The sequence below is a fragment of the Bos javanicus genome, chromosome 22 (genome assembly GCF_032452875.1).
Source record: "Bos javanicus breed banteng chromosome 22, ARS-OSU_banteng_1.0, whole genome shotgun sequence".
NCBI classification, from domain to species: domain Eukaryota; kingdom Metazoa; phylum Chordata; class Mammalia; order Artiodactyla; family Bovidae; genus Bos; species Bos javanicus.
In genome coordinates this window covers 12100893-12245071 of record NC_083889.1, presented here as the reverse complement: position 1 = coordinate 12245071, position 144179 = coordinate 12100893, and the positions used below count along the sequence as shown (strand labels likewise).

General features: G+C 45.1%; 1 protein-coding gene across 1 annotated transcript; it reads left to right on the top strand.

Moving 5' to 3' along the window:
- The first annotated feature begins 32580 nt into the window (after positions 1-32580).
- On the top strand, positions 32581-124844 carry SCN10A (sodium voltage-gated channel alpha subunit 10). Its single transcript, XM_061395969.1, has 26 exons — positions 32581-34161; positions 35818-35945; positions 40212-40292; positions 58566-58694; positions 60578-60669; positions 62873-63064; positions 63484-63550; positions 67578-68064; positions 68793-68963; positions 72789-73082; positions 75715-75823; positions 80937-81175; positions 84303-84476; positions 92995-93354; positions 95431-95877; positions 97180-97317; positions 98911-99034; positions 100016-100170; positions 103808-103981; positions 108092-108214; positions 109392-109676; positions 110405-110458; positions 111307-111444; positions 111699-111803; positions 116911-117181; positions 120407-124844. Exons 1-26 carry the CDS (start codon positions 33892-33894, stop codon positions 121663-121665), a joined length of 6066 nt encoding a protein of 2021 aa, XP_061251953.1. The 5' UTR covers positions 32581-33891; the 3' UTR covers positions 121666-124844.
- Positions 124845-144179: the final 19335 nt, after the last annotated feature.

Genomic DNA, 144179 nt, shown 5'->3' with positions numbered 1-144179 from the left:
AGGGGATTTTCCCAACCCAGGCACTGAATCTACATCTCTTATCTCCTGCATTGGTAGGTGGGTTCTTTACCACTAGCACCACCACTGGGGCTTCCCTGGTGGCTCAGGGTAAAGAATCCACCTGCAATCCAGGAGAGGCAGGTTTGATCCCTGGGTAGGGAAGATCCCCTGGAGAAGGAAATGTCAAGCCATTCCAATATTCTTGACTGGGAAATCCCATGGACAAAGGAGCCTGGAGGGCTATGTTCATGGGGTTGCAAACGAATCAGGCACGACTTAGTGACTAAACAACACCTCCTTCATTAGGGTAAAACATTTCAGGACATCATCCTTTCCAACTCTTCATTATACAGATGAGAAAACTGATGCCCAGAGGTTGGTCGTGATTTAAACCAGGTCCATCATGGGGCAGACTTAGGGACAAAAATGTGAGTGGACATGGTCAGGGGGCCATGTGAGAAGGGGGCGTTCCCTGTGAGAAGGGACTGTGTCCTCTGTCTCTTCTCCCCACCCCTACAGCAGACACATTGCACAGGAGGGCTACTGAGTGGGTGATCTTATCCCCAGCCCCCTACCCCTCAGATTTAGTTAGAACCCGTTGGCCACTGAACACTCAGTATACTGGCCTGCAGTCTCTTCAGAGGCTTCACCCTTCTTCTGTCTCCCAGGGGAGGGCTCCATCCTGCAGCCTGGAGGATAGGCTTTTCTGCACCCCAGACGCTGCCCCAAGAGGCAGGAAATGCCAGGCACTCTCCTTCTCCCTACAGACCTTGTGAGCTCATCCTGGTAAAAGTTTAATGCCTAAAAGTCAATTACACTTAAGAACGCTCTATGGAGCCCCACAACAGCCTTTGCTCAGAGCCTTTGGGGCCTGCAGCTGCCTTCCCGCTCCCTAGACGAAATGCTGAGAAAACTTCACTGCCCTTCCTCACAGTGCAGCCGGCGACTGAGCTGTGCTTTGCCACCAAATTGCTATGACCTTGAGCAACACCCATGCCCTCTGTGAGCCTAACTTTGATACTAACAGAAAGGAAGGGCTATCTTGGATGGTCTGAGGTGTATGCTCATTGTGTTTACCCTTGCAGCCCCTCATCTCTGGGTGAGCAGAGAAAGAATAGGGAGACACATTCAAGACTGGAGGTCTGTAGGTGGTCTGCAGGAGGTCTGCAAAATGCCCCAAATCCCCTGATTGGGCTCTGAAATGGGCTGCGCAGCCCTAGCCAAGTCTTGAGATGACTGTGGCCCCTATGAAAAGCTGGGTGGCAACCTCATCAGTCAGAATTAGTGAGACGCGCCCAGCTAAGGAGCTTACAGATTTTCATCCCTGAAAAACTACATGAAAACACAAATGTGTGTTGGTTTATGTAAAATGTTAAGGTAATTTTAGTGGTAAAGAATCTGCTTCCCAATGCAGGAGTTGTGGGTTCAGTCCCTGGGTTGGGAAGATCCCCTGGAGAAGGAAATGGCAATCCACTCCAGTATTCTTGCCTGGGAAATCCCATGGACAAGGAACCTGGCAGCTATAGTCCATGGGGGTCGAAAAGAGCCAGGTACGGCTCAGGGACTAAACAACAACAACAGTTTGTGACACAGCAGTAGGTAAGTGAAGCAATTGCATCCACACCTCTGCAGACAGTCCTTCATTCATGTTTCCTGAACCATCTGAGGCAGATTCTGCTTTCTGACTAGTACAGGGGCTCAAGGCAGCAGCCCCTCAACAACTGGCATAGAATATTCAAAACTGATGGCTTCTTTTTTTCAAGAATAACAACAAAAAAATAACACAGGCCTTCTATTTGCTCCAGGTCCCGGCTGCTGTGGCTGTACTGATGTGTTCCATCTGAATATCTTCTGATCTGTGCATCACCGGAAGATCTGGGCATCTGGAGCAGAGCTGCTGTCCTTAGTAAGGGCCTTGGACCAGGCAAGCCTGTGGATTGAGAAGGGAAAGGGCCTGGGGAACAGGGGAGAAGGGGAAGGAGGAGAAAGGAAGTGAAAAAGAAACAGATAGGGAGCTAGATGGCAGAACAGAAGATTAAGGCCTGAGTCAATCCACAAGGAACCAGGAAGACATCTTTTGGGTTTCCATCAGCTCATCAAATGAGATCAAGATGAGAGCCAGAGCAAGTCCACAAAGGTAAGAGCCCCTGGACTGGCAGTTTTGTGTGGTTAATTTAGCATTTTTTCTAGGTGAGTTTTCCTCAAGGTGCCAGATCTTGTAGAAGAACCTCAGCCTCACCACCAGCACTCCAGCATCCCTGGGCCCTTCAGAGAGCCCCAGCCTAAAGAAGACAGCAACCCCCCACCTCTTCCGTGGGCGGGGCACTCTCCTCCCGGCAGTCGGTTGGTCAGCAGCCTCGCATTACTGCGCAGGGGGCCCCTTTGTACAGCTGAGTGGCCTCGGGGCGCCCTCTGTGAGTCATTTCCTGTTATTCTCCTCGGAGAAGTCCTGCCATTCTTTAAAGCAAGATTTGACATTTTTACAGGACTAACTTCTGGGCCTTTTGGTCAAGAAAAAAAGCAGGGATCCTTTCTTTTATATTTACAAAGCCATTAATTGGTTTCTTTATAAAATTAGACTCCATTATAAGCTCAATCCGAGTGGGAGCACAGCTTTATTTAGTCCAAAACATCCAGCAGTTTTAAAGGATTCTTTTTAATAACGCAGCGCCCAGGGGCAAGAAGACTGGTGAGGTAGGGCCCTGCCTCCTCCTCTTGCTGAAAGCTGGCAGCATTGACTCATGGTACATTCTCTGCTCACCTGTGTACCTCAGGTGTGCCCACCTCTGCCCTGGAGAAGGGAGAAGGGGATGAAGGAGGTGTGGTCCAGAGCCATCCCCAGAGCACTCCCTGCAGCTGCATCTCTGGATCCAGGTACCCATCCGTCTCCAGAGGAGAAATCCCTGATGAGGAAGCCTCAGCCTGATCCCAGCTCTAGACCTAGCCCAGGTACCCTTAGTACCAGCCTCATGGCTTGCCACCCTGTGCTCTGCCAGCCACTGCACTTTCAAAGGGAATTTGTCTCCACTCAGCCCAACCCAAGAAGCTCCAGGAGTCAGTGGTCTCCCATCATTCACTGTATAGGCTGAGACCCTGGTACCAGTTGCCTAAAATGACTTTGGATCCTCATTTTAGAGCACAGAGGGCATCTAGGACAGGGTTTCTCCAACTGTAGTGTACAGGCGCCTCAGCTGGGGAGGCTGACAAAATGCAGACTCTTCTTTAGTCACTCTGCCTGGGCTGAATTTCTGCATGTCTACCAGGGCGATGCTGATGCAGTTGATCCAAGACCACACTTTGTGGAGCAAGGGTCCGGTGCAAACCCCTTCTCTAACAGGTGGGAAGACTGAGCTCAGAGAGGGAGAGTGACTTTCCCAAGACGCTTCATCATGCTGGAGGAAGTGTCTTAGGTGAGCTCACCTGTCTACTGGACTCCCTTATGATTCAGGCCTACTGCTTTAGAGCAGGGGTCCCCAGCCTCCAGGATCTATTGTCTGATGATCTGAGGTGGAGCTGATGTAATAAAAATAGAAATAAAATGTACAATAAGTGTAATATGCTTGAATCATCCTGAAACCATGGTAAAATTGTCTTCCACGAAACCGATCTGTGGTGCCCAAAAGGTTGGGGACAGCTGCTAGAGGGAAATGCTTCCGAAACGTTAATGTACCTGAATCACCTGCAGCCTGATGAAAATACAGATGCAGCAGGGCTGCGGGGCGGTGGGGGTGGGGCTGGACTGAGAATCTTCATTTCTATCAAGCTCTCAGATGAAGCCAGTGCTGCTGGTTTAGTGGTGAGATCTTGGCCATCATAATCTATGAGGCCATCATAATCATCGGCTCCCCTGAGCTCACAGCAGCCACAGGACATAGTCAAGCCACAGGTATTTATTCTCCCCCAACACAGGTGCTTTCCTAGCTGAGGCTAGTCCAGACAGGCTGTGCTACTGAGTCTGCTGCTGGGAAGAGTTTAGAGCAGGGCCAGGCTCACCTCGGGTTTCTCATGGTCAAGTCACTTACAGCTTAGTCGCTATGAAGGTGTGCCCCAGGGCTGTCCTTAGCTACTGAGACCAAAGTAATTAAGGCAAAGCTGTAGCAGAATTGGTGAGGGGCTCACCCAAAATCCATTCTCCTCTTTTGTTAGTAAAAGAAATCTGATTATATTAGAGGTGTCAAAGTGCTCACCTTAAAAATACACAGCTTTATTTCTCCCTTGAAGCTAGGAATAGACTTGCTGTAAGTTCTGGCCAATAAGTTATGGTGGACATTGCTGAAAGAGGCTTCTAGACAAACTCCTTAAAAGAGGGGGCTAAATCAGTTGATATATGCCCTTTTTTTCCTTTACCACCTCCTCTTCCTTCCTGCCTGGAATACAGATGTGATAGTGGGGCTTTAATAGCCATAATGTGACCATGAGGCACACTAAAGATTAGCAGCTACATCCTCAGGATGGCAGAGGAGAAAGATGAGAGTGTGGGACCTGACAGGATCATGGCTGTGCTGCACTAGCTCTGAAGCACCCGCTGCTGTGTTTCCAACTACATTAGAGAAAGAGAGATGCAGATTCTTTAAGCCAATCTTTAAGCCTCTGTTTCAAGCAATTGTGGGGAATTTCTAACTGATGCAATGGTTCTGTCAACAACCTTGAAGGGTGACACAACATTTCCTATGTATTCCATTCCTAGAATGAAATAATGGAATTCAAATTGGATTTAAAATGACCAGAAATAGATAAATTTGAGCAGGGTGAGCCAGAGAGGGTGCCACTGGTTCTGTGATTACAATCTGCTCCCAACTCTGTACCATCCTCATTGCAAGGACTCTGTTGCTCTCTCTGGGCCTAAAACATGTCACACAATGGCAGCTGCATGGCTCTCACATCAGTAATGACCATGCCTATTTCATGAGGCAACTATGAAACTTAAGTGAGATACAGTTCAATTAGTATTGACATTGCTGTGTATTAAGTATTTAGTGAATGTGTATTGTTAGATTTTGAAGGGTCAGGATTGGGGTACAAAGATGATGAAAGAGTAGTCCTGTTCCCTCAAGGAACCCCAATCTCACTCCTTTACGCTTCATTCTTTGACTCTTGTTGCTTACCTTTCATTATTAGGAAATCATCTGGATGCTGCCAAAGAAACAACTCTGTGTGGGGGCCTGTATCCTGGGACCCAACCCCGAAAGCCTCTGGATGGACATCCTCCTGGGAGTCCCTTTCCCAGGGTCCCTGGGGACTCTCCAAGGTGAGTTCTGAATGGGTATCTCTAGTGTCCTGAATGATGCAGAGGTCTTTAAAGAACTGGTCGCCTCAGTGTTGCACCTGATCTTTCCATTTTGACTTAGAAAATTTTGCCCCTAAGTCAGTTTGCCTGGTGTTAGAGTGAGAAAGATAAAACCACTAGTGACTCGGGGCTGCTGCAACAGCCTCCGGAGCTTTGTAGGTGAGAGGCTGAGTGTGCTGCCCATCGTTCGGGGGCAGTCAGTGTAAGTTCTACTTTCGGTGAGTCTGCTTGTGGGTGAGGCTCCCACATGGCCCTTCTTCTCTGGCAGAGAGGCCACCTGCCTGGCCCCCTGCTGCTGCTCAGAAGGTCGGTCATGGAGAAATTCAGTACCCCCTTTGGTGCCGGGCCTAGAGGAACAGGAAGAAGGAGGGTCACATGAATACTTATGGCAAACTGACACCCGAGTAAATGAGTCACTCCCTGACAAGGCAGTGAAGGCAGCGCCTCGGCGCTTCTTCCCACAGAAATACCTGCGCAAGGGAAGCTTTGTTGTTGCTGTTCAGTCACTAAGTCATGTCCCACTCTTTGCAATCCCATGAACTGTAGCCCACCAGTCTCCTCTGTCCATGGGGTTTTCCAAACAAGAATACTGGAGTGGGTTGCCATTTCCTTCTCCAAGGCATCTTCCCGACCCAGGGATCAAACCTGGGTGTCCCACATCTCCTGCGTTAGCAGGCAGATTTCTTACCACTGCGCCACCTGGAAAGGCATAAAGGGAAGCCTTGTTGTGCCCCCGATGCCTGGTGGGACCTGTCCTGGCACCAGCCAGATCAGGAAGAGCCCCCAGGTATCGGAAGGAGAGGAGAGCATGATTTGGGGGCCAGAATCAACCTCCTTCCCTTGCTCTTTCCACCCTGGTTATAGAGCTGTGGCCAGAAGGACACATACACACACTTGCTTTCCCAACCAGTAGAGGCTCACAGCTGATGGCTGAAGGGTTTTGAGGGTGAGTTCAGCAGAAGACCCAGAACTTGCTTGGAACATTTCATCAGAGGAACGCGGGGGCCGCTCACGCTCCTCCTGGCCCTCCCAGCCCCACCCCACCCCCACGTCACTCGCAGCCCCCTTCTCCTTACCTGCAGCTCCACCACCTTTGTCCCCACTTCATTCTGGGAATTAAGTGAGGTAACCGTGTAAGGCTCTTGGCACATAATGAGCAGTGTTGGCTGGTGTCACTATTAATGCTGGTGCTGTTCTCTCTGTTCTCAGTGACCGTCGTGGCCTCAGCCTTCCTCGTTGGGTCTGAACAGCTCACTGCCGAGGTCAGTGCTGACTATATTCATGCCAAGGGCAGGATACATGGCTTTCCGGGTCTCAAAGAAATGCACAAATATGCTCCCCACTTTCCTAATGGCTCACAGATGAGGTCTCAGCTAAGCACTGTGGGTTTAACACTGCTAAGGGAGGGATCTATGGATCTTCTCCACTGCGTTCTGGTGGCCACCCATTCCCATTCTGAGCTTGATGGTGAGGGCTGGCTGCTGTGGTTCACACTTGTCGTTAGGGGAGAGGAAGTGCAACATTGCTCCCATGGGCTGGGCACCAGGCCTCTGAACTGGGGATTTTCCCCCTGTCCTGGGAGAACAGGTTTCCCAGTGCTGACAGGGGTTACCTTGGAGTCTGGAAGTGTGTGCACATGTGTGTGTGTATATGGATGTATATAGTTTCCCTAGGGCTTTAGGATCTACTGCACATTTTCTGATGAAGTACATAGTAATTGTATGGTTAGTAGAACCAGGTAAATAATAAGATACAGTTGGAGCAGAAGAACCAGGCCCACATCCATTGAGAATGAGAAAGGCAGAGCCAATGTGGGACTCATGGATCTGGGGGATCTGTTCCTGTCCTGGAACCAGCCTGCTGTGAGACCTTGGGCAAGTCCCTTCCCCTCTCTGGGCTCTGTTTCCTCATCTGTAAAAGAAGGAAACTGATTTGATGAGCTCTCAGTTTTTGGCATTGACATTCTAGAATCCTCTCATTCTGATGGACATGCTATCCATCTCTTTTGACCCCATTACTTTTCAGACAGGAAATATACCCTCTGGCCCTTTTCTGCTTTCCAGGGTTGGGCTGCTGTTGCAGTTGCTAAGTCGCTTCAGTCGTGTCCAACTCTGTGCAACCCCATAGACAGCAGCCCACCAGGCTCCCCTGTTCCTGGGATTCTCCAGGCAAGAACACTGGAATGCGTTGCCATTTCCTTCTCCAATGCATGAAAGTGAAAAGTGAAAGTGAAGTCGCTCAGTCCAGGGTTGGGAGAGCCTGCATATTATGCATTATGTTCTGGAGACCTGAATACTCCAAGGGAGCTGATTGGGATAGGCCATTAAACTCTGCAAGGCAAGCTCTCAGCTTCCACCAGATCACCAGCTTTCACCTGTTCCTCCCAAGCCCCAATCAAGAACGAGGGACAGCATTGTTCCGTCACAGACCTGCTGGGCACAGGTCATGGAAGTTCATGTGTCCCAGAGCGGAAGGCATGGAGTGGTGTAGGATCAATGACCTGGAACTGAGAATGAAGTGGACGTTCCCTGGAACCGGAAGGGGATTTTGAGCGTTAGAGACGTCGGTGCTTTGTGCAGTCTCTTCAGTTTGGCTGGGGAGAAATTTTGAGCCAGAGGAGTAATGAGGCTGTTCAGGGGTCAAGGCAGAACCAGAGGAAAATCACCTTGTCATGTTAAAGGGAAGTTGCATTCCAGGTCCTGGGTGTCCCAGCCCTGGCAAAAGATGTCTTACGAAGCAGGACACCAAGGAGTCACTTGTCACCTTCAAGAGACCATGCAGGTTTAAACAGCACAGCCATGGTGACTGGTGTGGTGCGAGACTAGGGCACCTTCTCCAGGTGCTCCAGACCTTGTAAGGAAGCCTAGAGAGATCACTCACCCCTGGGAGGAGGGAGAGAGAAGAATCACCCCAGGGATGACTGAAAGTTCTTACTCCTGGAGGGCTGGAGGCTCACAGACATATGTCATTTAATATTAGAAAAATAAAGTCATATATAACATTACTTGTGTCATAGTGTAGTAAAACCCCTGCTTGCCATGTGCTGATCATCAAATGGTCTGAAAAAGGAGACAAATCTGATATCAGTCACCTCCCTGCAAAGGATCCTTTGCCAGAATCTCGGCCCATCTCACTGAACATCTTCCACCATCATCAGCCAGGTAACCAGGCCCCAGTCCTCTTCCATAGGAGTAGGTACCCTCTATGGACTGGTTTGTGTCCCCTGAAATTCATAACTAGGGCTTCCCAGGTGGCTCAGTGGCAAAGAACCTGCCTGCCAGTGTAGGAGACGCAGGTTCAATCCCTGGGTCGGGAAGATCCCTAGGAGGAAGAAATGGCTAATCTACTTCAGTATTCTTGCCTGGAAAATCCCATTGGCAGAGGAGTCTGGTAGGCTGGCAGGGACTGCAAAGAGCCTGATATGACTTAGCTACTGAGCATGCTGCTGCTGCTGCTAAGTCGCTTCAGTGGTGTCCAACTCTGTGTGACCCCATAGACAGCAGCCCACCAGGCTGCCCCGTCCCTGGGATTCTCCAGGCAAGAACACTGGAGTGGGTTGCCATTTCCTTCTCCGATGCAGGAAAGTGAAAAGTGAAAGTGAAGTCACTCAGTCGTGTCTGACTCTAGCGACCCCATGGACTGCAGCCTACCAGGCTCCTCCGTCCATGGGATTTTCTAGGCAAAAGTACTGGAGTGGGGTGCCATTGCCTGCACCCACGCAAATTCATAGTTTGAAACTCTCAATGTGACTGTATTTGGAGATGGAAGATAATTAAGAAGATGACCAAAGTTACATGAGGCCACAGGATGAGGCCCTAACCAGATAAGATTGGGCTTCTTAGAAGAAGAGACCCCGGAGATCACAAGCTCGAAGAAGAAAGGCCGGGTGAGAACACTGCAGGAAGGTGGCCGTCGACAGCCAGGAGGAGAGCTCTCACCAGAAACTCAACACTGCCAGGTTCCTTCTGAAACTTCCCAGCCTTCAGAACTGTGAGGAAATAAGCTGCTGTTGTTTAAGCCACCCAGCTTGTGGTATTTTGTCATGACAGCCCACGCTAACATAGTAGCCAAAGTCTAATGTTTGACATGCTGCACTGGAGTCATCCAGGGTACTTGTGAAAAATGCAGATTCTTGGAATCAACTCCAAATCTACAAAAGGAGAAGAAATCTCTAGGAATAGGGCTCTGGACTATGCATTTTAGGATCACTCCGGGGCTGCTGGACAGGATACTCCTGCCAATGACATTTGGTGGCCACCTCGATGGTCCATTGCTGGGTCTCCATCCATCCCTGCTCTCCACCCTCCCCATCCAGAGGACCCTCAGATGTAGTCCTGCCCCTTCCAGGAAAGCTCCAGCCCTGCTGTGACCTCCACTCCAGTGAAGTCCATCGATGAATTTTCTGCTATGAGTTCCAGGAAGATCGGAGGGACTTACTCTAGGGAGATTTGAGCTGGTTTGTCACATTCCAGTCATTTCTAACCAGTGAGAGTAGTTGTGGGCCAGGACACACCCTTTTCCTTTGCACTAACAGCTGTCTCTCAACACAGTTCCCACCCATCTGCCAGCCATTCTTCTTTAGTTTAGCTGCAGCTCTGCTGTTTTTTTGGCCACAGATCCAGACAGATTGTTCTAGAATTACATGTAACAAGTGCATGAACCTTCACAGCCAAAACTGTGAGTGTGTTCAGGGAGAGGCCACCTGAGTGCCTCCCCTGGAACACCGGCTCCACGTACAACCCCTGACACAGAGAAACTCAGTCCCGGATGGTTCACCACTCCAGCCTTGCTGACCAGCGTCTGTCTTCATCTTTTCCCCGTAGTTGGGTCAAAGGTCAGAAGAGCACCATCTCTGGCCTGGGAGAGTGAGTATCTCACTGGCCCCTCAGGAAGTTTTCCCCCAAGAGGACAGATTCCTAACCAGTCCCCAAGTCAATTCTAATCTTATTCTATCAAAGTGAGTTCTTTTCACTGTAGAAAACCTGGAAAGCACAGGAAGTTAATTGCATTATTAAAAGTATAGTTTCAGAAACCTCTTCTGCCAATGCTTCCCTGGTGGCTCAGTCAGTAAAGAGTCTGCCTGCAATGCAAGAGAGCCAGGTTCAATCCCTGGGTCAGGAAGATCCCCTGGAGAAGGAAATGGCAACCCACTCCAGTATTCTTGCCTGGAGAATTCCATGGACAGATGAGCCTGGTGTGCTACAGTCCGTGGGGTAACAAACAGTCAGACATGACTGGGTGACTAACACTTCTGCCAATGCAACTTCATTCATTCACTCATTCATTCAGCAAATACTTGAGCCAGCAGTTCTCTCCCCAAATAAGCAATAAAGAGGGAGAAAATGAAGGTCACAGAGCAATTCTCATTCTGCATGGAATCACTAACATCATTTTTGATTTAAGATTTGTAGTTCATTTCAATTAAATATATATTATATTGAAATGCTCCTTGGAGTCATATTTCATCTTGGATTGAAATATCCATTAACATCCATTCTGTATTTCCTTTGTCCATTTAGATTAAGTCGTATTGCGAGCTCCCAATTCTCCGGGGCATGGCATAGCTCTTAGAGCACACCCTGCTTCTTCCAACCCAGCTCTCAGTCTTCCCTCCAGCCCGGGGCTAAGAGGTTCAAGATCCCAAATGTTTTCTCTTCTTATAAGAATTTCTCTGGCCAACTTCTGTTGAATCCACATCAGGTGATGCCTTTTCCTCTAAATAGTGTTTCGTGAAGTGTGTTTCTTCTGATTTCACTGCCCTCGCTGTTATAGGCATCTTTTCTTCCGCCTATTTTTTTTCTCTTACTTTAAAATTATGAAAGCAGGTATCAATTATGACTCTAAGACAATTGTCATTTTAATGAATGTGCCTCTATTTCAGAGATAATGTGAACAAGAGCATACCTCTCCTGCCAGCACCGCCCCCATCCAATCTTATTGTAGTGAGGAGCTTGGGTACAAAATAAAATCACACCTCCTTTAGGATTCAAATTCATATAACTCCAAGCTCTGTTCTGTTCTCGGGGAGGGTGTCTTTCTTCTCTAGTGCCACTGGCTCATGCAGAGTTCAAGAATCTCAGTGGTGTGTTCACTGTACTTAGTCCATCCAATCAACTTGGAACCCCAGGGGGAAAATCTTGGTATCAATCCATTTCTCCCCAGACAACTCCTAGACCCTAGGCAAAGTGTCCTTCTTTCATCCCATTGACCTTCCTGTCTGAGGAATTTGATTGGAAAGTGATTCAATGAATCTCAGGGCTGCAGAGCTCCAGACCTCCCAAACAAACATCCTGTTATACCTTCCCACAGAGCAGTGGGCATTCCAGGTCCTGAAGGGCCTCCTTAGTGCCTATGCCTTCTCCTCTTGGACCTCAGCTAAGCTCCAGTGTAAACTCTCAGACCACGTCTCTGATATCCAAGCTTATTCTCTATATTAAAGTTGGTGCAAAAAGCATATTGAAAATGGCAGCCACTCCCAGTCATGGCTCCTGGAGCAAGAGGGTCATTTCTCCCCTGCCTGAGTCAGCAGTGGCCAGCCTCAGGGAGGGGTCCCTGCTGGGGAAACCGATCTCGGAGTCTCAGAAAGGCAAACCAGTGCTCCTCATAGTAGGATTGGAATCTGCAGCATCAGCATCTCCTGCGATTATTAGAAATGGAGAATATGACCTGCCCCTGATCTCCCCTCCAGAGTCAGAACCTCTCGGGTGGAGCCCAGGAATCGAGTGAAACATGCTCTCCAGGTGATTCTAATGCACACTGAAGTTTGAGAACCATGTTCTAGACCATCTCATCTCATCTTTCCCCTACGACCACCTCCTTGGCCATTTTATACCAAAGAGACTCAGCCACAGGAGAACAGGTTCCCTGAGTCCCCAGTGGGGTGTCATTCAGCAGTGCGTTCTAAACCCGCTCTAAGACCCCCTGTATGGGTCACCAAGCCACTCATCTAGATGGCCCTTTGCCCACTCCTCCAAATCCCCTTCTCAAGATCCTGCTTCTGAAGCTCCCCTTTCTGTGGTTTCTGGAACAACCAGTCCCAACATTCCAGTGGCTCTGTGTGCCTTTCCTCTCCTTCCTGCTGTGGCCCACAAGACTACATCCTTCTCATTAGAGAAGTTCCCTTTATCTGAACCCAGTCTTGATCCCCTCAGCACCATGGGTGAGCAGACAGATTGGTTAGATTCAAGTCTTGTCTCACCATGGCTGTGTGACTCAGACGAGTGACTAAATGCATGTGGGGCTCGAGTCACCCGTCTGTGAAATGGGGAAGACAGCCTCCATCTCCCAAGGCTGTTGTGAAAGTGAGATGATGTCGGGGCATAAGCCTGGCCTGTCCTTGGCTGCTCAGTAAATGGGGCCATCTTGCTAAGGAATCAGCTGTCAGGAGGTGGAGAGGGAGGAACAGAGTCCGCCTCATGGACGGTGCTTACAAGGGGAGACAAAGGGAATGCAGGCACTGGAGGAAGACTACCAAGTGAATTACATCTCCGGTTCTTAGTACTTGGCTCCGGACTCCTCCCCAACTCTGACAGAATAGGTCTCTGCTCTAAACCCAACGAGTGCATTTCTCAACGAGAGCGGTGTCCTTTCTTTTATATGTCACTGTCCCAGGCCCTTGCCATGAAAGCTTGAGTTGGCAGCAGGCGGGCGAGAAAGCAGTGCTGTAAGCCTCACTCTGCTACCTAGGGCTCCCGGCAGAGAGCAACAGCTTGCCGACTGGTGTGCACTTGTATGATGGTCACATCATCATCCCCTAATCTTCGCATGCAGCTGTGGGATCTGCTATGAGGAAGGAGAGCATTCCTCCTGGAGGTGAGACATGGTGCACAAGGGCCAGACTCTGCCACTGAGGGGCTGGGGACCTGGTCAATTACCTCTCTGACCTCTGTAATCTCCTCTTCAGAGTGGGACAATAGGTTTGCCTGTCTCACAGGATGAAATGAGATGATGTAAGTAGAGTGTGAAGGCCTGGAGTCTGCACTAGTGCTATGGGCACTCAATAATGATGGTTATTTTTTACTGTTATTGACATCTCCCTGACTTGGGAGGTACCAAGAACAAGAGGACTTTCTAGACCTCCTAGTCCAGGCCTATCCATTTTCCAGCTGGGAGAGCTACCCAGGGAGAAGCCATGAATGTGGATGAGGTCTGAAGCAGCCACAAATCCCCTTCAGTGAGAACCCACCACCCAGCTCCAGCAGCCCTGGCGGTGGGTGCAGCTGTCAGCTCTTGGGACAGTCTTAGCAGCAGGCAGCTACTTCCATGTCCTGCGTTCTGAGGATGACCCACCTCCAGGAACCCACTGAGGTGGGGGTATAAAGGCCCAGCCATGTGCCCCACACAGGATGACTCCAAAGAGCATCTGAACTCCTGAGCTGCCCATGGGTCAGTCACAGCTGACCTCTCCTCCTGCCCACTCCTGCCACCACCCCTTCCCTCACAGGTGCTGACCCAGGTGCTCTCCTCTACAGGCTGACCTCCCTCTCTGAGTCTTCCTGACCTGTGGCAGGATGTGGGCAAGACATCTATCAGCTGACAGCCAGATCTCCAGGCTTCAGGTTCCCTCCATCTCCACATGAAGGTATAGAATCGATGCCCTTGAACACACCAGTGGGGCAGGAGGCCCCTGACACTAAGAGATTAGTCACCAGCCTCTGCCATCTCACCAGGATTTCTGCAGCCACCTCATTGTCTTCCCCACCGCTAATCTTCTCCTCCTTAAATCTGTCCTTTCATGGCATCCTTGGTGACCGTTAAATCCAGCCACCCTGCTTTCCTGTGTGAAATGACTCCTCTCTGTTGGACGGGGTTTCCCAGATGGCACAGTAGTAAAGAATCTACCTGCTAGTGCAGGAGACGCAAGAGACCTGAGTCAGGAAGATCCCCTGGAGGAGGAAATGGCAATCCACTCTAGTATTCTTGCCTGGAAAATCCCATGGACAGAGGAGCCTGGCAGGCTACCGTCCATGGGATTGCAAAGAGTCGGGCACAATGGAGCACACACACACCATCCCTGTAGGACAAAGCCAAGTCCCTCTTTTCCCAGCACCTGGAACTTTGGTATTTCACACAGCATATTCTTTCCTCTTACATTTTTGCAGGAGCTCCTGCCTGTGTTTGGAATAGCTCCCACTCCCCTTCTTAAATTTTCCACAGAGCTGAGCAATCCTTCTGGTTTCTTGTTCTTAGTCCCCCTTTGCTGGGCCTCACTGCCCTGTGAATACTAGCTTGATGGACTGTCTTCCTTGTTCCTCTTGAGGGTGGGGACAGTGCCTCAGTCATCTTGGTGTCCCCAGGCCCTGGCGCCGAGGGAATGCCCTGTACCTGGCACAGCCCCACAGTGCCAAGTTCTTAAATCTATCTTTGGATGAAGGGTGGGTTAAAGGACCAAGGCATTTGAAACTCATTCTTTCTTTCAAAGTCTCTGAGCCCGAAGAAGAGCTGCCTGAATTGCAGCGCAGTTCTGACCCGGTGATCTGACCGCAGGCAGCGTGTGCCCACAGCCGTCCCCATGGGAACCATGTCAGGCAAAACTCCAGCTCAGAATGAACAGCCTGCCTTGGGCCTGAACCCGGCGGGGGCCGACGTGGGCACAGGACTGGCTCAGGTCACCCGCAGCCCCGCCTCAGGGGGCCAGAGAGGGGCTGCAGCTGCAGGGACCGGGTGGGAGGTCACCATGGAAACCAAGCTGTTCTCCTTTCCCTGGTGCTTGGAGTTCTGACAGGGAGGCCAGACTCCACCGAGCGCCCTCGCCCCTGGGCTCCTCCTCGCCCTCTCAGCCTGTGTCCAGGGCACTTCACGGACACAGAGATGGATGGTGGGGACTTGGAGGAGAAGGAAGAGCAGATGAACCAAGAAACTAGCAGGGATTCTTCCACTGTGTCTCACTGCTCCCATGATTCCTGGGGATGGCTACTGCCCGGAAGGAGTTGGTTTGTCTGCACAGCAGTAATAGAAGGAAGCAAGAGTCACATCTGGAGAACTTGTGGTGTCAAGAGCTTTGGAGTGGGAGACCTTGTGCTCCCATCCTTGTCCTCAGACTGCAGAGCTGGGAGTCGAGCTCTCCACACCCAGCCTCCCTACATATAAACAAGGACCATTTGATCCACCAGTTATCTATCAAGTATCATTATACAAAGTAAAGGGCGAGTGACAAAGCCCTTGTATTATAAGGAATTGGTGCAATAGCGGGCTAAAAACATCATCTGTATTCAAAACAATTAGATAAATAAAAGCATGACAGCTCACTGATGGATTAAAAGGAGCAATTCCTTTATTCCTTCAGTTAGTCTGAGCTTAGTACCTCTCTATCCACTGGCAGGGTGCTGGAAGCGGGAGACCCGGCTGAAGTTCTTGGACCTTGCCCTGGAGGGACTCCCAGCCTCACAGAAAGGGTCTTTGTTGACCTACTTGTGTGGTTAGTGCTGTGAAGCATGCCAGAAGAGACGGTCCCACTTTTCTCAAGGAGCACAAATAAAACTTCTTAGGGAGATGAGCACAAGATATGTGAAACACAGAAGGAAGGTAGTATGGATTTGGGAAGAAGACCTTTGTAGGTGTCTACTCAGTATAGAAAGGTTCCTGAGATGAAGAGGAAATTGCCTTAGAGGGGGTGAAAATTCTCTGTTTGTCTAGAGCAAAAGAAATCTTTGCAAAATATGTTACTTTCCAGAAAATAATTCTTCTCCTTTGATATGCTAAAAGTGAGCACCCAGGTCCAATGTGTGTGTGGCAGGGGGAGGGGAAATTTTCCCTCAAATTCAACAAGCAAGTCTGTGTTTGACACCCAATAAACTGGGTGTCTCACAATTCAACTCAATTCTGACACCATTTACTCAGAGATAGCATCAGATTCTGCAAGCTAAGGGCTCAGAACTGCAACAGTGCCCTCTCCTTCAGAGGCCAATTGCAAGCCAGGTTGTCACTTGCCCTTCTGACCAACTGGCTATTGAGCAGAGGTTCCTACCACCCTCATCCTTGGGTTCAATTAATTTCCTAGAATGACTCACAGAACTTAGGGAACCCATTTGCTCACCAGATTGCCAGTTATTATGAAAGGATATAACTCAGGAACAGTCAGATGAAAGAGATACCCAGGGCAGGATATGAAGAAGGGGCACAGAGATTCCATGTCCTCTCCCAGCCCGACTCTTTTGAATCTCCATGTGTTCAACAGTAAAGAACCTCCCCAGTTCCCATCCTTTTGAGTTTATTTTTATTTTTATCGAGGCTTCATTACAGAGGCATGACTGATTAAATCGTTGGCCACTGGGGACTGATTCAACCTTTAGCCCTCTCTCCTCCCCAGAGGTTAGGAGTGAGACCAAAAGTTCCAATCCTCTAATCCATAGATGGTTCTCCCTGCAACCAGCCCCATCCCAAAAGTCACCTCATTAACATAACAGGAGACTCCTTTATGGCTCTCATCACTTAGGAAATGTCAAGGATTTTATGAGCTCTGTGCCAGAAACAGGGGGATGAAAATCAAATATATATTTTTATTATAAATCACTTGTTTACAAAGCAGAAACAGATTCACAGACATAGAAAACAAACTTATGGTTACCAAAGGGGAAAGGTATGAGGAGGGGATAAATTGGGAATTTGGGATTAACATATATACACTATTACATATACAACAGATAAACAAGGACCTACTGATTGTCACAGGGAACTATACTCAGGAACTCGAAATAACCTAAAATGGAAAAGAATCTGAAAAAGAATATATATTTATAACTGAATCACTTTGCTGTACACTTGAAACTAACACAACATTGTGAATTAGCTATTGCTATTTAGTCGCTAAATTGTGTCTGACTCGTTGCGACTCCATGGACTGTAGCCCACCAGGCTCCTCCGTCCATGGGATTTTCCATACTAGAATACTGGAGTAGGTTGCCATTTCCTTCTCAGGGGATCTTCTTGACCCAGGGTTCAAACCTGCGTCTTCTGCATTGCAGGTGGATTCTTTTGTGCTGAGTGACCAGGGAAGCCCGAATTAGCTATACTTCAATTTAAAGAATTTTTAAAAATCGCATCACATAATGCGTTCATTAATTTCTTAGTTTCTTATTTCCTGTGCTCCCCCCTTTTAGAATATAAGATCCATGAGAGCAGAAATTCATCTTTTTGTTTCTACCCAGCACTCAGCAAAGATGCATCGTAGGTTCCTTTGAAGAACTAAGTAACAGTGAGAGAAGAGAGATATTGAACAAATGACTTGAAATGTTTTATGTTCTCAATGATATAAATTGGTCGCATAGTAAAATCTTGACATCATAAGTGAGGCTCCAAAAGTTCAGTCATGTAGACCATGTGTTGCATTATCATGTCTCGCCAAGTGACCAGGGTGAGCCAGCCGCTGCCAAGGAGGAGAACCAATAGCTGATCGCTGTCTGTCTGAATCTGCATTATCACAGGATATGTCTCCACAAGGCATATTATCATAACCATTTTCAGAATTATTTATTCAATGTCTGTCTCCTGATTAGACTGTAGGTTCTTGGCACATAGGTACTCAATAAATATGTGTTGAGTAAATGAAAAAATTTGTATCAGGGTATAACATGAGTTTGGTTTGGAGAATTCAAGGAGTGTATTTTCTCAAGGAAGTAATATTCTGTCTGAGGAAGAAGGATCATTAGTAATGAGTAAGTGAAGGGAAGAGGAGGAAATACATGAGAAAACAAGGAAGAACAACATCTTCAGAGTCTCCAAGTTGAAAAGAGTGTGGTGTGTTGAAGCATTTGTAAGTGGTCCATTATCAGTGGGGTAAGGCAGGGAATTGTCAACCTGAGGCTAAGAGATCATGAGAGCTCATGAGCTGCTTCTAGGATCTGGGACTTCCTGGTACCAGTGACGGGCAGACATTAAGGGGTTTTCAGCAGAGGTGTCTTCTGATCAGATTCTGTTACAATGAACATCCCAGGTGCTGTGTGGAGAGTATGTTGGAGAGTGGTGAAGTGGCAGTGGGGAAAAGAGGTACAGAGAAATCAGGTGGCTGGTCCAAGGACACAAACATGCCAGCAGCAGAGCCCACCTTCCCTGATATCAGCCCAGAGCAGTTTCCTCAGATGGTGCCACTTTTGAGAACTCTGAAGCCTGGGCTCTCTGCTCGGAGGAGGAGAGACAGCAGGGAAAAGGGTGATTTCTAAAAGCAGAGAGCAGCCCTTTTCTCACTGTGCAGACTCTGTCACATACTGGTGATGGTCTTAACATACGCCTGAGGGGCACTCACGGAACACCACCTGAATGAAGGAACTCCCTTCTCCCACCAGAACTCTTACCCTCTTACTCACCAGACCGGGACTTGCAGAATAAAGATCCTGGGAGATGGAGCCCTAGCCATGGTCCTCAAATATTGTTTTAAAGTACTTTGTTTGTCCTAGAAAAAAATTGATATGAAGAGAGGTTTAAAAAATGAAAAAAGAAAATGTATATTTTCTACAATATACATACAAACACATAAACTTTTGGTGTCTTACCTCCCAGACAATATTCTCTGTAGTTAGCTAGAATAGTTTTTCGTAAAGCTAGATCAGTATCGTGTCATAATCCACAAAATATAACTACTGTTAATACCTTTGTATGAATATGTTTTAAAAACTCCTTTCCTGGTAGCTCAGCTGGTAAAGGATCTGCCTGCAATAAGAAGATCCAGTTCAATTCCTAGGTTGGGAAGATCTGCTGGAGAAGGGATAGGCTACCCACTCCACTATTCTTGGGCTTCCCTGGTGGCTCAGCTAGTAAAGAAACTGCCTGCAATGTGGGAGACCTGGCTTCAGTCCCTGAGTTGGGAAGATCCTCTGGAGAAGAAAAAAGCTACTCTCCATTATTCTGGCCTGGAGAATTCCATGGACTGTATAGCTGGAATCAAGATAGCCAGGAGAAATATCAATAACCTCAGATATGCAGATGACACCACCCTTATGGCAGAAAGTGAAGAGGAACTAAAAAGCCTCTTGATGAAAGTGAAAGAGGAGAGTGAAAAAGTTGGCTTAAAGCTCAACTTTCAGAAAACAAAGATCATGGCATCTTGTCCCATCACTTCATGGGAAATAGATGGGGAAACAGTGAAAACAATGTCAGACTTTATTCTTTTGGGCTCCAAAATCACTGCAGATGGTGATTGCAGCCATGAAATTAAAAGACGTTTACCATGGGGAGGGAGGAGGGAGGAGAGTTCAGGATAGGGAACACATGTATGCCTGTGGCGGATTCATTTCGATATATGGCAGAACCAATACAATATTGTAAAGTTTAAAAATAAAATAAAATTAAAACAAAACAAAAGATGTTTACTCCTTGGAAGGAAAGTTATGACCAACCTAGATAGCATATTCAAAAGCAGAGACATTACTTTGCCAACAAAGGTCTGTCTAGTCTTTGGACTGCAAGGAGATCCAACCAGTCCATTCTGAAGGAGATCAGTCCTGGGTGTTCTTTGGAAGGAATGATGCTGAAGCTGAAACTCCAGTACCTTGGCCACCTCATGGGAATAGTTGACTCATTGGAAAAGACTCTGATGCTGGGAGGGATTGGGGGCAGGAGGAGAAGGGGACGACAGAGGATGAGATGGCTGGATGGCATCACTGACTTGAGGGACGAGAGTCTGGGTGGACTCCAAGAGTTGGTGATGGACAGGGAGGCCTGGTGTGCTGTGATTCATGGGGTCGCAAAGAGTCGGACACGACTGAGCAACTGAACTGAACTGATAGTCCATGGGGTCACAGAGATGGACACGACTGAGCAACTCTCACTTAGATACCTTTATATGAATATGTTTTAAAAACTTAGATTTTTTTAATTGAAATATAGATGATTACAATATTATGTATTACAGGTGTATAATATAGTAATTCACAATTTTCAAAGGTTATACTCCATTTATAGTTATCATAAAATTTTTGGCTATGTTCCCTGTATCATACAATATATCGTATAATGTACAATGTAACTTATTTTCTATTAATAGTTTGTACCTTTTAACCCCTTATCCCTATATTGCCCCTTTCTCTTTCCCTCTTCCTTCTGGTAGATACCCGATATCTTAAAAAAAAATTTTTTTTTTAAATTTATTTATTTGGCTGTGCCAAGTCTTAGTTATGGACATAGGATCTTCCATCTTTGTTGTGGCATGCAGAATCTAGTTTCCTGACCAGAATCTAGTTTCCTGGGATTGAACCTGGGCCCTCTGCATTGGGATTGTGGAGTCTTAGCTACTGGACCACCAGGTAATTCCCTATCCTATATCTCTGAATCTTCTTCTTTAAAACATTTTGTCATAGACACTCAAGCATATGCCAAACTGGAGAGAATAGTGTAATAAATACTTACCTCAATTCCACCGTTTTCTATTCATGGTCAGTCTTGTTTCATCTTCACCCTCCTCCTGTTAGGTTATTTTGCAGCAAATCCCAGGCCTCATGTCATTCCACCCATAAATACTTTAGAAGCTTCATCTTTTTAGGCAGTCCAGATGCCACTGTCTGGATGGACCACAGGAGAAGCATCCTGAAGAGGTTGCCAAGGGCAAAGAAGCACCACTCTCCCTCCCTACACCCACAGAGCTGTTGTGATGCCCAAACCCACCAGCCTCCAATCTTTCTATGATGTATGCCTTAGAGCCAAGATGTTGGCCCTTCTTGGCCTGTTCCACTGAAAGTTTTGGTTCCTGCATGGGGAGACCAGCACTTCATCAGAACTGAATCCTGACCTGAAAAAGCCGCTTTTTGTTTGATTTGGGAAATTTTGCATAAATGAAGTTATAATGCAATACAACATCCAGCCAGTTTCCTGCAATATAAACTAGCCTTGAGGGATGACTCCCACCCCAGCAGCCCAGGGTGAACCAGGCAGCCTCAGAGCAGTCCGGAGAGGCTGGGACCCCTCAGCTTCCCTCTTGGTCCCATGGCCACGTGGACAGGTTATTTTCTCCTGCTCTTTTACAAAATCTGAGGTCTCAGACCTTTTTGGCAATTTCATTTCAAACTGTTCTTTCACAAGATCTGGCCTATTACTGAATATACTTGAAGAATAAGAAAACTACTTCAATACGCTTTTCAATTTAGTGTTTTCAAAGTATGAAAAATAAAATGTTAACGTTTTAGTGGGGAAGGGGCACAAAAACATTGAAATAAACGTGAGTGTTTGTCCTGGAAACAGAAGGTAAAGACCCCTGTGACTGGGTGCAGCCCTGCTCTTTGTGGTCAATGGTGGGGTGTTGCCTGTCTGACTACTCAAGGCAGCCTTGCTCCAGACTGGGCGTCTATGGTGGATGCCGGAGGCACTGCGATCTAAAGTGCAGCTTCTTGGCTTCCTCGGGTTTCAGCATTTCCCATGAGATCATTTAAAATCACATTTGTTACTTTACCATCTAATCACACATAAGCTTCCCCGCCCCCTCCCCACGCCCTGCTTCCATCCAAGGAGAGCACTTTCTGGAGCACCAGCAGCCAGGGTGGATCTTGTGATGGGAAATGGGAATGCCACCCAAGAAAGGAGGATTCCTTGCAGTTCCCGGTAAAGGACAGTGAGATTCCCAGCAGACGGACTGAACCACCTCCCTGAGGACATACAAGTGTAAGTCTTTGCAAAACTGGGGGTCCTGAACTTTTCTCCTTTCCCAGAGTTGCTTGTAGCCTCCCGGCAGAACAGACATCAGTCGGAGTGTCTTCTGGCCATGCTTGATGTTAAGCTGAGCGTAGGTTTCAGGAACTCATGGTTTCCAGTGGAGGCGATCTGGGATAGAAGAGGTGACCTCTCCACCTAGAAGACAAACAAGATTGAGCAGCAAAGGTTTGACTGTGGGACTCGGGGGCCTGTCTGTGGCTAATGGTGTAAAGATTTAGGTTTGGGGTGATTTGGAAGAATTACAGGTTTTGTCCATGATCCCAAAATAAAACATGTTTTATGGGCTGTTGAATACATGACTGTCCCCAAACACCCATAGTTCTTAGAAAATAGTTTTACAATTGATCTGTTTGTATAGAAGACTCTCCTGCTTCCCTTCCTCTGAAGGATTGGGGGAAAATATAGCCAAATCCCAAACTATCAATTCTATATGCCACATTAATGTTGAGTTTACACTCTTCAAAGAGTCACATTGATATAAAGATGTTTTATTAGCAAGCATAATTTCAGAAATTTTAGCAAAGCTGTGGTAACAGAGGCCAAATGTCCTAGTAGTGTTGATGAAAATTTAAATAAGAATGGACATAGAAAGCAGAGACTGCATGGTCTGTGGGTAGGAGGTGATACACTCCTTCAGAGATAAGTTTTGCCTCAAACTTAAGCAACATGTACTCCTGTTAGAGAAACACAAGTAAGGTTAAAAGTAGTGGGTTCCTCTCTTGATCACAAATTAGAATTATCTGGAGAGCTTTTTAGAAGCAGACTCCTGGGCCCCACTCGAGGCCTAGTTAATCTGGTGTAGGAGTGACTGCTAAGAATCTATATTTTTTTTCAGTGCTCTCGAGAATACTGTGATGGGCAACATGGTTGAGAAATTCTTGTGTTAGAATGGTGGTGAAAAAAGACAAACACAGATGATCAAGGGTGTTTTGCAAGCTTCTGGGGAGCATTTATACATGCTCAGAAAGCTGACAACAGGTCGAACCAAAGTTACCTCTGCTTTGTTTTTAGTCCCAAATCTGCAATCCACAAGAATGACTCATTCAGAAGTTTCTATGGTTCTGGCTCTGTTTGGCTTTTTCCCCCCTTCTTAGTTCAAGGGCACTTTGTGTACATTTGATTCTTGATCATGATTTGCTCCTTGAGAGTACCTGTTGGGTCAGTACCAGAAAAAGAAAACTCTTCTGTGATTTTAAAATGCAGTTTGAGTTGGCTTTCCTGGACTTGCAAAATGAAGCAGGTAGAAGCAACCCCACATATGTATTTTGAGTAACAGCAGCCTAAAGGTTGAGCTTTCCAGCTGCATGGTGTGGGAGGAAGGAGAAAATAACAGCGTGAAATGAACTGCTTTTAGTTTGATGGATGAATTTGTTTTGAAATGGCAGAAAGTTGGTTTCAAATGTTAGGAGGATTTTAGAATGGTCTTAAGAAATAATTTATGGGTTCCCTAGCCACTTACTTAGCAATCCAATCATGGTGATAAAAATAACAATAAGTAAGCATTTAATGTGAAACATCAGGATTTTTTTTTTTTTTTGCCCCAGATATAATAAGAGTGGGTATTTGCAAGGATAGTTTTAAGAAAAGTGTCATCAAAAGGAAATGGCAAAAGAGAACGGCCTGTAATGATACATGGTGGATAAAAGTCTTTCACAAATAAATATTGCCAAGGAAATGCTTTTCTAGGAGGAGAAAAAGCAGTGATCATTGATCTGGGTGTGCATTCCTTTGTGTCAGAACCCAATCACATCAAAAAGACTCCTGAGACCTCAGCTTTTTCATGAGCATCAGCCCATGGATTCCATTGGTCCCCTCTGTCTCAGAACAAACCCAGCCTGGGTCCCACATACAAACTAATATTGTGAGCTCAGAGTCCATGCCTCCTGAGCCCATGAAAGAAATGCTGTCCCTTCCCTCTCTGCAATTTCTATGCCATTTCTGATACATTCCTTATTTCTGGGCTCACCCTTTCTGCCTAATCACTTTCTGCCCAGATCTTACCTGCCCTTCCAAGTCTTGGATAGACCTCATTCTCCCACAAGGCATAATGCCCTCTCTTCCCTTCTCTGCTTCTGCCTCACCACTTCACTTAGTGTTTCTTTGTATGACACATGTCCCTTCTACAGATCCCACCAGAGTGTCGGTTTCTGAATGGCAGGATCTCAGCCTGCTTGATTTGCATTCCCCCGTCACAACTTCATACACACTGGCAGTTCAGCAAGTGCTTCCTGAGTTGAAAATCATGGCTTGGGGTTCTGGATCATATTGGGAAAAAGATTCAAACACAAAAGCATCCTCTCTCACACTCCCACTTCAACCAAATGTGTTGTCTCCCTTGCCTGCTGGCATCAGTTCTGGGAGCTTAGAACTGTTTGTCCTTGGGGAAGATGTCACTGTGGTCCATCTTGCTCATTAGACTCCCGTGGTCACTACTCTTTCCTTACTACTCATTGTCATGCTTTCCCCTGGGGCTCCAGAGAGGACAAGAGTCATGTTTCACAAACTGGATCAGAAGAGTGGGAAGAGGTCACAGTGACCACAGGTTGGTAGAGAGTACAGGGGCTAAGAGCACAGGCCTGCTGATGGAGCCAGACCTTGGGTAGTGTCCCAGCTTTATTTATTAGCACATCGGGCAAACTCTCCCTGTTTCCTTTTGTTTCCTCAACTATGAAATGGACATAATAGTACCTATTTCACAAGATGATGGTGAAATTTAAACAGCAGAATGTATAAAGGACTTAGCCTAGCCTATTAGCTACTATTCCTAGAATCATTTAGTCCAGCACCCTATTTTATAGATAAAATTCCAGGTCTCCAGTGGGACCTGGAATTTCAGTTTTAGTGACTTCTTCTGAAAGCCCACCCATTAGTCAAGTTTGCATAGCTGGTTACTGGCATGATGAGCAGGGACCCAGGTTCCCTGCCGTAGGTGAGGAATTCCCCCTGCCATGTGGCACTGATTACCTTTGAGATGCCAAGAAGGGAGCCCTCGTAGAGATACTTTGTTCATGTTCTATAGGGAGGGGCCAAGGCACTCGAAGCCCAGCATGCATGCATCAGCAGGTGTAAGTCTGACCTTGCATTAGACACAGAGTGAGTCATGGTGTTATTATTATTTGAAGGGCTCACAGAGCTGACAGGCAGGACAAGTTACGGATGCCACTTGAAGAGTGGGTGGGCTTTCGATAGATGGAGAAGGGGGCGGTTACTGAGCATGGGGGAAAGGGGGGAGCAGCAAAGACATAAGCAAAGAATCAGAGAAACCTGGAAAGTGCCGACACTGGCGACAGAAGTCAGAGTAGTGGTTACATGCGGAGTCTTCTGGGCTCCCAGAAGTGTTCTCCATATTGGTCTTGGTGCTAGTTACACAGGTGTTCACATATGTTAAAAGAAAAAAAGCATCAAACTGTAAAGTTAAGATCAGTGCCTCTTATTTCCTTTGTATGCTTGTTATCCCTCTATGTTAAAGAAATCAACAAAAATAATACCCCCCAAAAGAATCCATGTTGAGACTTCCCTGAAGGTCCAGTGGTTAAAACTCCATGCTTCTAATGCAGGGGTCATGGGTTTGATTTCCAATCAGGGAACTAAGATCCTACATGTCATGCAGTATGGACAAAAAAAGAAAACAGAAAGAAACAGTGTTAATACTTCTATTCTTCACCTTCTGGGCAGAACAGATAAGAATAATGACTTAGGTCTCCAATAAGCTCTGATCTTGGCTATGTCAGCCTCAAGGCTTTAGTGCCTTATCTATCGAAATGGGTTAATAATAGGGTCAGCTTGGAGTGTCCTGGTTGGCCTGCTAGTTCAGTGCTCGTCCAGACGCTGCACATCTCCTGTTCCATCTATTCCAATCCTAGCTCTGTTGAGCATCGGTATGAGGGCAGGAGAGAGTCTCCTGGGGAGACTGACAGCATGATTGGTGGATATCTGGGTTGTTGTCCCAACACTGCTTCTTTCTAGCTGGAGGACTTGGGCAAGATCTGTTATCCACCTGAAGTCTCAGAGTCTTCACTTGTCGACTAGAGATAGTTGTCCTTCAGGGAGATTGTACAGTTTGATATGAAATCAGACGGATTGGGTAGCACTTCTGGGTCAACTACTTAATAATTATGTTCCCTTAGGGAATATTGATATTAACAGCAAAATTAATATATGCCTCCTATGTTCTAGTCATTGCTCTAAGCACCTGTAGATAAGTATTGTTCTAAGCACATATTTAATTCTCATGATAACCTCATAGTGCTTTTATTAAGCTAGCTTTGTAGATGAGAAAACTGAAGACAGAGTAGTTGAGTAACTTTTCCAATGTCCCACAGCTAGTAATTTGTAGACTAGGGATTTAAACCTAGATAGTGTGGCTCCAGAATTTAAGAACTTAATCATTACACATTGCCTCTCTACGTATTGGTTTCTTAACCAATGGAAAATATTTCATTATATTGAAGGAGAAGTAAAAATATGTTAAAAATTTTAGAGAAATCAAGTATTCGATGAAGTAACATAGTGCATTTTGAAATATCTGAAATACTAAGCATGTGCGATATAGGTTTTAAAAGTGACAATTCACTGAGATCTCGTTTTTGTCCAGTGACAATACTTCATGCTGTATACTGTGCCAGGCACTGGGGGGCACAGAACCATGGATGGAATAAATTTGTGTCTGTCCTCACAGGAGTTACTTGTGTCTGTCCTCACAGGAGTTACAGTCGACTAGGGCAGACAGATATTAAACAAACACATTAATAAACATAATTATAAGCTATGATAAATGTCAGAAAAGAATAAGATTCTTTGAGAGATCACCTTGAAGGTATCTAATTTAGAAAGGCAACATCACAGAAGGCCCCCCCGAGGAAGTGACATTTAAGCAGTGGCCTAAAAGGAGACATGCCATTTATGTCAGAATTTGCCTTTTGAAAGCAGAATTTGAGGACCAAATCAGAATGTGATTTGTGGACAAAAGACGGATTCACTCAATGTCAAGAGCCATGCAGCAGCACCGGATTTTCTGAACACCTTTTGCTTCCCTGGAATAAACCAATGGGCTGCATTATATTGGTTGGCATTTACATAATATTCACAGTTCTCTTGCCTTAGAAACTTGTCCAAAATCCATTTCTACCTGTCAGCATTTGCATATATTTTCTTTAGAAACTCAGCAAAGAAAAAAGGGGATTATTGTTCATGAGAAACATATTTGACTCTAAAATAATTAATGTTTAAGAAGAAGATTAACAGCCGTAGAATTGCTTCATGGAAAGGGGCCTCATATAGGTGCCACTGTTTCTAGGAGGTGTTCAACCAAGGCCAGACAAAGGGAGAAGATACTCCAGTGGGGGCTGTTGGCTTGGGTGTGAATTTGCATATTCTTTAGGGTCCCTTAGCTCAGTGGGCACTTGTACCTCTCCCAGCTAGAATATGTGACATTCACATTATAATACAGTCATAAAATTTCTAAAAACAGTAAGCCTTCACCAACGTCTCTCATCTAGGTTTGTCCTGCTCTTTTTCAATACCTTCAGGCGCTTGTCTTTATGATTTAAAACTCCATGGCCAGAACCATATAATTTAGCACCCCGCCTTTTTTTTACAATCATCTCCTAATTGTTAGGATTCTTTTCTCCCTGAAAATACTCAAAGGCACCCAAAGCAAGAAACATGACTTTTTGTTAAATGGGAAGGTCTGAGTGTACACTTAGACCAATTACCTCATTGTACAGAGGAGAAAACTGAAATCCAGAGAGAGAAAATACCCCAAGAATGAACAAGGTTTATTATAGACCTGTGCCTGGGGCTCCAGTCTTCTAACTTCTGGCCCAGTGGTCTTTCCTCTGTACCACTGTATCATCCTTGACACCTTATAGGGCTAAATACACATTAAGCCTTAGCAGTTAGCAGGTACTGAGAAAGAAAGAATTTTTGAGTATTTGACAGAATGAGAAAGAGCAAAATCTTCCAGGCTCACCCTGAAACCAGCAGTTCAGTTGAGCACTTCCAGGCTATGGCAATTTCAAGAAAACCCTTGAACCTTAAAGGCACAGGGCCATGTTCATATTTGACTATAGCCAAGGGAACACAGATGTGTTGCTTCTCATTCCCTAGAGAGTCAAGAAGCAAAGTAAATATGAAGGACCATCATCTTATTCCTCAAACAGTTGCATCCAGAAGGCAACTAAACAGATCAGTCATGTCAGGGAGAAATACTTCTTCCAGGTGCTTGATCAAGCCAATTCCTGATGTTTTCTGCTGCAAAGTTAACCTGTCCTTAACTAGACAAAACCTTAGTTTCCTCACAAGATCACCCTCAGAATGAGTCAAAGCCATATTCCAGATTCATAAGACACCAGCACTCACAAAATCTCTAGCTTACTTAAATGTGCCTGGGCATGTTTTAAAAACCATAAGAACTCACAGTGCTTGCCAACCTCCCTCACCCAAGAATTCTGAAGGTCTGTTAATGATATACTCTGATAGGAACCTGTTGAATAGGATAGGAATTCTGTTGAGGAGAAAAATAGATCCTATATGTTTTTAATAAAAATTCTTATCCACAGCATGAATTCCCTTCAAATTCTTGACTATATATATATTATAGAGATAATATATATTATCTCAGTAAATAAACACTTTTATTTTGGGCAGCTGAACCGTATTCAAAAGTATCCATTCACTAAATGTGGCAGATGGAGAAATAAAGTGGAAACATTATGAGTTTTTAATACTGTGTTTAATTGTAAATGACCTCAAATGTTTATTTAAATTGTATGCAGAGAACTAGTGGTGCAGAATTGAAATAGACTAAGTGGCTATTGGCTATTAAACCACATGTGTAATGGGAAATATTAAAGTTACATTGTACATTTGCATAGCACTTAGCTTACAAAATGCTTTCACATATGTTATTCGATTCTCCAACAGTGGCATCAGATTAGCAGGGCAGATGTTAGCATCTCCAGTTCACAAATCATAGAAATGAGGGTAAGAACAATTCAAAAAAACCTAGTTAGTGTCAGAATTCAAACTTCCTTTCTCCAATTCCAGTGCTGTTTTAACAAAACCGCAATACTTATCTCTCTCTCTCTCCCTTTTTAGTAATTATAACTTGGAATCTCTAGAACTGACCAAATCTACCACCCTGAGTTTCTGGTTCCATAATACTCCAGATCATGTGATGAGGAACTTGATTTCTTCCTTACTGAAAAAAAGATTTCCCCCATCCTTATTTTATTTTCAATGGGTTCAGGTTGGAAAATGAAGACTCATAAGGAAAGAATATTTTCCTCCTCTTGACTTCATTTGGATTTCTGTTCTAGTGGGCAGAGATGTTTTGATTAAATGCTTATTAGGCACTTTCCCCAAAACTTTCAGATTTCTTTCTTCCTTGAATTACTCCTTTCTTCCACTTTATCTCCCACAGAAATTTGATTATTCTCAGCACTATAGCCGGACACACTCACACTGAGCACTATAAACAGGGCAGTTACTCACCAAGCCCCATAGAAAACCATTCTCACTCAGCTCTCACCCATCCCCACAGTTCTTTTTCAGCACCACGGACAGCTCAAGGACATACTAGGCATTACTTTGCTCTTTCAGCACCAAAGATGGTACACACCATTTTCTCCACACTGTAAATAGTTTTTGTTGTTCTCCATCCCTGGACAACAGGTCACCTAGCTATTATCTCTGAATCATTCAGAGGTAAATTATACTCAGCAAGAATTCCCATAGCCCTATTCCTTTAGCACCAGGAGCAACTTAGGACCATTCAAGTTCAAAGACAATTATGATATTTTTTCTGATGTCCCGGATATCTGAGGCTCAATCTCTGACTATTGAGCAAGAGCATTCATAATGTGGTCTCACTTTCATTACCACAAACAGCTTATTGCACTTTCCCAGTGACATCGCTACTTCGAATTCTGTCTCTTCTCTGGATACCTTACTGGCATGTCCTGTTTCCTTGTCACTCCAATCAGATGCCTAACAATTAAAATTTTCAGGTCAAAGGACATCTCAGATAGACACTTACCAGTATCACAACTATCTAAAATGCTGACACTTTAGAGACCACTTTAAATCTTGACTAGTCTGGCCACATCCCTTGAAACAGGAGACATTTAATTCCATGTTCCCATTAGTATGGAGACCCCAGCAATATCCGCAGTGCTAAAGTTAGCTAGGTTGCTCATGACACTAACAAAGAGCCCAAACACACTCTCAGCACCATGCACAATACAGTTTCACTCAGATGTGTCAATGGCTTAGTTACTACTTCTGAGCACCAGCTTAGTCACATTCACAATCTATCCATGAAATGTCCAACTATATTTTCTATTCTAGTGACATCCTGATAATATTCTTGTTGTTCTACCAAGCAGCCAAGTCATGGAAGCAGAACATGAAGCAGCTTATTATCATGGGCCTACTCTTTGGGTAACCTCATAGTTAGTTTAATCATGCTTGTAGTTACACCCATACCCAACTACTCTCAGCAAATCAAGCAATCTAGTCCCATCTTTTCTACTCCACTGTACTTACTCATGCTCCCCCCGAATCCCCATGACTAAAACCATGCCCATCCCTAAAATAAGGTTCAACAGTTCTTAAAACTTCTCTTCCTGCTTTTCTATGACACTGACAGATCCTTGTTCTTCTCCCTTTCTGGCTGTAGCATCTCTGTAATGTTCAACACCTCTTTGCCCTCACAACTCTCCAGTTTTCAGTCCTCACTGTTTTCCTTCCACCTTGGAGAACAAATTTAATCCAAATCAGGATGGACTTTGGGAATGTCTGCCTTAACTTGTTACTGAACAGAAAAACCCTCGCACCACCACCACCACCACCCCCCACCACCGCCACCAGTAACATGGGATATGGTAAAAGTCTACCCATCCTGGTCTTACTGTCCAAGTCCTGGTGCTTTCTCTTCCCTGTTTTCCTAAAACTCAAACCCACTATTAATTTAATAAATATCTACTGAGTGTTTACTAAATGCCAGACACTATGCTCCAGGCTGGAGAATCAATACTGAACAGGATAAATGTATTCCCTCACTGAGCTTACAATTTAGTGAGAGAAATAGAAAAGCAAATAGCAATTATGAATCAGAGGTTTATAGAGAAAATGCAGCAAGTTAGGTAGCATGAAATGGAAAAACTAACACAGATTTCATATAGGATCAGAAATAGAGGATTTATCCCAAGAGTCAAAGAAGGAGGGGCAATTAATCAGGCAAATCAAGGTGGAGGAGTGATTTTAGGCAAAAGGAATAGAACACGGAAAGGTCATAAAATGAAAAAGAATGTGTTAGATTTAAGGGGAAAATAATAAAAATGGTATGCCTGTCAACCACAGTGACGGAGAGGTAAATACACAGTGAGGGTTACCTTGAGTGTTGTAGAGAGCTTTAGAAGGAGTTTAAATAAAAATATAATAAAGCCAGATTTTCATTTTAGAAAGGTCATTTGGATACAGTTGGAAAATAGATAAAAAAGGACTAAAGGGGAAGAAAAAGGGATACATAGAAGGTCAGTAATTGGATGACAGTGATTTCACCACAGGTATGATGGAGAGGCTAAAGAGAATGGAGAGAAGATACTAGGCAGATGGAATTTATAGCACTGGATGTCTGATTGGATGTGGGAATGAAACAGAAAGGACATTATGATGATAGCTAAGTTGTGGACAGGCACTGCTGCCGCTGCTAAGTCACTTCAGTCGTGTCCGACTCTGTGCGACCCCATAGATGGCAGCCCACCAGGCTCCCCCGTCCCTGGGATTCTCCAGGCAAGAACACTGGAGTGGGTTGCCATTTCCTTCTCCAATGCATGAAAGTGAAAAGTGAAAGTGAAGTCGCTCAGTTGTGTCCGACTCTCAGTGACCCCATGGACTGCAGCCCACCAGGCTCCTCCGTCCATGGGATTTTCCAGGCAAGAGTACTGGAGTGGGATGCCATTGCCTTCTCCGTGGACAGGCACAGAAATAGGCTATTGGTACCATTCACAGAGGGAGAGAGCTTTGAGGAGAGGCAGATACTAGAAGGGGTGAAGAGATGATAATTTCAGTTTGGGTCATGTTGAGTTTGAGGTGCCCAGTATACATTCAGTTGGAGAAGGAAATGGCAACCCACTCCAGTATTCTTGCCTGGAGAATCCCAAGGACAGAGGAGCCTAGTGGGCTGCCGTCTATGGGGTCGCACAGAGTCAGACATAACTGAACCGACTTAGCAGCAGCAGCAGCAGCAGTATACATTCAAGTAGAAATACCAAATTAGAGTGATCCCCATGGACATAATAAGAGCTGGAGATAAAGACTCAGGAGTCATCTGCCTACAGATGAGAACTGAAGCCATAAGTATGGTTGAGACGCTCTCAGGAGGTGGTGTCAAACAGACCTGGGACTGAGTGCCTGTCCTGCCACTTATTAGAAATGTGGTCTTGGAAAAGTGAACTTTGCCACTCTGGTTTCTCATTTACATATTAGAGTTAATACCTCATAGGGTACAGTGATGGTTAATATGTTAATGCATGCAAATTTCTTAGTTTAGAATCTGAAATATAGTGAATCTCTGTAAATGCTATTCTCATTATTATTATCACTATGCAAAAATTTTAAAAGCATAACGTAGAGCCTCTAGAGTCACAGTCACATATGGAAGAAAGTGTGGAAAAGGAGACTGTGTCACAACAGCTGAGGAGAGACTGTGTTTCAAGAAGGAGGAAGTAGGCAAAATAGCCAATAACCTCATCAAGATAAGAACTGAGAAGTTCTCCCTGAATATAGCTATAAGAAGGTCTCTGCTGTCCTTACAAGGAGGCATTTTAGTGAGGTAGTGGACATACAGCTTCTAAAACTGAAGAATAACTGGAGATAGTGAGCAGAACTCAGCAGAGAATGGGAGGAGAGAAGAGGGAAGTACTGGATGGGCTCTGTACCAGGTAAAAAGTTTTAAAGTTGAAAGAGACTTGAGCATCTCCAAATGCTGATAGGAAGAAACCAGCCAACAAGTCAGGAGAGAGAAATGAGGTAGTAAGGGAATAAGGTCCAAAGTAGAAGGAAGACTGGTCTTAGCCAGAATGAGAGGTGATGTTCTCCTGATTGTGACAGGAGGGAAGATAGAAGGGTTCAGATGGTAGGTAAGTCAGAGGTTTGGGGGCATGAAGTTGAAGGAGTTCTGTGTTCTTAATGAGGGAGGGAATGTGGTTATTGTCTTACTGGAAGGGGAAGTAGGAGAAAGCAGTCAGGAAAGACAAACAGTATTTGAAATATCAGACTAGGAGAAACTGTTGCCTAGGGAAACCATATGATTCCTAAGTGACATTGCTGTTCCTCATCACTCCTCAACAGTCCTGATTCACGGAAACCTGAGTTAGAGTCATCTAAGTTGACCTAGGCTGGATATTTAGGATAGGGACAGGGGAGTGGTTGTTCATGGAATTCTTATCTGGGTATGGAGAGAACTGTTCAGTCATGGACAAATAGAGAAAGCAGTCTGGAGGTCCAAATGGAGTTCAGAGAAGGGGAGAAGCATCAAAATTGTCAGCAGATAAAAGGTGGTGATCAGAACGTAGGATAAGACTCAAGATAAAGTAGATCATAAACCAAAGTCTTTGATGAATGCAGCCAAGTGCCTGTACTCAATGGTCATAGAAATGGGGAGAGAGGGCAGTATGGCTGGATCTGGTGGTGGTGGGATACAAAAATTTTAAACGAACAGTGGCTAGAAGCTCATGGACAGCACAGAGACTACTCTGAGGTACTGGCTTAAAGTGGACTGAACACTGCTGGGCAGTGGAGTCCTAGGGGAGCTCAGTGTGAATTAAGGAAAGAACTAGAGAGGTGGGGGGAGGGTAGCTGTTCTAGCAAGCAGGGTTGGAGGGGTGACCTAATAAGCAGGCTGTTACCTCTCTGTGGTTGTGTTCACTCTCATAAGAATATTCTTCCTAAAGAAGAATGAGAAGATGGAATTCCCCTTTGGGTCCCTGGAAACTACCAACTTCCGTCGATTCACCCCGGAGTCCCTGCTGGAGATTGAAAAAAGAATTGCTGCTAAGCAAAAGACAAAGAAACCCAAAGAGAAGTTCAGGAAGCGGAAGGACCAGAAAGAGAAGTCTCGGCCCCAGCTAGACTTGAAAGCCTGCAACCAGTTGCCCAAGTTCTATGGTACGCTCCCGCCTAAGCTGATTGGGGAGCCGCTGGAGGATCTGGACCCCTTCTACAGCACACACCGGGTAAGGGCTACTGGCGGGAATGGCCATTCTCAGCTCTGGGAGAAGAGGCCTCTGTCCCACCCAGTCCAGGAGTCCTCCTGCACCCTGGGTGTTGTGATTGTCAGCTGGACTGTTAGTGAAAAATACCTCTAACTCACCTCCTCAATGCTTTCTTTGAATCTCTATGGTATTCATGGTGGAGGTTAATTAAATTCAGATCCTCTAAAGACAACTGTTGTGGAGTTTTCAGATAAAGTTGGCCGTTCCCTTGGTTGAGTTCTAGCCTCAGATCTCTAGAGGTGTTGGATCTCTATGTAAGTAGGGAGCAGAGATCATCAGGCTGGAGGTGGGGCAGTGGGTAGAATAAGGAAGGGGAACCAAAATCAGGATGATTTAAACCAGTGGTCCTCAAAGTAGGGTCTCAAAACCCCTGGGGTTCCTAAAACCCTTCTAATGGGTTTGGGAGTTCAGAACTTTGCCTTAAAGATCCTTAGATGTCATTTGTCTTTTCCACTCACATTCTCTTGTGAATATACAATAGTGAATGTAGAGGCTATTAATAGAGGATCACATCAGTCTAACAGCTACAGGAATGTATGTGTATATACTCTTGTGTTTTAAAAGGCCCTTTTTTATTTCTGATATTGTATATAAATATATATATACACTTATATGCATGCATATAAACAGACATATGCATGCTTGCTAAATCGCTTCAGTCATATCCAACTCTTTGTGATCCTATGGACCATAGCCTACCAGGCTCCTCTGTCCATGAGATTCTCCAGACAAGAATACTGGAGTGGATTGACATGCCCTCCTCCAGGGGATCTTCCCAACCCAGGGATCAAACGCATGTCTCTTACGTCTCCTGCATTGCCAGGCAGGTTCTTTACCACTCGTGCCACCTGGGCAGCCCATACCCCCCCCCCCCCCCACACACACATACATTCACACACGTGGTGTAAGAAAAAGGTATAAACATTAACAAAATATTTTTAAGGTTCTAAGTAATTTTTGAGAATATAAAAGGGGCCTAAAATTAAAGTTTGAGAACATCCAGTTTAAACTAGAACTATCTCGGACGTTCTACACAGCTGAAAAAGGGGAGTGTGTTTGGGAGCTGGGAAGGGCAGGAACCAGCCATCTTAAATATGGTTTGTAGAGAAAAATAAGAAGGCACTGGAATGCCTTTCTCTCTCCTCTCACTTGCCAAGAACCCACATCCTCCCTAGATGTTCAGAGGAGTGAACCAGTAGAAGGTTTGAAAGGGGAGACCTAGGAGGTAGAGAACAGAAGGACCATTCCAGGGATGTTCCACTAATCAGAAGAGGAAATAAATGCAACCAGAACTCCACCTCCCTGCTGCCAGAATCCTCCCCCTTGTATGATATATCTCACCAGCCCTGGGTCAGTTTCCTATTCACTGGGCAGCCTCGGGGGCCCATCTGGTGTACAGTCAGCCACGGGGGTCTGGGGTCTTTCTGGGAGTGAGGACATGGCTTTTAGTTCTTGATCTTCTCTGTCTGCCCCTCCATTTGCCTCTCATTGACTCATAGGTTTCAGAGCCCTTGTCACTCATGAGCCTGAGATGATCTCACTTATGTTCAAATCCATGGTTGGGTGAGGATGTGTGTGTCTCACTGGAGGTCCACTTTCTGTTGTGTTTTGTTTTAGACATTTATGGTGCTGAACAAAGGGAGGACCATTTCCCGGTTTAGCGCCACTCGGGCCCTGTGGTTATTCAGTCCTTTCAACCCGATCAGAAGAATAGCCATCAAAGTGTCCGTCCACTCATATCCTTTGCACGGTTGCTTCTTCCACATGTTAGAATCAGATGCTGCCAACTGTGTCCTGTACCTTCTTCAGGGGTTAACAACGGGGCCTTCCTTCAATTGAATCCTAAAACAATAGGATCATTAAATTGAAAACAATGTTTGTGGTTTTAATGTGTTCAACACCTGAAAGCCGTCCCAAGACAGAGGAGGTATTCATGTAACCCACAGGTGGGTTGGGGTGCATGTAGACCAGTCTGGGTCCACCTGTGGGCATACAACTTGTAAAGGGCACCCAGGCACATTCTCACCATATGTGGCCTGCTCTTCCACAACATAATAACCAGGAAGGCTTTATGGTTTGGGCAGATGAGAGGGGTAGGTTAGTTCTCTGTGGTCTAACCATGCTGGACAGTGACTGCTTATTTGTCAAAAAAGCAGCCCTTCCTAGTGGGTGAAGAGAACAGCCTGTAATGGGCAGAGTGAAGATTGTCTCACTGGGATCCCACTGGTCATGAGGCACTGTCTAGAGCATTAGTTACCGCCCAAACTACCAGCAGGTTAAAAATGTCAATAGTCTGAGGTTCATGCCATTGGGGAATGCAGTAGTGATTAGAAACACACTGCTCAAATGTCTGTAATATATTAATTGCTTTAGGTAGCTCCAGAACTGTCTCCAGCTTTTGTTTTCTTTTTTTTTTTCCCTCAAGGCAAGCCAAACTAGGACAAACAAGAGACTTTGGCTTGGTTTCTAAGGATCTTCCCTGGTGACTGTCCAAATTGGAAGTTCCTAATAAGGAATTCAGCTGTGGCTTCTAGGAGGTTGATTTGCAAGAACATCCTTGCCTTGACTGGCCTGGCAGATGGCAGCCAGCCTCCTCTGAGTTGAGGGAGGACAGTAAAAGAGCTCTCATCTCATACTCTGGGGCAGCTTGTTGGATTGCTGGGTGGCATTCAGTGAGCTGGTAGCTCACTACATTACATTTAGCCTTTACGTGTTTTGCCTTTATCGCCAACCTGTGGGAATGACTTTCTTAATTCAGTCTTGTTGTTGTTTAGTTGCTAAGTCATGTCCAACTCTTTGTGACCCCATGGACCGTAGCCCGCCAGGCTCCTCTGTCCATGGGATTTCCCAGGCAAGGATATTGTACTGGGTTGCCATGCCCTCCTCCAGGGGATCTTCCCAACCCGAGGACCGAACCTGCATCTCCTGCACTGGCAGGTGATTCTTTACTACTGAGCCACTAGGGAAACCCAATTCATTCTTAACTTTCCTAATACTACGGAAGGGCTTCCCAGGTGGTGCTAGTGGTAAAGAACCTGCCTGCCAATGCAGTAGACATAAGAGACACGGGTTCAATCTCTGGGTTGGGAAAATCCCCTCGAGGAGGGCACAGCAACCCATTCCAGTGTTCTTGCCTGGAGAATCCCATGAATAGAGGAGCCTGGCGGGCTACAGTCCATGGGGGTTGCAGAGTTGGACATGACTGAAGCAACTTAGCACAGCACAGCACACAATGCTATGAAAGAGTATTTACTGATAATAACAGCCTCCCACTGCTAAATGCTTGCTAAGCATGAACACTGTCATAGGTACAAGAACCCTTGAAGAAGGGATTAGCATCTCCGTCTTATATATGATGAAACTGATACTGGGGCGTTAAATTAATTGTGCAAGGCCATATAGCGAGTTAAAAAATCCGGACTACATCCTGCATAGAGTAGTGTCAGCAATAAGGAAGTAGGATGTTAATGGAAATGAATTACAGTAATTTTTTCTCTAAGCATGTCATCTCTATATAGGTGTTTTTAAAAATATAAATTACATAAAAATTACAAATAAAAACAGCAAATATGCAAACTCCTTTTCATCCATTCTGGTTGATTTACATCTATTTAAGTAGGCAATGGCACCCCACTCCAGTGCTCTTGCCTGGAGAATCCCATGGACGGAGGAGCCTGGTGGACTGCAGTCCATGGGGTCGCTAAGAGTCGGACACGACTGAGCGACTTCACTTTGACTTTTCACTTTCATGCATTGGAGAAGGAAATGGCAACCCACTGCAGTGTTCTTGCCTGGAGAATCCCAGGGACGGCGGAGCCTGATGGGCTGCCGTCTATGGGGTCGCACAGAGTCGGACACGACTGAAGTGACTTAGCAGCAGCAGCAGCAAGTAAGAAACAGCTATTTAGAAGTAAAATCCCATTAAGGAACCAAAGTGTACTAGTAAATATTCTTTTTATCTTGAGATTTGATGAATTGCTGGGTGGAGTCACAGCTGGACAGAAAAGCTGTTAAGGGTCTCTTTCTCACTAAAGACTGCATTGATATATTTAAATCTCATGAACTTGGTAGCTCCAGCCCCCAGAATATTCTCCCAGATATGGAATTCTCAATCTCCTATTATTAATATTTCACCAAAATTATAATTCTAATCAAATTTTCTGTGAACATTTTCACAAGTAATACTATCAGAATATATCATCATTCTTTTAAAGGTTTGTGGAGATATAATTTTAATTTAATCCTTGGGTTAACATTTTCCCCCCACATGAACACATTTCTTAATTCAATTGCAAGTAAACAGGAAAATGTTGTTTAATTAGTAGAATTTCCTTTTTCAAAATAGATGGGTTCCTAAGTAACTGTAAAACAGAGTACATTAAAGGCATCTACAGAAAACTAAAATAGTTATAGATATTTCTGCTCAAATTGAAATTATGGAAGAAAAGTGATTCTCTCGCTCTCTGTAGGTCAAGCTTCTCTTCAGGTGTTGTTTGTCTTTAGGAAGTAACTGTTAGGAACCCCGCTAGTCCCCAGAAAAACGTCCAATCGGAGATATTTATCTTTGGACTTTGCCACCAGTATTTCTGCCCCATCTATTTACCCTCGTCCACTCACCTTCCTATTCAGTATCTCTGTCCCCTTCTTGCAATTTATTTGCCCCTTTAATATTCTTTAAAGGGACAAAGATATTTTCTTTGCCTTTAATATTCTTCCCTCTTACTCACCAGAGTTCTCCTTGACAGCCTAATCCTGTTTGGAATCTTCTCCTTAAGCAAACATTTTACCCACCTGTGCCTGCCTCCACCATTCCTAACCAGATGTCCACTTCCTCAGTGTGACTGACCTCAGCTAAGTTAGAAACACAATCTGACTACCCTAATTCCCATGAAAGCATGTGGCCCTCCCCTTATCTCTAACTTCCTCGGAATACAGTTGTCTCCCCTGCCCCTGATCCATAGGACATACATTCCAAGACCTGCAGTGGGTGCCTGAAGCCACAGATAGTACTGAACCCTCTGTGTTTTTTCCTATACATTCCTACCTATGATAAAGTTTGATTTATAAATTAGGCACAGTAAGAGTAACGACAGTAATAAAGTAGGAAAATTATGACAAAGTACTGTAATAAAAGTTAGGTGAATGTGCTCTCTCTCTAAAAATGTCTTATTGTGCTGTACTCATCCTTCTTGTGATGGTGTGAGATTGAACACCTACAATGATGACATAAAGTGAGGCAAATGATGTAGCCCTTGGGACATAGCATTAGGCTACTATTGACTTCCTGATGATAAGTCAGAGGGAGGCACATCTGCTTTGGGTGACCCTGGATCATGGAGCCATAATGATGTCAATGGTTGGGTGTCAGAAGCAGACAATGTTGATGGTTGGGGATCCCTGGCAGGATGAAGTTAGAAGGCTGAGATGTCACCACACTAACTGAGAATGGTGGGTAATTTCACGCGTATTTTCAGACTGCCATTGACCACACGTAACTGAAACTGCAGAAAATGAAACCATGGTTAATGGAGGGTAGGGGTGGGGGCTACTGCATTCTCTTTGTCTTTTAGGGGAAACGAGACATTTGCAGGATGAAATTTCAAGCCATACTCTACAGTTAAATTCAAGTGTCAGGGAAGAAGGACATTTTGGAGAAGGGATTCTGTTTCATCTTGCTCAGTTCTGTTTTCAGACAATTTGAGGACACATCTCAGCACCATCACTGACTAACTGTATGACTTTGGAAAAATATTTAAGCTTTGTCAGCCCATTTTCTTAGCTCCAATGTATAGATAATAATATCCACCTATAGGTTAGTTGTATTAGAAATAATGTGGACGAAGTATTCAGCGAGAGTAGGCACTCAGTGTTAGCTGTTATTATGTGACAAGACCATAAAGTTGATCCTAGTGAAAGAGTTATTAATTTAATCAATTCAGTGTCAAGGTGATCAGCGGTGACCTCAGGAAGACATGGTGACTTTCAGCTTCTCCTTAACACGACCCTCTCAGGTGGTTCAGTTTATTTATAACCATCACTATTTTGGTCAATTGTGTGGGCATGACCCGAACAGAACTTCCGGAGAGAATGGAGTGAGTAGATTTGCTGTCATTCTTGTGCCTTTCCTTCCTGTCCTCTCTTTCTCTTCCTTCACTGGGTGGCTTCTCTTATTCATCCAGCTGGGTCTCATTTGGGTAATGTGGAATCCTATTGCCTATCTGACTTTGCCACGGATAAATATCTTCTTCTCTATGGACTCTGTTTCATAAACACACGTATGATTTTCAGCTTCAAAGAGCTATAGATGAGTGGTTCTCCCTGGGGAGATTTTAAAAATTCTAATGCCTGGGTCCAAGCCCCAGAGGGTCTGATTTCATTGGTCTGGGGTGGCCTGGGTATATGAGCTCCCCGCTTCCCCTGGCCACTGCCACACAGACACTTACCTGCTAGGTGTACATCTGAATGAAACTGAGGGACGTCCTACTTGGAGAGAGAGGATGGAGCATAGTGAGGCAGAGCTAAGAACAAATGGTCCTGCAACATATTCTAAAAATAACCCATGAATAAAACTGTTTAAGTTATCATGGGTCATATACCTCAAAGTGACTATAATATTCCTGAGATTATTCTATCTCCCTAGGTTAATGATGGAATCTGTAGCTTCAGATTTGGGGGCCTTTCTAAAAACATCCTGCACCAACATATCTAGGACAGTTGCCCCTCACCCAGTTCAAACATAACCAAAAAACATATTTTTGGTATAATAACAGGAGCTCTGTAGAGTGTTCTCTTTTTCCAACTTTTAGATTTTTGCCTTTTACTGAAATCATGCTACAGTTGGAAATAAATTCTATTTCTATTTATTAATTAAAAAGAAAAATCAAGTGGTCATCTTAATTGATGCTAAAAAGAATTTTATATAGTTTGACATCTGTTTATGATTAAAAACTCTTAGAAAAGTAGAAGTATAAGGGAATTGCTATACTCTGATAAAGGGAAACCACTTTAAAGAAAGAAGCAAACATTATACTTGATGTGAAACATGGCAAGCTTTCTCTTTATGATCAGAAAGGAAAAAAGCAAAGATGTCTTTTTTATCAGTTTTATTCAGCTTTGTAAAGGAGATCCTAATCAGTGTAGTAAAGCAAGAAAAAGAAATAAAACATATAAGAATAAGAAAAGAAGTATCAAAGATGTCATGATTTTTAGATAATATAATTATGAACATAAAATAGCCATTGTAATCTCAAATTCCAACCAAGACACTTTTGAGACAGAAAAATGAGGTGGGAGAAAATAACGGACTCTACTGGATATCAAGATTTGCTGTAAAGCTCCAATAATTGAAACACAGTGCCATTGGCATAAGATTAGTCAGAGCAGTGGAAGAGAATAGTTGGCCCGTAAACAAACAGTGCACATACAGACCTTGAATTGGTGACAAAAACGGCACTGCAGAACAGCAGGGAAAGGGCATCTGGTAAATGATGATGAAGAATTAGGAATCCCAACAGAATAATTATATTGAACATCCAACTTTACACCAAATACAAGAATCAATTCTAGGTGGATTAAGGTCTAAATTTCCTTGTGAAAGACAAAGACATCAAGCATTTAGAAGGTTGAGTAAACCCCCAAAGAAGCAAAAACAAACAAACCACAGAGAAGTCTTCATGGCTTCAGGTTAGGGAAAGATTTACTACATGTGATACAAGACGCACTAGCCACAGAGGAAAAAACAGATACATTTTAGGATGTTAAAGAATTTCTGTTCCTCAGAAGACAACTTTATGAAAGTGAAAACACAAGTCTAGTAAGTAGAACATGCAACACCTATGCCTCAAAAGTGTTTATATCCAGAATAATATGCCCTTACAAATCAATTAGAAATATGTCAGAGCAACCAATTGGAAAAATGAGAAGATAAAGTAGATATTTCATAAAAGTAGAAATCCAAAATGGTCAGGAAGCATATGAAAATATTCTTAACCTTTTTCTTAATCAAGGAGATGTGAATAAAATAAAAGCATACAGAGAGATTCTAAATTGTGACTATACCAAAAATTGAGAAAGATATGGAGCAGCAGAAACTCCTATCTTGCTGGTGGGAATGTAAATTTGTACAACCCCTTTGTATGGCAGTGAATATTAGCAAATAAAGGTGAAAACACACAAACACGGTGATCCTCTGAGTATACTCTTAGGCACATACACTTAACAGAAATTCGTACTTACGGACACCAGGATGCGGCTGCAAGAACATTCATGAACATTCCCCACAAAAGTCAAAAATTGGAAATGGCCAAAATGTCCATACATTTTTTTAATGTGGACCATTTTTTTAAAGTCTACTAAATTTGTAACAATATTGCTTCTGTTTTATGTTTTCATTTTTTGGCCACAAAAATTTTAGTTCCCTGATCAGGGATTGAACATTCACCCCTGACACTGGAAGGCAAAGTCTTAACCACTGGACTGTCAGGGAAGTGCCTTATATAATTTTTAATGTATTAATTATCTCCGTTGTTTTCTTAAAAGGGGATAATGTATAGCACTGAATATGAATAAATTATAATTCCATACAACAGTCTTAAGAACATCAGTCAATTCAGTTGTTCAGTCTTGTCTGACTCTGTGACCCCATGGACTACAGCCTGCCGGCTTCCTGGTCCATCACCAACTTCCGGAGCTTGCTCAGACTCGTGACCATTGAGTCGGTGATGCCATCCAACTATCTCATCCTCTGTCGTCCCCTTCTCCTCCTTTCTTAAATCTTTCCCAGAATCAGGGTCTTAAGAACATAATATTGAACAAAAAAAGCCAGACACAAAAGATTCAAAAATATGATTCCATTTATACAAAATTCAAAAACAAGCACAACTTAACTACTTTGGATGTGTACTCAGGAGATAAAAAAATAAACTAAAAACACAAGAACAAAGTACCAAAAGTTAGGGTAGTAGTAACCCCTAGGGCAGAAGAGGGAAGGAACTTGTGGGTGTTCAAAATGTTTTGTTTTGTGACATGAGTAGTTGTCATACAGCTGCTAAGGACTGAAGTGTCCGCCACCCGAATTCATATATTGAAGCCCTAATTGCCCCCACCATGTGACTGTTAAGGAGAAGGGGCCTTTAAGGAAGTGATAAAGGTTAAATGAGGTTATAACGGCAGAGCTTTGACCCTGGTACCTTTGTAAGACAGGAGTGGATACCACAGCCCTCTCTACCATGTGAAGACACAGTAAGAAGTTTCCATTAGCAAGTCAGGAGGAGGACTCTCACCTGACCACGCTGGCACCAGCCCCTTTAACTGTGAGAAAATAAGTATTTGTCGTTTAACCATTCAATCTATAGTATTTTCTTGTGGCAGCCTAAGCTGACAGATACACAAGCATTCATTTTACAGCTAATTTATATTTCATATGCGTTTTCATTCTGTATGTTACATATTGGGCTTCCCAGGGGCATAGTGGTAAAGAATTCACCTGTCAGTGCAGGAGACACAAGAGACTTGGGTTTGATCCCTTGGTCAGAAAGATGCCCTCAAGTAGGAAATGTCAACCCACACCAGTATTGGTGTCTGGGAAATCCCATGGACAAAGGAGCCTGGAGGGCGACAGAGCATGGGGTCGCAACGAGTCAGACACATATCATAATGAAAAGCTTTCAAACAAAATAAATTTAAAATAAATGACTGTTGCATTAAAGGCAGAATACTGAAAAATAGTCAGAAGATAGTAGCTTGGTAAATAAATTGCTGTTAGAATTTTAGTTTATTCTTTCTCTTTATATAAAGTATATATACATATATACAGAGATGACATCGCATTATAGCATGTAAAATTTCTATCCTTTTTAACTTTTAATGCAAAAGCATTTTCTATCAAAAGTAAGAGTTATTTGGGGATTCTGGTTAAATGTGGACGATAGCATGAATATGTTTTACCCCAGCCCCCTGAAAATGCCAATGGAATGACAGCATGGGAACAGTATAAATGTACAAGAACAAAAAGAAGTAGAAAAGAAAGCACAGAGGACAAAAGATGTCAAAACACTCTCAGGAAACCAAAAGTGGATGGAGGACGGTGAATGACTCAGCAGACCAAGGCTTGTTAAATGCCAATGCCTGCAGAGAAGGATAAAAATGAAGACCAAGGCATTTTACCCTCTAAAACGCCAGAGCCCTGAAAATGTTGATGTGGTACAGGTGGCAAAAACTGAGACTGGAATGAGGGAAGAACATGGGAGCAGAGAATGTTCACTTGCTTTTCTAACAGCAAGAAATTAAAGAACATTCTTTAAAGTTGATACACAGGAATGAAAAATAACTATATTAAACAGTGCAAAAGTAAGCAGGAAAAAATATTATTAAATACAGTCAGATGATGGATAAAACAGAAGGGAAAGAGAATTAATGAGACAACATAGTAAGGGCAATGTATTGTATAGCTTTATTATAATTATAAATGTATATTTTCAAGTAAGTACTAGAACTGAAATAAAAACTTCTAAATTCAGAATCATACAGAAAAATAAAGCAAATAAAACACATCAGACAATGAAATATTTTAAAAACTATTAAAAATGTAACAAAGTAATATAAATAAACTGAGATCAAATCTATCATGTCAAGAAATATAAATGTATTTGACTCATCTGTTTAAAAAAGTCATATTATATAACAAAGCAGTACTGAATTCTATGCTGACTAAAAATATACCACTCAAAGTGACACAGAAAGGTCAAAATTTAAAAATGGGCAAAGATATAGTGAAGGTAGGTAGAACAGGAAGCAAGATCTTAATATCAGAGAAGGTTTAATTTAGCCCCAAACTTAATAAACAGGATAAAAATGACACTGCTGCTGCTGCTGCTGCTGCTAAGTCACTTCAGTCGTGTCCGACTCTGCGACCCCATAGACGGAAGCCCACCAGGCTCCCCCATCCCTGGGATTCTCCAGGCAAGAACACTGGCGTGGGTTGCCATTTCCTTCTCCAATGCACGAAAGTGAAAAGTCAAAGTGAAGTCGCTCAGTTGTGTCCAACTCTAGCGACCCCATGGACTGCAGCCCACCAGGCTCCTCCATCCATGGGATTTTCTAGGCAAAGTACTGGAGTGGGGTGCCATTGCCTTCTCCAGCCCTTGCCTTCTACATAATGCTAAATAATCCATAAACAATAGTGTATATTTTTGCAACAAATAATGTGGCAACAATGTTCGTAAATCAAAAATTATAGGAGTATTAGGGTAAATAGACAAGAACATTGGAAGGGGCATTCCCTGGTGGTCCAGTGGTGAGGATTACATGCTTCCACTGCAGCGGGGTATGGGTTTGATCCCTGTTCAGGGAACTAAGATCACACATGCAGTGCAGAGCTGCCAAACAAACAAACACAAAATCCACATTGTAGGGGATTCCAGTTCCAGTGCAGTCGCTCGGTAATGTCCAACTCTTTGTGACCCCAGGGACTGCAGCACGCCAGGCCTCCCTGTCCATCACCAACTCCCAGAGTTTACTCAAACTCATGTCCATTGAGTCAGTGATGCCATCCAACCATCTCATCCTCTGTCATCCCCTTCTCCTCCTGCCTTCAATCTTTCCCAGAATCAGAGTCTTTTCAAATGAGTTACTTCTTCATATCAGGTGGCCAAAGTATTGGAGTTTCAGCTTCAGCATCAGTCCTCCCAATGAATATTCAGGACTGATTTCCTTTAGGATTGACTGGTTGGATCTCCTTGCAATTCAAGGGACTTTCAAGAGTCCTCTCAACACCACAGTTCAAAAGCATCAATTCTTCATCCCACAGCTTTCTTTATAGTCCAACACTTACCATCCATACATGACTACTGGAAAAACCATAGCTTTGACTAGACAGACCTTTGTCCACAGAGTAATGTCTCTGCTTTTAATATGCTTGGCTGCAGTCACCATCTGTAGTGATTTTGGAGCCCAAAAAAATAAAGTCTCTATTTCCATTATTTCCCCATGGAAACAATGAAGTTTGCCATGAAGTGGTGGGACCAGATGCCATGATCTTTCTGAATGTTGAGTTTTAAGCCAACTTTTTCACTCTCCTGTTTCACTTTCATCAAGAAGCTCTCTAGTTCTTCTTCACTTTCTGCCATAAGGGTGGTGTCATTTGCATATATGAGGTTATTGATATTTCTCCCGGCAATCTTGATTCCAGCTTGTGCTTCATCCAGTCCAGCATTTCTCCTGATGTACTCTGCATATAAGTTAAATAAGCAGGGTGACAATATACAGCCTTGATGTACTCCTTTACGAATTTGGAACCGGTCTCTTGTTCCACATACAGTTCTAACTGTTGCTTCTTGACCTGCATACAGATTTCTCAGGAGGCAGGTCAGGTGGTCTGGTATTCCCATCTCTTTCAGAATTGTCCACAGTTTATTGTGATCCACACAGTCAAAGGCTTTGGCATAGTCAATAAAGCAGAAACAGATGTTTTTCTGGAACTCTCTTGCTTTTTCCATGATCCAGCGGATGTTGGCAATTTGATCTCTGTTTCTTCTGCCTTTTCTAAATCCAACTTGAACATCTGGAAGTTCACGGTTCACATATTGCTGAAGCCTGGCTTGGAGAATTTTGAGCATTACTTTACTATCATGTGAGATGAGTGCAATTGTGTGGTAGTTTGAGCATTCTTTGGAATTGCCTTTCTTTGGGATTGGAATGAAAACTGACCTTTTCCAGTCCTGTGGCCACTGCTGAGTTTTCCAAATTTGCTGGCATATTGAGTGCAGCACTTTCACAGCATCATCTTTCAGGATTTTAAACAGCTCAACTGGAATTCCATCACATCCACTGCTTTGTTTGTAGTACTGTTTCTTAAGGCCCACTTGACTTCACATTCCAGGATGTCTGGCTCTAGGTGAGTGATCACACCATCGTGAGTATCTGGGTCGTGAAGATCTTTTTTGTATAGTTCTTCTGTGCTTTCTTGCCACCTCTTCTAAATATCTTCTGCTTCTGTTAGGTCCATACCATTTCTGTCCTTTATTGAGCCCATCTTTGCATGAAATGTTCCCTTGGTATCTCTAATTTTCTTGAAGAGATAGCTAGTCTTTCCCATTCTATTGCTTTCCTCTATTTCTTTGCACTTATCACTGAGGAAGGCTTTCTTATCTTTTCTTGCTATTCTTTGGAACTCTGCATTCAGATGGGCATATCATTTCTTTTCCCCTTTGCTTTTCGCTTCTCTTCTTTTCACAGCTATTTCTAAGGCCTCCTCAGACAACCATTTTGCCTTTTTGCATTTGTTTTTCTTGGGGATGGTCTTGATCACTGCCTCCTGTCCAAACCTCTGTCCATAGTTCTTCAGGTAATCTATCAGATCTAATCCCTTGAATCTATTTGTCACTTCCACTGTATAATCGTAAGGGATTTGATCAAGGTCATACCTGAATGGTCTAGTGGTTTTCCCTACTTTCTTCAAGTAGGGAAATTTAAGTCTGAATTTGGTAATAAGGAGTTCACGATCTGAGCCACAATCAGCTCCCACTCTTGTTTTTGCTGATGTAGAGAGCTTCTCCATCTTTGGCTGCAGAGAATATAATCAATCTGATTTCAGTATTGACCACTTGGTGATGTCCATGTGTAGAATCTTGTGTTTTTGGAAGAGGGTGTTTGCTATGACCAGTGCATTCTCTTGGTAAAACTCTATTAGCCTTTGCCCTGCTTCATTCTGTACTCCAAGGCCAAATTTGCCTGCTACTCCAGGTATTTCTTGACTTCCTACTTTTGCATTCCAGTCCCCAATAATGAAAAGGACATCTTTTTGGTATGTTAGTTCTAGAAGGTCTTGTAGGTCTTCATAGAACCGTTCAACTTCAGCTTCTTCAGCATTACTGGTTGGGGAATAGACTTGGATTACTGTGATATTGAATGGTTTGCCTTGGAAACAGAGATCATTCTGTTCTTTTTGAGACTGCATCCAAATACTGAATTTTGGACTCTCTTGTTAACTATGATGGCTACTCCATTTCTTCTAAGGGATTCTTGCCCACAGTAGCAGATATAATGGTCATCTGAGTTAAACTCACCCATTCCAGTCTATTTTAGTTTGCTGATTCCTAAAATGTCGATGTTCACTCTTGCCATCTCCTGTCTGACCACTTTCAATTTGCCTTGATTCATGGACCTGACATCCCAGGTTCCTATGCAATATTGCTCTTTACAGCATCGGGCTTTATTTCTATCACCAGTCACATCCACAACTGGGTGTTGTTTTTACTTTGGTTCCGTCTCTTCATTCTTTCTGTAGTTATTTCCCCACTGATCTTAGTAGCATATTGGGCACCTACCAACCTGGGGAGTTCATCTTTCAGTGTGCTATCTTTTTGCCTTTTCATACTGTTCATGGAGTTCTCAAGGCAAGAATACTGAAGTGATTTGCCATTCCCTTCTCCAGCAGACCATGTTTTTTCAGAACTCTCCACCACGACCCGTCCATCTTGGGTGGCCCTACACAGCCTCATAGTTTCATTGAGTTAGACAAGGCTGTTGTCCACGTGATCAGATTGGTTAGTTTTCTGTGATTGTGATTTTCAGTCTGTCTGCCCTCTGGTGGAGAAGGATAAGAGGCATATGGAAGCTTCCTGATGGGAGAGACTGACTTGAGGGGGAAACTGGGACTTTTTCTGATGGGCGGGGCCATGCTCAGTTCAGTTCAGTTCAGCTCAGTCACTCAGTCATGTCCGACTCTTTGCGACCCCATGAATCGCAGCACACCAGGCCTCCCTGTCCATCACCAACTCCCAGAGTTCACTCAGACGCACGTCCGTTGAGTCAGTTATGCCATCCAGCCATCTCATCCTCTGTCGTCCCCTTCTCCTCCTGCCCCCAATCCCTCCCAGCATCAGAGTCTTTTCCAGTGAGTCAACTCTTCGCATGAGGTGGCCCAAGTATTGGAGTTTCAGCTTTAGCATCAGTCCTTCCAAAGAACACCCAGGACTGATCTCCTTCAGAATGGACTGGTTGGATCTCCTCGCAGTCCAAGGGACTCTCAAGAGTCTTCTCCAACACCACAGTTCAAAAGCATCAATTCTTCGGCACTCAGCTTTCTTCACAGTCCAACTCTCACATCCATACATGACTACTGGAAAAACTATAGCGTTGACTAGACGGACCTTTGTTGGCAAAGTAATGTCTCTGTTTTTGAATATGCTATCTAGGTTGGTCATAACTTTCCTTCCAAGGAGTAAACATCTTTTAATTTCATGGTTGCAATCACCATCTGCAGTGATTTTGGAGCCCAAAAAATAAAGTCTGACACTGTTTCCATCTGTTTGCCATGAAGTGATGGGACCAGATGCCATGATCTTCGTTTTCTGAATGTTGAGCTTTAAGCCAACTTTTTCACTCTCCTCTTTTACTTTCATCAAGAGGCTTTTTAGTTCCTCTTCACTTTCTGCCTAAGGGAGGTGTCATCTGCATATCTGGGGTTATTGATATTTCTACCAGCAATCTTGATTCCAGCTTGTGCTTCTTCCAGCCCAGCGTTTCTCATGATGTACTCTGCATATAAGTTAAATAAGCAGGGTGACAATATACAGCCTTGATGTACTACTTTTCCTATTTGGAACCAATCTGTTGTTCCACGTTCAGTTCTAACTGTTGCTTCCTGACCAGCATATAGGTTTCTCAAGAGGTAGGTCAGGTGGTCTGGTATCCCCATCTCTTTCAGAATTTTCCACAGTTTATTGTGATCCACACAGTCAAAGGCTTTGGCATAGTCAATAAAGCAGAAATAGATGTTTTTCTGGAACTCTCTTGCTTTTTCCATGATCCAGCGGATGTTGGCAATTTGATCTCTGTTTCTTCTGCCTTTTCTAAATCCAACTTGAACATCTGGAAGTTCACGGTTCACATATTGCTGAAGCCTGGCTTGGAGAATTTTGAGCATTACTTTACTAGCGTGTGAGATGAGTGCAATTGTGTGGTAGTTTGAGCATTCTTTGGAATTGCCTTTCTTTGGGATTGGAATGAAAACTGACCTTTTCCAGTCCTGTGGCCACTGCTGAGTTTTCCAAATTTGCTGGCATATTGAGTGCAGCACTTTCACAGCATCATCTTTCAGGATTTGGAATAGCCCAACTGGAATTCCATCACCTCCACTAGCTTTGTTTGTAGTGATGCTTTCTAAGGCCCATGTGACTTCACATTCCAGGATGTCTGGCTCTAGGTGAGTGATCACACCATCGTGATTATCTTGATCATGAAGATCTTTTTTGTACAGTTGTTCTGTGTATTCTTGCCATCTCTTCTTTATATCTTCTGCTTCTATTAGGTCCATACCATTTCTGTCCTTTATCGAGCCCATCTTTGCATGAAATGTTCCCTTGGTATCTCTAATTTTGTTGAAGAGATCTCTAGTCTTTCCCATTCTGTTGTTTTCCTCTATTTCTTTGCATTGATTGCTGAGGAAGGCTTCTTATCTTTTCTTGCTATTCTTTGGAACTCTGCATTCAGATGCTTATATCTTTCCTTTTCTCCTTTGCTTTTTGCTTCTCTTCTTTTCACAGCTATTTGTAAGGTCTCCCCAGACAGCCATTTTGGTTTTTTGCATTTCTTTTCCATGGGAATGGTCTTGATCCCTGTCTCCTGTACAGTGCCACAAATGTCCATCCATAGTTCATCAGGCACTCTATCTATCAGATCTAGTCCCTTAAATCTAGGGAGGCCTAGTGGCTCAGAGGTTAAAGTGTCTGCCTGCAAGGCGGGAGACCCAGGTTCAGTTCCTGGGTTGGGAAGACCCCCTGGAGAAGGAAATGGCAACCCACTCCAGTACTCTTGCCTGGAAAATTCTATGGATGGAGGAGCCTGGTAGGCTACTGTCCATGGGGTCACAAAAAGTCAGACATGACTGAGTGACTTTACTCTACAGGAAAAATTGTCACTTTTATAACATATATAATTGTATCTCCCAATTTATATAAGCTTTCTTTTATATTCTTCCATAAGAGTTGACATCTTCTGTAAAGTTCTTACGTATCTTGTCTCTAGATACATTACCATTTTGTTACCCTTTTGAATATTTCTATTGCTAAAATAAATTGATGTTATTAAATTTATGTATATTGGTTTTGCATTCAGCAACCTTGCAGAACTCCTTAACAATTATTATTCAAACAGTTATATCATCTGCAAATAATGAGGAAATTGCTTCTTTCTTTATGATTCTTATACCACTTGTTTATTTTTCCTGTCTTATTAAACTGGCCAGGACTTTCAGGACAATGCTGAATTGATGCTATAATAGTGACCATATTTCTTTTGTTCTTGGTTCTAAAGAATATGCATCTAATATTTCACTATTATCATGATGACTATGGGATTCTTATAAGATACTTCCCTTATCAAGTTATGGAAATTCCTTTTCACTTCTGGTTTAAGAGTTTCATTTTGAATGAGTATTGGTTTTTATCAATATTTCTATTCTTATTATCACATAGTCTTTTATTTATTAATATAGTAGGTTACAATAATAAATTTGCTAATCTCTTTTAATGCTTCTAGCTTGATCAATGCTGGATTCAGTTTGCCAACATTTCATTTGATCTGTCTAGGTAAATGAGGCTGACTTATAATCCTCTCTCATGAGCCAACCCTTTGGGTTGCTTTTCCATCTCGGCTTCACTGTCTTCCTTCTATATTGGCCCTGAGAACTCCAAGTTCTCACTCTGCTCTGCAGAACAATTCAGCTCTCCATCCCCCCATGGCATTTCTCAATAAGTGATCAAAGAATTTTCACTAAAAATCTCTCAGTAGCTTCTAAAACATTTGACAGATTCAGAAGAAAAAGCAATGTAATCATTTTACGCACAGATCATTTAAAAATCTGAAATGTAAAATTAATTGTCATTTACATAGAATTTCTGACTTTTCATGTTTTTTAGAGCAGTGTATGAACTTCAAGGACTGCCTTAGTTCATACTGGTTAACATGGAGTTAGTTATGGAATTAATCCTCTATCTTAATTAATGTATTTTATTATCCTATTTCATTATGTTTACATTTGTCATTTACTTTTGTTAAACTTGCATTTTTCATCATTACCATTGCATAGTATCACAATTCAAAGAATGAACTATCATTGTAAAAGTGATTTGCAGAAATATAATAGTGATGAAAATAGAAAAATAAATCCTATAAGTAATAAATGGACTTCATCAAAGCAAAAAGCTTGACTCTGTATGTAATAAGTGGACAATCAATGTGGATAATCATACAAAAGCAGATAAAAATAAATAAGAAAACAGGGAGATGACAATGAATAATGATACATTTTATTGGATCAATGATCCTTTTGGTCAAGAGTGTGTGTATTAGTTGCTCAGTCATGTCTGACTCTTTGCGACCCCATGGACTGTAGCTCTCCAGACTCCTCTGTCCCTGGAATTCTCCAGGCAAGAATACTGGAGTGGGTCGCCATTTCCTTCTCCAGGGAATCTTCCCAACTCAGGGGTCAAACCTAGGTCTCCTACATTGCAGGCAGATTCTTTATTGTCTGAGCCACCAGGGAAGCCCCTTTGTTCTAATACCTAATTTATTATCCCTTAACATTTTATCAAATAATAATAGAAGACTTCCAAAAACTTCCATACTATATTCTAATTTATCAACCTCACTTTTAAACCAACTGACTGTCCCTAGTACAAACGCAAAAAAAAGGATTTCCAGTACAAAATTGTAAAAATTCCATGTTAAAGGTTGAAAGATATAAAAACTATAGAGTCATCATTTGCCTTCATAGCAAAAATAAGCACAATTATACCTTTGCTGATAAGATACAAAACTAGCTTCAAAAATAACAAATATTGTAGTTGGAAAGAAAGCAAGAAATAATCAGTACAATTCCTTTATCAGAGCTATTGGATTTCTTATAATGTGACTGGCATTTAAAAATCGATGACTGTTATGTATGTAAACAAGCAGACACTGTACTTCATAGTTGAGTAAAATGATTGAATAAATCAGTTGTCAGTATAGATTCACCATATATGTGAGAGAGAAGTATTCGATAGCTTTTTGACCTATTTTTCATGAAGCTGATTTTAAAAGAAGAGATTTCTGGTTTAATTAAACTTAGTTTGTCAATTATGAAATAGACTTTAAAAAGTACATTAACTCCTACACCAATGTTCATAGAGGCATTATTCACAATACTTGAAAAGTGGTTTCCAAATGTCCCATCAACAGATAAATGGACAAATGTCCAAGAAATAAATGGTAAACAAAATGTGGTATGTATATATGATGAAATATTGTTCAGCCTTAAAAATGAATGAGATTCTGATATTTGCCACAACATGGATGAAGCTTTAAAATACTATGCTAAATTGAATTTGCCAGATACGAAAAAGGACCAGTATTGTATTGATATGATTCCTCTTATACTAGGTACCTAGAATAGGCAAATTTATGGAGACGGGGAAGGTAGAATAGTGGTTGTCAGGGAACAGGGGAAGGAGAAATGGGGAGTTGCCTAATAAGTTTCTGTTTGAGATGATGAAAAAGTTTTAGAGATGGATATACTTTGGTGATGTTTGCACAATTTTATGAATGTATTTAATGCTGCTGAATTATATACTTAAAATGGTTATTTAAAGTAGTAAGTTTTTTATTATATGTATTTTACCACAATGGAAAGAAAAGATAGTTAAATTGATATTAAAGAAGCTCTAGCTACATGAGCAGCAAGGAAATGTATCTTCCACTATATCAATGGAAGATGTTGCTTCCAGATGCAGTATGGTGCTTATTGGTGAAAATAGTGGAGGTCTGTCTATAGCATGCCTCCAGACCCTGATTTGCTGTTGAGGGACATCATGGAAGTTGTGATTATAAACTGATTGTGGTCATTAGTATATGTCTCCTCAGCCAATAGGACTGAAACAAAAAGTGAGTACAGGATACTTTTGCACACTGAATTGCTCTGGCTGGCAAACAACAACAACAAAGAAAGGTTTTGCAGTGTTTTCTACTAAGAAATCAAATCTTTTAAAATGAGTATTTCTGTGGCTATGCATAGCATGTCTCAGTAATATATTTAGGATGTTGAATAGTCTGGATCTTTGACTTCAGGATCTAAATACCAGAGTTTTTAAACGATTAAATATCACAACTTCTTAAAACTGAACAGTGGTGCAAACAGCTCAGTGGCTGAGAGTTCGACATTTTCCCAGTACCAATGATTTTCTTCACTTATCAGGAAAAACACTTAAGGTATGTCTTTGCATATTAAAAATCACATCCAAATGCTGCATCTGAACATGCAAACATACCCTGTGAGGCTAATGTCACCAGAGAGAGGATGTAACTCCGTCAGCTGCTGTCTCCCCAGCTGAGACCTTTTACCTGGCTTGCAGTGGCACTAAGCCGGGCTCTTGTCCTCTGGTGAAACTCTGAAAATAGTCTTCAGAGAGAACTCTCTCCATAATTTCTAGATCTGAATTTGATGTGAAAGGCCAGAAATAATCTGTCAAAGCTTCCCAACAACCTATAATTCTGAGTTAAGATTTTCTAATTTAGAAAACATAAAGAGCGGGGGGAAACCCAACAAGCTATGGGAGCTGACAGCTCAAGCAGCTCCCCAGCCAGATATAGATTTCTTTGTGAATGATTTCAAACAGCATTTCTCCTCTCACAGATAGGAAAAAAACGTTACTGCTATTTGCTCTTTAATCTGATTTTTACTTTTAGTTAAGATACACAGATACAAGGTTTAAAAGGTCACACAGCTCCATAAAGATTCAAACAAAAACAGCAATTTCCTGTTTCTCATCTCCTCACACCTAATCTGTATTTTTAGAGGCAACCACTCTGGTTTTTTCTTTTTTTTTTTTTTTGCCTACTGCTTTCTTTGATACCTCTCGTTCTCTAATAATATACTCAGACTACTATTTTAAAAAAATTTTTCCACATTAGATATTATCTATTGGCTTTCTGTTATAGAAAAGAAAGGGATTAACTCCACATATAAACACTTATTTTCTCTTTCTGAAAAGAGAAAATATTTACACTTATTTTTTCTCTTTCAAAAATTATAGCTATAATTTTTGGTTAGAGAATCAGACAATATGGACACTGCCTGACTATATATACGATGATAGAATAGTATTGCTAAGCAAATACTACTCACAGCTGTATCATGCAGTATATTTTGCTTATATATATATATATATATATATATATATATACACACACACACACACATATATATTGCTTTCTCTGGAGTTAATAAGGACTTCATTTCTTCCTTTGCTCAGTTTTCTATGTATTTATCACTAATTTGTACCCAAAGTCTTCTCCAGAGGTTTAATTATTGCTTAAGTTTACTTGAATGTATCAGATTATCCATCGATTTCTATTTTTCTTGGGAAAATCCCTCTTAGTGTCCTTCAACTGCTGCTTCAGTTTGGTCTAGATGTTCCCTCAATGTGATGAACAGATCTTTTCCAGAGATTTTTCTTTCTCCATCCTCTTTTGGATCCCATTTGTCACTTCCCTGAATCCCATATCCTCCTCTTTATTGATTACTTCCTTGTTTTGGTGGGACATATCATCTAAGCAATGGCACCCCACTCCAGTACTCTTGCCTGAAAAATCCCATAGGCGGAGGAGCCTGGTAGGCTGCAGTCCATGGGGTCGCGAAGAGTCGGACACGACTGAGCGACTTCACTTTCACTTTTCACCTTCATGCATTGGAGAAGGAAATGGCAACCCACTCCAGTGTTCTTGCCTGGAGAATCCCAGGGACGGGGGAGCCTGGTGGGCTGCCGTCTATGGGGTCGCACAGAGTCGGACAGGACTGAGGCGACTTAGCAGCAGCAGCAGCAGCAGCATCTAGTAACTTTTTTAGATGGGTTGGTGGGAAATAAATTTTCTGAGACTTGGCATATCTTTATTCTACCCTCATCTAAACAGTTTAGCTGGAGAAGCAATTCTATATTAGAAATTATTTTCCTCAAAAATTTAAGGCATTGTTCTTTTGTCTTATAACCTCCAATTTTCGCTCTGAAGAAATCTGGTGCTATTTTGATTCTCAGTCCTTTGTATGTAACCTCTGATTTTCACTCCTTCAGAGAAAGTTAGGCTTTTTTGTTTGTGTAAAATGTTCTCAAATTTTGTGGTGTTGTGCCTTGCTATGAACATTTTTCGTTCATTTTCCTGAACACTCATGGATATTTTAACTGACTAGATCCTTCAGTTTAGGGAAATTTTCTTATACTATTTGTTTGATAATTTTTTCCTGTATATTTCCTTCTCTATTTCTTTTTGGATCTCCCTTTAATCAGACATTGTACCTATTGGTCTAATTCTCTAATTTTCATATTTTTAATCACCTCTTATTTATTTCTTTTTGTTCCACTTTCTGTGAGATTTCAACTGTGTTTCTAGCCCTTCTATTAATGTTTTAATTTTGCTATCATATTTTTGCTTTCAAAGTGTTCGCTTTTGTCCTTTGAATGTTCTAGTTTGTAGCCTTCTGTTTGTACCCACTGTCTTCTCATCTCTTAACTCTCTAAAAATATTAATGATCGGGATATTTCCTAAATCTACTTCTATCTGCATTCTCCCTTTTTCTTTTTCTTTCCTGTTTCGTTCCTTTAGTCTTTAGTGTTAGAAGTATCCTTCAGATTCCTGATGCTCAGTGGCTGCCTGAATATATTAAAAGGGCAGCATCTTCCTGAGCTGTTAACCTGACTGCCAAGCTTATAGGAACTTACCGAGGGGAAGAAGTGGGTGGGTGGCAGGGTTGCTGCCTTTTAGTACATATGTAAATTTTTCTTTCATACCCCTGTGTCAGGATGCAGCTCTCTCCCTCTTATTCAGTCAGTCTATTTCCAGATCAGAGGAGGCAGTTCCTCTCTGAATGGGTGGTGTGGGGTGGTATTTAGAAAGCCCAATTGCTTGTTAATAAAGACTTTCAAGCTCTCTTTACAGACCCACTTGCCCCTGTCTCCCTGGGCTCCACTTTCAGAGACATTTAACATCCCTAAGTCCTAAGCAGCTCTGCTATCTGGGTTGGCTTGCTTCTGGGAAGTCCCTGCTTCCAGCTTTCCAGGGTCTGCTCTGCCAGTTACCATTCATCCGTCTTAACTCTAATTTCCAAAATGCTGTTGTGTTCTCCATTACATTGCCCTAGTGAATATATACTTTTTTAAAAGTTCCTTTTACTACCATTTAAGAATTTCCAAAAGGTTGGAGGTAAATACATTTTCAATCTGCCATATTCAATCAAAAGTCTTTTCATTTTTCATACCAGTGTTTCTGTTGATGTATGGCAAAACCAATACAATATTGTAAAGTAATTAGCCTCCAATTAAAATAAATAAATATAAATTTAAAAAAAATTAAAAAAAAGAATCTTATAATTTAAAAAAATGTAGGGTATCTAAAATTAGGTGTGATTTATGCATGCATCTATGTCCCTTTGGGCAGTAGTTCTCAAAGGGTAGTTCCTCAGGCCAGCAGCATTAGGCTGAGCTGGGAACTTGTTAGAAATGCAAATTCTTGGGCTCTACCCCAGACTTACCGAATCAGAAACTCTGGGCTGACAACCTGGAAATCTGTGCTTGAACAAGCTTTCCATGGGGTCAGTCAGATCTGTGCTGGAGTCTGAGAACCACTGCTGTTGGTGAGTGAGGCATTCTGAACACTAGAGAAACACTCCCCTACTCTCAACCTCAGCTTCAGAGCCTTCTCCTCAAATCCAGACCCAAAATGTGTCCAACAGAATAAAAAGGCTCTTTTGAGATGACTTCCTCTAACAGGACCCATCCTCCTGAGAAAATGTGTATGAATTCAGATGCTTTTCTCTTCCATGACACCTAGTTATTTACTGCTTTAGATAGTAAACAGACCAGGATCCCTGAGGCCAGAAATGCCAGCAGGCCAAGCATGGCATGAGAAGAAAAGACTGGGAAGCAGAGAAGTCTGGAGAGAGGGGATGCAGTCAGATCTCCTCCCTCTTCCATATTTTCAGTCAAATTGAGGGAGGAACTGCCGGCTTCCTTCAGGGCAGGGAGCCTTGAGGAACCTCATGGAACAGGAAGAGCTTTGTTTGGAACCCTGCGGTGGTTGCATGCCCTCACCCTCTGCCCACCTTCAGAGCAGCCGAGGCTGCTAGTCATCCCAGCCACGTACGTCCCTCCCCACCCCAGCCATCTCTGCGACTCCGCTGAGTTCCTCCATCTGCGGCTCATCTCCCTAGCCTCCCCTCGTCTCCTTCCCTACCTTGGATGCTCTTTGCACATTCTCCTTTGGAACAATCACAACCACTCTCTCTCTGAGCTCTCTCCAAGATGCAGTTAACACTCCCTTTCCATCTTCCCTCCCAGATATGTCTTCACTGTCATCTATACCTTTGAAGCCTTGATAAAGATATTGGCAAGAGGATTTTGTCTAAATGAGTTCACTTACCTGAGAGATCCTTGGAACTGGCTGGATTTCAGTGTCATCACTCTGGCGTGAGTATTTCTCCACATTGATCTGGACACACATTATAGGTGTGTCCAGAAAAACATCTACTTCTGCTTTTTTGATTATGCCAAAGCCTTTGACTGTGTGGATCACAACAAACTGTGGAAAATTCTTTAAGAGATGAGAATATCAGACCACCTTACCTACCTCCTGAGAAACCTGTATGCAGGTCAAGAAGGAACAGTTAGAACCGGATATGGAACAACAGACTGGTTCCAAATTGGGAAAAAAAATACTCCAAGGCTGTATATTGTCATCCTGCTTATTTAACTTATTTGCAGAGTACATCGTGAAGTGCTGGGTTGGATGAAGCACAAGCTGGAATCAAGATTGCCAGGAGAAATATCAATAATCTCAGATACGCAGATGACACCACCCTTATGGCAGAAAGTGAAGAACTAAAGAGCCTCTTGACGAAAGTGAAAGAGGAGGATGAAAAAGCTGGCTTAAAGCTCAACATTCAGAAAACTAAGATCATGGCATCTGGTCCCATCACTTCATGGTAAATAGATGGGGAAACAATGGAAACAGTGACATACTTGTGTTTTGGGGGCTCCAAAATCACTGCAGACGGTGATTGGAGCCGTGAAATTAAAAGATGCTTTTAGTTTTTGCTCCTTGGAAGAAAAGCTATGACCAACCTAGACAGCATATTAAAAAGCAGAGACATGACTTTGCCAACAAAGGTCCATCTAGTCAAAGCTATGGCTTTTCCAGTAGTCATGTATGGATGTGAGAGTTGGACTATAAAGAAAGCTGAGAGATGAAGAATTGATGCTTTTGAACTGTGGTGTTGGAGAGGACTCTTGAGAGCCCCTTGAACTGCAAGGAGATCCAACTAGTCAATCCTAAAGAAAATCGGTCCTGAATATTCATTGGAAGGACTGATGCTGAAGCTGAAACTCCGATACTTTGGCCACCTGATGCGAAGAAGTGACTCATTTGAAAAGTGACTCATTTGCTGGGAAAGATTGAAGGCAGGAGGAGAAGCGGATGACAGAAGATGAGATGGTTGGATGGCATCACTGACTCAATGGACATGAGTTTGAGTAAACTCTGGGAGTTGGTGATGGACAGGGAGGCCTGGCGTGCCGCAGTCCATGAGGTCGCAAAGAGTTGGACATGATGACTGAGTGACTGAAGTGAAACAGGCTGCCATTCTGGGGGTGTTATCTTTATCTCTTTCCAGCTTCATCATTTGGGACTCTGTGGCCCAGGGTATCTTTGCCAAAGACTCTTGCTTTGGGAGTCATTTTCCAGAGTTAGTCCCATACCCTCAGGGAGAAGTTGGAGACCTTAAATCTGAGCTGATAATTGGCCTGTCAAAGTGGATCAGCTTTGTACCTCCTGAACATGAAGATCTTTCCCTGAGGAACCAGTGCCCAAGGAGATGGGTTGGCCACACACCATCTGCATGGTAGTACACAGAATCTTCTAGATCACAATGGTGTGGTGGTGGTTTAGCTGCTAAGTCATGTCCAACTCTTGTTATCCCATGGACTGTAGCCCACCAGGCTCCTCTGTCCATGGGATTTCCCAGATAAGAATATTGGAGTGGGTTGCCATTTCCTTCTCCAGGGAATCTTCCTGACCCAGGGATTGAAGCTAGGTGTCCTGCATTGCAGGCGGATTCTTTACCACTGAGCCACCAGGGAAGTTCTTGCATCTTCTCAAAGAGGCCACTCTGAAAAATATTGCCATAATTAAATCAGGGTTCATGTCAGTCCATGGATGCAAGTGCCAGTAGATTCTCAGAGTCTGTTCTGGGTACTTCCTAGGCTTGTGTTGCCCAAAATTGCCTGTGTTTATGCTGCATAAATTCCCAAGACCCTGTTCATGCAGAGATGCTGACTGATTTCTGGTCCTACAGCTACGCTGGTGAAGTGACAGATCTCCGAGGGATCTCAGGCCTGCGGACGTTCAGAGTCCTTAGAGCTTTAAAAACCGTGTCTGTGATCCCAGGTGAGTGGCTTTAACCAGCATATTTACTCATAGAGCTTATATTGGTTTCCACAGCCTAACATCCCACTTTGATTTTCATAAACAGCCTATAAATTGCCAGAATATGGACTATTGTCCTCATTTAAGAGAGAAACTGAGGCCCAGAGAGTAGAAAACACAATCCCAAATCCTCATCACTAGAGGCAGTTGTGACCTGGAAACCTCGTGTCCTGATTCTTAGCCAGCGCTCTATCCAGAGTAACTCATGCTGTCCATAACGGACAAAAAGATCAGGTCCTTGTTTTACATTCTCATTGTGGGATTCAGGCAAGCCTCCAGTCAGATTCTTTTATACTTGAAACCAAAATGTAAGCTTGAAAACAGAGAAGAAGGGAAAAGGCAGTCCTAGGCTCTGGTGGTTGTCTTTCCCATTTTCATGAATCTGAACATATAAGCCTCAGCCCTGCCTTCAGACCCACAGAAGAGAAAATAATTAGACAATTCTTGATTACAGACAATTCAGAAATGGAAATAGTCCCCCAGGGCTGATCTTATTGGGCCTCCAATATCTCTGTTGCCACATGATACTCCTCAACCCCCTCTGGGTTGATGGAGGGGATGGTGAGGCCTGAGACCAGGTAATGGCCTTGAGATGGGACTCAAGGCTTCCCCCTTGTGGCCTAATGGGTTGTCTCCCCTCCCTCACCCAAAAACCCCTGCCCTCACCTGGAAACAGAAATACATACGCTAGAGAAGTCCCTTTCCACAGTTCTGCATCTGGCTCTGCAGGAAATGACTGGAAAGTCTTTGCCAACTTCCACTGAACAAAGAAAATCATGAAGAATCATTTTCTTCATGAAGAGAATCACAGCAATAAGTAGTCAGTTCTTCCCCTTAGTATCTCTCTCACCTACTCAGCCAGGAAGACCCTGAATTTTGTGTACAACACCTGGCCTATGGAGACTCCCCTCCTGCCTCATCTCTCTCCTGTACCCACCTCCAGAAGCTTCCTGTGGTTCCACAGATACTCATAGCTTTTGCTCATCACGCAGCCCCAGGCCACACTGCTCCTCTGTTAGGAAAGTCCCTTCTCCTCTTCACTCAATTCATACGCATCCTCAGGGTTCTGCCATGCTCTGACTTCCTCAAAGAGGCTCCCTGGTCCTTCCCATCTTCCTCAACCCCCCACCCGACCCTACGCCCACCCCCAGGCTTCTGTGATGGACTGTTTCTCTATGTGCCCACCTACTCACTGATGCTATCGAGTTCTCCCTCACTCGTCAGACAGCCCCACAACAGACCAGTGCCTTAACCATTGCTTGGCTCCTGAGAGGGAACCAAGCAGGGCAGAGGGTGCTCGGTGGATTATTTGGCCAAAAAGACAAGGCAAGGCTAGATCGCAGCTTGCTTCTCTGCTTAGAGCTCTTTCTGTTACTTAGAAATCTGCTTTTCCAAAGAAGGTGATTTCCTTTGCCAGAGCAATAAATCATCCTTCCTTAAACAAGCAGGGGCCCCATCTGAGCAGCTCAGATTCTCTGTTTCTTCCTCAGTGGCTCTCAGTGGCTCTCATGGCCTCACTCTATTGCTGTGCTCATCCCTCTGTCTTTCTGTCCCTGTCTTGTTCTATCTCCCTGTATCTCTCCCTCCCTCTCTCCATTTCTTCCTTCTTCTTCCTTTTCTTCCACCTCCTCCTCTTTCTTTCCTTTTCCTCCTCTTCCTCTTTTCCTCCTTTCTTCTTTTCTTCTTCTCCTCCTTTCTCTTGCTCTCTCTCACACACCAATGTTCCTATGTCCCCAAGCCTCAAGCTGCCTCCCAGGACTGAGATAAGGACAGACAGACAGATACCAAATGACTGGAGTGAAATTGGCAGCCTCCTGCTAGGCCTAGTACCTGGAGCACAGCAGGCACTCAATAATTATTTTTTCATCAGATTGCTACTGTCTGGAATTTATTCACTTTAAGAAGATTTTAATAATGCATAGCCTGGGTCTCAGTTGCCTCATCTTTACAATTGGACAATATTCTCTTCCTATCTGCCTCTCAGGCTTATGGCAAGGTTCAGATGAGGGACTGGGCTTGAAACTGCCCTAGAGTTTGTAAAATATCTCACACCTGTGTGTAATGAAAGGGTAGGAAGGCTAAGATGCAAGCGTGCCAGGCACACGTGTGTGCTCTGTGTGTGCGACGTCATCCATGTAGAAGTACCACTGTCATCTTCCCACAGGGCTGAAGGTCATCGTGGGGGCCCTGATCCACTCGGTGAAGAAGCTGGCTGACGTGACCATTCTCACTGTCTTCTGCCTGAGTGTCTTTGCCCTGGTGGGCCTGCAGCTCTTCAAGGGCAACCTCAAGAACAAATGTGTCAAGAACTGCATGGTTGTCAATGAGACAGCCAATTACTCCTCTCACGAAAATCGGGAGTGGAATTACTGCCAAGGGGACCAAGGTCTGGTTGGTGGGGAGTGTGACGCCTCTTTATACCTGTGCAGACATATATTTTGATTGAAATTCTTCTCATGAGTTGTGTTTTACTTTGGGGACCCCCATTCTCGGTTGTCCAATGTCCCTTTCACAAGGAAATGAGTCCAGAGGCAAGTCATTCTGCCTCTGCTGGAGGATTCTGCCTCTGCACAAGGCTGAGGCCACAGCTCAGCTTCTCTCTTCCCAGATGAGACATTTCCCCTTCCCAGCTCCCAGCATACCCACGGAGGGCACGCAGTCAAGGATATCCTCCTTGCTCAGGCAGAAGTCTCAGCAGGTGTTGCTTTCACCACTCAAGGCTTGCGTTGAGGGTTGAGAACCATATGTGAGACTTCTGCTTCTTCCTTTATTTTGCAGATTACTATACCAACAAGGAAGGCACTTCTGACCCCTTACTCTGTGGCAATGGATCTGATGCAGGGTGAGTGTTCAAGCCATAACAAAACACCAGTGCCCAGCAGCCCTTCCTCCTTTTTGTCATCAGTTCTTTCTGGGTAAAGCCTAGGTTGAAAGTCCTGAGGAAAATGTGGAAATTAATAAGCCATGGCCTCTGCCATCCCAGGCTCATGGGAAGAGAGTGTATGAGTAAGCTCTTGTTATGAAACAAACATCCCCAAGATTTTTGTGACTTAAAACACCAGCCATTTATTTAGCTCAGTTCTGTACATCTGCACCTGAGATCAGCCTGGTGTTCCTCTGACATTGACTGGACTCATTCATGCATCTGCAGACAGTGGACAGATTAGCAGGGGTCCAGCTGATCCAGGATGGCCTCAGCTTGGGTGTCTTGTCTCTGTTCCGCATGGTTTCTCACCCCCCAGCAGACTAGCCCAGGCTTATTCTCCTATTGGAGGCAGGATTCCGAGAGAGAGAATGGAAATGTGCAAGGTCTCTGGAGGCCTAGGCTTACAACTGGCATAATGTCACTTCTACTGCATCCTGTTGACCCAAGTTACAGGGCACAAGTGAGTCCAGATCCAAGAAATGGAGGAACAGACTCACCTCTTGATGGGAAAACTTGCAACATCATATTGAAAGGGGTATGGAGACGGGAAAGGGAATAATTATGGTCATTTTTGCAAACAATCTGCCCAAGAAAGGAAGTAATATTTATTAAATATGTTTTGTGTCAAATGCTCTTCATTTAGTTGTCACAACTCCATCACATGGGTTTCATTATCCTCATATAATTGAGGAAGAGACACATGCCTCAGACTTTGCAATTTCAAATTCTTACAGAGGTCAGACACAAAACAACATGTGTCTAGAATGTGAGGAATGGGCTGGGTGGGTACCAAGACCATGAGAGTTAACGCACCAGCCAAAGTGGCAGCCACTTCCCAGTTCAGCTTTTGGTTATCATGTGGAAACATGGATCCACTGCTTCCAGATGATCCAGGTTTTTAAAAGAGAGACAGGAAATTTCGATTTTTATGTAAACTTTCTTAACTATAAACATTGACTACAAATTCCAAAAAATATCTACATATTGTGGGCCAAACACAATATTTTAGCAATGCAAATTCAGCCAGCAATCTGCCAGTTTGTGAGCTCTGATGCATTTACATAAAGATGCTGTGCTATGGAGAACCAGTGCTGTCCTAGAGGCTCCCTGGGCTGGGAAAACACAGCAAGGTGATGGTGTGAGGCAGGGAGGATGTCAAGGAAGGTTTCCCAGAGGTGGTGAGGTTGAAGGGCAAACAGGATGTCTCCAGGCTGGATGAACAAGAGATGGTTTGGATGGTACCATTCCAGGTAGCAGAATAGAATGTGAGACAAAGCAAAGGCACATGGGACTCCTCAGGTCTGCCTGCTGATTTTGCGGGAGCAGGTATGAGTAGAAAGAGATTAGGCAACAGATGAGAAAGGCTCATCCCTGCCCATCTCCATGGCAGGGGTGTCTGGAAGCCCGGGCCCACACAACCTACTCCCTGAATGACTAACAGTCCTATATTGCGTAAGTAGTACAGGGTGGGGCATGCTGGAGTTCAGCCTTCATCAGTTCCCTAAGAAAACAATCTCATCAAGAGCCGAGGGGTGGGACTAACAGAAGAATTTGAGTAACACAGGCCCCCTGGTCTCTTTCTTCATAAATGCACTTGGCATTTGGTTCTTGAGCTCAGGAAGAGGGTTGTTCTGATGTCAGTTTTCATTTGCCCTTGACTTAATTGAAACCAAGGATCTGTCAATGTCCTTTTCCCATCTGGATAATGACATTTCTCAGGAGCATGGTTCCATAGTAACCCATACACTGACTGCGGTAAAGCTGTGAGGTCCGCCCATGGGGCCCCCTTCTGACTCCGAGAGAGACCAACTATCCCGATGGGTAGGTCCTGGCCAGGCGGGAAGAAGTGGAAAGGGCTGGGAAAGGCCTGGGGTGTCAAGTAGAGGCCAGCTTAGGTGACGGGCAGAGAGAACCTTGGTGGGCATGCTGTGAACACCAAACCTGGGTTCTGTGCTGAGCCACAGAGAAGTCAGAGACCTAAGCAAAAGCCCATACTGACCAATGGCACTGCAGGGAGAAAGTCTGAGGTCTCAAGGTGGAGAACAAGTACCAAGAAATACTTGATGGTTTTCAGCATTCTTTCACATATATTATTCTAGTCCATGTTTTTGGTAGCTTCTGGTTAAAAACAGCAAGAATTTTAATTCTGCATTTTACATATAATATTTACTATGCTGAAGGCACCTTGCAAGAGCCTTTGCACCATGGTCTCATTTAATTCTCTTGAGCAGTTAGCTGTTGATGCATAGCAGCTATAGTGGGGTTCTACAGGAGGCAGAGATAGGCTGCCCTTAGCATTAACTAGCAAACCTACAGGTAATGGGTTAACTAGCTCCTTGGGAAAGTGAAACCAAGAGAGTGTCTTTATATGTGGGTCTACAGAGCCTGGGAACTTGCAAATCTCCAACCAAAGTTGGAGATAGATAGAATTGGGATTGGGTTACAATCAAGTTTTCAGGCCCTAATCAATTGTATGGGTTCCTGCCTGTGTGTCTGCATGAATGTCTGGAGTAAGAAGATCCCTCAGAGATTGGTGTTGGTGGAGGAATCCTAAAGTAGAATCCCTAACTAAGAAAAAAAGCATTACCTTCTCCTCAGCCAGGTCATCCCACACGGGTGGAAAGGATCTCTCACATGCCTTGAGCTTAGAGATGCTTCCCGACATCAGCTTAGCTGCTTATGATGAGAAAGAGGGACGTGGAGCCTTTCCCACCCCAGGACTCAGCAGGCAGTCATCTTCAGTTTGGCCTTTCTTCATAGGTCAGTCTTCATAAGCTACTCGACAATTTTATTTCTCCTTTGAAATAAATCCATTGGCATCTGTGTGGTTTTAGACTACTGACTTCTTCTCTCTGAACCCCAGCTTCTGCATCTGTTTTTTTTTTTTTTTAAAGGATTATTGAGATGATTAAATTATAGCATTTGTGAAACACTTAGGAGAGGGAGAGGCTCAGTTATTGGGAAGTGGTGTCTTTATTGTTATATCTAATTGGTCAGTGAACTTGGCTAATGTGTGTCCTCCTTTGAAAGACAACTCTGCAAGTGATGCCAACTGACTCAGGTTTTACTGACTGTCCCTCTTGCAGTGTGAATTTGCAAAAAGCTTATGAGGTCTTGTCTGGGCCAGCTAGTCTTCTCCAGGCCATTTCTCTCTGCATGAAACTCTGAACTGAAGGTATTATGTTACTGGGGCAAGGCCAGGCTGTGTGTGTGGGGGTGGGGGTGGGGGGGAGACGGGGGCAGAATCCCCTACTAGGCCCAGAAAAGTGGACTCTTGTCTAACACGCAGAAATAAATTTTCTGGGGAGATAAACACATACTGACAAAATGAAAGACTAAGTGCTTGAGCAGAGCATTTTTCTTTTTTGTAAACGGGTGTTCTTCCTATGGCTCCCAGTCTCAGGGTTTATGCAGGTGGTGCTGGTTTTCCGGGTTGCCTCTGGCCAATCATTTTGCTCATGCCCATATTTGATCTGCCTCAGGGCCCTTCCTGGTGGCGCACACATCTCTCAATCAAGACGGATTCCAGAGCAAGGGTTTCTGGGAGGTTTGCAGGATTATTAGGGGCTGGTGTCTGCTCCCTCCTTTTGGTCCCTCCTGAATTCTTCCAGTTGGTTTTGGTGGCAGTTTGTAGTTTCCTTAGTGGGAAACTACACTTGTAGTTTTTTTGCCGTAACTCATGTAACAAGTTATTTTTGTGTCTGGCCACAGTGGGCAGTTTTGATAAGTGGTTTCCTAACATTATTATCCCACTTAATGGGCAAAAGAAACTGAGGGCTAAAAAGGCTGAATGTCCAAGGTGACTCAGCTAATGAGAATAAGGCTAGGCCTTGAGCTCCAGTCTTTGACTTCAAACCCTCAGGCCTTCTGGCAGCCCTGGACTGTCTTGGCCCCAATAAACAGAAGTCTGTGTGATTGACAGCCTTATCTGTTCTTGCTGCAGCCACTGCCCTGAAGGTTATTTCTGCCTTAAGACATCTGACAACCCAGATTTTAACTACACCAGCTTTGATTCCTTCACTTGGGCTTTTCTCTCACTGTTTCGCCTCATGACACAGGATTCCTGGGAACGCCTCTACCAGCAGGTATTGATCTGCATGTCTCCATACACACTCGGTTGGCGTTTGGAGCATTTGTTGCATGGCTATGTTTTTTCCTGGAGGACTCTGACCACATCAGGGGGCCATGTTATCTGGGTACACATTTCTCTTTTTTTTCTCTTGAATCTGCAGACCCTGAGGGCTTCTGGGAAAATCTATATGGTTTTTTTCGTGCTTGTTATCTTCCTGGGGTCTTTCTACCTGGTCAATTTGATCTTGGCTGTGGTCACTATGGCATATGAGGAGCAGAACCAGGCAACCATTGATGAAATTGAAGCCAAGGAGAAGACGTTCCAGGAGGCCCTGAAGATGCTCCAGACAGAGCAGGAGGTCAGTGAGGGCTGGACCTTTGCGAAGTCTGTTGTAGGCCTTTCACAGTTGGGCAGATATCTGGACCAGTGTCTTACATTAAGGCTGTCATTTTAGGGAACCACGGCAAGATTCATCTCATCTCAGGGACTATCTTAGGTTAGATTTTCTCAAAAAAAGAACCCAAATGAAGAGCCTGCGCAAGTGATTCACTGAGGGGTGCTCTTAGGAGGGGATCAAAGTTAGCAGGATGGAACAAGGGAAGAATTAAATAAGGCAGTGGCCTCAGCTAGAGACTGCTTTGACCTGATCCCATGGGGAACTCCAGGGTATGACTTGTTCCACAGAGGTAGCCCTACCTGGAGGCAAAAGGACTGGCCCTTCATACCTCCATGCTCAAGCCAAATGTACAGTCAAAGGAAATTTTCTGCAGAATTCTGCAGCTGTAACCCATTTACTAATGGGTTACTAACATTAGTAATGTTTACTAACATTCAAGCAGCTGGAGATGAGGGTACTGACCCGGTAAGAGAAACCTGGGCAGGGCATCAACAGAGTTTACTACAAGGGCATGAATGAGGGAAGTGACCTAGAGGTGGCTCTTGCCCAATGTCCCAATCCAACAATCACTCTGGTCCTGAATCAGGCCTCCTCTGGTTGGGAAGCCCTCACCCACTGTCTGGGGGACACGCGTTTATGCTGAGCACATCCAGATACTGTCGGCTATAGCTGCTATTCTCTCCCCTCAGGTGCTGGCAGCGCTGGGGGTCGACACAGCCTCTCTCCAGTCTCACAATGGATCCCCCTTGGCCTCCAAAACTGCCAGTGAAGGAAAACACAGAATGAAGTCAAGGGTGTCAGAGGGCTCCACAGACGACAACAAGTCACTCCGGTCTGAGTCTTACAACCAGCACCGAACGGTAAGGCGCTCAGGCTTGTGCCTGAAAGATAATCCACTTTTGCAGCTTCCATGCACAATACGCTGAAGTGGAAAGAGGTTGGTAGCAGAGAGATAATTGGAGGCACAGAGCCTAGGAAGATGTTTTGATAATCCACCCCCTATGCCCCCACCACTACCAGTGGTGGCCTAAACTAGGGCAGGGACATTATGGATGGGGAAAAGTGTGGATTAGAAAGACTTTTATGGGAGCTCGAGGGAATCAACAAGACTAGGACTGTGGAATGTTGCAAAAGAAGGGAGAAGTCCAAAATGACTCTCAGGTTTCCAGGTTGGCCATTTAAGTAGGTGGTGATTCTAAGAGAGGCACACTGGAGGAAGAACTCTGGATTATAGATAGGGCAGGTGGTTTGAACATGCTGACCATGAGGTGTCTGTGAACCTGTTGGGCATCAAGGGTCAGCTTCCTTCTGACACTCTTATCTGCAGTTCTGGAGCAGAAGAGGGGTCCTTGTTCGTGGTGCTGAAATCATTTAAAAGCTTCTTTCTAACCTCATGCCTCAGCTCCTCCAGCTCAAGTTCTCACCTACTGTTGGCCCAGGAGATCCTGGCACCTGTCTCGTGGTAATAATCCAGCCTGGGAATACCTTCAGGACCTCCTTTCAGACCCAGTAGCAATTTTCCCTCTCGTCATCACCTACTACCTCCCACTCCAAGAGTCCCTGTACTCACTGGGTTTCCTCCCACCGGCTCCCTCTCCCTTGAAAGTCTTGTGTACCCCAGATGTACCCTTTCAACAGGCCTGAGAGATAACCCCTTTGTGGTAGAGCAGGTCCCACACTAGCAGTATGCGAAAGGGGCTTGACATGGTTATTTTTCAGAGCTGCTGGATCTCACTTCCCTCTTGATCTCTTTTCCCTGTGCTCCTCTGAAAGATGTGTCACTTTTTGGAATAGGATCTCGACAACCCCCAGACTTCTGTGTGCATGTCCACACACAGACACACTCCCACGCACTCTGGCCTCGGTGACACCCACACACCAGCATTTATGAGGGTCTGCTCTGCCTCTTTTGAGCAACACCTGGCATGAACAGGGCACAGTTCAGAAGCTGTTTCAAACTGGGGTTTGTCTGGAGCTCTGACAACCTCAGGGCAGGATGAATCCCAGCTTCTGTGGACATGTCAGTGACACTCTGAACTGGGCTTTAATTTCTGGCAGTCAACTTCACACAGATTAGCACTTGGATGTCCAATAATTGTCTGGTGTATGTGTGTGCTTGTCTCTCTAGCTAGATTTACCTTCAAAGGGCAAAAGGGGAAACATCCCTTTCTAATTCAATAACACTAGGTACTTGGTATAAAGAGTTGACTAAAACATGGCCCATTTTTCAAGAACTTCCATTTGGGTGGAGGAGGCAGATATAAAAACAGCTATGTGTTGAATACTATATTAGGGACAGATAGATGTTGTTTGGGGAATAGGAGCAGGAACATCTATTCTTATGAGGGTGAGAGTGTATCAGGAAAGGCTTCATGAAGTAGGGGATAATTGAAGTTCTTAGTAGTAGTGAGTAAGTCCTCCAGTAACTGAGGACTGGGAGGGTTTGAGAAAGAATGTTTTCCAGGCAGAAAGATCATGTTTGTTCTAAGGACAGGGAGATGTTGTTTGGGTACTTCCTTAGTACTAACTGGTTGGAGTTTCTGTTTGTTAAGGCATTCCCTTCCTTCTTTCCCAGGTGTGTTATTGTAGTAAATAGACCATAGGCAGTTTTAATAAAAAGCCATTTTCTGATCAGCAGTAATGAGAGGGAGATTGGGGGTAGCACTTAGCAGAGAGATGCAGCAGAGCTTTCAGAGAACACACAGGATACCAGTTGATCTGCTTGAATGATTTTAAGGCAAGTCCAGAATTTAGATTCAGAAGCCATTGTCCACCATTTGCCAAATAGGTTAATTCTGAAATATTAGGTTGTGGCCAAGGAGACATTGCTTGATAAATACAGGACCAAAATTTTCTTCTTAGTTTCTTGGTTTGCTTAGTTCCCAAGTGCATATGACTCAGTTGTCCCATCTTTCATAAGGACTTGCCAATTTTGCTCCTTTGCTTCAAAAGTAGGAAGGATACATAGATTTTATGAGTTCGCAGTCCTTGGACATATATTCTAGACAAAGAGTGCTATGTTTTTAATACTGAATTACAATGAAGATTGCTGTCAGGACGAGGCTCCAAATCATCCAGAAAGCAAACTTCAATTCTGAGGGAGATGGGGGCAGGTCAAGAGGGCTTTAAGTGTGTCCCAACATTAATAATTTAGTAAGTAAAAGAAATTAAGTAAGGGAGGGGAAATTCAGCAATATGATCTGAGTTTGATAGGAAGTCAACGTTTAGATTTTAGAAACACTTTCCATGAAGAGAAAAACAAATATTATATATTAATGCATATATGTGGAATCTAGAAAAATGTTATAGGTGATCTTATTTGCAAAGCAGAAATAGAGATACAGACGTAGAGAACAAACCAATTCAGAAGGGTGGTGGGAGGAACTGGGAGGTTGGGATTGACATATATACACTACTATGTATAAAATAGATAACTAATGAGAACCTACTATGTAACACAGGGAACTCTCCTCAAGGCTCTGTGGTGACCTAAATGGGACGGAAATCCAAGAAAGAGGAGATACATGTACATGTATAGTTAACCCTGGTGACTCAGACAGTAAAGAATCCGCCTGTGATGGAGGAGACCTAGGCTCAGTCTCTGGGTTGGGAAGATGCCCTGGAGAAGGGAATGGCAACCCACTCTAGTATTCTTGCCTGGAGAATCCCATGGACAGAGGAGTCTGGTGGGCTACAGTCCATGGAAAGAGTTGGATGCAACTGATAATTAACACTTTTTCTTTCACAGTTGATTCACTTTGCTGTATAGTAGAAAGGAACACAACATTGTAAAGCAACTATACTTCAATAGAAATTAGTTTAAAAAAAGAAAGAAGCACTTTCTATGAGCTGAGGACAGAACTGATAAGTTGTCTGGTCAGGTTCATGGTTGTGGGAACCAGCCAACCCAGCATACTAACCCTCCAGGGGCTGGAGGCCTATGAATTAGCTCCTTTCCTCTGGCAACTGTACACCACACGACTCCCTGGGAAGAAGATTTTGATGGGAAATGTTTATTGATTTGGAGGAATGGCACTATTCTTCCAGGAAATTAGACTGCAACTCTCCCTTCCATCTCCCCATTGTTGAGTGTTCAACGCTTGCCTCAAGGGATCCTGGAAGCTCATTTTATTACAAAGCTCTTGTCTCCTCCTTTGCAACACAAACTCTCACACCCTTATAGGCTGAATCTAATGAATTGTCAGACCTAATTTTCAGAAAATAAAGAGCGCTCGTTCATTCAACAACCATTTACCAAGCTTGTTTCTGTATTGGTGTACATAACTGTCTCCTGAGGTCACAACTTTGCACTCAAGCGGGGAACTTAAGATACCTTTGTCCAGCCCCATGGCCTAAGATTGGCAAACAACTGACCCACCTGGGTGACGTTTGTCCTCTGACATACCCTTGGCCATGATGGCCTATTTGCTGACCTTGAGCACCTTGCAGTCTCTTTTCGGTGTTGGCCTTTTCCCAGACTGAGTTAAGAATATTCTTTTCCTTCCTTCCTTCTCTGCGTACACCTAGAGCACTCCATAGATCTGTGTCTTTAATTTTGCACAGGAGGGTCGTAAGGCTGAAGGCAGGAAGTGGGAGTAGGTGGAGGGAAGTGTTGAGTTCCAGATTTGCCTGCAGGATGATCTTCCAGGCTACCTTCTTTCCTGCTTTTTTGGGGCAATGCCCAGTCTTTCCTAGGCCTCGCCACTGGGAGACGCCGGGCTAGCCATGGCAGTGTGTTCCATTTCCAGGCCCCTGGCCGAGACATCTCATTCCCTGATGGGGTCACAGATGATGGAGTCTTTCCTGGAGACCATGAAAGCCATCATGGCTCTCTGCTGATGCTTAGGCGTGCAAGCCAGCAAGGCCCCCTCCCTAGGAGTCCACTGCCTCAAACCCTCAACTGTGGCTCAGGGCGTGGAGAAGATGGAGCTCCCAAAATGACCACTGGAGAGCTTGCCCCTGGAGTCATCGAAGTCTCGGTGAGTTTGTGAATGCTCCAGGCTTTCTGGGGCTGCTCTGCAGCTAGAGGCCTCAGGCCAAAAAGCCTTGTGTGTTACCCATGGAAGGATCACTTAGATGTTGCTCTGCCCAACTCCTCCCAGCTACCCTCATTCTACAGGCAGGACAGGTGAGACCCAGACGGAGTGATTGAATTTACCTGAAATCAAACCTGTCTCCTCATTTACTCTGTAAAGAATCTGCCTGCAATGCAGGAGACCCAGGCTTGATCCCTGGGTTGGGAAGATTCCCCTGGAGAAGGAAATGGCAACCTACTCCAGTATTCTTGCCTGGGAAATGCCATGGATGAGGAGCCTGGTGGGCCACAGTCCATGGGGCTGCACAAGCGTCAGACATGACTTAGTGACTAAACAACAACAACAAGTGATACAGACTATTTTCCAGCTGCTCTGATCTCTTTCCCCTGGAGTTTCTCTGTCCCTCTTCCCTATCGCTGCTTTAGAGATAGGCCTATTTGCTCCCTGGATGAGTATGAAAAAAAAAAAAGAAATGTTCTTCTCTTCTTGCCTGTAACTCTGTGCAAACTATCCTGGGCTTGACAATTAAGACTCAGAGAAATCCTGGGAGGTGCCCTGGACAGATCTTAGCAGAAGCAGAGTATCCCTAACTTGACTTGGAGAAGAAAGAACTTGCCAAAATGCACAAATTAGGCAACAGTGACTAACTGGCCAACACTCTTAACAGCATAATCCCAGAATTTAATGGCAAATCAGAGACTCCTCATCTGATTGGAGCTGTGATTTAATTAAACTCTCCCTCCAGCTTCAAAACTTGCATCTCTGTTTTTCTTTTGCCCTCTGGCCAGTCCAGGACACAGGGTGGTTTGCACACAGACTGCTGAGCTGACCATTATATGGCTCTAGTGACTTGGCTAAGTCTCACAGAGTTACCTTAGCTCCATCCCTGACTGGATGTATGGGATTCAGAGTCCCAGCAAGAAACAGATGAGTCACTGCAGTGGGCAACTGGAGTTTATGGAAGTTTATTGAAGAGGTGTGCTCTGGACTCAAGAACAAAGAAGGGGCAGTGAAGCACTGAGAGACTAGCCACAGTGGGATGCTGTAACCCACCTAGGCTGCAGGAATGAGGGGAAGAACCAGAGCCCAGCAAGTGCTGCCACTTTATGTGGGAGGCGGCCTAACAAAAGGTGGCCCAGCAATAGCCCAGCAGAGAAGTAGCCAACGGACAGATAGTGACTCCTCCCTCCTCTCAGCCTCTGATCTCCTATCTGTGCCTCCCACTGGCCATACCTGACCAGAACCAGAGGGTGAGGATGATTCAGTTTGCCCAGGTCACCCTCCCCAAGTATGGAGCAGGGCAGAGATGGTGGAGGGTAGGTCCTCCGAGGATCAACCGAGAATCGCCAACCCAGAGCCCTCAGGTCAACACCAGGCTGCGGGAGGTACTTTAACACTCTGGAAAATGCCTCATTCAAAAAACCTTCTTGTTATTCTGTGGATTGCCACTTTCCTAGATATTCCAGGCTTGATTCATTTTAGTGAAATTATCAACTAGTGCGAGATGAACTCCTTAAGCCCTTCCACGTCACAGGGACCTGAACTTCATTCACAGTTGTGCCATTTACCAACTGAGTCACCATTAGCAAGTCCCTTAAATTCTTCAAGCCTCCATATTTCCTCTTGTAAAAACCTTATTAAAAGGTTTCTAAATGGCTAGAGGGTTAAGTGGAATCACAGAGCCCTTTCATTTATATATATATATGTCTGATCAATAATAGCAGTAGATGCTAGAACCTTCTGTTGAGTCCTCACGGTTGAGAACTTTCCAAACTTTTTTTGTATGTATGAAGTACTTACTATGAGCTTCACCTACAGCAGGTGCTCAGTAAACACTTGTTGAATTTGTATTCTGAATGGTTTGTGCAGTGCTGAGTCAGCATCTATGAACCTGGGACTCCCCACATCCAGGGTATGTGTGTGACTAGAGTTAGGGGCCTGGCACAGAACCCAGACAGAACTTCCAATAAAGGCCCAGAGATGGAAGAATCAAAAGGGTTGTGTCAGAAACGAAGAACTGGACAATCAAGACACATAAGCATTCCCTCAGAAAGAGATCATGTAGAATTGGAACCAGGTCATGTACTGGGGAGAGATACGGGCCTCTTAGGAGGGAGGTCAAGGAGCCCTATTGTGGTGTAGGAGTTCTGGGTGAATGTCACATGCGCATCCCAGCAGAAGTCCAATAATGACTGCCTGGCCCAATGCCTCTGCATTGCCCACCTCCCTTTGGTAAACATCTCAGAGACTCTTGAGGCAGCTCTATCTCTGCTCTGGTGCTCAGGTACCTATCCTAGAACAAGAGTCAGCAAAGCCTCAGGTGATCCCAGGTCATGTGTCAACTTGAACCCAGGCTCCAGTTGGATCCCAGCTTTGTGTCCTATTCTTCACACCTGAGCTCTTACCCCAAGTTCATGCAGCAGACCCTTTACTCCAAGCATGACTGCAGAGGATCATAGCTTCACTGGGCAGCTTGCAACCACCCAAGATAGGCCAATAGGAGGCTGAGTGATCAGTCTTTGCCACTGAAGACTTCTATTTGGAGAGTGTCCTGACTCTATTTCTGTCCCAGCAGGCATCTGATGCAGGACAGAAGACTTTCCTAACAGCAGACTACTTGAATGAACCTTTCCGAGTCCAAAGGGCAATGAGCGTTGTCAGTATCATGACCTCTGTCCTCGAGGGTAAGTACTGCTCATTGGAACTTCTTTTCAGTATGCCATGATAAGGCCCCTTATATGCAGAAGATGGGATGCCCCAAACTTGTGTCGAAGGGCACTCATCTCTGTGTCCTGGGATCATAACTATTACTCTTTTTATGCTCTCTTTCCATTACCCTTTATCAGTGTTTTTTTTTTTCAAATTTATTTTTAATTGGAGGATAATTGCTTTACAATGTTGTGTTGGGTTTCTGCCATACAGCAACATGAATCAGCCTATCAATGTGGTTTTTTAAATGTGGATAAATTTTCAAAAATAATAGAATCCTGTGAATGAAATCCTCTAGTTCCTTTCGTATTCAAATTAACATCTGCTTTATTTTGTTGTTGTTCAGTTCCTAAGTTGTGTTTGACTCTTCGCGACCCCATGGAATGCAAGATGCCAGGCTCCTCTGTCTTCCACTATTCCCTGGAGTTTGCTCAAATTCATGTCCATTGAGTTTGTGATGCTATCTAACCATCTCATCCTCTGACACCCCCTTCTCCTTCTGCCTTCAATATTTCCAAGCAACCGGGTCTTTTCCAATGAGTCAGCTGTTCACATCATGTGGCCAAAATATTGGAGCTTCAGCTTCAGCATCAGTTCTTCCAATGAATACTCAGGGTTGATTTCCTTTAGGATTGACTGGTTTGATCTTGCTGTCCAAGGGACTCTGAAGAGTCTTCTCCAGCACCACACTTCATAAGCATAAGCATCAATTCTTTGGTGCTCAGTCTTCTTTATAGTCCAACTCTCACATCCATACATGACTACTGGAAAAACCATAGCTTTGACTATATGGCCCTTTGTCGGCAAAGTGATGTCTCTGCTTTTTAATACGCTGTCTAGTTTTGTTATAGTTTCATGGATGCAGTCACCATCTGCAGTGATTTTGGAACCCAAGAAAATAAAGTCTGTCACTGTTTCCACTTTTTCCCCATCTATTTGCCCTGAAGTGAGGGGACTGGATGCCATGATTTTAGTTTTCTCAATGTTGAGTTTTAAGCCAGCTTTTTCACTCTCCTCTTTCACTTTCATCAAGAGGCTCTTTGGTTCCTCTTAACTTTCTGCCATTACAGTGGTATCATCTGCATATCTGAGGTTGTTGATATTTTTCCCAATAATCTTGATTCCAGTTTGTGATTCATCCAGCCCAGCATTTTGAATGATGTACTCTACATGTAAGTTAAATAAGCCTCGATGTACTCCTTTCCCAATTTGAAACCAGTCAGTTGCTCCATGCCCAGTTCTAGCTGTCACTTTTCTTGACCCACATACAGGTTTCCCAGGAGACAGGTAAGATGGTCTGGTATTCCATCTCTTTAAGAATTTTCTACAATTTGTTGTTATCCATACAGTCAAAGACTTTAGCATAGTCAACAAAGCAGAAGTACATGCTTTTCTGGAATTCTCCTACTTTCTTCATGATCCAGCGAATATTGACAATTTGATCTCTGCCTTTTCTAAACCCAGCTTGCACATCTGGAAGTTCTTGGTTCATGTACTGCTAAAGCCTAACTTGAAGGATTCTGAGCATAACCTTGCTAGCACTGAAGTGAGTGCAATTGCATGGTAGTTGGAACATTCTTTGGCATTGCCTTTCTTTGGGATTGGAATGAAAACTGACCTTTTCCCATCCTGGGGCCACTGTTGAGTTTTCCAAAGTTGCTGCCATATTGCAACACTTGAACAGCATCATCATTTAGAATTTTAAATAGCTCAACGGGAATTCCATCACCTCCACTAGCTTTGTTTGTAGTAACACTTCCTAAGGCCCACTTAACTTCACACTCCAGGATGAGCTCTAGGTGAGTGACCACACCATCATGGTTATCCAGGTCTTAAGACCTTTTTGGTATAGTTCTTCTGTGTATTCTGCCACCTCTTCTTAACCTCTTCTGCTTCTGTTATGTCCTTACCATTTCTGTCCTTTATCATGCCTCTTATTGCATGAAATGTTCCCTTGATATCTCCAGTTTTCTTGACAAGATCTCTAGTCTTTCCCATTCTGTTGTTTTCCTCTATTTCTTTGCATTGCTCATTTAAGAAGGCCTTCTTATCTCTCCTTGCTATTCTCTGGAACTCTGCATTCAACTGGGTATATCTTTGCATTTCTCCCTTGCCTTTCACTTCCCTTCTTCCCTCAACTATTTGTAAAGCCTCTTTAGACAACCACTTTGCCTTCTTGCCTTTCATTTTCTTTGGGATGGTTTTGGAGACTGCCTCTTGTACATTGTTACGAACCTCCATCCATAGTTATTCAGACACTCTGTCTACCAGATCTAATCCCTTGAATCTATTTGCCACCTTCACTGTATAATTATAAGGGACTTGATTTAGGTCATACCTGAGTGGCCTGGTGGTTTTCCATACTTTCTTCAACTTAAGCCTGAATTTTCAATAAGGAGCTCATGATTTGAGCTGCAGTCAGCTCCAGGTCTCATATAGAGCTTCTCCATCTTCAGCAGCAAAGAACGCAATCAATCTGACTTTGGTATTGACCATCTGGTGATGTCCATGTGTAGAGTCATTTCTTGGTTTGTTGGGACGGATGTTTGCTATGACTAGCGTGTTCCCTTGACAAAACTCTGTTAGCCTTTGCCCTGCTTCATTTTGTACTTCAAGGCCAAACTTTCCTGTTTTTCTGGGCATCTCTTGACTTCCTATTTTGCATTTTAATCCCCTATGTTGAAAAGGACATCTTTTTTTTTGGTGTTAGTTCTAGAAGGTGTTGTAGGTCTTCATAAAACTGGTCAACTTCAGCTTCTTTGGCATTAGTGTTTGGGGTATCAACTTGGATTTTTGTGATGTTGAGTGTTTGCCTTAGAAACAGAATAAGATCATTCTGTCTTTTTTGGGGTGACACCCAAGTACTGTGTTTTGGACTCTTTTGTTGACAATGAGGGCTGCTCCATTTCTTCTAAGGGATTCTTGCCCACAGTAGTAGATAGAATGGTCATCTGAATTAAATTCTCCCATTCCCATCCATTTTAGTTCACTGATTGCTAAGATGCTGATGTTCAATCTTGTCATCTATTTGACCACGTCCAATTTACCTTGATTTATGAATCTAACATTCCAGGTTCCTATGCAATATTGTTCTTTATCTGCTTCATATGTATTCACAAATTAGATTTTTAAAAGTGACGTAGAACTTCCCTGGTGGTCCAGTGGTTGAGACTCCACACTGCCACTGCATGGGAAGGAGGGGCATGGGTTCAATTTTTGGTTGGGGAATTTCCACATACCATGCAGTGTGGGGGGAAAAAGTGATCTAACATGCACTGGAGAATTTCAAGCTACCACTCAGGTTTGCAAGAAATTTAACAGTCTTGAGTTTTCAAACATGGAAAAATTGTTCCAGTATATTTCATGGCTGTAACTTTTACATCTTATAACTTAATTTCTGTCTCAGGCTCATGCTGAGTGTTAGAAGGCAATTTCAGTAAATTAATTGTTAAGTTTACTAAATCCTTATTAATTCAGGTTCCATCAATCAGATAGGAATCCACTCAGTCTCCCCAAGGATGGATCCAAGTTCTAATTGCTGACAGCAAACCAAGAGATGGAGGAAGAGAGTGGCCACCTGGCACTTGAGTTCCCAAAGAGCATGGCTGTATCTTTCTTACCCTGAGTATAAGACCTGTCTTCTTATCCAGCCTTTGTTTTGCCTCAGGGTGTGGAAAGCATGGCCTTAGTCACATCCAGTTATTTATCCCCTCTGGACAATTTTAAAATGTCCTATGCTGGAGGAGGGAGAAGGGAGCTTGGATGTTGGTGTGTCCCTGAGAAGGGGCCCTGGCTCTCCACCCAGTCCTGGGCTGAATTCTCACTGCAGGGGAGGACATGGTGGACAATAGACACCCAAAAAATAAAGAAAGAAAAAAATCTGAGGGCCTTGAAAACAGCCGATCAATGCCTTACTTTCTAGGTGAACCCAGAGGTACCAAGTCTTAGAGAGAGACTCGCATACCTGGCACAGCATAACTGTAGGGTAGAATGAGCCAATAACATATCTGCATAGAGAGGGCCTGAGGCAACCTCACGGGTTGCCCTGTGGCCCTGGCATTACAGGAGAGTATTTGGATGATCCCTTTGTTCCCACTTAAGACTACAGAAGGAGATGAATGAGAGTTAAACAGGGAATAGCCATTTCCTTGGCTCTCCCACCAGCTACCAGATGGGGACATTGATGACTCATGTGAAACACACTTGGCAATGACTAAGGACCAGCTCAACCCTCCACCAACCTTGAGATCCCCAGAACTCAGACACAACATTAGATAATGAGTAGTAACAGACTTTGAATTAACCAAAATTAAGTCCCCTAGTTGGGGACTTGATGCATAAATTGAATTTAGTTACAGGGGAAAAAAACCCTTAAGTCACATTTTTTGCATACCTGTGTTTGTGTTTTGAAAAATGTGTACCTATTCCAGTAACAACAATGTGTATGCACTCTCATGTTATCTTTCCTCATGGATAACTATTTAATAATTACTCATCAGCAGAGAGTGAGAATTAGAGAGGAGGAGGCAGAAGTTGGAGGAGAGGGGAGGTAGTGAGAAATGCAGGTTTGGAAGACTGAAGGACTGAAATGGAGAAACACAGCAGGATTCTGGGCGGTTACAAGCTGGGAGCAGTCAACATAGTTTTGTTATTTTTTTCTAACCCAGTTCAGTAGGTCGGGTGCAGGTACAGAATTGTCTGCATGTTGGGTTCGTTCAGAGTTGGGGTTTTGCCAGGAAAGTACAATGGAGGAGGAGCTGGCAAGGGAACTCAGGGTTGCAAGGGAGTATAAGGAGGGATAGACATGAAATCTTATCTGGGTAAGTTGAGAAGCAAAGACATGACCTCTATGAAGCAAAGCAGTTAAAAAGTGTACAGTCCATGGTTTGAAGGACCAAATGGGGACAGAGGTTGGGGTGCATTTGCTAGACTACAGGAAACGGCAATCAGAGCGAAAGAGGGTGAGCGCTGAAGTGGAGGTGGGAGGTGGTAGTTATTAGTAATTACAAGGTCTGGGGGCTGGCCATGGGGTGGGGTTCTGAGTCCACGCCTGGCTGATAGTTATCACTGACCACACCTGTGATGCAGAACTCGAGGAGTCTAAACAGAGGTGCCCACCCTGCTTGACCAGCTTGGCTCAGAAGTATCTTATCTGGGATTGCTGCCCCACATGGGTGAAGCTCAAGACGCTTCTCTTCGCAATTGTGATGGACCCCTTTGCAGAGCTCACCATCACCCTGTGCATCGTGGTGAACACCGTCTTCATGGCCATGGAGCACTATGGCATGAGCCCCGCCTTCGAAGCCATGCTCCAGATTGGCAACATTGTGAGTGAGTGCCCTGGCAGCCGCTGCCCGCGCTGTCAGGGCTGGGGCGGCTCTGGGTAGGGTCGTGGCATGCCCTCAGTCACTGGAGTGTTGATCTAGCTGGCTGAGAGCAAGGAAACAGTGTGGGAGATGCGTGGACACTGAGCACAGAAAGTCAAGTCTGGAGGACCAGGCTATGCTGGTGGGAATTGCTTTCAGATAAACAGTCCAGGGAGGTGGACTGCAAGAGCCCTGACCTAGGGGCAGCAGATCCCCCTCCCCCCTTTACAGAACTTAGGAAACCCCACCCCCACCCCACTGAATTCTTGGGATTGCAGCTGCCTCTACCTTGAAATGACGAGAAATGCCACTTTCCCATCTGGAGACAGCTTACGGACTTGCAAATTTCCTTCCAACTCTATGGCTTTTGTGACCACAAAACACAGTGGCTGCAGTTTTCCAGTTCTGTCCTCTAAGAGCCAAAAGGGGGCGGGAGGGAGGGAAAAATAAAGAGAGGGCGGGAGCCTGGGCCTGTGGTTGCTGTCATCTTGTAAGCATCAGGGAGTCCAAACTTTTTTTTTAATCGGGTTTAGACAGGACTCTCCTTTAAATTTTCCTCCGTAACTTTTTAGTATTATTTCCTTTTAACAAGATAAAATCTGTACCAGATTTCCCTACATGCTGAGTAAAGTATCAGACTCAAGTATCAGCCCGTGTCCCCACAGTAATAATAGCCAACTTTATTTGACCACCTACTTCAGACCCCACATAACCTCAGATGCTTCTCATGGGTTATCTCATTTTATTTTCACAAAAAAACCCTGATATAGTAGGTGCTATTATTATGCCCTTTCACAGATGGAAGAACCGAGGTGCGGGAGGTTAAATAATTTGCCCGAGGTCCTAGAGGTGAGCAAGTGGTAGCATCAAGATTGGAACCCAGGCCAACTGGCTCTGAAGCTCACACTTCTCAGCTCTTGAGTGTTAATCCCCTTTACAGGACTGCTTGTGTGTGTGTGTGTGTGAGGGAGCGATTGTGCATGTGAGTGTACGTGTGTGTATGTGAGTATATGAGAATTGCACCAGAGCAAAGGGCCACACACATGCACACAAGAAAAGCGGAAGCTGAGAGGTCAGGGTCCTGCCTCCATGTCCCCCCCACTGTCCACTCCACTGGGCGGCTTACTAGGTCCACCAGGACCATACAGCTCTTCTAGCTCCTTGCAGGCTGCAGACAGGTAGATAGAGGTGTCCCAGAGGAAATGTGACTTCTCTAGAAATCTCTCCTCTCCCCAGAATTCATGGATGTAAAAAGGAGGCCGGTCAGTTCTGGGACACTGTGGAGCCAGTGTGCCTTGCGTTTCAGCAGCAAGCAGGCTGCTGCACTGTGCTGCCCTGTGCTGTGCTAGGCTACGCTCAGTTGCTCCATCATGTCCGACTCTTTGCGGCCCCATGGACTGTAGCCCACCAGGCTAGAATACTGGAGTGAGTTACCATGCCCTCCCCCAGGGCATGTTCCCAACCCAGAAACAGAACTGGGGTCTCCTGTGTTGCAGGCAAATTCTCCAGCTGAACTTCCTGGGAAGCCCCAGCATGCAGGCTAAGAAGACATATTCTATTTAAAGTTGATCTGAAAAGGGGAAAGGGAAAGAGAAGGGAGAGCTTATTGCCAAGAGTCATCATAGACCCCAAGGGTCCTATGGAAGAGATCTCTGAGCCCACATTTGATTTTACAGTTGGAGAAGTTAAGGCAAGAAAGACCAAAGGCCTTTACTGCTGTGACAGAGTCCAGAGTCGTTTTTCAAAAAGAAAGGCAGGCACTGTGTGGTGTTTATTGTAAGTCAGGTGCTTTGTAAATATTATCTCAGCGTTGCAACAGGGCCATGAGGTTATCACCACCTCACAGCCCAAAAGAGAGCATTAAGACCCAGAGAGGTTAAGTATCTTGCCAAGGTAACACAGATGGTGAGAGTGGAGCCAGAGGTGACCAAGGTCTCTCTAGGGCACAGGACCTCACCCCCCAACACACCACACCACGCCACACTGACTCGCCTACCAAGGACACTCATGGATGCTCTTTGCATCTCACAGGTGTAGTCTTATGGCATCAGGAAAGTCCCTTAAACTCTCAGTCATTTCCTTCTCTGTAGAAGGGATGTAGCTGCCTCTGTTTGCCAGGCTGGCAAGAAGCTCTGATGAGAGCAAATGAAAGAAAACTCCTGGCCCTGGTCTCCGGTTTCTTCCTTACCTGTCTCCTCCTTTCCCTGCTGGTTGTTGCGTGACCTGAGCCTGGCCCTAACCTCTTTCAACATCACAATTCTGTCCTGCCTAAGACCATTAAAGATACTTAGAGCTGAAAGAATCTTAGAGACAATGTATCATTATTGTTTCTGCTAATAGCTATTATTGATTAATGACGAGCTGTCTGCTGGGACCTTTGCTAAGAACTGCATATGCATTATCTCACTTAAGCCCATCACAGTGTTGTTGCTCAGTCGCTCAGTCCTCTCTGACTCTTTGTGACCCCGTGGACTGTAGCCCGCCAGGCTCCTCTGTCCATGGGATTTCCCAGGCAAGAACACTGGAGTGGTTTGCCATTCCCTTCTCCAGGGGATCTTCCCAACCCAGGGATCGAACCCAGGTCTCCTGCATTGACAGGCGGATTCTTTACCAGTGAGCCACCAGGGAAGCCCAAAACCCATCATACAGATGAGGAAAATGAAGTATAGAGGATGCTTTCCTTGTCCAAGCTCATACAAGCTAGAAATGGCTGAGTTGGTGTTTTTATCTGGGCCTGTGTTGCTCCACAATCCCTGCTTTTAAACAACTGAACCAGATTGACTTCTTATTTACATAATTATATAATAATTATTGTCCTAATGATTATCCACTTACTCTGTGTCCAACACTGAAGCCTGGAAACCCTAATGCATATTACCTGAGCACTGGTCCACGGATTGCTCTATGCTGCCTCACTGAGTGTTCCCATCCCTCATCCTTTAGGAGTCTGCAGATGATACAGAAAGTGAATAAAAATGAAGTAAAAGGATTTGCCACTCTATAAACAAGACATTTCTCCCCTGCCCTGCTTGTCATTGGCCACAACCTCACAGACCCCGCTGAGATGAATCCCTGTTTCTGTCTGCAGGTATTTACCGTGTTTTTTACTGCTGAAATGGTCTTCAAAATCATAGCCTTGGACCCCTACTATTACTTCCAGAAGAAGTGGAACATATTTGACTGCATCATTGTCACCGTGAGCCTGATAGAGCTGGGCGCGGCCCGGAAGGGGAGCCTGACGGTGCTGCGGACCTTCCGCCTGGTAACGTGCTCTTTTGGCAATTTGGGGAACCCCCGCCCGGACATCCAGGCAGGCTCTCTGCTGGAAACAGACTCTGTCCTTTGGGGACCCCACCTGCCGGCTCCCTCTTCCTCTTCCGTCCCTGTGGGAGGATGTGGGGTGCGGCTCCTGGGAGACTTGGTGCTTTCCACTTCTCAGAGTGGGGGCGAGCCTTCCCTCTCCTGGGCCCCCTCATCTGCCCCAAGAGGGGAATGCTCAGCACCCCGTTGTTCTCTTGTCAAATACAGTAGATGATAATCACAGCAGCTACTGTTTCCTGAGACCTGGCAATACATGAAGCACAAAGCTAAAGCCTCAACATAACTCACCTCATTTTAGGCTTACATCACCTGGACAGAGTTGCTTTTACTACCCCCACAGAGATGAGGCAAACGGAGACAGACTGGTTAAGTGCTGACGCAGTCTCCCCGCTGCTGAGTGAGCCTCAGATGTGCATTTCGAAGCCAGGCTGCCTAACTCGAGTCCCCCCAACCCCATCTCAAAAAAAGGCTACCATGGCCCCTGTACTTCATACTCATTTTAGAATCAACTTGCCGAGTTACACACCCACACACACAAAATTGTTGTTGTTTTTTTCTGTTGGGATTGTAATAATACCTAGATCAGTTTGGGAAAAAAAAAAAACGTAACCTTTATGTTATGTAATCTTCTGATCCATGAAAATGGCACACAATCCATTTATTTTAGCCTTTCAATAGTTTTACAATTTCTCCATGAGGGACTTCCTGCATATTTTTTGTTAGATATATTCCTAGATATTCCCTACTTCATTATGCTATTTCAAGTGAAATCTCTTTTTAAATGTTCTTTTCCAGTTTTTTTTTTTTTTGCTAACATTTTGCTATTTAATATTTTGTATCAGATAGCTCTCTTATTAAGTCTCATGATTTATCTATGCAGTCTTTTAAATTTGTTAACACAATCATATCATATGCAAATGATGAGCTTTGTTTCTTTTCTAATCTTTATGCCATTTGGTTCTTTTTATTACATTACTGTGCTGGGTGGGACATCCAGTACACTATTGAAAAGAAGTGTTAACAGCAGACATTCTTGCTGTTTTCCTGATCTCAAAGAAAATGCTTTCAGTATTTCAGCATGTCTGATATTTGTGGCAGATTTTTTTTTATCAGTTTAGGAGGCTCTCTTTTGTTAAGAATATTAATCATGACTGGATGTTTAATTTTATCAGAGAGTTCTTCTGCATGATTAAGATAATCACATGATTTTCACTAATCTGTTAAAGTGGGGAATTATACTAATTGATTTTCTAATGTTAAATCAGCCTTGCATTCCTGGGACAAACCCAACTTGATCATGATATTTTTTTATATATACATTGGAAAATTCAGGTCACTAATAATTTTTTTTAATTTGCATCAATATTGATGAGTAATATTTGGCCTGTAATTTTCTTTACTTTCATTGTCCTTGCTAGATTTTAGTATCCAGGTTATCAAGGTCATCCTTGTTGTTCAGTCACTCAGTGTGTCCGACTCTGTGACCCCATGGACTGCAGCATGCCAGGCTTCTCTGTCCTTCACCATCTCCCGGAGCTTGCTCAAACTCATGTCCATTGAGTCGGTGATGCCATCCAACCATCTCATCCCCTTCTCCTGCTTTTAATCTTTCCCAGCATCAGGATATTTTCTAATGAGTTGGCTCTTCATATCATGTGGCCAAAGTACTGGAGCTTCAAGGTTATCCTAATCTCCATAAAAATAAAGATTAGGATATCAAGGTTATCCTGATCTCCATAAAAAGAGGTGAGGAATATTCCTCTCTTTCTACACCCAATCTTTGGGTAAGATTGGAATTATTTGCTTCTTATATGTATAGTAGAATTCAATAATGAAACCATCTGGAGGTCAAGATTTTCCATTACTGATTGAATTTTCTTAATGTCTGTGAAACTAGTCAGATTTTCTGTTTCTCCAATTGGTTTTGGTAACTTATGCTTTTTCTAAAAATTTCCCCTTCTTATCTGAATTTTCAAGTTTATTGGCATAAAGTTGTATATGCTATGCTGTTATCTTTTAATGTTCCATATCATGTGTATTTGCTGTCTTTTTCTTTTTTTAAAAATAGTGATTTGTGCTTTCTCTTATTTGCTTTGTCTTGCCAAAGATCATCAATTTTATTAGTCTTTTCAAAGAACCAACTTTCATCTTGTTGATCCTCTCTACTTCATTGATGTTTTCTATTTCAATTAATCCTGCATAATTGCATCCTCTGTTCTACATATTTTATTTTTTCTAACTTCTTAAGACAGAATTTTCAACCTTTTTTCTTTTCCAATCTATTCATTGAAGATTTCAATTTCCTTCTAAGAACTGCTTTAATAGGTAGAATTTTCCATATTTTTTATTTTAAATATTGCCTAATTTCAAATGTGATTTATTCTGTGATTCAAAGGTTAATTAGAAGCATGGTTCTTAATTCTGAATGTATGTGGTAATTCTTTATACCATGGAGTTCCAGCTTGATTGTATTGTGCTCAGAGAACATACACGGTATGATTTCAATGCTTTGAAATTTATTAATAATCTCCTTTTGGCTCAGTACAGTGAAAATATTCCTTATGTGCTTGAAAAAAGTATCTTCTGCAGTTGTAGGGTGCAATATTCTGCATATATATCCACTGAGTAGAGAAAGTTCATTATATGGTCCAGATATTCTATATCCTTGCTTATTTTTGTCTGCTTGTTGTAGCAATTACTGAGATGGTCATGTGTAAAAATATCTCCCACTGTGATTACAGCATGGTATGTTTCTCCTTATGATTCTGCCTTAAGGCTATGTTCTTAAATGCATACATATTTTAAGTTATTATATCTTCCCAGTAGAGTAAAATGTTTATCCAAGAGAATGGACCTTCTTTATCCCTAGAAATGCTTTCTGTTTGATATTAATTAAGCAACTGGCTCAGACAGTAAAGCGTCTGTCTGCAACGCAGGAGACCCAGGTTCGATCCCTGGGTTGGGAAGATCCCCTGGAGAAGGAAATGGCAGCCCACTCCAGTATTCTTGACTGGGAAATCCCATGAATCGTGGAGCCTGGTAGGCTACCGTCCATGGGGTCACAAAGAGTCAGACACGACTGAGCAACTTCACTTTCAGAAGCAACTCTGTTTTCTTCTAGTTTAGAATGTGCCTGATGTATCTTTATCCATCCTTTTACTTCCAGCCTTTGTGTATCTTTAAGGTTTTTATATGCCTGTTATAAATGGTAGACAGATTTTGATTCTTATTCAGTTCTGACAATCTACTTTTTGTCTTCTAACCAAAGCGTTTAGCCCGCTTATTTTATGGTGAATACTGATATATTTGGATATGTGTCTATCATTATATTCTGGGTTTTCTATTTGCTTCCTCTGTTCTAGCATTTTTGTTCTGTCTCTCTTCTTGATTTATTTTGAACTGTTTGTTTTGCCTTGTTCCATTTTTCTCTTTTATTGGTTTGGAAATACTCTGTTTCTATTCTTTGAGTGGTTACCTTAGAAATGAGAGCAGGTATTGTTAACTTAATCAAAATCAGAAGTTAGCTAAGATCTTTACTTTCCAGGACAACTTTTATTCCAGTTCCCCCTTCCCAGCTTCCTATTTTATTAAGTATTTTAATTTTATCTAGTTTTTTAAAAGCTGTATGACTTAATCAATTATAAATTATTCAAGACTTGTGCAAGCAATACCCAAAATTCAGTAGCTTAGCCCAATAAAAGTATATCCCTCACTCAAGTTGGAGTCTTACGCAATTCAGTCAGCTCCTTCTAGAAGGGACTGTGCCATGTATGAAGAAGGCCTGCACAACCTTCATAGCTTGCCCCTCCTTGTGGAAATACGACCAGCTTACACAGTCAAAGGCTTTATCAATCAGGGCTCATGATTTCTTTTGTAATACAATTTCTTCAAAACTTAGAGGAATTCAGACCTCTCTCTGTGTCATACACTCAGAGCGCTTTCTTCGGCAAAGTTCTCAGTTCTGCTCTGTTTCTCTGCTTTCTTGTCCCCACATCTCTCTGCCTCAAAGGGTGGCTACAGCATTAATATGATCTTTGCTAAGATGTGCTTCATTTCACTGAAACCTTTAACTGGTCTTGAGCACATAAAGACTTAATCTCATTGCTTACTCTTTGAGGTCTAAAACAGTGTACTTCCCTAAACCTTCAAGACTCTAAACTGCTGGGTTCTTTTTTTTTTCAATTGAAGTATAGTTGGTTGGCAATGTTATGTCACTTTCTTCCATACAGCAAAGTGATTCAGTTATACAACTTCTGGATTCTATTTCCTTTTATTTATTATCAATGAGCCAAATATTCCCAGAGCGCATTTATTTCTTATAAAGTCTTTTTAATTAATTAGTTAACTTAGTTATGGCATGCGGGATCTTCCCTGTGTCATGTGGAATCTTTTGTCGGCGCGCACAGACTTATACACAGACTCTCCAGCTGTGGCTCAGAGTGCACAGGCTTCAGTAGTTGTGGCCTGTGGGCTTGGTTGCTCCATAGCAGGTGGGACTTTTTAAAATTTTTATATTTAATTGGAAGATAATTGCTTTCCAATGTTGTGTTGATTTCTGACATACAACATGAATCAATCATAGGTGCATATATGTCCACTCCCTCTTGAACCTCCCTCCCCTCCCACCCCATACTAACCTTCTAGATTGTCATAGAGCTCTGGGTTGAGCTCCCTGCATCATACAGCGAATTTCCACTGGCTATCTATTTTACATATGGTAATGTGTATGTTTGGAGAAGGCAATGGCACCCCACTCCAGTACTCTTGCCTGGAAAATCCCATGGACGGAGGAGCCTGGTGGGCTGTAGTCCATGGGGTTGCTAAGAGTGGGACACGACTGAACAACTTCACTTTCACTTTTCACTTTCATGCACTGGAGAAGGAAATGGCAACCCACTCCAGTGTTCTTGCCTGGAGAATCTCAGGGATGGGGGAGCCTGGTGGGCTGCCGTCTATGGGGTCGCACAGAGTCAGACACAACTGTGTATGTTTCAATGCTACTCTCTCAATTTGTCCCACCCCCACCTTCGCCCACTGTGTCTACAAGTCTCTTCTCTATTTCTGGCATGTGGGATCTTAATTGCCCAACCAGGGATCAAACCTGTGTCCCCCACATTGCAAGGCAGATTCTTAACTACTGGACTACCAGGGAAGTCTGCCTTATAATATCTTAACAGTTGGTTACAAGCGAGTTGGTTAAAACGTAGCCAATTACAACTGATACTAAGTTTCTGTTCAACAGACCTATCCCCTAGGGCTTCTAGCTCATGATCCACCCCAAAATTATTACAGGCAATGATTTTGCCCATGCAACACAAATCAACACTTTGCAAGCCTTCTGTCAGTTTCCTTGCTATCCATCACGTGATCATTAAGCCCGTGCCACATATCTGATATTGTTGAAATGGTTCTCTTCAACATACAAATTTCTCCATTAATCAAGAGAAGTACAACTAGTTGGAGTGATAGTCTCTAAATCTGTGAGTTAGCATCAGATCAGATCAGATCAGATCAGTCGCTCAGTCGTGTCCGACTCTTTGTGACCCCATGAATCACAGCACGCCAGGCCTCCCTGTCCATCACCAACTCCCAGAGTTCACTCAGACTCACGTCCATTGAGTCAGTGATGCCATCCAGCCATCTCATCCTCTGTCGTCCCCTTCTCCTCTTGCCCCCAATCCCTGCCAGCATCAGAGTCTTTTCCAATGAGTCAACACTTCGCATGAGGTGGCCAAAGTACTGGAGTTTCAGCTTTAGCATCATTCCTTCCAAAGAAATCTCAGGGCTGATCTCCTTCAGAATGGACTGGTTGGATCTCCTTGCAGTCCAAGGGACTCTCAAGAGTCTGCTCCAACACCACAGTTCAAAAGCATCAATTCTTCGGCGCTCAGCCTTCTTCACAGTCCAACTCTCACATCCGTACATGACCACAGGAAAAACCATAGCCTTGACTAGACGAACCTTTGTTGGCAAAGTAATGTCTCTGCTTTTGAATATGCTATCTAGGTTGGTCATAACTTTCCTTAGAGGTTTATGTTTATAGTGTATTCCATGCTGATTGGGAAACTCTCCTTGTGTGTCTGCTCCAAGTAGTGACTCGAGGATCCAGGACAGTGTGTATCTCCCATCTTCAATGGGTGGCCTCCATGGGGGCGATGGGAAAGGAAGAGAAAGTGCATGGTGTTTTGTGGCTCTGCCTGAAAGTGGTGCATATTACTTCTGTCTCTATCTCCATTCCATCAGCCGGAACTCAATAATATGATCTCAACTATTTGCAAGTAAAGCTGGAAAACAGTATTCTTTTGTGGCTGAGAGGAGTAAAAGTGAATAATGCCATAGAGCCAGTCTCTGCCCTACCCCATGAGACTTTACTGTTGTGTCCATTCAGCGTTTAAGAGTCATTCTCATACTTAGCACTTCCTTGCTCTTTTTCCACTCTTGCGTATAATACGTTCCTTCTGGGATCACTTTCTGCCTGACGTACGTCATTTAGAATTTCTTTCAGAGAGTGCCTCTGGCAGTAACCTCTCTCAGTTTTATCTGAAATTTGCCATTCAATTTGCCATTCTCTTGAGAGATATTTATTATGGGACCTTTCCTTAATGATGGGAGAATTCCTGTTACACTGTCTACCTCAGGCAGCACTGGGATGTTTCCTGCTTGCTACACCTCATGAGACTATTAAAACTTATGCTCAGATTCACTCAGTTTTACAAATGCCTTTGAGTAAAATTGACTTCAGAAATCTAGTTATATCTCTGAATTCACAGAATTATTTAATTTTTGATCAAAGAATTACTTTATTGACAGATGATCAATGCATTTAAGATTTTATTATCTAGCATTTTTAGTAACTTTTTGATGGAGAAGGGAGCCCAAGGGGGACCCAATATAGTCTTCCATATTACTCTATTTTCTGATATTCTTCACAAGTTCAAGGCCATTTCCTCACCAAATGGTGACTTCTTTAGTAGAGGACAGATGTTAGACTTACTTTGCATTCTGTTCCAAAAGAAAAGCGTCTTCATTAATAGAAGTTGCAGATTAAATCTAAAGTGAAAGTGAAAATGAAAAAGTCTCTCAGTTGTGTCTGACTTTTTGCAACCCCATGGACTGGAGTGGGTAGCCTTTTCCTTCTGAAGGGGATCTTCCCAACCCAGGGATCGAACCCAGGTCTCCCACATCGCAGGCAGATTCTTTACCAGCTGAGCCACTGCTCTAAGGTAAACACAGACTGCCCACCCCCACATCACATAGAAAAATAGATATGGAACTCCCTGTATAAGGGGATTAAACCCACTCCCTCCGGGCTGATTGCTGTGTTGAGTGATCAAACTGCTGCTGCTCTGTCCAGCACAGCCTCCCAGCACCTTAACCAGAACCTGGCTCTTAGTATTGTATGTTAGTCACTCAGTCATGTCCGACTCTTTGCGACTCCATGGACTGTATCCCGCCAGGCTCCTCGGTCTGTGGAATTCTCCAGGAAAGAATACTGGAGTGGGTTGCCATTTCCTTCTCCAGGGGATCTTCCCGACCCAGGGATCGAACCCAGGTCTCCTGCATTGCAGGCAGAAGCTTTACCGTTTGAGCTACTAGGGAAGTTACTAGGCTCTTACTAAGTGCTCCTTAAATACCCCATGAAAGCTGAGCTCACATATTTCTTTCTAACAAATTAGAGAACCACACAAATATATTTTTTAAATGTTTAAACATCTTTATGCATGGCACTCTGCTCTTTTGTGGGACTTAGCACATTTGGGTTTACAGTGAAGACTTTCTGGGTCTTTGCCTTTATCTTTACAACTAATTCATTGTTCCCGTGAGGACAAGAGCCTGCATGCCACTCTCCATATACCTCACAGGCTAGTACAGTGCCTAGTGTGTGTGTGGCTGGTGTTCAGCAAAGTAGGTAGATTGGTTGGTCAAGTAAATAAACCTCTGAAATCACAGATATTTGCCATTTCAGAGCTGGTGGGGATTAAAGGTGTTGTTCACAGCCTCAGGACAAGAAATGCCCTAAGACAATGGTTAGCCAATACCTATCAAATGCAGTGGATCATGCCCTACCTGCAGGCGGCTAGCCTCTATTCAGGTCAAACGTGAGCTCTTCTCACTCATTTGTGAGCTCCATCATACCCCACTCCACCCCATAGAGTAGATCCACATTAGGAGGCTTGTGGCTACAGAGCAGAGTACCTGTCACAAGACCATGACCCCAGTTTGAGACCCCTGACTTGGCCACAATCAGTGGAGCACACTAGTACATCGAGGGTTGGTCATATTTTTGAGTAACAAGTAACATGGGGAGGAAGGTCTCTGAAAGCAGTTTCTGGGATCAACCCATGCTAATGGAGTGAGTTGCCATGTGCTTTTCCCAGATCTTTGGTTTCTGACCAGGTCTTGAGAGGAAAGGTGATGGTCAGCTTCCAGGACCTGACACGGTCTCTGTTTCTCTGCAGCTGCGGGTCTTCAAGCTGGCCAAGTCCTGGCCAACCTTAAACACACTCATCAAAATCATCGGCAACTCGGTCGGGGCTCTGGGGAACCTCACCATCATCCTGGCCATCATTGTCTTCATCTTTGCTCTGGTTGGCAAGCAGCTCCTGGGGGAAAACTACTGCCAAAAGCGGAAAAAAATTTCGGCGCCCAACGAAGATTGGCCACGCTGGCACATGTACGACTTCTTCCACTCCTTCCTCATCGTCTTCCGGATCCTCTGTGGAGAGTGGATTGAGAACATGTGGGCCTGCATGGAAGTTGGCCAGAAGTCTATCTGCCTCATCCTTTTCTTGACAGTGATGGTACTGGGCAACCTGGTGGTGAGTGCACGGGCAATGCAGGAGACTTCAGGGTTACCCTAGAAAGCTTTGATGTTGCACATGTGCTGCCACATTGCACCTCCCTGATGAAAAAGCCTTCAAACCTTTCAGAGAGGTGTGGGGTACATCATGAGAACTGTCCATTGGGAGGCAGCAGGAATAAGCTTATGTGACAGAGCAGGAAAGACCTGGTTTAGAAGCCCAGCTCCACCTCCAGTAAAGTTGGGTGATCCTGTGCAAGAGACAATCTCCTGAGTTTTAATTCCCTTAAAATAAAAAAATAGTGCTTACTCATGGGCTTACTGGGAGAATTAAATTATAGGAACAATATATGCAAATTGCCTAGTGTAGCATCTGAGCTATGGCAGAAAGTCAATAAATGTTAGCTGTTAGTTGTTGAAGGAAAATTTCCCTTCCCCACTGTAGGGGGTATCAGGAGATTTTTTTGGGGGGGGAGGGGGTAGGGAATAAGAACTGACTGATATCTCGGAGCTATATGGGTTCTAGCTAAGAGCATGAGGGCACGCACAATGGGACCAGAGGAAGGAGCTAGGTCATAGATAACATCCAACATCATGATGACAGTAACAAAATCCTCTCCCAGGCTTGGGGGAAGCCCCTCTGGAGGCCTTTATCCCAGTTGGCCCCACCACCCCTTCTCTGTCCCAGCCTGGCTCCTCCCCCTCAGCTTGTGTCCACTCTCTCAAGTTCCGGGTACCCTTGCTGTCAGCTCTGGCCTGGGTAGGGGGAAGGTGTGACTTCTAGGAACCATTCTCTCTCTCTCTCTTTTTTTTTTATTGATGTATAGTTCATTTACAACATTGTATTAGTTTTAGATGTATAGCTTAGCGATTTGGTTTTTTCCCATTATGAGTGGCTACAGGATATTGAGTGTGATTCCCTGTGCTATCCCTGTAAATTCTTACTGCTCATCTGTTTTGTGTATAGTCGTTTGTATCTGTTAATCCCTTACTCCTAATTTATCGCTCCTCCTCCCACCTTTCCCCTTTGGTAACCATAGTTTAGTTTCTGTCTGTGAGTATGTTTCTGTTCTGTATATTCATATTTATTGTTTTTTAGATTCCACATATAAGTGATATCATATAGTAAGTTTCTTTGTTTGACTTATTTCACTAAGCATTATATCCTTTAGGTCCATCCATGTTGCTAAAAATAGCAAAATATATTTTTTATGGCTGAGTAATATTCCATTGTATATATGTGTGTGTGTGTGTGTGTGTGTGTATGTGTGTGTGTGTTTATACACACCACATCTTCTTGAGCCAATCATCTGCTGATAGACATTTGGGTCACTTCCATGTCTTACAGGAGCCCCTTTCTTATTGCCCTGGAAGTCAACCAACCTGAATTCTTTTCCCATAAGATTTTTACAGATAAGGGAAAACTAAACCATAAGAGGGGATGACAAGACAAATCCAGGCTCTTCAAAGTCTTTCCCACCAGGGTTCCTGAGCCAGAGCAGCCTTCTACCTGCTCTCTGAGTAGGGGGCTGGACAGACTGCCTTTCCTCCCAGCTGAGCTCCCCATCCTTGCAGAGTCACAGGGGCCCCTGACCCTGAGGCAGGAACTTTGCCTCTCTGAGCATTTTTACATCCTCATGTCATTTCCTCTTCACAACCACTCTGAAAGGTAGGGGACCCCCACTCCCTGCTGATAGGGGAAGGACATGAAGTTGGAAGCAGAGAGGAGATGTACCCAGGATTCCAGAGTGAGCAGATGAACCAGAGTTTGGCTGATAAGGGTGGTCCTGGGGCATGCCCAGGCCTGCTCCTTTTGTTGTCCCTTAATGTCCCTTTGCTCAGCAGGAGTGACCCTCCTCTGTGGTGGAGAATGCTTCCAGGCCCTGTTCATGTGGCATGGGCATGGACATCTTAAGGGCATCCCTGAGGCTCCTCTCAGTTGCTGTCAGAATGTCCATTTCCCCACGAAGACAAGCATCTTGGGTGGGCAGAAGAGGCCCAGGTGTGGCTGTCCTGCCATCCAGCTGCCAACCTGGTGGGCTGTGGAAGGGCTCAGCTCATCGACATGATCTTCCCTGCTACACCTTCTCTCCAGGTGCTTAACCTGTTCATCGCCCTGCTGCTGAACTCCTTCAGTGCCGACAACCTCACACCACCTGAGGACGACGGTGAGGTGAACAATCTGCAGGTGGCCTTAGCCAGGATCCAGGTGTTCGGCCAGCGCACCAAGAGGGCTCTTTGCAGTTTCCTCAGTCGGCCCTGCTTGCTCCCCCGGTCCAAGGCAAAGCCCCAGTTGGTGGTGAAAATCCCACTTTCCACCTCCATAGCCAAGAACCACATTGCTGCTGAGGGAGCCCTGGGGAGCCCCGGACGGCTCCCAGCTTTCAGAAGCCCCAGGGACGACCCCGGTGACTTCATCACCGATCCTAATATATGGGTCTCTGTGCCCATTGCTGAGGGCGAATCCGACCTGGATGACTTGGAGGAGAATGGTGAGGAGGATGCTCAGAGCACCAGGCAGGAAATGATCCCCCAAAGGCAGGTGAGAGTTCTCCCATGGGATAACCACAAGAAGCAGGGAGGGGCCTCAGGGCTGGAGTGACCAGGGGCAGCAGGGAAATTTTAATAAGAGGTTTTCCAACCTCAGGGCTGGTGCAGCCTTGAAGAGCCCCAGGCAAGCCAGGTATAAGAGCCCTAGACATTAGGAAGCACAGGCCATGCCAAGTTCTCTGGAGAAGGTTGCATTTAAGCAGGGCAATCAGAGGGCAGGGGAAGTGTCTGATCCCCAGGCCACCTGGAGATGCTTGAAAGTGTCTTTCCTACAGCTGCCCCATTCATTCCACCCAACCGGGGCTCTGTGCAGGAGATGCGAATAAGATTCCTTTAAGAACAGGATGTTGTCCAAAAGCAAGGCTCCTCTCATCTTCACCAGCAGCCTAAATGATCACTATGTGACTCATTCATCCAACTTTTCCCGACAAGGGATGTCACAGGGAAATGACATTTGCTCCTTTGGCACCAAGGAATTTAAAGCACATTTTTGGGTAACATATATTTTTAAGTGCTTTGCACAGCTCCTTTCTACCTTAAGGTATAAATCAACCCTTGTTAACCTCTTCTCAACAACTGAGCACATGCGCCTCTCCACAACGTGGAAAGGCAGGGCTGCCTATGGGACCTGGGGACAGAGTGCTGCTGGCCAGGCCACTAAGTGGCCTCAGACAGCTGTGCTTTGAGTCTACAGCTCTCCCCTAGCCTCCTTCCCTTGCAGCTGTCACTGCTCTTGTGTTCCAGCAGCTGCTGTTATCAGCTGCCATATTTTACATGCCTTTGTCTGGGTGACAGCCGAAGGCAGGCCATCAACATCCCCCGAGTAAAGGACATGAACTCTGTCACAGCCGTCTCCACTCAGAGTCATTTTCAATTACTTTGGGGGTTCTTGGGGTCTCCAAAGGGCCAAGTTCATGACCACTCTGACCCCAGAACAAGTGACAATGGTCATGGCTAACATCTATGGAGCCAAGCACTACTTGCTAAGTGCTTTGCAAGTATGAACATATTTAGTCATCAAAATAACCAAATAAAGTAGATCTTGCCTTCTCAAGTTTGCAGATGGGAAAAATAGAAATAAGAGAGGTTAAATAACTTGCCTAATGTCACACAGCTTGTCAGTAATGATGCCAGGAGCACACAGAGATCCATCTGGCTATATGTATATACATTAATTGTATGTATCAAGTCCTTGGCTCTGGCAGACAATGCTGTGCAATATCTCTTCAGAGTTAGAAGTGATCAACTGAGGGGGAGCCCAGGTACCCAAGAGAGGACTTTCTCTCACTATCAGGAGCAGCTGCAGCAAGTTGGGAAGTATGAGGACCACCTGCCACCCAGGAGCCCAGGGTCTGGAATATCCTCTGAAGACCTGACTCCAGGCCTAGGTGAGAAGTGCAAAGGCGAGGCTCCTGCTCAGGGCCCTGCAGAGGTAGGTATGTGAGCTTCCTGGAGAGGTTGAAAGGCCTGCCGGACACTGACCAGGATGGTGGGGCCCAGAGGATGGGGCCGGGCATGAGGCGTTCCAGACCATGCTCAACCAAACCTCATGTCTCATCTTGGGAGTTTTTAAAGTCCTTCCTAATCTCTGGGCTAATCAGTATGATTTTATTGGGAAGAAAGAGGTTCCATAGACTAGGGGGCCAGGACCCATTCCTCAACCTCTCTGAGCCCCTGTGCCTCCATCTGGAAGCCAAGTGGTTATGGCTACTTGGTAGGACTTTTGAAGCTTCCATGAGATGCTGCTTGTCAAATGTTTAGCTCCTGCCAGAAATGGTATAAGTGCCCAGAAAATGACAGGCAAGAAAAAGGGAAACAAAAAGACAATGCACAGAGAAAGCTGAGTATCTTTCAGAGCCAGCAGATAAAAGTCAGAGTTGCTGTGGGTGAAGAAGTCTTCCCTGTGACCACCCCCACTTTCTTTTGTCCACACCATCGTCTCTGGTCAAAACCAGACTGGTGCTGGGGAGAGGCTGTCTGTACTGAATGGTGAACTGATGGTCTCACATAGGCCAAACAGGAAGAAGATCTTATAAGCGGTAAAAATAAACTTGGTGGTTTCATTACTAATCTTTAAAGAAAACAAGTTACATTGAAAGAGGTATCTCTAAAGATTTAGCATCTGTAATAGCTCCATATTACATTCAAGAATTTAATAAGAATTTAACTTGACACCTAACCACCGAGTTCCAATGGTGACAGGCACCGGGCAGGCAAAGATAAGGAAGACATAATTCATCCTGAAGCTATCAAGCCCATCAGCTTGAGGAGTGCCGGCCACTGGCTGTGTGCCTCTGGGCAAGGCTGGCCCAGAGGGGTGAGAGAAGAGGGTGGGCTGAGGTGGGATTTGAGGGCCCTGGATGAACACCGGCCTCTTGGTTCCAGCTGGGTGAGGGGTACTCTTCATGTGGACAGCATATTTCTGCTGAGCATTGTTAGGACTCCCCTGGCTAGTCTTCTCAGTGCATTCCTGCTGGGGATTGTTTTTGTTTTTGTTTTGTCCATGACCCCGGCCAGGCAGGGAGGGGCCTGACAATGACAGATGGGACCCACCCACCCCCATTTGGGTCCATTAGCCGGGCGATCAGGTTTACTAATATGAGAGCAGCTTCAGCTCCTAATTGAATTCATCTGGAGACATTACAGGGCTGAAGCTGCCAGGAGGGCAGCAGGGCCCCTGCAGCATTGCTCCATGATTAAATATTCAAGCCCAGTGAACGCTGAGAGTCTTGATGGGTGTAATTACGGTGTCTCGGGCCATCGCCAGCCCTCCATCAGGGGCCTGGAGGTTTAAAGTCTTGCACGGCTGAACCTCTGGGGCTCCGCAGAGAGCACCGCTGTTCTGGGGTTCAGCTGGCGAGGCACCAGAACAGAAGGGGCGCCATGGTGGGTCCAGCCCTGAGGGGCTCTCTCTGTATCTCAGGGCATCTTGGAACTCCAGGCCCGTTCGGCCGATGGTGACCGTGTGCAGATTCACGGGGCCCCACGGAGAGCTGGGTTCACTGCTGGGGCTTTTGCCCTGCAGGGAGCGGATGACACGAGCTCCTCGGAAGGCAGCACTGTGGACTTCCTGGACCCTGAGGAGATCCTGAGGAAGATCCCTGAGCTGGCAGACGACCTCGATGAGCCAGATGACTGCTTCACGGAAGGTAGAGTGGCAGCCACAGGCCTCCTCCCCTTGACATTCATTAGGGCCAGAATCCAGCTCATCTGGACACTTCTGTGTTCAGGGCTCTGGCCTGGGGTCCACGGGAGACAGACAAGCAGGATCTTTTGCTCCTTACTCTCAGGCTTGAGGGCCCGGCGTCAAACACGAATGCCAGACTCCCAGAAGTCGAGCGGTGGAATCTGTATCTCCCGCCACATTAGACACAGCAAACAGATGCTCTGCCTTACTCATCACCTTTGAAAACACCTCAATGAGTTATAAACCTGCCCTGTTGAGAGTGAAAGGGAAAGGTAGCCACTGCCATGAACTCTTGATTGGGGATGTAAAGGACCCAGAGGAGGGTAGGATCATCTGTGTCCCTCGATCCTTTGTGTAACTCTTACAGGCAGAACTTGCATCTTTTATCCTTCTTTTTCCTCAGTATTTAGAACAGCAAGGCCTGGCATGTCCTCAGTAGATATTTGTGTAATAAATGAATAAACGTATTTCATATGATGAAAGTAATTGTGGCCTAAATAAACAAATGAACCATTTAATTGAGTTTCTACTTTCACATGACCCTGGGCTGGGCTGCCCCCCGGCCCCATCCCAGCCGTAAGGACCTCCCAGTTCAGCACAGGTTCAGGCATGGCCCCTCAGACACCCCCAGGCCCAGGCCCCATGTCTTGTCCAGCCACCAGAGAGGGTGGGATAAGGACAGGGACCATGATATCACCTGTAGGGAGGAAGATGCCTTGGAGGAGGTGAGAGTGAGTGAGACCAGTGGTGGAGAGGAGGAAGGGCAGGATGGAAAGGCTGCCTGAAAAGGGACCCGGCTTCTCTCACTTCCCAGGAAAGAATTCTTTTCCAAAGGAGCAGCAAGTGGCTTTCCCAGCAGAGCGGTTTCCCTGCCAGGGCTGGAGCCAAATGCGCTTCCTTTACCAGTGGAACATCACTCACCCCCAGGCCCTTCTCCCCACAGGCTGTGTTCACCACTGTCCCTGTTGCAGAGTGAACAGCTCCAGGTTTCCCTGGGCCACAGGCTGGCAGGTACGCAAGGCCTGCTTTCGCATCGTGGAGCACAGCTGGTTTGAAAGTTTCATTGTCTTCATGATCCTGCTCAGCAGTGGAGCGCTGGTAAGGGGGTGTGGGGTCCCTGCCCCAGAGTCCTCCAGGTGTGTGATCTCCCACCATCCAGAGGCCCTGGGGCCACAATGCTGGGCTCCTTTGACTCCTGGGCTGGAAGTCCCCAACCTGTGACTGAAAGGTGATCTGCAGCCCAGCATGAGGGCTCCTCTTAGCAGGAGTGCATGATCTGTGCTTGAGGTGCCCAGGTCATGGCCTGCTACACCTGACTGTGTGGAATCAAGCCGTGAGTGTGGAGATCCCCTTTGTAGACAGGGAAACTGACGCTCAAAGGCTTTATGGGACTTGTACAAGGCTACCAGCTTTTCAGTCATAAAACCTAACTTTGCCCTCATTTGATCCAAAGTCCCTGATTTTTCACCTTCTGGCCTCCCAAGCACACCGCCCTTTTCTGAGGGCCCAGAACCAGGAGGACCACCCTTCCCTGCACTATCAGGTCACTTGCAAATAACTGCTGTCATTCATTCAAAGCTCACGGAAAATCATCACAACAGCACTTCTCAAAATTTAATCGCCCAGGGAGCTTCTTAAGATGCAGATTCTGATTCAGTAGATCTGGGGTGAGGCCTGAGAATTTGCATTTCCAACAAGCTCCCACATGGTGCTGATGCTGGTCCACAGGCCACAGTTTGAATAACGAGGCCTTACAGTCAGAGAGATTCTGAGTTGAGACACCTCCTAAACCGGTTCAGTGGTAAAGAATATGCCTGCCAATGCAGGAGATGCAGGTTCGATCCGTGGGTCAGGAAGATCCCCTGGAGGAGGAAATGGCACTCCAGTATTCTTGCCTGGAGAATTCCATGGACTGAGGAGCCTGGCAGGTTGCAAACAGTCCACAGACGTGCGAAGAGTTGAAAGCAACTGAACACACACTCATCCTAAGCCTCTTGCTGAATGCCCAGCTTTGTAGCACACGGAAGGATGTTTCCCTCTGCACCATGCCTTAGGCTCACCATGCAGTCTCAACTCATTTTCCCAGTGAACCAAGGTAGACATGGACACAGGAAGGGATTTGTCATCCTCAGGGGTCCACATTTATGGATGAGGACATCACAGCCCCGAAAGCCCCCAGCTCGTTAGTTAAAGGGAGTACTCACGCCCCAGCCTCCTGACTCATAGCCCCAGTGGTTCCACTTATCTTACTCCCCAGGTGTCACTTACTCCCTGAAAGCAATATGCTGACCATCTGGGCATGCACTCCAAAGCCACATTTCCCAGGAAGGGAGGCCAAACTGCTGAGGGTGTTGTCTCAGCATTCAGGAGGAGCCAAAGAAGGTGAGAGGGTCTGATGGGAGGAAAGCTAAGCCAGCAAGGGCCCAGAGCTGAGGGAGGAGAGTCTCGTGCAGCAGGCTGGCCTGCCATCTTGGCTGAGTGGAGAGGGGCTGGCAGCATCTGGTGGTGCCCACTGCCCCAGCACAGGGTGGTGAGGTCTCTCTCAAATAGCAGTCTCAGCCTAGTGCTAAGTGCAGAGGCCACGCTGCAGGGCAAGGGGAGGCTGGGCAGCGCGTTCACCACACATACCCTTCCCTCTATCCTGAAAAAGATAACCTCATTCATTTGATGTGACTGTAACCACATTTGCTAGGGACTAGGTGCTTTCTTCATCATCTCCTTCTCTTCTCTCTCTACTCCCCTTCTCCACACACCCGAGCTGCTCCCCCGCCCTCCCTCCAGGCAGGGAGCACACATCCCACACCAGCTGCTGAACCCGCCCCAGCTTTGCTCTCCCATCCCCCTCTCCTTCCCCAAGGGACTGAACTGGCTGGCACCAAATTTAGTCTTCCTTATGCTTTTACTTTGAGTACATTTAAAAAAAAAAATAGCATGAGTTTTTATCTGACAAAGTGCAAAAAAAAATGCTTGGAAATTATGGGAAAATGCAAAGAAAAAATAACACCCATTTTTCTATCACTCGGAGAGAATCTCACTTTGAAAACATTTTGGTGCACTTCCTTCCCATCTTTTTTATGGATGTAATACATAAGTATTACAAAATGGAAATCACACTTGTGCATTTCATAATTTCTCAGTAAATTTTCTTGGTAATTTGGTCTTCCTGTCTTATTGACTGGCTGCAGTAGCTAAGCCCCACACTCACTCCTGATAGAATTGAATCTGCCTACAATGCTGGAGACACAGGAGACCTGGATTCGACCCCTGGGTTGGGAAGATGCCCTGAAGGAGGGCATGGCAACCCACTCCAGTATTCTTGCCTGGAGAATCCCAAAGATAGAGAAGCCTGGTGGGCTACAGTCCATGGGGTCACAAAAGAGTCGAACATGACTGAGCAACTGAGAACACACACACATCCTTATGTACACTCCTTTGGAGGTGTCGGTTTTTTTCCTGTCTTAGATCCAGCCTTAGAAGCAGAACTGGAAGCAGGAATTCTTGTGCAATTTGTGGAGGGCACCCTCTGGGCTTCCCTGGTAGCTCAGTTGGTAAAGAATCCGCCTGCAGTGCAGGAGACCCCAGTTCAATTCCTGAATTGGGAAGATCCACTGGAGAAGCAATAGGCTACCCCCTCCAGTATTCTGGCCTGGAGAATTCCATGGACTGTATAGTCCCTGGGGTCACAGAGAGTCAGACACGACTGAGTGACTCACTTTCCTCTGGGCTGGAGCACGTGAAGGAAGTAGGACAGAACAGGGAAAGGGGCTGGGAAAAGATGTGGTTCCCATGAAGCCCAGCCTCACCCTGATCCCATGGGCGCTCTGAAGCATAAAGGCCATCGCAGGACTGTTCCACCTTGAAGCAAGGGGTCAGTCAGACACTGGCTGCAGCTGCCCCCAGAGGGGTGATACAGTCTCCTGAGGTGGAGTCCCTTCCCTTCAGCCCAGGGACGTGTTCTCAGGCAACAGGCATCACCAGCTGTTAGCAACCAACATTCACAGTAGCTGGAGATGGTCACACTGGTCCCTTCAACAGGATCTGAGTGGGAACCAACAATAGGTAGTGTCCTTAGGATACACTCTCGAAGGCAGAATTGCTGCATTTCTAAAACATTTGAGTCATATTCCCAAGTTAGGGGTCCAAAAAAACTCCACTAGTTTTTACTCCGCCCAGCTGTGTGTGAAAGGAGCTGGTTCCCCACAGCCAAACTGACTGGGGGTTCCCCTCACCCCATCCACCGCCCACCCCATGCCTCTTCCTCTTCATCAACCTGATGAAAGAGAAATGGCATCTTTTTCTTCATTTGGATTTCCTTGATTACTGGTGAAATGCAGCATTCTTTTCCAGAGTTCATTGGTGAACCTTACTTTCATTTTCATGAACATCCTTTGTTGCTTTTATTTTTAAACCAAGTCACTGTTAAAAAATCCCTTTGGTTCACTTCCAAAATCCAATTCAAGAAGGATTCCTTTCTCACTTGTGTTCGGCTTCCCTGCAAAGTATAAGCAGAACTGTGTGTCCCCGCTGGCTCCAGGGAAGTCCTGGTTTGCATCTCGCAGGGCCTCCTCCACTAGCTCACGCTACCTCCCCAGAGCAGAGAAAACAAAATGATGCAGGTGAGCTGGTTCCCAAAGCTCCCCAGGGGCTGTGGCCAGGGCTGGCTAGATCCTTTCCTCTCCTCGGGCCCCACTGCTGTGGGTCTCGGCCACCTGTCAACTTGCTTCCTTCTTTCCAGGTCTTTGAAGATGTTTACCTTGACCAAAAGCCCACGGTAAAGGCCTTGCTGGAGTACACCGACAGGGTGTTCACGTTCATCTTTGTGTTTGAGATGCTGCTCAAATGGGTGGCCTACGGCTTTAAGAGTTACTTCACCAATGCCTGGTGCTGGCTGGACTTCCTGATCGTGAACGTGAGTGAACAGTGGGCACTTGTGGAGCTGGGGGTCCTTTCCTCTGGCTGATGGCTGTAGCTAGTGCAAATAAAGTTTAGCAAGGGATCTGAGAATAGCCCTGCATCCCTGTGATCCAGGTAAGATCTAAACAGTACATGATTCCAACACAACAGTGACCTTCGAGTGAGTCTTTAGGTCCTTGGTCTCCATCCAGAAAGACCACTTTCTACTCTCTGTATTTTACATTCAAAGCAAGATAGACATGACCTTGAGTCCACTGGCAGGGCTTCCGAACCTCAGGATGCTAAAGACTGCCTGGCACAGAGAACCTGCCCTCCCTCTGACTCAGTGATCTCCAGCCCTTGCTGTGCTTTAGAATCACTTGGGGAGCTCGTAAGAATACAGTGAACAAACATTCCTCTTCCCAGAGATTCATATCTTACTGGCCCTAGATGGAGTCCAGGCATCAGTGTCCTGTAAAAGTTTCTGGGCATGTCCAATGTGCGGACAGGATAGAGAACCACCGAGCGTGCACCACTGGCATTTCCCCAGCGGCACTAAGAGTGAGAGAGGCCCCACTGGAGAGGTGATGCCTGGAGCTTGTGTGTTCAGATGGACTTGTGGCCACTGGCCCTGCCTTAGGGGATTTACCAAGGGCCTCCCACTCATTAAACTTGAGATTTCTCAAAGCTCTGGGGAGACCATACTCAATAAAGTCTCCTAATAGTCCTTTTAGCCCCCAGAGCCCAGAGAGAGTGCCTCCTCTTCTTGACCATACAGTCCTCCCTCTGTCCAGGCTCTTGCAGTCTTGGCTTTTCAGGATGGCTGCCTGGGCTGTTTGTTCACTGCTGCATGTCTGAGGGTCCCTGCAGGCAGGGGAGGCACGTGCTAAGTCTTTCTCTGCTTCCCGCACTCCCACAGCCATCGGTGCCAAGGTCTGCACATCAGAGGTGTTAGGAAATGTGTCTGTATTTGGTGCTTGCCTCCTGAAGCTGGATGGAGTCCAGTTCAGAACATTCTGTCCAGCCTCCTGTGTTGGCAGGTCCCCCACAGCAGGCCTGGGCACCCAATTCTCTTCTTTCCTGATACCAATGCACTAGCAGCATCAGGCCACTGTATCACAGGGATTAGCTGTGAGGCCTGAAATCTGAGTCACAGGTGATAATTTTGTAGGTTATCAAATAATTATTCATAGATGAAGGATAAATGTTTAATTCCAGCCACTTACCCTCGTGAGGGGCAGTCACTCCTAAGTAGGTCTCACTAATTTCAGTCCTAATCACCTGAAATGGTCACCCACTCATCCACCCATTTTCCTACTATTTCTCCTTCTGACAACCCATCCCTTCTTCCATCTATCCGACCGGTCACCCTTCCCTTCTTCCTTCCTTCCAAACATCCATTCATGTTTACATCTCCTATTTATCCTCTGTCAGTCCTCCCCCTCCCTCCATCCATCCTCATTCTTCTTCCTCTCGTCCCTTCTGTCCCTCTGTTCACCCTAACTTTCTATCCATCCATCAATTGATTCTTAACCCTTCTCTTTCTATCCTTTGATTTCTCTTTCTATCAAACTGTCCAGTCATCTAACTTTCTATTCATTCATTCAAGCATCTTCCATCCAAGTATCCTTCTACTCATTCATTTCTATCTTTCTATTCTTCCTTTAATCTTCCTCATCCACCTGTCCTTCCTTTCTTCCACCCATCTGTCCATTCATCCCCTTTTCTTTCACTCATCCATCCTGTCAACCTTCCATCCATCCTCTCTCCTCTTCCATTCCTCTCTCCATCTATCTTTTCATTCATCCATCAGTCATTTTATCCAGCCAGCCATCCTTCCCCAGTCCATCCACCCCATTTATCCACTATGTCAATTCTTCTTTGCCTTCTTTCTTCCATCCTCTCTTTCAATTCTATCATATCCCTCCTTGTATCATTTAATCCATTCTTCTATCCAATCACCCTTCAACTTTCTATCAATATATCTTCCTTCTTTCTTTCCTTTCTTCCATCCACTCATCCCAACATACTTCTGTCTTTCTTTCAATTTGTCAAAATGCTTATTTATAACTACACAATATAAGATTGTCTTATGAAGTGCTCTGGCAGAGATAGAAGCCGAGAAATAAAAATTCCCTATCTCCAGAAGTTTATACTTTAATCCTCCAGCAGATAGGACACACAGAGAGAAATAAACATATGATGATTGAGGATGCTGTGAGCACTGCTGGAAGCAATTAGTGTCTTAGGGACATAGAGACATAAACCTGCATCCACTCTGGGGGGGGGCGTAGCTGGGAAGGCTTCATATAGAAGTTGGCATTAGATACAGAACTTAAAATGAGTGGGAGCAACAAGGTACAAAAAGGGGTGGAGCGGCCAATTTAATTAAAAGGTGACCCTGGGCAGGGCAGAGGCACAGACACAGGTACATTTAGGGAATGATTTGATTTGGGTAGGGTATATGGATGAAATATGACTGGCAAAGCAGGCTGTGGCCATATAATATAGGCTAAGGAGTCTGGAGCTTGTCCTGAGATGATAAAGCATCAGGGGAGGTTGGGAGTAAGGGAGAAACATGACCATAATCAAATTTGCAGTGGAGAATGGATGGGATGGATGCAGCAATGGGGCCTAGAGATCAGTCGGGAGGCTTGTGGCCTGAGCTGTAGGAATGGAGTTGGACTTGAGCAGGAGGGCTTTGATGGAGAGGCCCCAGCTACTGATTGCCCCAACTGCAGATTTTGCAGCCCTTCTGGGGACTGAGCAAAAGACTGAACAGGGTCCAGGATGGAACTGGCCCCAGACCTCCTGCTGTCAGTCAGCCAGGCAGCTGGGTGCCACCTGGTGACGTCTGGAGAGTTGCCTGGATGAAGGAAGGGGGTCCTTCCCATTCCATTTTTTTGTCCTAGTGGAATAAGCTACAGTTCAGAGAACAGGCATTATTTGGGGCTCTAGCACCCAAGTGTAAACCCTTTCTTTTCTGACACACCCACCCAGCTATCAAGACAGACTGAGCCTGAATTCAGCCCACCAGTCATGGTGCCGTTGGGGTCTCCCAGGACTGGGTCACAGTCTCTGGCAAGCTCATGCCAAGGCATAAGGTATCTCTCTGGAACCTTCAAAGTTCCTGGGAAGCATGACCATTTTTCCATGTCAGTTTGTGTCACTTGCAGTCCTTGGTCCAACACTTCAAAAATGCAAAACCGACTGACCAGCAGGGACTCACAACTCAAGTCACCGTGCCTCAGCTGCCTGTCAAGGCTGAGTCTCCTGACCCCATGCTGGTCATCCTCCTGCAAAATTGCAGAGCTGTGAGGGCCTCAGAGTTCTCTTAGCCTGACTCCTCACTTTACAAAGGGTAACAACTTTTGTAAACCTGGACTAGCAAGACACTGACTGAAGGTTGCAAAAAAAATCAGTGTTGAAAGGGAACTAGACCCCACCCAGCTTCTCCAGTGGCTCAGTGGTGAAAAATCTGCCTGCCAATGCAGGAGACACAGGAAAATTCCCTAGGTCAGGAGGATCCCCTGGAGAAGGAAATGGCAACCCACTCCAGTATTCTTTCCTGGGAAATCCCATGGACAGAGGAGCTGTCAGGCTACAGTCCATGGGGTCAGACGCAACTGAGCGACTAAAAAACAGATCTCACCCAGCCCAGGACTCTTTCCTTCCCTCTTTTCTGAGCACATACAATTGAGAATCACTTTATATTCCTCAAGATGGACTTTCAGCGTCACCCCCATGAAGGGCCAGCATCTCTATCCAAGTCTCTGAAAGTCAATCAAATGTTAAAGGCTGTTGGGACCTGGCTAATGCCCCTAGAGGGGAAAGGGAAGGCTGATTTACTCCACCAGGGGCTTGACTACCTACAACCAGGGGGTGGCAATGTGAGAGACTGAGATTTTCTTTAACAGTAGTTCAGATTAATGTTGAATGAAAGCTTTAATGAAAGTGAAGAGATTGGACTCTTGCTTTACCTCTCATTAGAGTTCAGAATAAGGTGGAAGCCAGGATGATGGCTCCTACAGAGTAGGGAGTGGGAGGGATTTCCTGTCTTCTTCCACCAGGGCCAACTGAGGAAATTTAGGGTGATGCTTTTGCTCTCTGCCTGCTCTCTTGTCAGATCTCATTGACAAGCCTCATAGCGAAGATCCTGCAGTATTCTGATATGGCATCCATCAAAGCCCTTCGGACCCTCCGTGCCCTGCGGCCACTGCGGGCTCTGTCTCGATTTGAAGGCATGCGGGTAAGACTTACCTCCTAACTGCTCTGGTCTGCAGCATTTGGTTTCCACGCCACCTTCATGCTCTGTGTACCACTGACCCTGAGCGCTGGGCCCCGCCCCCAAAGAGCTCCACTTTCTGCTGTCACACTGGTGGTCCTGCAGTGTCCCAACTCTCCTGGTTCTCCTTCAAGTCCCTCTGTAAGCGCTCTTCGCTTCTCACATCCAACAGGACCCAGACCTCACTCTCTCTTGCTCTCAGTGAGGTGACCCTGCTTCACGCCTTTTGTCCTTATTGTAAAAATCTTCACAACATCCCAAGCTCTTCATCTTTCCATGACAAATGAGCCTTGCCTCTGACATTCCTTTTAAATGCAGTGACAGACAGCAGCTTGGCCACCACCCACCCGCAGGGATCGTTTCTCCAACCCAGCCCAATCATTTGTCCTCTGGATTCTCTCCTTTGATCCATCCCTCTCCTCATCCATGGCTTCAGCCTCCACCTTGCCCTCCCTGTCTTCCTCAGAAGGGAATGCTCACAAGCCTGGCTCTTGTCTCACAGGGGGACAAGGGACTGCAGATTTCCACCCCCCTTCCTCATAACCATGAAAGTCTCCTGGTACAGAAAGCAAGGTTTCTTTCTTCCTCCACCATTGCCTCAAAAAATACACAGTACTTTCAAAACAAGTGTGGGCTTTTAAAATTAACTTGTATCTTTTCAAACACTGGGAACTTATGATTGAAATATTTTGATATTTATCTTATCTCCAGGTTGCTGATTTACAAATCAGCAAGTTTGTGAATATGAATTTGGGTTCTCACTGATTATTGACCAAAGTACACTATATATTTTATAAAAATATACTTTTTAAAATAAAGTTCTGGAAGTCTGTGTGTGCAAGTACAAAACACACTTGCACCGCCAACTGAGCATGTATGCACTTATAAATGTGTTCTCAATTTTGAGGAGAGACAGTGGGCCCTGCTCTGAATGACCTTGAGAGAGAAGGTATAAACCCATCTTCAGCTGCCCAGTGCCTCTGTCTTCTGAGTCTGAATTTTGGCTCTGATTAACCCACTTCTCTTCCTTCCAAAGGCCACTGGCTTGTGACACAACCTGAATAAATGTAGAAAGAATTGGAATTTAGCAAGAAAAGTGGGACATTGGTGGGGCTGCAGGTCTTTTTGCCTTTCTCCCCAGGTGGTGGTAGATGCCCTGGTGGGTGCCATCCCATCCATCATGAATGTCCTACTCGTCTGCCTCATCTTCTGGCTCATCTTCAGCATCATGGGCGTGAACTTCTTCGCAGGAAAGTTTCAGAAATGCATCAACAAGACCAATGAAGGCTTTCTTCTTGTGCCGTGGTCTACTGTGAATAACATGTCTGACTGTGAACGTCAAAACCACACTGGAAGCTTATTTTGGGTCAATGTGAAGGTCAACTTTGATAATGTTGCAATGGGCTACCTCGCGCTTCTGCAGGTGGTGAGTCCTGAGATCAACCTTGTCTCTTCCTTTGGCTGCTCAATAATGTGGACAGTCTGGGGCCTCCCAGAAGATGCTATGTGGAGACTCTGCAAGGGATAGCACTCAATGTGACTGAGATTGTTCCCTATTCCTACAGAGGACACTGTGAGGCTAGAGGAGCTTATCAGTGAGTGCGACCTCGTAGTGGTGCAATTGGACCAATGTGGGCTAACAGAATAAAGGGATGGGCTTGCCATGGGACTGTATTGGGTGATAATTTAGAATTCACTACTTTCACAAAATAGACCTGATTTAGTCACATAGACTAAACAGTCTTCTACTGCAAATCATCTCCTAGAGGGTAACGAACTATGTTCCAGGTCTGTTGTAATGACAAGTAATGTTGGCTTGTGAATGTCATTAACATTCACACTTCCATTCATTCATTCATTCATCCCTTGCCTTCATCCACTTGTCATTCAGTGCTGCTGCGATTACTTAATGTTTGTCACGCAGTTACCCACAACTTTCTGCACGCCACCATTTGTTCACAGATTTGTTCCACAACTAGTCCCTAAGTAGCTATGGCATGCTAGGCTCTGAAATCAGAGACGTGTCAGAACTGGCTCCGGGGAGTGGCGGGCGGGGAATGCTCTATGAGAAAAACAGACAAATAAGTGAATCAAAATAGAGGCCGATGGAGATGACTGGGCGGACACTGAGTGGCCTCTGCTCCTTGTTTCCAGGCAACCTTTAAAGGCTGGATGGACATCATGTATGCGGCTGTCGATTCCCGGGATGTGAGTCTCAGCCTGCAGCCCCTCCTGCCTCTCCCTCTGTGCATCCCACCCACACTAGTCTATTTGAAATGGACTGAAAGCAGCCTTGGTGCTGAGAGAGGCGATCACCCAGCAGTCTGGCACCATCCCACAACCCGGAATAGCAGCCAGCAGGCCCTCTGTTGGATGTTTAAACCGACCTAGTCTTCTAGGCTTCTCAAGTTCTTCCTCTGTTCACCATTGAGGAAATTATCAGAGAACCTCTAAAAGACTGTGTGTGAGGGTACTCCCTGGGCAGAGGTGGGGCCAAGGGCAGTGTAGCTAGAACAATGGAATTTCAGACACCATCATGGCAGCTGATAGGCGGAGATGGGTGCTGTTGGGGAAAGACCCTTTCCTGCTGGGGCAAAAGACACTACTGACAGTCCGTCCCATGTCCCCTCGGCCCCCTCTGAGTTCGCCCTCATGCTCTGTTGCTGGTTTTATCTGAGATTTGATTTTCTTCAGTGCCTCAGAGTTTGCTCAGCAGCTCCTCCTGCAAGCGCAGAGGACCGCAAGTCCACAGGGGTGACCCTCACACGTCAGCTGTGGGAGTCTGTAGACACATGCCCTTGCCTCCTTGTCCCTTCGAAGCACGATTCTGAGCTGTGTTCTGCGGTCCTTAGAGGATGGCGCGCCACTTGCCTGTGATGATGGCGCGGCCTTTATCCTGTTGCTGCTTCCCCTCCCCGCCCTCACTTCTGCTTCCTGGGATCACCTCCCAATAAGCCCCCTGCACCCAGGTCCTTGTCTTGGGGCTCAGGGTTCTTTGGGGTTACCACAAGCTAAGACGCCCCCTTGTTCCCATGCCACCACTTGTCTGCTCACAGGTGAACCTGCAGCCCAAGTGGGAGGACAACGTGTACATGTACTTTTACTTTGTCATCTTCATCATTTTTGGCGGCTTCTTCACACTCAATCTCTTTGTTGGCGTCATCATTGACAACTTCAACCAACAGAAAAAAAAGATAAGTGGGGCTCGAATGTTTCTGCGGTAGTGGCACATCTTAGACTTCCCATCTGTCCCCTGGCCTCAGGACTGAGGCACCACTAGTCACAGCCCCCATGCCTGACCAGGAGCCCAGTCTTGGCCTTTAGCACCAACACTGCCCCTGGCCCACTGATGTCAGCCTTCATCCCTGTCTGGAGTCGGGCCCAGAAAGGGCTGAAGGCTGCCACTGGGGGCAATAACAGTGGTGTGTATTATCCTGTCTCTCTGCACTTAGGGGGCCAGGACATCTTCATGACAGAGGAGCAGAAGAAATACTACAACGCCATGAAGAAGCTGGGCTCCAAGAAGCCCCAGAAGCCCATCCCACGGCCCCTGGTGAGCCCCAAATCCCCCCACCCCCTCTAGCAGGGCATGTCACTCCAACCTGACAGCCCATGCCTGTGCTGGTAGGGGTCTGACCAGAATTCTCTGTGGAGGAGGACATCTAGTTGAGTTTGGGGATGAGCTAATGAGAGTTTCCAGGCCCCAGGAAAAAAGGTCTGCAAGAAGCAACTCTGGTCTTCTGGAGTGAACATACTCCTGTAGATGTTCCAAATAGACCCGTGTAGGGAAGTAGTGAATTGCCCAACAGGGTTAGGGTTCCAGCACCAGATCAGAAACAGATTAGGCTAAATGATATTAAGGATGGTTCGAGACCTGAGATTAAACATTTGTGATTATGAGTCATGATGTAGGTTGCAATGTATCTCCAGGCTCACCACCACATTCCACCCTATGCTTACAGGTAGACAGAGAGAAAATGGCCAAACCCAGCCCAGCTGGGATCCTGGGCCCAGTCATGGTCATGGTCAGGTGACACAATAGGAACCGAAAATTATCCCACTTTAGTGTTTAAAGACTGACCAAAGCTTAGCGCCATACCCCTCTTTGATTCTTTTGTTCACTAAAAGCCATGGCTCAAGCCCATTAGCCCTTCCTCACACAAGGGCAAAGCCTAAGGACCTTCAGCAAAGGTACAGGCCTTTTCCTAAATGAATCAGGGAAACAAACATTCTGTTAGTCAAGGGATTAGGATTTCTAAATCAAGGCATGGGGTTTGCATAAGTTACTAAAAACTTCATGAGCACAAAGTCTTAAAAACATTTACAGGAGGGAAAAATGCTGTGACCTGTCACACACTTTACTTGGAAACTGTGATCACAAATGTATCACTACTCTCAGTTCTGATAAGAGGTGTTACAGTGGGGAGTGAGAGGACGTTCAGATCTCTGTAGGGGCAGAGGTTTCCTTCCAAATCCAGTGTAAGATCAAGATAACTGGGGTTGAATTAGCCTGAAGTGAGTCCCTAAGGTTCAGTGAGTATCCCTCCAATGTCCAACGAACAAGTTCAAACTTAGAAGATGTAGATGAAAGGCTGAGCCCAGCCAATCATACTCAAGTAGGGGTTATGGGCGAAGGCTCCTAAGACCTACTGAGAAGCAAGCAGCTGAGTCTTTGCTAGTCTATACTGATGGCTGGACTGGTTTTGAATCCACATTTGAACAGACAGCAAGGTGTTCTCTGCTAGAGGCAACCCTTGGCAAAATCATGACTGCTTGGGGTACCTCTCCCTACATACTTGCTTCATCTCTCTATAACATCTCAGCTTCTCCCCTCTCATGAGTCAATCCCACATGCCAATCACAGCTTTCTCCTCTCAAGGAGGACAATTTCCTTGGGACAGAGTGGGTTCTATTTCCAAAAGGGACCATGGAGAGGGTGCTGTCTGAATACAAAGGTAGGACTCTAGTGTTGAAATTCCAGACAGTGCAATAGGGGTGGAAGTCAGTGGTTGAGTAGGAAGACCTACAACAAAACATCATGTTTCCTAACTGTGTGCACCATCCCCAAGGTCCTCCAAGGTGGGCGCTGGAGGAGGCCTTCCATGTGGGTGAGAAAAGTAAGGCCTCATAGCCCAGCTGAGTTCCTGGCATTAGCAATTCCTTTGGATGGGATGGGGGTGTATCATTAACTATCAGCACTAATAGCTCTAGTGGAGGAACGTGACTCTCTCCTTAATATTCTGGTCCAGGCATGGCCAACATTCTTTCCTTTGTTCCGTTCAGCATAGCTGAGGCAGGGTTGGAACATTTAAACAAGACTTTGAGGCTTAGGGATGCCAAAAGGGAAACTGGCAGAGCAGGACCCGAGCAGCAATTGCATCTGGCTGGTCTCCAGGACCCACAAGGCTTGGCCCATCCTAGCTCCTGGCTGGCATCCATATGGCAGGCGACATCTTGGCACCCACTATCCACTGGGACAAAGCTGATCATCTGCCCTCCACAATGTCCAGAGCCAAGAAAGAAGCCCAAGCCCAAAGAGAAATGCCTGCTCCCATCTAAGACTCACCTTCCCAGGTCTGGTCTCCTCCTCATCAGATTACTAGCACTGGAATGGCCACCTTCTTCCCGAAGGGGTCCCAACAGGTGGAGCTGGTCAAGTAAGGTGAGCATTGGTATAGGACTCTGCTCCACAGGTGCACGTGTGCCAGTTCATAGCAGGGCCAAGCTCGGATGACATACAGACCTCCAACACATGCATGTACGTAGTACTCCTTGCCTCAGGTGAAGCCCAAGTTCTAAATCTTTTGCTTCATTATAGCAAAGACAAAACCTTCCACAAAACTGGTAAATTTTATTCTGCAACATTCCCTACTATAGAAATCACTAAAAGTAGGTTTCATATACTCCACTTTATAAGAAAATAATAGGCTCCAGTATATCACATCATCAGTCACCCACTTCATCATCTCTGAGAGCACCGAGGGTTGCAAAGAGGTGATCTCTGCCCACAAGCTAAGCCAAGAGCAGCTAGAAAGCTGCATCATTCCCCAGCAGCTGAGTATCGAGGACAAACATGATGTCCAGACTTAGCAGTGTTGCCTGCTCTGTCTCATTAGAAGTCATGAATGGGCCTGTATTTTTTTCACCATTTTCAGTGATGAAATAAAAACTACCAGTGCTCAGCATCCCAGAAAAGACATGAGCCAGCAGCTATGCCTGGAGCCAGGCCCGCCTGGGTCTGATTCTTTGCTCAAACCCTGCAGGGTAGCATCCCATCCCCACTGTGAAGCAGAAAGCAGGAACCAGCCTCTATCACGGCCCTTCTCCCCTCTGCCTGCTTCGCAGCTCCTGGGAGCTCCCTAGCGAGACTCATAACAGGTTCCTTTCTCCCTCACAGCCACTCATGCAGAGCTCTGCACATACTATGCACTCAGGAAGTCCTTCTTGTACAGAAGTAAATGTAAGCAACCTAGTGGAGTGACTTTATAATTCTATTTGAAGTGTAATTCAGTTGTCCATTCATTCAGCTATCTATTGATCATCTAGTGCATGCTAGATACTATGCAGACACTGGGGATAGAGCAGTGAGATGTTCCTGCCCTCACAGAGATGGCAGTCCAGTGACGCAGGAAAACAATTAGCAAAATCACACACATATTAGTTCACAGGCTGGAGAAATTGCCAGGAAAGAAAGAATGGGGTGAAGAGCAAAGGGTACCTAAGACTGAGCCTGGAGGAACTCTAACATCTCAAGGTTGAGTAAAGAAGACTCAAAAAAGAGCAGCCAGAAAGGCAAGAAAAGAATCGGGGAAGTAAGGCCTGCTAGGAACCAAGTAAGGAGCATTTCAAGGTGGAGGATGTGCTAAATGATGTCAAACAAGTGTTTTGGGATTTTGCATCATGGAGGTTATGAGATCTTAACAAGAGACATTTTAGCGACAGGATGGGGACAAAAGCTATGTTGGAGGAGGCTGAGGAGTGCATGGGAAACAATGACTACACATAACTCTTTCAAGAAATTTAACTGTGAAAATGGGGAGAGAAGTAGTCTGGTAGCTGGAGAGAGACATGAGGTTTAAGATTTTTCTCTAAGGAAAAGCTAGATCATTAGAGATTTAGCTAAGGATCTGAGAGCAAATAGCCAAGAGTGGTCAAGTGTGGCCAAGAGTCTCACTCATCAGTAATAAAGCAGAGGGACCAGGATGTAGGTAAGTGGTAGCAAAGAAGAGGGGGTGAAGGTGGGCTAACTTGATGATGCAGGTGTCAGAGGAGGAGAGGTTTTATGAGACACAGGAGGAGCAAAGGTCTGGGAGTGACCGTGAGGAATTAGAGGGACTTCATCTCTGTCCCCAGCCCTGGTGTCTATGGAGTGGGGAGAATAAGCAGCTGGTGAGTAAGAGGAGAAGTTTGCCGATCAAGGCAGGTGAGTTCCAGAGAGCTCAGAAGTGTCAAAGACGAGGTGAGGGAGGAGAGTAAAGTTGGAATCAAGAACTCACAGAACAGTAAGATGTTAACAGCACAGGAAAGACTAGAGGGCCACACAAGGAAAAAAAATTTTTTAATGCCATAAAAACAGCCCCTATCCAAAATGATATCTTGGTTGTCCAGGCCACTCTGCCTTCCTCTAAGAAAGCAAATAACCAAGACCTGACTCCGTGCCCTGCTTAGACATCTATCCAGGAATAAAAATAGCATTTATAAGAATCAGTTGTACCACTGCACTTGACTTTATATGCGTGTGGACTACTCGACTTGACTCTCAAATAATTTTTCAAGAAGTTCTTGAACTCTTGCTCTGTGCAGGGCACTGCGGGAACACAAAATTAAATAAGACATGACCCATCCTCAAAGAGCTCATTTTCTAGTAGGAAAGAGAGGTGTACATGAAACACCAGAACTTGAACTGAGGCACTGAGTTAGAATCAACCACAAGTGAGATTTTGGAAGATCAAGACTTGGCTTCTGTCAGGATGTGGAGTGTGAGGGAGATTAAAGAGACAGACTTTATTTTTTTTTTTAATTTTATTTTATTTTTAAACTTTACATAATTGTATTAGTTTTGCCAAATATCAAAATGAATCCACCACAGGTATACATGTGTTTCCCATCCTGAACCCTCCTCCCTCTTCCCTCCCCATACCATCCCTCTGGGTCGTCCCAGTGCACTAGCCCCAAGCATCCAGTATCGTGCATCGAACCTGGATTGGCAACTCGTTTCTTACATGATATTATACATGTTTCAATGCCATTCTCCCAAATCTCCCCACCCTCTCCCTCTCCCACAGAGTCCATAAGACTGTTCTATACATCAGTGTCTCTTTTGCTGTCTTGTACACCGGGTTATTGTTACCATCTTTCTAAATTCCATATATATGCGTTAGTATACTGTATTGGTGTTTTTCCTTCTGGCTTACTTCACTCTGTATAATAGGCTCCAGTTTCATCCACCTCATTAGAACTGATTCAAATGTATTCTTTTTAATGGCTGAGTAATACTCCATTGTGTATATGTACCATAGCTTTCTTATCCATTCATCTGCTGATGGACATCTAGGTTTAAAGAGACAGACATTAAAAACCCTTCTGTAAAGAACACTGCCTCTCCAGGTGCCTGGTTTATGTTGCCCAAAGGCCTGATGTCCCATCTCTTGTTTTCTCAGAATAAGTACCAGGGTTTTGTCTTTGACATCGTGACCAGGCAGACTTTTGACATCGTTATCATGGTCCTCATCTGCCTCAACATGATCACCATGATGGTGGAGACTGATGAGCAGAGTGAAGAAAAGACAAAAGTCCTGAACAAAATCAACCAGTTCTTTGTGGCCATCTTCACGGGAGAGTGTGTCATGAAGATGTTTGCCTTGAGACATTACTACTTCACCAACGGCTGGAATGTGTTTGACTTTGTCGTCGTGGTCCTGTCCATTGGGAGTAAGTGGACATTGCATGTGGTTGGGTCACCCAGCCTCTGCTTGGGGTCGTTTTGACCGGTCTTTCAAAACCAAAGGGACAGCTAACAAACTTCTAAAAACCTATGTTGTATATTAGAGGAGTCCAGTATTTGCTGCTTTGCAAAAGCAGCGGATTTAAAATGCCCCTGCACCTCCCAATGAAAGGGAGAGGTTCCACTGGCTTTCTCCATGCTGCCATGAAGAGTATTCCAGCACGTGCTGTGTGCACCGCCATCGTCAGAACGTGGGGGGCAGGGGGCAGTAGGGAATCAGATGACAGAGTTTCCAGTGGGTCTTATCTTTATGGCCTTCAAAGCAGAGAGTGGGTGGTGTGGTGTGAGGTGAGTCATAAAATACTTTCTGGAAAAGGAGGTGGTTGCCAGAAGAGTGCAGAAAGACTAGAAGGAGATTGTTCAGAGGAGATTCTTAAGTCAAGGGTCTGGAATTAACTCTGTATAACTATCCACTCAGGGAATATGAGTGACAGAAAAGTCAGGGGACCAATGCCAAGAGGTCAGTGCTCTTATGACCTAGTCTGGGTGGTGTTAAATGACAGGCCCAGTATTTGGGGGTCGATGTTGTTCAGAGAAAATGAATGGACTCAGAGGCTCAAGTGGGTAATGCAGCCACCATATAATTGAGTGCTTGCTGAGTTCTGAGAACTGGGCTGGGATCCATGGCTCTCCATGGCAGCCCTGGGAAGGAGTTTCCTATAGTCATTTTATACATTTAATATGGAGCTTCAGAATTAAGGAAGTTATACAAGGTCATATAGTTTGTGAAAGGTGGAGCTGAATTTAGACCAGGGGCAATGGCACCCCACTCCAGTACTCTTGCCTGGAAAATCCCATGGACAGAGGAGCCTGGAAGGCTGCAGTCCATGGGGTCGCTGAGGGTCGGACACGACTGAGCGACTTCACTTTCACTTTTCACTTTCATGCATTTGAGAAGGAAATGGCAACCCACTCCAGTGTTCTTGCCTGGGGAATCCCAGGGATGGGGGAGCCTGGTGGGCTTCCGTCTATGGGGTCGCACAGAGTCAGACATGACTGGAGCCACTTAGCAGCAGCAGCAATGTTCTTTTTAACAAACTAACAGCCTCCTACCAACAACCAAGAGACTGTCCCTGGCCTTCACGTGATTTGCCAAAATTCGGCCCTATAAAGGCCAAATCCCAGCACAGCAGCTTTACTTTGCATTATAAATATATCCTGACCTGTTATATCATGACCTGCTTACTTTTCATGTCAAAGCATAGCTATAGATTTAATTTTCCATTGATTTACCATCAAGAGCTAATAGCCTCTAAATACAACCTGGCAGCACTTAATCAGTCTCTCTCTCCTGGTGCTGAAACACAGCCTTGGGTTGTGCTTGTTTGGGGAGTTGAAATTTATTTTTGTTTTTTGTTTTGTTTTCCTATTGCTGCTGGGTTTTCTGGGGGTGGAAGGGTTGCTTTGTTTGTTTTCCTTCCAAAGTGAGAGACTCTGAAAGCCATTTTTTATTTTATATTAGAGAAGGGAGCTTGCTTATGTGACTTCCCATATCAATACCATAGCAATAAAAGATACACAAAGCACTCCATTCTATCTTGGGGACACCTAAACCACTAGTTCCTTTGACCTACACAGCAACACCACCACTGGCAGAAAAGACAGCTTGAAAACAAGTGCAAGAACCCTTCAGCCATGCTTCTGTCTTCTCTGCCTTTCTTCCTTCCCACTGATAAGACATGTTTGGAGTATCTAATTGTTACAAGTATGAAGACTCATTCTCCCTTGTAGAGGTAGACTAGTTGGTTGGCAGAATCTTGCTGCTGCTGCTGCTGCTGCTAAGTGGCTTCAGTCGTGTCTGACTCTGTGTGACCCCATAGACGGCAGCCCACCAGGCTCCCTGGTCCCTGGGATTCTTCAGGCAAGAACACTGGAGTGGGTTGCCATTTCCTTCTCCAATGCATGAAAGTGAAAAGTGAAAGTGAAGTCGCTCAGTCGCGTCCGACTCTTCGCGACCCCATGGACTGCAGCCTACCAGGCTCCTCCGTCCATGGAAGTTTCCAGGCAAGGGTAATGGAGTGGGGTGCCATCGCCTTCTCCGAATCTTAGTAGATTATAAAAACACATAATGTACCTCACACTATGGGAAAATGCCCCAGTTAAACTGGACTTTAAGAGAGGGGCTTTCATAAAGATTTCATAGTACAAAATTATAATTATTTCCCAGTTCTCCTCCCATGTCCTTCTTCCTTCCAACATACTACCATGACTATCCATATTCATATGACAAAAGACAAGTAGGAGAATTGGATCAAGGGCACCCTGGCAAGGAGAGCGAGCGTCTACCATACCCCCTCACCATTTCTCCTGAGAGGTTTTGAATCCTGTGTGACCTAAAGGCCTTGCCTAAACTTTGGTGGTCTTTTAACTGGCCTCTTCAGGTCCTCAAGACAAATCTTTGAGTTGGATATCACACAAGGAGACATGCAAATTCCAGTTCATAGTTTGGACTGAGGCGCTGTAACTGACCCTAAACAAACTCATCTCTGGGCCCTAACACAGAGTTCAAACACAGCTGGAAACGAAAGAAACAAATAAAAGCCATTATGTAGACAGCTGGCCATTCAAAGCCATTCTGCTTTAGCTGTCAGCAAGTTGCCCAACTCCTCAGGCCCCTTATAATTTATTCCAGGCTCTGTACAATTATCCATAGGACCATGTGCCAGGAACTGAGTCAATCTTCGCAGTAGGAGATAAGGATATGAATCATAGAGGGTCCTGGCTCTCACAGAGCATGGGACCAGGGTGGAAGAACAGGCATGACCTGAGGGCTGAATGTTCAGGGGACAGCCAGGTCTGTGTCACAGACAAAGGACTGTCAGCATGTGGCACAGACGCAGTCACATCCAGCTGAAATGACAGCAGAACCATGGAGGTTGACTAGCAAGGTATCTGGATGTAGGGAAAGATAAGAACACGGTAGGAAGGGCGAGCCTGACTCAAAGGAGACAGATTTATGCAATGGACAGTTACTGAGCCCCTACTTTAGGCCAAGTACTTTAGTGCCAAGCTCAGAGGGCCCAGAGTGCTTGAATGGAGATGCTCGCATAAAAGTCCACACGGGGCAGAGATGAGGGGGTGTGATCACAGCCAACTTTGTCAGGGCTCATGGTTGGACGTACTAATCAGACCATCTTCCCTTGCTTTTAAAGGCCTGGTGTTCTCTGCAATTGTTTCATCACTTGGAAGTTTATTCTCCCCAACGCTCTTCCGTGTCATCCGCCTGGCCCGCATCGGCCGCATCCTCAGGCTGATCCGCGGGGCCAAGGGCATCCGCACGCTGCTCTTCGCCCTCATGATGTCCCTGCCCGCGCTCTTCAACATCGGGCTGCTGCTCTTCCTCGTCATGTTCATCTACTCCATCTTCGGCATGGCCAACTTCGCCTACGTCAAGTGGGAGGCTGGCATCGACGACATGTTCAACTTCCAGACCTTCGCCAACAGCATGCTGTGCCTCTTCCAGATCACCACGTCGGCGGGCTGGGATGGGCTCCTCAGCCCCATCCTCAACACGGGGCCCCCCTACTGCGACCCCAACTTGACCATCAACAACAGCACCAGAGGGGACTGCGGGAGCCCTGTCGTGGGCATCATCTTCTTCACCACCTACATCATCATCTCCTTCCTCATCGTGGTCAACATGTACATCGCAGTGATTCTGGAGAACTTCAATGCGGCCACGGAGGAGAGCACGGAGCCCCTGAGTGAGGACGACTTCGACATGTTCTATGAGACGTGGGAGAAGTTTGACCCGGAGGCCACCCAGTTCATCACCTTCTCTGCCCTCTCAGACTTTGCAGACGCCCTGTCTGGCCCCCTGAGAATCCCCAAACCCAATCGGAGTGTATTAATCCAGATGGACCTGCCCTTGGTCCCTGGAGATAAGATCCACTGTTTGGACATCCTGTTTGCCTTCACCAAGAAAGTCCTGGGAGAATCCGGGGAGTTGGATTCCCTGAAGGCAAATATGGAGGAGAAATTTATGGCAACTAATCTTTCAAAAGCATCCTATGAACCAATAGCAACCACCCTCCGATGGAAGCAAGAAGACATCTCGGCCACTGTCATCCAAAAGGCCTATCGGAGCTACATGCAGCACCGCTCCAGGATGGCCGCCAGCCCTGCGGGGGCGCCCAGGGCTGAGGAGGAGGCAGCACTCCCCGAGGAAGGCTTTGCTGCGCTCGTAGCAAATGAGAACTGTGCGCTCCCAGACAAATCTGAAACTGCTTCCACCACATCTTTCCCACCATCCTACGACAGTGTCACTAGAGGCCTTAGTGGTCAAGTCAACTTGAGCACGTCCAGCTCAATGCAAAATGAAGGGGAGGCTGTCAGTAGAGAAGCTGCTGGGCCCTCATGTGGACCCTCCAGCGTGGGCATGTCCAGTTCTGATGTGCCCGCTGCTCTGTGATACCTTACCACCACCGACTCACCAATGCATGCCACTAGTCACAGTGTCACAACTGGGCAGGGAATGCAGTTGGTACCCACCTTTGGAGAAACCCTCACACAGCAACAGGAGTCAGAAACCAAGGGCATCTCCACAGTGACTTCCTTTTTCAATTTCAGTATCAGATGGTGGGTTCCCTTACTTTCCAGAAAATGTCCCTGGTCCTTTTATTTTGATGGTGACTAGAGCTTGTCTTTACCAAGACAAACATCTCAGGACCAGAACTTTCAAAGATATATGGCAAGGATGTTGCTAAAGGGCCAAGGTTGTCCTCTGTAAAACAGCACATAGAGATTGGCAGTGTTATTTAAGATTTTGCATGACTGCATGTTGAGAGCTGCCAGACAACTACTCTGGCCTAAGATAATACCTGTGGTCTATGTCATGAAAGGCCTCTGAGCTATCCATTAAAATTAATATTTTTAAAAATATGTCAAAACCAATGTTATAACTCAAAGCATCATTTTAAAAAAATTATGTGACACTGATGTGCCATAAATCATGTCCCATTCACTTTCAAGTTTCCTGATATCTTGCAGTTTGCAGCTAAAGCTGGGCAGACAGGAAGGAGCACTGTTCTGGGAGCTTGTCCTCATCCTAGCCAATTCTTCCACTGCTCACCTGGCTGACCTGGGCCAAACTCTTTCACTTCTGAACCTCCTTCCCCATGGTGGCAGGAGGCAGAATGGATAGTCTCTGTAGCCCTTGCATTCCAAGTTGTAGAACTCAGTAATGCCCTGTCCCAATTGAGATGAAGAAAACACTCTCTTCTGAGGCAGCAACGGCCAAACCTTTCTGCTGTCTAGCCAAAAGGCCGCTTTTGAATATATTCCAGAGCCTATTTGACATCTCATAGACTTTAAGGAGGAAGGTTTTCACACTCCCCTCCGGCCAGAACTCCATAATTAGTGTAAGTGAAAGAAAAGAGACATTTTGAGAAAGATGATCTGGGAGATAAAAGGTAAGGCCAATGCTTTGTTTAATTCATCCTACAAATGATATTAAGTACCTATTATTTGACAGCCCCTGCTCTACGCACAAGGCATAATGGGAATTAATCCCCCAAAGATTCATTGGACTTATGCAGTGGAGGGAGTAAGGGTTGTCAGAGGATGACATTCAGGTCAAGGGCACATGGCATGCTTGAGATGAAAGAGAGTAAGAGGTTTGTGTGACAGCATAGGACATAAAGGCTCTGAATGACAACTGTGATCTTCTATTAACTCTTGGGACATTCTCTGCCATGATGAGACAAGGATCAGGTCAATTCATTGATATGTGCTTGATCATTTCATAAAATTTCCCATGTATTCAGTTACAAAACCTAAAGACTGGTCCAGCTTACATGCTTCACAGACCCAGATTTTCTTGGGCCTCACTTTCCCTATCACAGTTGACCCATCAGAGACCAAAGAGGCTTCCCAAATGCTTGTGGGGGTTTGCAAGCACCCACAGAAGCAGATTAGTAAGATGATTATTTATTAATAAAAGAACACACAACCTAATTAGTAATCAGGGAAATGCAAATTAAAACCATAGTGCTCTATCATTATGCATCTATCAAATCTGTAAAACTTATAGAATCTATAACAAAAATCAAGTGTCAGCTAAGATATAGAGCAACAGGAAGCTTAATGCACTGCTGGAGCATGCGAATTGGCATAAGCATTTTGGAAAACAGTTTAACTTTACTAAGAGTTTACTATGTACTTTACTAAAGTACATATACTCATCACATGGGTTTTCCACTGGTAGGTATGAAACCTCGAAAAATCCATGCACACAAGCTCTAGGAGACATGAACAAGATTCCTTATTATCATTGTTCATAACAGACCCAAATTAGACACAGCCTAATGTCCATCAGCAGTAGAATAAATTAATAAATTTTGGTGTATTCTTTAAATGTAATTTTATGCAGTAATGAGAATGAATGAGGTATAGCCCTGTGCATGTCTATAGATGAATCTTAAAGACATAATAGCCAGACACCAGACTATATATACTATATGATTTTATGAGGTTCAAATCAGGCAAAATTAAATATACTGTTTGGGGATGAATAAAGAAAAGCAGGAATTAGTTCATGAAAGTCGGGGTAGAGGTTACTGATGGGGGGAAGGAGGCATTTGTGACTAGGTCTTTGGCAGTGTTCTAATTTCCCACCTAGCTGGTTCTCTTTACAAGTATTGTCTTTATAACCATTGACACCATATGTGTCAAGTTAAACATATATATCTAATGCACTTTTCTGTGTGTATACAGCTCACAAGTTAAATTTTTTTAATATCTTGGGTTGGATTCTCCTCCCTTTTCCCAGAAGTATTTACTATCTGCTGCTTTGAATTGTGGTATTTCTATCTTGGACTTGGATTATCTGAGCTGATTTTTAAAAGGATTAGGAGTTCTATCTTAAGTAACAGAAAAGGAAATTCTAGAGAAAGGAAACTTTCAATTACCGACTTATTCAAGGAGCCATTCTCTCTCACAAGTATTATTTCAATAGCCTTCCAACTGGTCCCCCATTTCCACTCTTGTCCCCAGCAGTCTATTCTCAAACAGCCGCCGGAGCTCAAAATCCACCCGTGGCTTCTATGTTCTCCAAGTAAATGTTATTAGCATGTTTTACATAATCTGACCCTTATTCCTCTCTGACCTCATCTTCAGCCCAACTCTCAATGCTTCAGCCACACTTCCTTGCTTTTCCTTAAATACACTGGGCATAGTCTTGCCTCAGGACAAAACCCTTGCAACTTGCTTTTCCTTCAGCCATTGTATCCACATTGCGCACTCCCACACTTTCTTCCGTTCTTCCCTTGCCAACCCATCTAATTACCAGCCCAATCCAGCATTTACCACCCTCTGAGATGTTATATATGTACTTGCTCATTGCCTGTCTTCCCCACTAGGATGTAAGCCCTGTGAAGGCATGGACTCTACTTGCTCATGGATGTATCCCCAGCACTGAGAACAATGTCAAAGTAAATTAACACTATTAGTCTAACTTTGTTCTTCTTAAACAGTCCAAAGTTAGCTCCTTTTGGCCCAGTCTCCAAAGGCTAGCCATCACACAGACAAGGCGTGCTTGTTAAGTTGTTTCATTCGTGTCCAGCGTTTTGCCGCCCTATGGGCCATAGTGGAGAAGGCACTGGCAGCCCACTCCAGTGTTCTTGCCTGGAGAATCCCAGGGACGGGGGAGCCTGGTGGCTGCCATCTATGGGGTCGCACAGAGTCGGACATGACTGAAGTGACTTAGCAGCAGCAGCAGCAGCATGGACCATAGCCTACCAGGCTCCGCTGTCCATGGGATTCTCCAGGCAAGAATACTGGAGTGGGTTGCCATGCCCTCCTCCAGGGAATTTTCCCGACCCAGGGATCGAACCTGTGTCTCTTATGTCTCCTGCATTGGCAGGCAGCTTCTTTACCACTGGCACCACTTGGGAAGCCCTCACATAGACAACAGTATAGGATAAATATGTTAACTTCAATAACAATCTCTATTAAGAAGAAGAGAAACCAGATCCAGAAGTGCCAGCCCACAGTGTACCTGGAGCATGTACTGCTGGCCTTGACAGTGGAATGATTTCTTGGTCCTGCCTCTGGGAGCCTTCCTCATCCTCTCTCCTACTCCCTCGAGACAGGAGCACCGGGAAGCAATTTCTCCTAAGGAACGGACAGCATATTGTACTTTCTGTTGGTTATCAGTGAGCCCTGCATGCTGTCTTAAGGTTTGAGCAATCACGGGCCATTATTTCCCTGGACTGAAGTTTCTGCGGCAATACAACTCCCTCAAAGCACTAGTATGATTTCTATCTCTTGCATTTTGCCAACTCATTAGATCTTGTCGGGTTATGGTCTTTCAATCTAAAATTGGGACTGGACATTACTGCCTTTTAGCAATAGATGATTTGCCCTTCTTCATCCCTCAGCTGAATTGCGTGCATCCTGACTGCAGGCAGCCACCATACAGAGATATTGTTAACAAAAAAATTGGCTTGGGTGGAGAGGTACAGAGGAAGCTTACCTTCCCCTATCCCAATCTGTATTCCATTGGCAGCTCTTTAGATTGGAGTAATAATCTCCTTTGCCTGGTAAGAGTACAGGGACGGGATCCTTTGAAGGAGGTGGGAGGAGGGGAGAGTGTTAGGCTTCTCCCAGCTCCATTCTTACCTCTGTCTCTAATTTTCCAGTCATCAGTATGCTGGTAAATATTAAACAGTTAGATCTTCAGGAGTAAAAAGAAATCACTTATTTGTAGCATTTTCTGTTTTACCCGATGTAAACACTCCCACCGCGGCCCATGTCAAGCTACCGATGTGACATCCCTGAAGGCAGACTTGGGAAGCGATGTCGACTTGAGTCAGTATGAGCTGGCTCTAGCACACCACTGTTTCCAGTTCTCCCCGCCTATTCTCCACCAATATTAGCTGGGGACAGAAAGCTGGATTTTTTTCACTCTCCAAGGTATGATTATAAGATCTTGGGCTGCTGGCCAGTGTTAGAAAAGGCCTCCCTTTCTGTTTTCATATCAGCCAGTTGAGGCAAAGTTTGTTTTTTGTGTGTGTACCTTTACTAAACCTGCGAGAAGTAGCCCACACCTTTCCAAATTCTACAGATCTTTCTATCAAGGTCCTTCAACTCCTGCTGCATGAGGTAGGTGGTCTGAGTCTCCAGTGATAACAGGTTACAGCATGACAGAAATTTCTAGATTTAGACCAGGGGGATGGGAGATTCTCAGTGCTAGCCTAGCTCATCTTAACCAATGCCACACTTTAAGGTCTATTAATAATAACACCCATCTCCATGCATCAATTTCTATGTCGGTAGGAGTTATTTGGTTACAAGCAACAGAAACCCATCCCAGCATAAAATGTACTCAATGACTGCAGGAAAACTCAGAATGGAACTAAAAAGCTGAGCACAGCAAGGAAAGCAGCCAGGGCTAGGCAGGTTTCTGGGTATTAGGCACCAATAGACAATCGCTTCATGGAGTCAGGACCAATCAGTATCTACTTTTCTTTTTTTGGTTAGCGTCCAGTTAGGATTCAGATTTCAAGGAGAGAGCATCTGATTGGCCCACCTCCAGCAAGAAAAGGGAGGGGAATTTTGATTGACAGCTCCAGCATAGAAAAAGAAGGCTAGGCAGACAAAAATGCCCGGGGAATATTCAACCTAAGAGTTAAATTCATGCTTTCTAAAGATCTCTCTGGTAACAGTGACAGGTTACAGAAATTTTGAATTTGGGGGGAGAGATTAAGGATGGGGTTGTGCCAAATGGGGACCTGAAGTATGGATTTGCGAGTGTCTCATGTACATTGACCACTGGTCACCAAATCTACTCAAAAAGAATGCCCCCCCCCCGCCACCCGACCTTCTGCCCCCCCACACCATGGACAAGGGTGCCAGCTTCCATCTACATCTCTGGTGACAGTTCTCAGTCCTTTTCCTCCAGATAAATGCTCCCTAGGACCCAAATATCAGCAATGTTACTCTGTCTCTAGAAAATCACTCATATATTGCCTGAAGTCGGAGAAGGCAATGGCACCCCACCCCAGTACTCTTGCCTGGAAAATCCCATGGGCGGAGGAGCCTGGTGGGCTGCAGTCCATGGGGTCGAGAAGAGTCGGACACGACTCAGCGACTTCACTTTCACTTTTCACTTTCATGCTTTGGAGAAGGAAATGGCAACCCACTCCAGTGTTCTTGCCTGGAGAATCCCAGGGATGGGGGAGCCTGGTGGGCTGCCGTCTATGGGGTCGCACAGAGTCGGACACGACTGAAGCGACTTAGCAGCAGCAGCATTGCCTGAAGTGGAAATATGTTTCAAGCATCTTCCCCTGAGAAGCCCCAGATGACTTATTATCCAAGTGAGTTCAGGCAGAGAAAAGCTGGATTTGCCTGTGGGCATCGAATCTATACCAAGGAAAGTTCATGGCTCCTGTTGGCCCTTTAAAACACCAGTCGAACCAACAACCACAGCAAAGCTTGGTCAATATGATTCATTGTGCAAAGAACAAATTCTAAAGGGGTATGCATGAAGAAGACTCATTACTTTATTTTTCCCTGAGCAGAACTGAGTTAATTGATTATTAGAAATGCAGCTGCTCTTGCTTACAGACTTAATCACATTACAAAGTAACATAAAGGCATGTGTGTGTATATGCCTGTTGAATAATGATGCTTCTTGTAGTTAGAACAGGGAGCCCCAGCACCACTTGGAAGCTGAAGATGTCTGCAAATGATCCACACAGAAATACTCAACTCATCAGCTAAGTAATTTGGTGCTCCGGACCAAGTTCTGGATGAGGCCAGAGGTCCCACTTTGATTCCAGACCTTCTCTTGCTTACATATCATAACTTCTCTGAACAACCTTCTTTGTCTCTACAGCAGAAATAAAGATTCCTCACCAAGGAGGGTTAACAGAGATAAAAATGCCCTCTCTGCCCACTGAAAGAAGCAGAAAGAGAAAGGGGGAGAAAATGAGAGAACCCATTCTGCCGCTCTACATCCCAGGGTGTCCTCACATAGTACCACGCTGCACCCAACCCCCACCGAGTACGTGTTGGGTGGGAAGCACCGTGCTTCATGTGCAAAGGAACATCTCACCACACGTGGGGTCCTCTCTGGACACGACCAGCACTTTGAGGGTCAGAATAGAAGGCAGCTCCTCCAAAGTCCACTGTGGGAGGCCACACTTGGATCCTACCATTTTGACTCCACTGTGATTGTTGTCCAGTTGCTCAGTCGCATCAGACTCTGCGACTCCATGGACTGCAGCATGCCAGGCTTCCCTGTCCATCACCAACTCCTGGAGCTTACTCAAACGCATATCCATTGAGTCAGTGATGCCACCCAACCATCTCATCCTCTGTCATCCCCTTCTCCTCCTGCCCTCAATCTTTCCCAGTATCGGGGTCTTTTCCAATGAGTCAGTTCTTCGCATTAGGTGGCCAAAGTATTGGAGCTTCAGCTTCAGCATCAGTCCTACCAATGAATATTCAGGATTGATTTCCTTTAGGATGGACTGGTTGGATCTCCTTGCAGTCCAAGGGACTCTCAAGAGTCTCCTCCAACACCACAGTTCAAAAGCACCAGTTCTCTGGCACTCAGCCTTCTTTATGGTCCAGCTCTCACATCCATACATGACTACTGGAAAAACCATAACTTTGACTAGATGGACCTTTGTTGGCAAAGTAACATCTCTGATTTTTAATATGCTGTCTAGGTTTGTCATAGCTTTTCTTCCAAGGAGCAAGTATCTTTTATTTCATGGTAGCAGTCACCATCTGCAGTGATTTTGGAGCTCAGGAAAATAAAGTCTGTCACTGTTTCCATTGTTTCCCCATCTATTTGCCAGGAAGTGATAGGACTGGATGCTGGTCTTCTTTTTTTGAATGTTGAGTTTTAAGCCAGCTTTTTCACTCTCCTCTTTCACCTTCATCAAGAGGCTCTTTAGTTCCTCTTTGCTTTCTTCCATAAAGGTGGCGTCATCTGTATATCTGAGGTTATTGATATGTCTCCCAGCAGTCTTGATTCCAGCTTGTGCTTCATCCAGTCCAGCATTTCTCACTATGTATTCTGATGCTGCTGCTAAGTTGCTTCAGTCGTGTCCGACTCCTAGCGACCCCATGGACTGAAGCCTACCAGGCTCCTCCGTCCATGGGATTTGCCAGGCAAGGGTACTGGAGTGGGTTGCCATTGCCTTCTCCACTATGTACTGTGCATATAAGTTAAATAAGCAAGGTGACGATATGTAGCCTTGATGTACTCCTTTCCCAATTTGGAACTAGTTCATTGTTCCGTGTCTGGTTCTAACTGTTGCCTCTGTAGCAGGTCCTGTTTGTGCCCCACACCACATCCCTTGCCTCATCTGACTTTGAATAGAACTCTGCAGCTTTTGGTCTTCAGGGCCTTCTCCAAAGCCACTTTTCCCCACACAGACATTGCAGCCCAGAAGTGCAGAGGGAAGGGGAGATGTTGACAACCTCAAGGACAGTCCTCAACCAATGCAAGAATGCAGGATTTGGAAGATAAATTAATATCCTAACCTCCCAAGCTGTGGAGGAACAATTCTGAATCAAGTTTCTTGGAGAATCGATAGAAAGTCCGAGTCCTCATGTAGGGCCAGTCTTTTGCAATCCTGAAAATAAGGACCTCCTTACCTTTCTACTTAGGTGACTCACTGGTCTCACCCTGACCCTGCCCTGCCCAGTTGCCCACAGCCCTAACCAGCTTTGAGGGGAGTTTCTCCCTTCCTTAGCTACTTCTCTCTCTGCTTCTTTACTTTTGCCTCCTGGAATAACCTTGGAAATAAACCTGCCTCCTAAGCAACGCACTCCAGTATTCTTGACTAGAGAATCCCATGGAAGGAGGAGCATGGCGGGCTACAGTCCATGGAGTCGCAGAGTCAGACATGACTGAGTGACTAACACACACACCCAAATCCTTGTCTCAGCTCCTGATTTGGGGGAATACAAATTAAGACAAACTCCCAGATAGCCCCCTGCTCAGAGTTAGGAAGCTGTTTTCTCATGCTGTCCATACATCCATCATCCCATCTGCAGGCTTTTTATATATTGCTGCTGGACCAAGGTCTGCAGGAAAGGAATCACTTCCCCAAGGTTATATGAGGTGTGCCAAGGGTCCCACCCAGAAGTGAGATTGTCATCTCTTCTCGTAGCTCTCTACCCATCACCCAGCTGCTTCTGACTGATGAGATGGTTAAAACTCCTATCCCCTATTCAATAGTGCTCTCAAGCACTATTGAAGATTTGATTTTGGTGATAACTGTCCTAAAACCAAGTAGATCCTTGCCTCTGCTTCAAAATTGTTCTATAATGAATAAAAGTTTAATTACAAGCTTGAGTTTCAGTTTCCCAGCACATCTTATAAATGGACAAAGATTCTTGACACTCCACAACCTTTTATGGCCCCCTTTTCCATCAGTTTATTGTATTGGGCTACTTTGGCACTCCACTATTTGCAATAAGACTCTCCAAACTGGGACTTTACCCAGAAGTGTCATGGTGCCTTTTTCTGGCACACAGCATTATACTAAGTGACCGTCAGTTAACAAGGAACTCGGCTGGTGCCACTCAGAGCAGCAGAGGACTATGGGAGAAACTTCCTGGCTTCCCCCTTGTTGTCTGCCCCAGAAAGAAATCAATGAGCAGCCAAAGCTGTCTCCAGAACACTGACAAATAAGGGATCAAAGTGGCGGCTTCACTCCAGTGGCATCGTGTGTGTGGACTGTGGTGCTCACCTGAGTCACCCATTGTGCACTGTGGACGGGGTGACTTCTTTGGACTGAGCCTGCACCATGTTTTACCTTGGTCTGAATCTCTCAGGATAGAGATCTCTTCGAGGATAATAGTGAGCACTTCTAGATATGTTTATTCTGCCAGCTGCAACACTTCCTGCAGCCACTAGTTCTCAAAACCCCTCCCAGGATCTCTCCCAAAGAGAACTTAGAGACTAAGACAACAGGGTGTTCACCCACAACACCCTGCCGTGGTGTGGAAAGGATTACTATGCCCATTCTGATCCCCCAAGAGCTGATGTCCAGTCAGAACTAGATGCGCAAGGGATTTATCAGGAGCAACATTAATGATGAATAAAAGGGAAGGAGCAGGAGTCAGCAGAGAGAGCGTTAGGCTGTGATGCAGGTATCCCACTGTGGAAGGAGAGAGGGAAGGAAGGAAGATGAGACAGGAAGAACCTCAGACCATACTGCAGCTCTGAGAAAGTCACAGTCAAGTTGGAGGAGACTCCCAGGAAAAAGACTGCCCAGTGGAGGACTCTGTTGGGCAAGAATGACCCAGCTCTTGTTCCTGCCTCCCTATCTTTAGTCATGGATGGGAGCAGCACAGGAAGAGCATAGCTTCTGCATGAACATTGCCATAGATCATGAAGATGCTACAGTTGGAGGTCACTAGAGCACATGTTCTGAATATATTGTCTAAGAATCCTGAGCTATCTTGGACCATAAGAGATGTTTTCTGGTTAGATCTAGCAACACCTCCTCCCTGAGTCCCCACGGTCATCATGGATTGCTCTGAAGCAGAGGCCCCATTCAAGAAGACTCCACACAATAATTTTTATATTTTCCAGATCAGTACAGAGGAGGAAGCTTACCTCCCTCCACTCCTGCAGGGTTGGTCCCTTCTCTTCTAGTACCGTCTACTAGGGCGGGGACTAGAGTGAGGAAAGCAAGGTGTCCCGGGCAGAAAATTTCAGGAAATTGCTCATTTTCAAGTGCTGATCTTGCGCTTGCATAAAGCCAAGAGTTAAATTTTGCATCCTGATACCTTTCTGGCCTCATCTGGGTTTCGTCCCATGACCACTGCTTCTAATTCATCCACTGAACTCTGGAGTATCATCAGCAATATCATCAGCCGGAGGTTATTCTCCACCACTCAGCCATGCCACAGCCTCTGGCTCACTGTCCACAACCCTATTCCTGTCCTCAGTTCCAGAGTGATTGGCCCAATACACAGGTTTCTCAGATCCAGTGATCATATCCCTCACTCTGCATTCTCTACTGAGACAGTGGTCTATCCTGAACCTTGTCATCACTATCAACAACACCAATCTTATACTTTGGCCAACTATCCCCTCACCAGTACACTTACCTTATTCAGTTGAGTTCAGTCGCTCAGTCGTGTCTGACTCTTTGCGAGCCCATGAATTACAGCAAGTCAGCCCTCCCTGTCCATCACCAACTCCCGGAGTTCACTCAGACTCACATCCATCGAGTCAGTGATGCCATCCAGCCACTGAAATATAATTCTCCAAAGGCTGTAGGTCTTTCATCCTTTGCCTTTTCATCACTCCCACTCTCCCCTTGCCCACTCTGATGTCGTGGTCTAGCCTGATAATCACATGCTTCAAAACACTTTCAAATCTTTTGCCACCCTCCCCTTGAATCCTACATGTCCAGTAAAACCTTAAACAGACTTCCCTGGTGGCTCAGACGGTAAACAGTCTGCCTAAACGCGGGAGACCAGGGTTCAATCCCTGGGTCAGGAAGATTCCCTGGAGAAGGAAATGGCAACCCACTCCAGTATTCTTGCTTGGAAAATCCCATGGTCGGAGGAGCCTGGTAGGCTACAGTCCATGGGGTCGCAAAGAGTCGGACACGACTGAGTGACTTCACTTTCACTTTCACTCCACTTAAACCCAAATCTCTACCCTCTCTGCTCCTACTCCAGACAGTTGCTGGCCTTACTTCAGTTTCATAACCACAAACCTTAGATGGGCTCCAAATATTTTCCAATGACCCTGTTGCATTTCCCTAGAAAGTTCATTCTCCTACTCACCAAAATGACACTTTTGTGTCTCTTCTCAAACCTCCAACCCTTCTAACCCCTGACTTCTCCCCCTCATTCATTCTCAGTCTGTGCTCCCAACTCTTCCTTCCCTATTCAGTGATGCAGCTTCATTTTTGCCACTCACCATTTCGTAAATTTTTATGTTTTATTGAAGTGTAGTTGATGCACAATATTATATGTTACAGGTATAAAATATAGTGATTCAAAAATTTTAAGGGTTTATCCTCCCTTTGTATTTACTACAAGATATTGCCTATATCCCCTGTGTTGTACAATATATCCTTATACTTTATTTTATACATAATAGTTTGCACCTCTTAATCCCCCACCCTAATATTTCCCCTCTTCCCTTAGCTCTCTCTACTGGTAACCACGAGTTTGTTTTCTATATCTGGTGAGTCTGCTTCTTTTTTGTTAGGTTCACTAATTTGTTGTAATTTTTAGACTCCATAGATGAGAGATATTACACAGTCCTTGTCTGACTTCTTTCACATAGCATAATAACCTTTCATGTTGCTCCAAATGAGAAAATTTCATTCCTTTTCTTATGGCTGAGTAGTTGTCCAAATGTACGAGTGTGTGTGTGTGTGTGTGCATGCTCACACACACACCACATCTTCTTTATCCATTCACCTGTTGATAGAGACTTGGGTTGCTCCCATATCTTGGCATTTGTAAATAATGTTGCTGTGAACACTGAGTACATGCATGTTTTTGAATATGTGTTTTTTCTTTTTCACATACATACCTAGAAGTGGAATTGCTGGGTCATATAGGAGTTCTACTTTTAGTTTTTTGAGAAACCTCTGTACTGTTTTCCACAGTGGTTGCATCACTTTACAACCCCAGCAACAGTGTACGAGAGTCCCCTTTTCTCGACATCCTCGCCAACAATTTTTGTGTTCTTTTTGATGACAGCCATTCTGACAGGAGTGTGATGATATCTCATTGTGGTTTTGATTTGCATTTCCTTGACTATTAACGATATTGAACATCTTTCCAAGCACCTATTGACTATCTGCATTTGCTCTTGGGGATACAAGTTGTAACACTTCTGAATGAAATCTTGGATTATCCCAGAACTTTTCTAACTACTCTTATGTAATAAGAAGTCCGTTGGTCACTTTAAGTCCCCAGTTGACATGGTATTTAGCGTGTCAGTCCTGTGTAACAGCCAAAGTTTCCAACTTCATTCAAGGTTCTGCCTCTCCCTCCTCCTTGGCTAAGGCGGGCTGCAGCAGGCTGCCGGCTTCCTGGGAAGGGGTGTTGGTCGTGTTGATTGCTTTCTCCCTCCTGCTCTCCTAGGTGCTGTCTCTGATTCCAACAGGGTTTGACGGTTGGAGAGAGAAGGGCACTGGAAGATTCTCCCCGTTTCTGAGCCAAGCCAACATTTAAAGATAACTCTCTGGGAGTTTTTGTGAATTCATAAAAGCTCTGATTCCTGGAGATCTCTCACCTGCAGGTCCTTTGTTTGGAGTAATACCCTCCCCTCCAGCTCATCCTCCTACTCACTTCCTTCTGTAGCCCTGAGAAGCCCTGAGGTGGTCCACCCCCAGGTGCTGTCTGCTGAGGGGCCCTGATAGATTCATAGACTCACTCTCTTTCTCTCTCTCTCTCATACCCCACATCTGATGCCTGGGAACAGTCACAGGTCTGACAAATAGTCTGCCAAATTCTGAGAGGGCATCTCCATCACAACAAAGCCACCTCTCCTTCAGCTTCTCTGCCAACAGCTAGGACAGCCCACTTTTAGCTGATTAATGTCCCACCAACCGCTGCATCTCCCATTTGCAAGGATCCCAAAGCTGGCCTCTTAAAATCCTCCTCACAGGGTTCAGATATAAAGGCAGGCACCCCACCCACAATACCTCGCCAGTGGATGTGGGGATGGGTCTCTGTACACTGTCTCAGCCCACTCTTGCCCCTCGCATCAAGAATCATCCTTAAAGATCCTTCCACCTTCAGGCAGATTGCCTATCTCCACTTCACTTAGTTTTCTTCTGGATTTCACCTTGTTCCTTCCTCTGAATATATATATTTTACGGTGTCTAACTTTCTGTGTTTGCGGTCTCCGTTCTGCAGGCTGCAGGGCTATAGCTCCTCTCACTTCTGGTGTCTGCCCTCAGGTGGGTGGGGTTGGTCCAGGGGCTTGTGCAGGCTTCCTGGTGGGAGGGCCGGTTGCCTGTCCCCTAGAGCTGGGTTTGTCTTTCTGGTGGGCAAGGCCACGTAAAGGGGTGTGTGTGTTTAGAGGTGGCTGTGGGCAGACTGGCTGCTGGTGGGTGGGCCTGCATTCCACCCATTGGCTGTTTGGCCTGACAGGTCCCAATACCGGAGCTTGCGGGCTATTGGGTGGGGTCAAGTCTTGGCACCAAAAGGGCAGCCTTCGGGAGAGCTTGCAGAGAGGACTATTCGCTGAGGCGAATAGTGAGTCCCCCAGTGAGAGCTACAGCTGCCCCCCACCTTCCCAGGAGACCCACCAAGACACGCAGGTCGGTCTGGCCCAGGCTCCTCCAGAGTCGCTGCCCTGCCCCGAGTCCCAGTGCTGTGGCATCTCGTGTGTGCCCTCCAGCAGTGGAGTCTCTGTTTCTCCCAGTCCTGAGCAGCTCCTGCACTCAAGCTCTGCTGGCCTTCAAAGCCACATGCTCTGGGGGCTCCTCCTCCCTATGCCAGACCCCAGGCTGGGGAGCCTGATGTGGGGTTCAGAACTCTCACTCCTGTGGGAGAACCTCTGTGACAGAATTACTTACCAGTTTGTGGGAGACCGTGGATATGGAATTTGATTATATACCAAAAGCTCCCATCTTACCATCTCGTTGTGGCTTCTTTAACTTCGAATGTATAATATCTTTTTTGGTAGGTTCAAGTCTTTTTTGTCAATAGCTGTTCAGCAGTTAGTTGTGATTTTGGTGTTTTCGAGAGAGACAGTAAGCTCAAATCCTTCTACTCTGCCATCTTGTCTCCTCTGTCTCTGAAGTGTTGGCATAGGTCTGTTCAACAATACATTTAATTTTTAGGGTAGTTGCAGGACTTCCAGGGGAAAAAAAAGCATATCTCATAGCATATATCAGTGATCCATGGTTTCAGGATTCCTCTAGCCCCAAGGACGGAGAAGGCGATGGCACCCCACTCCAGTCCTCTTGCCTGGAAAATCCCATGGACGGAGGAGCCTGGAAGGCTGCAGTCCATGGGGTCGCTGAGGGTTGGACACGACTGAGCGGTTTCACTTTCACTTTTCACTTTCATGCATTGGAGAAGGAAATGGCAACCCACTCCAGTGTTCTTGCCTGGAGAATCCCAGGGACAGTGGAGCCTGGTGGGCTGCCGTCCGTGGGGTCGCACAGAGTCGGACACGACTGAAGCGACTTAGCAGCAGCAGCCGCAGCCCCAAGGAATCCTGGAAGACTCACCCAGGATTCAGGTGGCCCTTTCTCACCTGGACCTCGAAAAACCCTTCCATCATCATCCTGACAGCCTCACTCCTGCACCCTCAGTGTAGGTGGGGTTTTAAGAGTCATGTCAGTATCTCTTCAAAAATTTGCGTCTTGCTCTAGCACCTTACTTTAACATGTCTGATGTATTATATTTTGGTGTCTCAATCAACACTTACAATTTAACATCCTTTTACACTTCATTGAAAGAATAAAGTTATCAGACAACTTCCCACCAGCAAATAGCCCAATTCACCCGCCTCAGTGAGCGTATTCTCTGTGTTCCCTCCTCCTAAAATGGAAAAACGTTTCTGCTGAAGTCAAGTCAGTCTGTGCTCCGGACCACATACATCCTCATCCACCCTCCTTCTTCATCGTCAGTGTCTTCATTCCCATCAGCCTTCAAATATGTTCTTTATCCCCCACCTTAAGACACGCACCTCCTTCCCCCTCCTCCTGGGTCTTCCTCCTGCCCATCTCCCTGCTCTCCTTCACGGCAAAACTTGACTGAACAACGGTCTAGACGCCACTCACTTAACTCTTGTTTGTTGATTTATTTGATTTGGATAGAATTTCTTTCTTGCTAATTTTTATTCTAACTTTAAAATAAAGAGGAAAGCAGAAAAGGACAATTCCACAAGCAAACCCTCATTGACCCATTACCTGGTGGTTGAGGGTGTTGAACATCTTTTCATGTCCTTATTTGTCATCTGTAAATCCTCTGCAGTGAAACATCTGTTCATGTCTTTGGTCCATTTTTCAATTTTATTGTTTGGGTTAGTGTTACTGTTGAGATTAGAGAATTTTGTATATATTCTAGATAGGAGTCCTTTGTCAGGTACGTGAGCTGCAACTATCTTATCCCTGACTGCAGCTTGTCTTTTCATACTTTTAACAGTATCTTTTGCAGAGCAAAAGTTTTTTAATTTTGGTGAGATGCAATTGGCCAAGTTTTCCTTTTATGGATCATGTTTTTTATGTCAGGTTTAAGTCCTGAAATCTTTCACCTTCATATTTTTCTAAAAGTTTTTTAGTTTTACATTTACATTTAAGTATGTGATCTATTTCGAGTTAACTTTGAGGTTTGGGTTTCGGTTCATATTTTTGCCTAGAGATATCCAGTTGCTCCTACACCATTTATTCAAAAGTCTTGGGCTTCCCTGCAATCCGCCTGCAAAACAGGAGACCTGGGTTTGATCCCTGGGTTGTGAAGATCCCCTGGAGAAGGGAAAGACTCCCCACTCCAGTACTCTGGCATGGAGAATTCCATGGACTGTATAGTCCATGGGGTCACAAAGAGTCAGACATGACTGAGCAAGTTTCACTTCACTTTCATCCTTACTCTATTGAATTGCTTTTGCACCTCTGTCAAAAATCAGCTGGACATTTTGTGTGGGTTTTTTCTGAGTTCTGTCTTCCATTCCAGGGATTTTTGTGCTTAGCCCCTCACCGGTGCTCCACTGTCTTCATTGCTGTGGATATGTAGTAAGCCTGAACATTGAGGAGAGTGATTCCTCCCACTTTTTATTTTCAAAATTATTTTGGCTATTGTAAATCCTGGGCCTTTCCATATAGAATTTAGAATAAACTTGTCAATGTCTACAAAAACTATTGCTGAGATTTTTGACAAAAATTGCAATAACTCTGTAGGTTAATTTGGCAAGAATTGACATAGTCACTATAATGAGTCTTACAATTCATTAACATGGTATGTATCTCTATTTATTTAGATATTCCTGAATTTTTAAAATTCACATGTTATAATTTTTAGCATTTAGATCCTATACATGTTTTACTAGCTTTACATGTAAGTATTTCATTTTCCTTGGAGTAATTATAATGATAGTTGTGTTTTAATTTCAGCTCACTGGTAGTATATAGAAATGTAATTATATTTTGTGTGTTGATCTTGTATCCTGGGATCTTGCTTCAACTCATCGGTTAGTTATAGGAGTTTGCTTTTGTAGATTCCTTGGGATTTTCTAATAGATAATGTTATCTGCAGATAGGGAGCTTTCTTTCTTTTTAATGTGTATGCTTTTACTTCTTTTTCTTCTTGCCTGGCTAGAACTTCCAGTACTATGGTGAATAAGACTGATGAGAATAGTCATCCTTGCCTTGCTTCCCAGTCTTAGAGGGAAAATATCCTGTTTTTCACCATTAAATATGATCTCAGTTGTAGGTTTTTTATGGATTCTCTTTCTCAAGTTGAGGAAGTTTCCCTCTATTCCTAACCGAGTGAGAGGTTGTATCATGAATAGGTGTTGGGTTTTGCCAAATGCTTTATTCTGTATCAGTTAATATGGACTGAATATAGCATTGGCTCCTATAGCAGAGGCTTAGACAGTCAGAGGTTCATTACTCTGTCACATAAAAGTCCGGATGAGAAGTCTAGGACTGAAAAGCAGCTCCAGAACCATCCTTCTATTGAGCTACTCTGACAACTTCACCATGAAGCTTTTATCTCATGGTTCAAGAGGGCTTTCCTGACTCCCACTGCTGTATCCATATTCTAGCCAGTAGGAAGTGGGAAAGGGGAGGGCGCATTCTTTCTTTCTGAAGGCATGAGTGGAAGTTGCCCACATGTCTTTTCTCACAGCCCCCCTCATGACTAGGTGTTTCCACGTGACTAAATTCTAACAAGAACACAATCCCTTCTAGGTTCCAGTCCTCCACTCTAACTATGCACACAGCTTTGGCTGCACCCTCAGGGAATGGCACACCACCCACCATGGAAAGGGTTCTCTTTCCACCTTTTCAGTTACCTAATTGGCAACTTAATACCTCATTAACAATCTTTATACTAAATTACTCTCTATCTAAATAAGGGATAAGGACTTCTAGCTTCAGCTTGGAGATGCAGATAGCTAAAAGCTGAAGCCAAGCTCCCTGGGAAGCAAGGCTGATCTGGTTCCTGACACTCCTTTCCAGTATGGGGGCCTCAGGGATCCTGTTCTCTGCACCTCTCAGAAATTACGAGTCCAGAGCAGCTCCATACTCCCACGGTGCACATTGAAGATGCCAGGGCCCCAGAGTCACCCCTAGGGACCCCAGCAACAACAGCCACTGCCACTTCCAGGCCTGAGGTAGGCCACTCCTTGTCCCGGGACCATCCCCTCCCTTGAGAGCAGTGATGGAGCTGGCATGGTTGATGTCCCCGCCCCGCAGCCCCGATGCTATGAGCGGGCGAGAGTGGGAGGCAGCTCCTCTGTTCTCCTGTCAGCCTTCTCTTGAGAAGCCTGCACTCCAGCCCCTGCCTCTTATCTCTTCAAAAGCTGATATACTCGCAGACAAGAGGCGGCTTTTGTCAGCTGCTGCCAGTTCTGAGCATTTTCTGGCCCAAAGCAATGACTTGCAGTGAAAAAACCAATTTCCCTACAAAGTCTTCTGAAGTCTCTTGTCAGGCCTGGGCACCCTGGCTCACCCTCTTCTCTCAGGAGTGTGGAGGTGGGGGAGAGGGGGTTGGGTGATCTGCCAGCCATGGCGCCCCAGGACACATGTCAGCGTGTGGACAGAGTCCTTCCTTGGGTGCCTGTGGCCTTGTGGGCTTCCTTCCTTCATTGCTACAGCACTCTTGCGAAATGTCAGAGAATATCATAATCCCCACAGGCTTTTTGTCTTAGAGACGGGGAAACTGAGGCCCAGAGGATTCTGGGAGTTGGTCTGCCCAGCACCAGGGCTTGAGTCATTGGGGCTGCTGACCCCATATTCTCTTTCTGTATCTGTGAAGCTTTTACTCTTAGGACGCTGTGGATGCTGGAGAGGGGCAGGAGCTGAGAAAGCTCAGAGGTTCTCTAGGTGTGGAGCCAGGACTCACTCACTGGCTCCCTCCCTTGCTCACTACCATGGCAGCACTAGGGAGGAAGTGTCTGGGAAAAAAAAAAAAAAAAAGAACCAACAAACAAACCAAAAAAAAAAAAAAAAATCCAGGCTTTCGTTTTAAAGTCCACAACCCCTGTTTCTGGGCAACCAGAGCCTTCGGTTCAAGCTCACATACAGAGCAGTGGAGATTGAATGCCTGCAGTCCACAGACCCTGTTCTCCAGCTCTCTGGGGCTCGGAACAGCGGCTCTGACCATTGTCTCTTCAAGAACCACACACACCTCTTCTTTCTCTTCCACACACACCCACACCCACACCCACACACTCACACATTCCTGAAGGAAATACCACTCCTGTTCAAAAAGGTAAAGATGCCTCCTTTTTTCTTTTTAAATTTTGTATTTATATTTTAATTTACATTCAGGAAAACTCATCCTTTTTAGTGTACAGTTCTGAGTTTCTGTCAAGTGCAGAGTCGTGTAACCACCACCATGGTCACGACCCAGACCTTGAAACGCTCCCTCCCTCGTGCTGCCCTCCAACGCTACACCTCCCTCCACACCAGCCCCTGGCAACTGCACATCTGCTTCCTGTTCTTTTAATTTTGCCTTCTCCAGAATGCCGTATAGAAGGAATCTTTCAGTATATGTAACCTCTTGAGGCTGACTCCCTTCACCAAGCGTGACACATTTGAGATTCACTCAAGTTATGCGTTTCAATAAAAATGCTTCACGAAGGCAGAAAAATCAAACTGTGATAGGAGCTCTGTGACTAAGCACGGTGCCCATCTGGCGGGGGCCTCTAGCTCTGAGCACAGCTCCCCAGCTCTCCTGTAACCAGCCTCACCCTCCATCAGCCTCAATTCCATTCCTGCCCCGAACCGCTTCCCTACCCAGAGCCCAGAATTTCCATCCCTCCCATCAGCACCCACCTACTTCTGATCCTCGTTCACGTGACCACATGGGGTGCTCCGGAGTCCTCGTGGGGTGCTGGGCCCTCATCCAGAAGAGGAGAACCCTCTTCTTGTATTGTATTATATATTATATTATAATATTGTATTATATATTGTATTATAATGCATAATACAACGTAAAACATGATAGAGAAAGAAATGGTGGGAACCAAAGAGGACAGTGCATGTCCTCCCTAAAGACATTTGTAGCACCACAAACTGTCAGACGCACTGAGCTGCCCTCAACATCCCCTCCCACAAGCACATCTGTGGGCTGCACTCAGGAGCCCAGACTCTGGTTCCCGGCCTCGAGTCTCTCCTACTGAACCTCTTCCTCGAATCCACCACTGTGCTGATACAAGCTATGGCACAGGGCAACCACATCACAGTCACGAAGGTGGCAGGACTCGGGGTGACCACGTGTCCTTTGTGGAGTGGGACAGAACAGGAAGCAGGCTGCCCTATGTGGACCTGGGATGCGCCTATGGAATATGCTTCACACAGGCGAAGCTTCACACAGGAGCAAGGGCAGCTGAGTGGAAGAAATGAAGCCCGGGAGATCTGACCCTGGCCACAGCAGGCTAGTGCTTCTTATTCTACAAAATCCAGACCCCGGATGGTTCTTCTGTGCACAGAATCCATCTTTGGCTCTTTTCCAACACCTGCCATATCACATCTGCTGAGACCAACACCCTCCCCCACATATACGACCCAGGGAAGGGGGATGCTGCGGCAAACCGCCAAGAGCCCCTCTTAGGATCGAGGTACTGTTATCCCTCCAGCTGCCAGGAGTATGGCTGCTGACAGCTCAAAGCTGCACCCACTCTGAGCACTGCCCCTGCCTTGCAGGAGCTGCCTCACCATGATACCACCGATGACTGAAGTTCAGGTAGAAAAGGTTGCTCACTCTCTCCAGTCTCAACTGGGGACAGCTCCACGGGATCACCCCGCTCCAGAGTCTCCTGTGGCCTTTGGCTGAAGCCTCTGTTGCAGCTGCATTGGAGATCAACGTCTCCTCTGCCCAACACTGCTCCCTCACATCCTCACGGACGTTGAACCCCAGTCCGCTCCCTAGAAACCTCATACATGAAAACCTCCATCTCAGAGTGTTTCTAGGGAACCCAACTGAAGGCAAAGGGTGAACAGGCTTCAGTCAGTACAAATGCCAACAAGTTCAGCCTGTAAAATATTTATTGTAGTTCTCACGTGTTATTTCATTTGATCCTCTCAACGACTCAGTCAGGTGGGGATATAGTTATTCCACTCTGTATATGAGTAAAGTCTGGAAAGGTTATATGTGTCATTCGAGTTCACGTGGACAATAGTAATTGATCCCATCTGAGCTTCCCACCCTCCAAGCCTGGATCTCTAGTTCACTACACTGGTCAGAGCTGATGTGTGAGGGACGACAGTTTATGAGGAAGAGATGGTCGAGGTGAAGGCAGGAGCAGTCAGCCACATACAGCTGTGCTTCACACAATTTGGGGGCAAAATGCACATTCTTAGCCATCAGAGATTTACGTCTGTTTTCTCTCAACTCTCCAGCAGATGGCAGTCGAGTGTCTGGAGGAAGGGGTGGCTCTTCATTTGAAGACCGGCATCATTTGTGCTGGGAGCTGGCAGAGGTAAGGGGCTGGGTGTGACTAGGGCTGAAGGTGCAAGTAGGACACAGCAGGTCCCAGCTGGCAATGGTCCCTCAATAAGTGTTAGCCTGTCCTTCATCTAGGTATAAAGGGGGCATCAGGTCACCATCCCCTGGTAGCTCAGCTGGTAAAGAATCTGCCTGCAATGCAGGAGACCCCAGTTCGATTTCTGGATCAGGAAGATCCCCTGGAGAAGGGATAGGCTACCCACTCCTGTATTCTTGGGCTTCCCTGGTGGCTAAGACGGTAAAGAATCTCCCTGCAATGTGGTAGACCTGGGTTCTATCCCTGGGTTGGGAAGACCCCCTGGAGAAGGGAACGGCAAGCCACTCCAGTATTCTTGCCTGGAGAATCCCTATGGACAGAGGAGCCTGGTGGGCTGCAGTCCATGGAGCTGCAAAGTGTCAGACATGACTGAGCGACTTAGCACATGTGTCCTTGGCCTTGACCATGAGCAAAGCCCCTTCCGAGGAGAACACTGACAACCCACAAGGGTACCATGTGATTGCTACTTAAACTTACCTAGAGGAGAAACTGATATGGAGGACTTCCTTCAAAATATAGTGGACTGAAGACAACTCTTAAAATTTCACTAAAATTATACCGAAACAATTTTAAAAGACATAAACCCTCCCTACAAGGACAAAACGTCTGGAAGAGGAAGCAACAGTAGATATGATGACAACTTGTTGAAAGTTTGAATGGTAACTGACTTCAGAGCGGCGAAGGTTGAATTCAAAGAGCCCACCGAGGGATGTGTGCCAAGGAGTGCAAAGAACTCCTCCACCTCAAAACCCCAGGACATTTCTGGAACTCAGACAGTGGGTACCTCTGGAAGTGGGGAGGCGAGGTGAGGCCAAAAACAAGAGAGCTGGTATACAGTTTGTATTAAGAGCACCCGGGTTTCCAGACTCCTCCCCATCCAACACAACCTGGTTGCAAATGACAGAGAATCTGGTTTCGTCTGTTTGCACAAGGGGTGAAAGAAAGTACGAAGTTGGGGGCTCTGAGGATCGTGGTCATTGGGGCCAACCCTCCAAATCTCCTGGCCTTCCCTGCATGGCCACGTGATGGCTTCATCAGCTCCAAGCATCGTGCCCTCATTCAAGGCAGGAGGAAGGGGAAGAAGGAAGACAGCTCACCCCACTGCTCCTGTCCTCTTTTATCAGGAGAGGAACTGCTTTCCCAGAATCCGCCCTTCCCCAGCAAAGCTTTGCTTATGACTCCAGGCCGTTCAAGAATCACGTGGCCAGCCCCAGCTACAGGGAAAATTGGACAGGCAAATACTCAGCTTGTCCAGC

Bases quoted from the DNA above. Each gene is read 5' to 3' on its own strand.
- SCN10A (XM_061395969.1), top strand. From the start codon at position 33,892: ATGGAATTCCCCTTTGGGTCCCTGGAAACTACCAACTTCCGTCGATTC. The intron at 95,878-97,179 runs GTGAGAGTTCTC...TCTCACTATCAG, and splicing joins AAATGATCCCCCAAAGGCAG to GAGCAGCTGCAGCAAGTTGG. The intron at 110,459-111,306 runs GTGAGTCTCAGC...GTCTGCTCACAG, and splicing joins CGGCTGTCGATTCCCGGGAT to GTGAACCTGCAGCCCAAGTG.